The sequence below is a fragment of the Molothrus ater genome, chromosome 1, assembly GCF_012460135.2.
Source record: "Molothrus ater isolate BHLD 08-10-18 breed brown headed cowbird chromosome 1, BPBGC_Mater_1.1, whole genome shotgun sequence".
NCBI lineage: Eukaryota > Metazoa > Chordata > Aves > Passeriformes > Icteridae > Molothrus > Molothrus ater.
Window position 1 is genome coordinate 114,554,378 of NC_050478.2, and position 142,189 is coordinate 114,696,566.

At 40.1% G+C, this 142,189-nt stretch overlaps 4 protein-coding genes across 7 annotated transcripts; 1 reads left to right on the forward strand and 3 right to left on the reverse strand.

The window, feature by feature from the left end:
- Nucleotides 1-8,735: 8,735 nt before the first annotated feature.
- On the reverse strand, nucleotides 8,736-10,067 carry MOS (MOS proto-oncogene, serine/threonine kinase). Its single transcript, XM_036378646.1, has one exon. It carries the CDS (start codon nucleotides 9,978-9,980, stop codon nucleotides 8,931-8,933), a length of 1,050 nt encoding a protein of 349 aa, XP_036234539.1. The 5' UTR covers nucleotides 9,981-10,067; the 3' UTR covers nucleotides 8,736-8,930.
- Nucleotides 10,068-18,321: 8,254 nt separating this feature from the next.
- On the reverse strand, nucleotides 18,322-70,528 carry PLAG1 (PLAG1 zinc finger). 3 transcript variants are annotated; one of them, XM_036378825.1, is made up of 4 exons: nucleotides 70,409-70,528; nucleotides 29,339-29,438; nucleotides 25,131-25,489; nucleotides 18,322-24,534 (listed from the first exon to the last, which is right to left on the reverse strand). In XM_036378825.1, exons 3-4 carry the CDS (start codon nucleotides 25,370-25,372, stop codon nucleotides 23,271-23,273), a joined length of 1,506 nt encoding a protein of 501 aa, XP_036234718.1. In that variant the 5' UTR covers nucleotides 25,373-25,489; nucleotides 29,339-29,438; nucleotides 70,409-70,528; the 3' UTR covers nucleotides 18,322-23,270. The 3 variants fall into 3 exon arrangements, with proteins under 3 accessions (XP_036234718.1, XP_036234720.1, XP_036234719.1); XM_036378827.1 differs by lacking the exon at nucleotides 25,131-25,489; XM_036378826.1 differs by lacking the exon at nucleotides 70,409-70,528 and having other exon boundaries at nucleotides 29,339-29,470.
- Nucleotides 70,529-70,830: 302 nt separating this feature from the next.
- On the forward strand, nucleotides 70,831-85,306 carry CHCHD7 (coiled-coil-helix-coiled-coil-helix domain containing 7). Of its 2 annotated transcripts, XM_036399753.2 has the most exons (5): nucleotides 70,831-70,958; nucleotides 71,998-72,115; nucleotides 73,690-73,767; nucleotides 74,341-74,439; nucleotides 75,194-85,306. In XM_036399753.2, exons 3-5 carry the CDS (start codon nucleotides 73,714-73,716, stop codon nucleotides 75,293-75,295), a joined length of 255 nt encoding a protein of 84 aa, XP_036255646.1. In that variant the 5' UTR covers nucleotides 70,831-70,958; nucleotides 71,998-72,115; nucleotides 73,690-73,713; the 3' UTR covers nucleotides 75,296-85,306. The 2 variants fall into 2 exon arrangements, with proteins under 2 accessions (XP_036255646.1, XP_036255638.1); XM_036399745.2 differs by lacking the exon at nucleotides 71,998-72,115 and having other exon boundaries at nucleotides 70,874-70,958.
- Nucleotides 85,307-91,306: 6,000 nt separating this feature from the next.
- On the reverse strand, nucleotides 91,307-105,694 carry LOC118702010 (epidermal retinol dehydrogenase 2-like). Its single transcript, XM_036407009.1, has 7 exons — nucleotides 105,439-105,694; nucleotides 101,766-102,109; nucleotides 99,078-99,209; nucleotides 98,003-98,102; nucleotides 97,073-97,217; nucleotides 96,380-96,505; nucleotides 91,307-95,800 (listed from the first exon to the last, which is right to left on the reverse strand). The coding sequence occupies exons 2-7, from the start codon at nucleotides 102,084-102,086 to the stop codon at nucleotides 95,707-95,709; spliced, it is 918 nt and encodes a 305-aa protein (XP_036262902.1). The 5' UTR covers nucleotides 102,087-102,109; nucleotides 105,439-105,694; the 3' UTR covers nucleotides 91,307-95,706.
- Nucleotides 105,695-142,189: the final 36,495 nt, after the last annotated feature.

Sequence of the window (142,189 nt, forward strand, 5' to 3'; positions counted from 1 at the left end):
AAAGCAAATTTCTTTTCCAATGAAAAATTTACCAGTTCTTGTGTACTAGCATACATTGCTAAGTCATTGGTGCTACTTAAATATAACACTAACTAATCATAATCAGTAATAGTGTAATCATAAAGAAAAGGAAATTTTAAAGCCCTCTCAGGCAGTCTGGGCACTGGTAATGGCTTGCAGAGCCATTAAAATTAAACAAGTTTTAAGATCAATTGGGGCTTTTGGGGGCTGGGAGCAAGAGGAAGTCTATGCTTCATTCCACAAACCAAGAGACTACTCTGACCTGGTGAAAACAGGTGACCACTCTGAACTGAATCAGTGGCCTTCTCTGGTGTTAAGCACTAGTTCAAGACTCAGGACCCTGACAGTTCAGTGAGCAGCTATCTCCAGGATACAGCAGAGAAAGCCACACACCAGTATAAACTTACTTTTCAGTGAGAGCTTCACTGATTGAAAGGGTTGTAGCAGATAGGTTTGGATTTTGGAGTGTCTCCTGTCTCCCTGTCTCTGGCTTATCTCCTTGCCTCCTCCAGCTCCCTCCCTTGTCTCCCTGGGCAAATGGCTCTTTTGCTGTGATCAGTCAGGTAGTGCTGATTTTTCATGATCATGACACTTTTTCAAATGCTGTTTGCAATTCAATTTACAACTTTTTAAACAAACAATGCAACCATGAAAACTTTTTTAAAATTTACTACTAACTACATTTGTTTCCTCTGAAAGTCAGCTGTTGGCAGGAATGATTTATTAAACTTTAGGAATATCTAACTTTCCCCTTTCAATGAGACAACATCTAATAGAAATCATTTCACTCCCAAAAGCTGTACAAGGATTGACAACTTTATGGGAGGTCTGGAGTTCTGTAAGCTTCTTAACAAACAGAAATCAGTGTGACATTCATCTATTGGCACGTTAGTGCAGTGATACATTCCTTCAAAGGTTTTGCATGTAGCTTTTGTGTTATCTGCAAACCATTTTATTGGAACTGTTAATTAAGAGAAAAACAAGGATGTGGAAAAGGTGTATGGTATCTCTCTAAATTTACTGTACTATGTAATATATACTATTAACTGCTATTAAAAAAGAAATCCAGCCTCCCCAGCATATCAGTTCTCTTATTTACATTCAGCTTTTTTACAATCTCTGTTCAGGTGCAACTTTTTATACTTGTCTCTGGTACAGGCTTCATTTGTGCCATATCTGAATCAAAACCCTTTCACCATTTTTAAGTGGTTGAGAAAAATACATGGCTTGAAAATAAAACTGGTTTTCCTTCTGCCCTTGTGGAGGGAGTGACTTAAAAAGAACTGGACATTTACATTTCCAATTTGCAGCCTACTTTGCTCTTTGTAGCCTGGCACATGTGCAGTAGAATATTTATTAAGTTATGAATTGCTCTATTATCCCAGGTGCCCTGCAAAGGCAAATGCAATCACCTCCCTGCTCTGCTGAACACTTGGGCTATTGAACTTCAGGCTGGGTCAACAGCAGAACTCAGCCTCGTGCTCAGAGAAGTCCAGGGCTGGGTGGTGGTGCCTCCACTGTCAAATTGTCCCATGGCATCCCTAGCTACTGGCAGACTGGGATAGATGCCAGTAAACTTTTTTGTTCCATTTGCCTTCTTTAACTGTTTTTAAGGCTTTTCTTTGACAGGCAGACAAATATTTGGCAGCTGGTTTAACTGAAGCATAGAAAGAGCCTCTTTGAGCGCTGCATGAAGGTATTTGCAGCAGATAAATAACTAGAACAAAGTAAAACTAGAATATTCCACATAGAGTTAATTTTAAAAATAACCATTTCCTATCCTTATTTTCATCTTAGTTGTAGCTGATGAAATTATGTACACAGATACTAACACTGCAAAAAATTGATACATGAGTCAAATAATAAGCATCCACTTAAGTCCCATTGAATTTACAAATGTTTGTGGTATATCATGTGAAACAGTTTTTGTTTGTTTTCTTTGCTGTGGTATATCTTACCACAGAATACAGAAGCAACCCATACTTCTTCAGACTTATGTTTTCATGCTTCCCATCCTACCTTCTGAATTGACTATGTGCCCCCTTCCAAGTTATGTAGTATTTTTATTGTTTGAAAATAGTGATGTTATCACTTTCTTTCTGGACTGAGATAAAGCATAATAAAAAAAAAAGTAGAAGGAGTAGCAAACAATATAAAGAGCATAGCATCAAGCATTGTATCTTATGCTAACTTCTTTTAAAACCTATCATGAAATTTCTCTTGATATTTCTACTTGGGATCCAAAGACACTTAGCCTTCAATAATAGCTATAGTAATTGAAGATTAATATGGAATTATAGGCATCTATGCTTTTTCTTTTCCTTTTTTCTCATTTTCCTAGAAACTGTTTATTATAATTGCATTGTTCCCATGCTTCTAGCCATCTTTTCTTGTCTTTCTTGTAATCACTTGACTACTAAAATAATTGTTGCACTTTGCAGAACTCAGGATAATGTAGAAGTTGCTTTTCATTGTAAGGCATGAAAAAAATTAATTTTGACCTAAAACCATTCCAGCACTAACTAGTATTGGCTCTTATCTGGGGATTCAGTTTGAATTAGGTAAAATTGCATAAAATTTATAAGTGCATTAAAAATCATTATTAAGTGTATCCTGTCAAGCTTTATACATGAGCCCATTTGAGTAAGGAGATGTGTCAGGGGAGATTGGGATGGTGAATGACATTTTTTATAAATAAAAGAAAAAAAAGGCCAGAATCAGGACTTTTAACTCATGCTTTCCCTTAGTGGACAATACTGTCTGTATAACCAAGAAAGCACAAAATACAACACTCTAATATGGATAATATGTCCAGCATTACTGCTGTTGGTTAGTACCCATAAGAATACAATCACTTTCCAGTATCTTCTTTATATGTGCTTTCCAAATGCAACCAGGTCTGGTAGTTAAGTACTGGAATTAATGAGAAAGACCTGAGGTTTCCATGCAGGCTGTGGTTACCCCAGACTGTTATGAGGCAGGAGCTAACCCACCCAGTTTTTGAATAGTTAGCTCTCAGTGCTGCAGAGCTGGAAGTTTGAAAGGCAGCTTGTGCTGCTTAGGGACAGAAAACATAAAACAAAACAAAAGCTCACCTTGAGAAGCTGGCTACTGTGACATGGCATCCCAGGGTCCCAGAACCAGCACTTGGCACATTGAAAACAATACCCAAAACAAACAAATAAACTAACTAACTAAACTAAACACCAGAATAGTTGAGTTTCCAAGGAAAATAATTATAACAAGCTGTGAAATTGGTTAATAGTAAGACAGATCTGACCTGATCTTAAGATCTGATCTGATCTTAATAGAAAGACTTGACCTTTACATTTACCAGCTGGGAGAAATGAGGCTTTGTTCTTTCCCCAGAACACAGTCAAGATGAGTGGTGATTCTTATTTGAGGAGGTACACTCTTATTGATGTTCTTAGCATCAGTAGCTAATAGCTCATGCCTTGAATAGAGCATCCCTGGCTGTCAAAGACATTCCAATACCACCAATTCCCAGACTTACACTTGCATTATCTGAATCTCTGCAATACTTCAATAAATCTTCTGTTTAGGCTGATCAAGCTACTGGCAATCAGTTCCAGAAACAAAGAGAATAAATAAACTAGGTACAAGTAGCCCTTAAGGTTTATGAGTTAGAACCATGTCTGCTAACCATCTGGAGCTGTGTTGCATACACATGCAAGGGCAAGGAGAGAGAAAGGACAAAACCAGTTTATAGAAAGGGAAAAATCTTGATGAACAGAATCCCCTTAGAGTTGTGACACAATTGTCTGCAACTGCTCTGCTAGCATCATGTCCCTTCTACTGAAAGTTTTTTGGGGGTATGCAAGTGTGACAAAGTTAATAGCAAATGCAGCTACACTCATTAGCTCATTCCAGCTTTAGGAGCAGGAAAGAATCTTTTAAAAACCTGAAGCTGGGTCCAGATGAAGAAAACAAAAAGGAAAAAAGTCTGGTGGATTACACATAAAAATAGAGGGGAAAAAAAAAACCTTCAAGGAACTAACAGAAACTCCATAATTTTTTATTTTCAGAATATCAAGAACAAGAAATCTGTCAAGACTCACTGGCAGATCTATTGATGTCAGGTTTCAGGTTTTTAAAAGAAAAACAAAACAAAACAAAACAAAAAAATCCCAAAAACAAGATCAAGACTACCCCCACCTAAACATTTTCACCTGTTTCCCCCTCAAGACAACAAGCCATTGTAAAGAAGCAGAGTGATCCTTGCATGTACGTTGTCCTGAAGGAAACACAACATAGGCTCTTACTAGGATTTTTGTAGAACTCAGGAGATGTCTGAAATTCAAATATCTATGAATGTAATTATTGAGGAAGGAGATGCTGCAGGGGAGATTGGGATGGCGAATGCCATTTTTTATAAAACAAAAGAAAAAAGGCCAGAATCAGGCATTTTAACTCATGCTTTTTATGACTGGAGAACTTCTGTGGTTAGAAGTGACCTCTGGAGACTGTCTAGTCCAACCCTCTCGAAAACAGGGTCAACTAGAGCTGCTTGTTCTGTACCATGTCAAGCTGGGCTCTGAGTATCTCCAAGGATGAAGACTCCTTAACCCTTCTGAACAACCTGCTCCAGTGTTTGACCATTTTCACAGTAAAAATGTTTTCTCTTGCATTTAAATGGGGCTTCCTGTCCTTCTATTTTTGTCCATTACATCTCATCCTGCCACTGAGCAGCACTGAGAAGACACTGTCTCCATCTTTATTGGATGATAAATACTGCCTCCTATCCGTATTTCTACAAACTGGCAAGATCCCCCCGAGCCTTCTTTTTTGAGGCTGATCTCTCAGTTTCTCCTCACATGCAGAAGTTCCAATTCTGTGATCAACTTAATGGCTCTTTGCTGCACTCTTGGTCCAGTACCTCCGTGACTTTCTTGTTCCGGCAGAGCCCTGACACATTGTCCTGCGTGTACGATTATTATCTTCAATAATCTCCTGCAGCCGTGCTGAAGAGCTGGCAGCAGCCTCTGGAGCGCACGCCAGGTGCTGTTGGCCGCCTCTGCCGCAAGGGCGCATTGCTCGCTCATGTTCTGCTCGCTGGCTGCCAGCAGCTCCAGCTCCTTCCTGCAAAACTCCTTCCCAGCCCTTGGCCCCGGCTGCGTCCTGGTGCACGGGCCACAGCTCCCTGCACTGGTTGCCATCAGCAGATTTCTGCAGCTTGGTAATGTCTCTGAACACCGGCACAACCACCCAAGGTGGTTACCTGCTCCGTCCAATTCTGTATCACCTGCAAACTTGCAGAGAGTGCTCCATCCCATCATCCAAGCCCTCAGTGCAGATGTTAGCCAGCCCAGTGCTGATCTCTGGGATTCACCACTAATGACTGGTCTCCCACTGGACCTCATGTCACCGATCACAACCCTTTAAGCCGAGTAGCTCAGCTAATTTTCAGTTTTTACTATTTAGTCAGTACTTCATCAACTTCTGAGGATGTAATGGCAAACAGTGCTAAAAACCTCCCTAAGGTCAAGATGAGCAACCACCACTGCCCTCCTGCAGCCAGTAATCTCATGGCAAAAGGCTACTAAGTTGGTCAGGCATGATTTCCTCTTCATAAATCCCTGATGACCACTCCAAATCACTTTTTGTCCTTCATATGTTTGGCAATGATTTCCAGAGGTTTTTTTTCCCACCAGTTTTCCAGGGATTTAGATGAGGTTGACTGGCTGTACATTTTCCAGCTCCTCCTTCTTGGCCATCTTGCAGACAGGAGTTACATTTGTTTTCTTTGAGACCTCAGAATTCTCTCCTGAGCACCACGACCTTCCAAAGACAGCCTAGAGTTGCCTAGCAAGGACATTGGCAAGCTCCCTCAGCATTTGCGAGCACATCCCATCAGGGCCAAAGAACTTCTGTACACCTTGGTTGTTTCCGTGTTCCCTAACCTGATCTTTCTTTATCAATAGTAAATCTTCTTTGCTTCAGACCCCACACTGGTCTCTCAACTCTTGCATATTTATTATTTATGCTTTAGTTTAATCAGAAGCTCCTTGCTTATCCTTGGAGGCATCCTGTCACCTTTACCTGATTTGCTGCTCATGGGGATGGACCAGTCTTGAGGCTGGAGAAGGCAATCCGTGAAAATCAACCAGGTGTTGTTGGCCCTTCTTCTCTCCAGGATCATATCCTGGGGAAGTCTTTAAAAAATCAATTTCCTAAATTCCATGACTGATATCTGTACAAGATACATTAGCAGATTCTATATTAAAGGAAATAACAGATACATAGAGATGGTTTGTTTAGAAGGAGCCAATATTGCTTTCATTGGAAGAATTGCACTTCACAGTTGTGTTGGATTGTATTGGAATTCTTTAGGAGCAGTGACAGCATGTTGATAAGGCACTGATTGATATGTTCCCTTGGAGTTTCCAAAGGCATTTAAAAAATCCTTCACTACAAACTTTTGAAAGGTACTAAGCAGCCACATTTAGCGGAGAAATCCCTGCTGGGTAAGGGGCTGGGTAAGTCAAAGATAGGCACAGGGAGTAAAACTGTCAGTTCTCCCAGCAGGAAAAAGTGGCCACTGGTGTTTCAGGGGATGCTCTGCTGCCCAGCACATCCACAAATGATGTTCCAGATGGAGAGCCAGAATATGAACAAATTTGCTAATGGTGGAGTTATTTAATTGCAAGGGCCAACTACAAACTGGCAGAAAGAAATTCAAGGTATATTGGTATAAACTGAGGCAAACAGGCAAACTTACCATCTTACATAGAACCAAGGATTCTGAGCTGTTTGGCTAGAGATATTTCTTGATTAGCATTAACTCAGAGCTCATTAGCAATCAAAAAACAAAACAAACCTTTGAAGTTAATAAAACAGAGACCATCATTATGGCAGCAGAGTATGGTGTGCCTACATCTTGAGTGCTGTGCAGAGCTCTCTCTCACACTATCAAAAGAGAACCCCATAAAATTGACAGAAACATCTGCAGAGCTGATTATACTTCAAGAGTAGACCTTGGCCATTCAGTATCCTTCTGTCAAGTACAACAGAGAATTTGAAGGGTGCTTGATTTTTCACAGAGGCTCAAGTAGCACTTGTTGATGCTAAAGTATCATTAAGGAAAAAATCACAGGTTTCTAGCAGTATAAGCAGCAAGCTTCCTAGACTGGCAAAATAAATACAACACAAGCATTTAGGAGCTACTAGAAAAAATTAATTCAATTTTTTATTATTTTCAAAGCTGCAGAAACATTTTTACTGCTTGATATTGAGGTAAGGCACGTCAACGACTTTATCTAAAAATTTATCTTGCATGCCCTCAGCTAATCATTTCAAAGGTAACTGACTTATTATCATAACTTCTATAAAACAACTTCTTTATTAAATAAGTTACATAATAAACACACACACAAAAAGTTCTGGTTCTATAGCATAATTATTTTGACAGAGAAACACAGGAAACTTTTCCCAGAATTTACTTCAGGGTTTTTTATTCCAGCCAGCATTTTCTATTTCCACTTAACTGGGACAGAAGACCAAGAAATAGTTAAGCTTAGATATGCTTTATAAACCATTAATTTCAATTACCAACCCAAATACCATAAAGACCTACAGAATCATCTCAAATTCACACAGTTGCTCATTTCCAGGATTTCACGGGGCTAAGAACAGATGTGTGTCAGAAATCAGGAAACTGGCTCCATTCCTTTGGGATTTTTTTTTTCCAGAATGGAACTGGGGGAAGGGAGGGTAAAGAAGAAAAACAATTTGACTGAAACATCACTCTTTCTCCTGTCTTAAAAAGAAGCAGAGGCTTTGAGCAGAGTGGCAATATCAGCTACAGCAGGCAGCTCCAGATAAGGGTGCAGATGTACAATTATCAGTTCTGATAAGTCAGGGATCAGAGCTTTTTGTCTTCAGCGTTGCCTACAGCACTTCCTTTCCCAGACACACTACAACCAGATTAGGAAAGATAGCAGATAAGACATAAGCAGTGCACAGGATAGTTCAATAGTGTATGCTTTGAGCACCAGCAGAGGAACATTATTGCTGCTGTAAGCAAACTTCCTTTTCAGTACTTCCAGTATCTTGTCCAACACTGAGCCATGTGTTATAAAGCAAAATAATCCTCACTTTACCATTCTTCCCCCCCCTTTTTTAAACTCTATTCTGCACAAAATCTTCTTATAATGCTTCAAAATTTACAGTGTTCCAACTAGCAAGGTGCTACTGACACACCTGGTAGCAGGGAAGTCTTGTAAAAAGACAAGTTGTTAATGCAACTTCTTACTCTTAGTAGCCTTAGACTGACAAAAAGGTTCTTTATGTCAAGGAGTATGTGAGTAGTTCACATTTTCCATATCAGAAGCAGCATACTTACTGAAATTAGGTACATCTAAGAACAAGTTTAAATAGATCACTGACACTCTGTATTTATTTTTCTGCATTCATTGATTCATAATACATACTCATTCCTTGGTTAGTGAAGAGGAAAAGCTGAAGTGCACTACCCTAGCTGGTGTCAAGAACTACTCATATTTGACATTTTAAAAATACCAGAAGGTATTATGTATAAAGAACCTTCCAAAAGCAGACCCTTGTTTGTACTTCTACTTACAACCAACATTTTTTCTGCACATCACATTTCCCAATGAGCAAGGCAGCACGCAACACATCAACCAGAAAAAATCATGTTTGCCAACATCTTCATCTTTGCCACTATCCCCTTCCAGGGTAAAACCCCACAGTTTCATTAAATCTCTTTATTTTTAATTGTCCTATATCAAAACAGTTTGGGGTATTTTTTTCCAGTATAAAAAACAGCAACAAAACCTTTAGATCACACAGTGGCTGAATTAATCACGTTCAGAGGAAGGGTAGAGGGAAAGAAAAGCCCGCAAAAGGAATATAAAGAGTCCTGAGTTTTCCTAGAGGCTCTGCTTGAGGGCGCTGAGGCTGGGGAGCAGCTGGTCTGCACACAGACGCTCCTCTGCGTTGGCCTTCCAGCAGCAGCTGATGATGCTGTGCAGTGCCTGGCCCACGGGAGACTCGTGGAACTCCCCGGCAGCCAGCGACGGGCGCAGGTTGTAGGCGACCACGGCGTAGAGCACGTGCTGCCGCTCGCCCAGGTATGGCTGCTCCCGTGTCACCATCTGCCAGAGAGTGATGGCAAACGAGTAGATGTCTGCTTTGGCAGTGACCCTCTCCCCCTTGAGGAGCTCAGGGGCACGGTGTGTGTACGTGCCCCCTTGCTGGCAAACACGGGCGCTCTGGGACGAGCCCTTCTCCAGTTTCTGGGAGCACCCAAAGTCTCCAATCTTGCACACTCCCTGCTCAGTGATGAAAACATTTGCAGGTTTCAGGTCCAAGTGCACAATGTCCTGTGAGTGCAGAAAGGCTAAGCCTGTCACGATGTCACAAGAGTAGCACACAGTCTCTTCCATGCTCAGGGCCTTCCCTCCACATCCTTCTTCCTCGTCCTCCCCCTGTCTCCATGCATCCCCAGTGCCATAAATGACATGGTGCAGAGTGATGTTACCCACATACTCCATGATGATGGTGCCCAGGCTGTTCTCACTGGCTGGGGCGCAGGTGCTGGCAGCCACCACACGTACCACATTATCGTGTTGGAGCTGGGCCACGTTCAGCTCAGCCCAGAAGCTCTGCCGCGATGCCAGCCGGTTTTTGCTGCTCTTCTTCACCTGCTTCACAGCCACCGTTGCACCATGGTAGGTGGCTTTGTAGACAGAGCCAAAGCCCCCAGATCCCAAGGGCTGCAGGAGGCAGAGCTGCTCCCAGTCAATGGAGCACCAGGACAGACGTGAGGGCAAGCGGCGAGTCCTGGCTGAAGAAGCTCCCCCCAAAAAGCTTTTGCTGTCTTTGCCAGGGATAACTAAAGGGCTGCTGCAGGGGCGCAAATTCGCAGAGGGGGAATACTCAAAAGAAAGAAAACAATTAAGAGGAATAGGTGATGGCATAATATGAAGGAGAAAACAACAGGCAGCTACTAAGACAGAAGACTATAAAGCTTCCCTGATAGAAAGGACCCTAAACCACCTTCCAAAGCCTTTTATCCTCCCTTCACCATTTTCCCTCCCTCTCCCAAATGAACTGCATCTGTCCCAACTGTCAGAACCAAATCAGGTTCACCTGGAAACATTCTTCTCCAACCCTGAAGCAAATCTCTAGAAAATCAAGGCAAACAGATTTAAAGCTAAAAAATTATTAACTCATAAGTATTTCACATCATTTCTAATCTCAAAAGAAAAAGAAATATGTTCTGCCCATTGAATGCCTCTAGCAAAATGCCCCAGGAATAAATAAAGCAGTGACAGGTGATTGCATTTCACCATGGCTCCAGGCAGGAAGGATCAGCATCAGGTGCATTAAACAGCTCAAAGTCTTTCTCAGTGGAAGCAGCTGAAGTGGTGAGTGCTAATGTTTGATGATGCTATGGCAGGCATAAATATAAAATTGTGGTTGTAGGACCCTACCACTTAAACATAACTGGGACAAGGGGACTGGTTTGGGTGCTCAGCTTTGCCCATGCAGTACCACAACTTTAATAGCAGCATAAAGACAAATTATTGTTGTGCATCTTCAATTGGATGCAGTAACTAGAATTACACATAAGTATTTGGTCATTTTCTCATCACACCCCTTGCAGTACTACAGGTGTGTATTTTATTTCTGGATCCTTCTTAGAAAAATTATTGCTGAATTTACAGAGCTATTCTGGCAGAAGTCAAAGAAACATAATTGTGTTAGTGGTCCATGTGGTTTTTAAGGAGCTTTTTTAAATTTTGACCCTCTCACATATTTGCAGTGCTTGTGCTAACTGACATGGTGTTTGGTACCAGCTGTACTGCCCAGACAGCAGAGCACCCTTATGGAATAAAGGATTTTTGAAAATTCCAGTATCTTTCTCTACATGTTGACAAATATCTTGGAAAACTTGGAAGCCATTTCCTACCTCCTCACTCTTCAGAAACTTCCTCTGGATGACAGATTTTTCAGTACAGATTCTGCCATGGGACTTCAGACTGACAGTGCCTCTTTCTCCAGCGTTTCTCTCTGGGCAGCACTGACTACAGGCAGTCCTGGTGTTTTCATTTTGTTGGTTTTTTGTTGTTGTTGTTTTTTGTTTTTGGTGGGTTTTTTTTTTGTTTGTTTGGTTTTGGGTTTTTTTGGTGGTTTTTTTTTTTTTTTTTTTAATCTGGGTGTGTATAATGTGGACCACAGGCTGCTGAGAGGGGGTTTCAAGGGTAGCCAGACCGTGTGCAAGCAGAACTGGAGTGTTCTCCTCCTTGAGATGGGTTCAGTTTTTCACCCTAACACACAAACCTGATGTTCCAAAGTCATCTCCTGACCCTCCCTGAACTCTAGATCAGCTGGACCAGGGTGTCTCAAAGACATCACTCCTCAGTGAATCAGTGATGGAGATCTTTCCCAGCACTGAGATTTAGGACGATCAGCTCCTCTTTCCTGGCCCCTCCCAGAAGGGACTGTGGCAGTGCAAGAGGCCCCAGGACCCATCAGGTGCTGCCACAGCCTGTTGTACAGCATGAGCCAGCCAAGTAATATCCTACTGCTACTCCTGCTTCGGGGCATTTCTCTGGCTCATCATCAGTTACTCAGGGATGTTTTGGGAAGGACCAGAGATCTTTAGTGTGGTTTTAAATACGCAGTGAAATAAGCCATGGAGACAACAGGTATTAACTTTCCTTTCTTGAGCAGTACTCAGGTGTTAAGCCTGTATGTAAAGTCTTCATTTCCAATCTTTGCAGAGAATGTCTTCTAGGCAGCTGAGTTGTGGTGGAAATGAAAAGCTGCAGAAAGTGGATGAAGCTACAGAAGAGAGGAAATATTTTTATGCCTGTTTTCTGAGTGCTAGTGGGGCTCCAGTTCTTCAACAAGCTTCTGTGCCATACAGTATATAAAAGCACCAGAAAGACATTTCTGCTCTGAATTCTCCAAGCCTGTTTTCACCAGGTTATGGTGGCAGTGAAGTTCAAAGGGAAAGCTGAATGTGGAGAGGCACAGGTAGAAGGATGTGTGGATGAAAAGACTGAGCACAAACCTGTTAAGCTGACAGCTATAGCAGCCTTTCTGATGATTGTGAATGCTATAAAACAGCAATAAAATCTATGTTCATAAATAGACAGGATTAGGGCTGTTTCCAAATTTCTTTTATTGAAATCTCATTGGAAAGGCTGTATCAGACCTTCCATATCATTATTTCCAAATTCCATGTCCACATCTGTCAGCTGTCTGTTTGCTGCCATTTCAGGTCATTTTCTTGTTACCCTTTTCTGTCAGAAATCTTTCTGTTTTGCCCTGCCATTGTAGACATTGTTGTATTGTTCTTGGAGAATACACTGAATTTTTGAACAGGAAGAGGGGCATTCTCTGGGATGTAAAGTGCCCAATGTAACCTACTGTCCTGCCTCAATCTTACGGCTGAGGACCGTAGGAAGGGAACATCCAGAGTCTTTCAGTGTGAATACAATTAAATCTGATTTAAATGCAAGCAGGCTTTTATTCTTAGTGAACACCATTTTCCTGTAATCCATTGATGATTTGGCCCAGTGACTTCCCAGGAGCCACAATTGCTGTAGGACGTCCATGTTTAGCTTCATGTCCCCATTTAGCTCTGGCTTTACTGCAGGCTGGGGAAGCTCCCAGTGAGGCTGGGGAGCCACCTGCAGAGGGGAGCAGGGCTGCTGTGGACACACTGCCCCTTCCCTCCCGGCCACCCTTCCCCAGGGCAGCCCTCAGCAGCCTCCAACTGCACTGTTCCCATGGCACTGCCTTTTCCATGAGGGAAAAGGAAGCTGTAGGAGCCAGAAGTCATCAGTACAGAGTGCAATAGGAGCTTTTACAAGGGACAGGGGGAAGCACACAGTCAGTGTCCTGTGGGCTCCAATATGTCACAGCTACAATAAACTGCAGCATCAATGGGTTTGTTCCAAGCTTGTGCGTTGCATTTCTGCAAGTAAAAGATACCTGTGCACCCAGTGCTGCACCAGCTGCCCAATCTACTCTGTGCTTCTGGATGAGAAGGAGTACAGAATCTCACTCGGTTCCCCCATTCTTATTTCACTTGCATATCAGGAATATAGAAACTCTTTGTTTGCCATTGTTCTTAGTTACCACTGCTGTTTGTTTGGTCTCTGCACAGGAGGAATCAGACCTGATACCAAGGGCCTTAAAGGGCAGGCATGGATGTAACCCAGCACAGCACAGGTCACGTACCAAACACCAGTTTTGTTTTCATCAAGGTGCATCACTCTTGTGCTTAATAGCCAGTGTTGTCTAAAACAGGAGAGGGACAGAGCTGGGGATCAGAACTGACTTCAGAGAGTTTAGGAGTGTATAGTTATATATATGTATATAGTTCTCCTCAATGATTAATTTATTTGTACATTTGGTGGTTGTACTATGTAACAATCCCTTGAAGGCTTGGCTATCCAGAGGCTTCTAAGAACTGCCTTACAATACAGAGGTAGCATTGTGTTTCTAATAGGTTACTTTGTAACCTTGCTAAAGGAGCCAAGTGTAGCTCTTCAGTGCTTAAATTACAGTCCTACTCAAAGCAAGACAGCTCCGTAGCCTGTGGCTTAGTGACTTCTGAGAGGTTTTCTTCTCTGTTTGAAACCAAGTTTTCTTTTTTCTTCTTCTACTGTTAGTCCCTCTGATCTCAGTTTAGGATTTGATGATGAACCTACATTCTCCTCATGCACAGAGTTTCATAGTCCAAGTGTTGCTTCTGACCACACCTCATAGACCTCAAATGATATTCAGAGTTGCCTGAAAGGAATTCTGATATGATCAATTGCACAGGTGTAAGTGATAGCATTGTCTGGAGCCAGTCCCTACAGAGGCTTGCTCTGAAGATAGGCCACTGATTAACAACTTGTTTTTTTCTTTTTCTTTTTCTTTTTTTTCCCTACAAGAACAAGCCAGAAAAGAATCCAGTTCATGTTTCAGAGTTTCACTGTTTTGGTGAGACAAATGACACCTTGGAACTGCAAATACAAGCAAGTTTTCATTAAAGCAGTGAAAGGTAAACCCAAATGCAAAGAAAAAATACATCTGTAAGAACTGTGATGCTGTTCTACTGCAGAGACATAATAATAATAAACATTTTAAAAGGTTAAACCCTAGTTTATAAATAATAAGATCAAGTTTCAAACACACATTGCCAAACAGCTGTTTGATGCTTTTTTTCCTTCACACCAAGGTTACTCCATGTGTTCAAGAGCATGAAGCAAAGGCTCTTCTTACCTGAACACACTGAGGTTTTAACTGGAGGCACTGGAAAGGCAGGTGAGGTTTCACAGCTAATTTACAGGGGTTCAGTGATCAAGGTGGACCAGGGATAATAATCTGAGACCTGCTGCTGCAGATTAATACTACAATTTCAAACGAGCACCTTGTGACGAGATAAAAGAATCCAAACTTAGGGATAAAGACAATGAAATGTAAACTGCAGGCTCTCACCCACAGCAGAATTTTCTGGCCATGCAAAGACCAATACCTATCCTGGCAGGTTGACTGCTGTCACATGGCAGGCACCTTGTGCAGTATTTTCAGCCAAATTGTCCAAGACTGGTTTTGCAGTCTTGCCCCTGGAGCAAAGCTGGGTACAGGGAGATGCCAGATATAGTGGTGGAATTTAAGACTTGTAGCTTAAGGACTAGGAAACAGCTTCAATGCTTAATGAGCAAAATTAATCATGTACAGCAAAGGACCCGGGGGGTAATGTCAGAGCTAAGTCGAGCACTGGAGGCTGCTGCTTTGCCAGGTACATGGATTTAATGCTGATGCCTAGACTGATGCCTAAAGGGGTGAGTCTCTCCCAGCAGCTTGCACAATCCCATTAACACAGATCACACCCAGCTCTGGGATGTATATTAAATACACTGCCATAGCAAATGTGGTGGTTCCTGCAAACACCACCTCTTGGGAGGGTTGTAGAGGGGAAGAGGGAAGAGAATCCTCTAAATTTGATGGCTCTGACGTGGTGGCCTGGGTACTCTGGTGGGGCATAGCAAAATCTCAGAGGTGCCTTAAGTCAAAAGGTTTTAAGCCCAATATTAAAATGGGTCATACCATTCAAATACATTATTGCAAGCTTTCAGTGAGTAAGCAGAAGCTTCCTGTAAAAACACTGCTGAATTCAGCCTGAGCCGAACAGAGCATATAAAGTATGGGGCAACCCTCTAATACTTCACTGGTGTAAGGAGTCAAACACTGACAAAATAAAAGGAGACAATTTTCAGGTGAGACTTAAGAAAGTTTGGGACTTTAGTCTGTGTTTATTTGTCATGAATGTTTGATATTTGATAGTCTTATGTTACAGCTCAGATGTTGCCCACTTATGGTATGCCCCTAAACCATAACCAAAATCTGTATTTTATTTTTATTTTCAATATAAGTACTTGTGAAGGAACTTTAAGGATTTACCCATGACCATGTGTGTGTAACAATTTAACACAAAAGCCAGTAAGCCAGGGTTGAGCCTAATTTCAGAGGCACAGCCTATAGAGCTTTTCTGCTGAAATTCTATCTAGGACTACACAAGGAGAGCTGACAAACACCTTCCTCACTGGAGTCTGTGCACCCTTTAGATAAACTGCTGTCTCTCATAGATTAATCAAGTAGTTGGAAGAAGCTCTGCCAGCTTGCCTGGGAAGCCACACACTGTGCTAACTTGGGGATACCTTAATAAACAATACGATTCACTTTGGATTTGTAAAATACAAACACTTTAGACTTAAACATTTTGGAGGAAACCAAAATGAAAAAACCCTGAAATTAATTTAGCAACTGTTCCAGCTTGGATTACTTTCCCATGCCTACATGCATGCACACATACATGTGCACACAAAATATTCACCAGAGTTCAAGCAATGTACTGATTTTTAGGAACTGTGACTTTTCAGGTTTTCTGCACTACTTAGCACACATCAAGAGAGATCTGACACATAAAAGTGACACTAAACCATTCTTTGTATGTGGCAGTTCAGTGCAACAGTGAGAATCAACCCCACAGGTAAAATATCAAGGGATCAATTCAAATGATTTCCAGCTCAGCCACAGCAGGCATTACCGTGGCTTGTTCTCAGAAAGCTCAGCTGGTAGCTGATGTCTTCTCAGTCCCCTCTCAGGCAAACCAGCTCTGAAACTGGTGATCTTGTGATACAAATATCCACAAATGTGAAAAGGCTGAGTGATGATAATGACAACAAAGAATAGAATTGTTCGTTCTATTTTTTACAAATACTTATTTCTCTGAAAACATTCATTACTTGAGGACATGCAGATCAATAAATCAGTAAATAAATGTATAGAAAGATAAAAATACCAGGCAAAGTGTTACATCTTTATTAGGAGAAGAGAACGTTCATACTGAATTACCTGGGATATAGCACATGAGCAGGAACTTGAAACTTCACACTGCTGCTGGGGTCTGTCATTTTCAATACCATTGTCTCCGGTGTTGTTCAAAACAGAAATACAGTGTTGCTGTTTATTTGCTAAAGGCCCCAGCTTACACCGATAAGCACCATTAACATCTTCCAAAATGCTTCTTCAACTATTAAGTACAGACTAAATTTTGTAACAGAGTTTATCTTGCTGTCCTGCTTGCTGCCTGTGTGTGATCGCCAATCTTTGCTGTGCCAACTACAGCAGATGACACTTTGGAAAACTTAATTTCTATCCAGTTTTATAGAATATTTTGATTTGCAAAGCAGGGAAACCAATAGGATGTAGCTGCTCAGTTCTTGCTCATCCAGCAGTAGCTCTGTATCAGTTCTGGATTTCTCTGTCAAAAAACAGTTTTCATCCTAGGACATGCTTGTATGTGGAAAGAAAAAGAAGGTGTGAGGAAAAGTGAAGGGGAAGACTAAACCAACCTTCCTCTTCCACTCCTGGAGGACAGTGAGACCAGCTACAGAGGATACCGCAGAACCATTTTTCTTATGCAAGTTTTGGAAAGAAGTGGTTACAGGAGAGACAGAAGGGAAGATGTCTGTGGCTCTGAATTTAACAAGGAAATTCTGGAGGGACTGCATCAAGAGATCTCCATATAATACAAATGTCATCTGTGCAATGCCATTCCAATTATTGCAGAGGCTGATGGAATTTCTGGAGGCTATCTGCTTGGAAGGAGGGCATATTAAATCAGTTACAGTGGATGAGACCAGCTAGGACAGCAATACAGTGAATGGGGTGGTTTTCTCTCGAGGGTGTATGTGGGGGGTATGTGTCTGTGGGTGGTTATAAATTGCTTTGCAGAGTATTTCACATCATAGAGCATGTGTTGAGCTTTTGACTCTCAAAATAACAAGGCCAACCCTCTCAAACAAGTTAGAAACCTGTGGCACAGAAGTGATAAGTCAGCTCAGAGGAGTGGGGTAGGGATCACAAGAAAGGAAAGATGTCTGCATGTGGAGAAGCTGAAAACCACCAACTCTCTCTAACAATCATTTCTCTCCTGCTGGGTTACAGCAAGGAACCTAAAAAGTCAAGATTTGGAAAAGAAAGGAATTCAAAAGCAGGGAAATCCAGACAGTGCTACAGATGTTAACAAAATATGTTCCAAAAAGCAAAGAAATGTGAAATGCTGCTCTTTTACATTCCTGGCCAACAGTCTATGCTAGGGAACACACCTGTGGAATGAGCAGAGGTAACTTTCTGCAGTTGTGTGCAGGCTGCCTGTCTGGCTGCGAGGCACCTCTTCCCCAGGCATCAGCCTGGCTTCTTCAGAAGTCAGTGCCAGGCCAGACAGACATCTATGGGATCACCTATGGGTTCAAAGCAACTGAATTTCTCCTGGAAATACTGCAGAGAGACATCCAACATACTGTGTCTAGCACATGGCACACCCTTAAAGTTTGTCCTGCAAACTACAACAAACGATGTATGAGACTTGCACAGATCTGAAATTATGTGGAATCACCTATGTGTCCCAAAGGAATGGTCCCACTATGGACACCCCATACTTACCTTCCAGTGTCTCACAGTGTTTCAAAGCGCAATTTGATGGCAAACTCAATTGCTTCCTTCAGTTCAGATCTGTCTTTGTCACAGACACAGTAGCATCATCCCATTTGTTCCTTGGTGAAATCATGAAACACAGATATTTATGCCTTAAGATTTTCTGAAAAACTGATATTTTAGCAGCCATAAATTATAAAGACAGTTATGCCTTTGCAAACTACTCCCAGCAAAACTAGATGGACTCTGTAATTACTTCTTGCAATCCCAAACATGCAGATCAAGATTATCTATTGAAATGCCAGGCATAAGTTATTCATTAACTAAAACCATTCTGTAATTTTATTGATATATTTTGTGGAGTTCACATATTTTTGTACAGCAAACATAACACTGTAGGCCACAAGAAGCTGCAGCACTATTGTTTAATAGCAGCAAGGTATATTTTATAATCAGGGTATGTGGACAATAAATAGTCTGTTTCTTTGGATGTGAATGTTTAAAATGAAGTTCTGCTGCAGCTTCATAACGTGATTGCTATTTTACAGAGCTTATACACAAAAATATATATGCAATCTTTTTGTCTATATTTTATACAAATACAACAGTAGTTTGTGAATACATTTTAAAGTACATATACATGATAAGCAACTCAATTTCCCATATCACAGGATAGCAAATTTTAAATGCAAGAAACATATACAAATTCAGTCTGGAATGCAGGGTTTTCTGTGTTCTTTTTTTTTTTTTCTCTATTTTTTTTCCGACTCAAAACTTTTATCATTAAAAACATTTTAGCGTACAAGTCCAAACAATTTTTCCACTAGCTAAAAATATAATTTCAGCAATCCGAGTCAGGTTTGGGTGTGACATCATTCACCAATATACTCTTCCCAGTTTTTGTCTAAGGCTTTTAGTAACATATAGTATGTTCTTCACTCCACACCATACAAAAAGCCCGCATTTAACATTAACTAGCAGTCACCTATTTTTGTGAACAAGAGCTGGGCTTGTCAGCGTTTAAATTTGCATGTCCAAAATTTTACTTTTGCAAGTGCATATGAATACATTGTGGTGTTGCACAAAAGTTCATTAATGACAAATTAAGTCACAGTATAAAAATATATCATACAACTATAGGTCTAGTATAGTCCTTTTTTTTTTTTCTATGGGTAAAAATACATCTGAATGAGACAGGGAGGTTTGTAGCACCATGAGAGGAGTTGTATCCCAAGTTACATTAGCAGCATGATCCAATATAACAATATTGCAGGAGTGTTTCTGAGGAGATAAACATTCACTCTGGTTCAACTGTACCACTGAAGCTTATACTGAAAAGTGTTTACATATGATTAGCAATAGTTCTGTGTCACTTCCAGGGCTAGATAACTGTTATCAAAAGACACTGCCTTCCAACAAAAGTAAGACACCCTTATTGCATAAAAGCTTTGGGACTACCCAAACACATTTTGAACTACTGTGGCATTACTTGTAAGTTGAGCATGATGCTAAGTAAGCTGTGGTTTAAACTGTACACTGGGGGGAAGCAGGACAGGCAGCTAAGCCTATAATGGTTTACTACATACCAGATAAGTACATATATTTCAGAGGCTTATCTATAGACTGAGAAGAATACAGGAGAAGCTGCTAAACCAGTGTATGAGACAGACATAACAAAGGATGCAGGATCCCCATAGCATTTACAGATGCAGGATCAGGCCTAAAGTTAACTTCAGACAGCAGCATAGCGATGATAGGATGTGATAAAAAAAATCTGTATCAAATACTGCATGTTCAATATTTTTGACAAAGTTTACCATCAAGAACTCCAGAAGACAGTTTGCAAATGGTGAGGACAAACTCCTAATTGTTTTTGACTGGTATTTAAAATGGCAGTAGAAGACAGTGTAGTTTGAAACATGTAAACCTAGTAAAAACCATTGTAAAACCCTTAAGAAAGACACACTGGTTCTGTGCAATATAGCAAATTGATAAGAAAACACTGTAAAAATGTACCTGTTTAAAATTACAATGTCTACCATTTTGTACACAAAGCATTATACCAAAGGCCTACATATATGTAATCTAATGGCACTTGAAACAAATTATAATAAAAGGTTTTATAATAAAAAGCATAACCTGTAAGAAATTTTCTTAAAAGGTTTAGGTTTTCTTTTTGAAAGTGCTATATCTTGTAATATGTGTAACATAGAGGTTGACCAAGCTTTATTTTAAAAAATATTGGCCTATAATACAAGTTTAGCTCACTAGGCAAATGATCCTGAAAATATGTACTCTTAACATTCATTATTAGCTTAATAAAGCAATCAGCTCTGGCTCATGTTTCAGTCAGTATATGGTTTTTAAAAACCGCTACTGCCAAATTAACAATAAATCACTCTATTCCACAATTTACTACTAAATAAAGCACAAGCAACAAGTACACAAATATATATATTTAAAAAAAAAAAACCAACAACAAAACAACCTTACTAGAAGTTTAGAAGTTGCACAAAGAGTGGTGCATGATCAGCCAGCCCTCCCCCCTCCCACCAAGAATCCATGGGAAATCAAGAAAACGGGTTTTAAAAACTGATGGTTTAGTAGTGGCCAATAGTGACTCTGCCTAAGTGATGCTCAAAAGCACTCTGGTGGTGTTGGTATTGCTTTAAGGGTCAGTCTGCTTCCTTGTTACTCTACATCCTACTTCAGCTGCAAACACTCTGGGTGCAGCCACCCACTGAAACCCTGACTGAATGAGGTTCAATATCTTGTCTGAGGTCTCTATTTCTCAAGTGAAATGTATATCTAACTCCAAGTGAAATGTCAATCCCTTTTCAGGAAGCTAAGGCACAAACAAGGTAGTAAGGGTTCTGGCTACGCACTAAGAAACGGGTGTTGGCAAAGTGTCTGCGGGTTTTGGTTTTCACAAAGTCTTTCAGCAGCTGGGGCTGATAACAAGTGGCTCCAGACTGGAAATTCGTGTGCCAGCTGCCCAGGGAGGGCAGCACTGCCTGGCCACACTGCTGGGCCAGCTGCAGGATGCCAAGCACCTGCAGCTTTCCTCTGCGGCAGGGAGAGTTGCAGATGCTTGGCTCCACATGGGACATAACCCACTGCAGGAATTAAGTCCATTTATCTTCATCTCAGATTAAAAAGATTGAGAATAAATCCAAGTTTTTCTTAGATGCGTTATGGTCGTTCATGTAAACTAGAGCTACATTCGGTTGCATTCAGCTTGTGCTCTGTTCATCTGTGTTTTTCTTTCCTTTAGAAAGGTGAATGAAAAAAAAGCAATATTGAACAAATCATTCAACTAAAGATGTAAGCAAGCGAGCAATCTGTTTCACAGAAACCAGAGGAAGCAGTCGTGAAGCAGAGCTAAACGCCCACTTTGAGATAACGTGCTCCTAAAACCAAATCTAGGAGTAGTTTGCAGAATTTCAAAAGGTATTTTCCTTATTAATACATCCTTATTTTAATGCCTTTGGAACACAAACACATTTATAAAAATGTTATTTTTCAGTAATAAAATTTAAATACATATATGTATAAAATAGTAAAACTACACCTGCATATTGCTCCTAGCATTAAAAAAACCAGTAGGAGCTACTGATAAAACATCCGGAGCATGAGCTCCTTAAATGGGAGCAACTTTTGTTTCTGTGAAGTATATTTAGTTTAACCACTTAAAACCTTGTATGAATTCTCATTATCCATAGTTTGAGAGATACTAATGTACTCAAGTTCCATTTTTTAATTCCTTGTACAAAAATGACAAGGAAAATAATGTTATTGTTGAATTACAGCAAATCTAGTTTGCTTTTACGCATCACAGGGTTGGTTGTTTTTTTAGGTTTTTTTTTTTTTCCTCTTTTGGTTATTAGGGGTTGGGGAATAGAATATATATTGCATTAGGTAAAAGTGGTGTAAGCAATATGCTTTTACTTCACTCCTAAGAGTCCTGTCTTTAAATCTTGGCAATGGGCAAAAAGTCCCTAACCAAGTACCCAGGTGTAGAAAGTGTGATTAACATCTAACTTGTTGCTTAGGAGGACATAATACACCATGTAACACAACTGAAAAGATCACTCCAATAAAAACAAAACAAAACAAACTGGTAGTTGCAAATTTACATTCACTTTCTGACTGCACACTAGTTTTGAACTGAAAATAGGTACACACTTTCTGGCTGGACTTGATCCACCCTTTGGCGGTGGCAGCGGGGAGAAGACTGACGCCTACAAACGTGAACACACTACTGGAAGGTTCCTATGCAGTACTCTTTCTATGCTACTAAAGAGAAAAAAACAGCAAGTTAAGAATTCAAACAAAAACTGCGACAAAATATTCTGCATTACTACGTTACACTTTTATATTTCAAGATCAGCCATTAATTTTGCCTGTTTCCCTATACCAGAGTCACGAAAGCACAACAACAGTTTCAAATTCAACTTGAAACATCTGTCATTTAGGCAAGCAGAGATTCTCTGTGGAAATTCTGTTCAGCCCTAATTTTAGAGAATTACACTAATTTTCTTTTTCTTCTGTTATCCATAACAGGCCACCAAAATTTAAGCCAGAAAATGGCAAAATTCTTAACAACTTTTATAATGACTTCAATACAAGTCAAGATGCTATATATATGTACATGTGTATATATGGACTCTATATATACACACACAAGTTTTCAGAAAAATCTGAATTCTATATTTATTTTAAAAATTTAGATTTGTCATTATAGAACAGGTCAGATGTGTCACCATTTGGGAAGAGGATTTGTTTGGAAACAGACTGCAGAATTTTTTTCCCAAATCTCAGGAATCCTTGTGATACATATTTTAAATGGATTATTTGCAAATAGTAGAATATATTAAAAGGTAAAAGTGGCAGTTCTACCACTGACATCAATAAAACAGACTAGCTGGTATGGTTGAAAAAATTTTAAAAACGGGATGAGTGTTGTGAGTTTGCTTGGGATGACTTTCTACTGAACATTTTAAATGTGTAAATTGGCAGTGAAAATGAAAACAATACAATGAGACTGTTTAAAAAAAACCAACAAACCAAAGTAAACACAGCTGAGAATAAACACTTTCAAAACATTTTAAAAAAGTTAATTTAAATTTCTTACTGGCTTCATGAGATTGGTACTGTACAAAAGCAGAGAATTCATAATGTTTTATAGTAGGCACTAAGTTAAAAATGGTCACCTAAGGCATTTCTACAAATAGACAGTTAACAAGCCAGCTTTGTACATCCTATTGGAAAGCTTGATGAAATCGTGGTAGGGTGGTGGTTGTGCTTAGGCTGCTTGTGAAAGCTGCTGACAATGAGTGCAGAGACCCAAGACCTATACTATTGCTAGGATCTTGCGGATCCTGGGTTTGTGGTGGGAGTTGAGTCATAGAAGAATGTGCCTCCTCTTGCGTATAACTCATCCCGAGGTTTCCCACTGAAACAGAAGGATTATAGGGAGGGCCATTTACAGGTATGAAGTTGAACAGCTGAGAAAAGTCCAATGATGGGGCATTTAGAGGTTCACTAATAGGAACGGAGCCCTTGGAAAGGGAAACTTCCCCAGACCCATCATCTAGTGGCCCTACTTGTGGATCCAGCCCTAGTTTTGATGAAGATGCTTGAGAATCCTGGGATGAAGAAGGCATACCACTTTGCAACTCCATTAGGTAACTTTCAATTTCCCCTTTCAATGGCTGTTCTTTTTCAGGCATAGAAATTGAGTATGAGGTAGTACCGAGTGGGTATTTCAACGATAGCTGGTGAGAAGGGTGGACAGACTCCATATCTATTGGACAAGGCATTCCCAATGGTAACGATGTGGCAACCATTTGGTGTGCAGATGCAGAACTCTGCATGGACTGAATCTGAGTGTTGTAGAGATTTAATTGCAAAGTGTTTGTAAATGGCTTTGATGTCAGTTCACTGGAAGGTAAAGACATCACTGGAAGCAGCTCATCCTTAATAGGCACAGAAACATTGCAGGTAAAGGGATCTAGAAGGTCCATTGGCTCTGTTTTGACCTTCAGAAGTTCTTGGTTGTGACTTTTCTTCATGTGGCGCGTGAGGTGATCCTTGCGCCCGAATCTCTGTGCACAGTACTGACAGAGGAAGTCCTTTCTTCCAGTGTGCACTACCATGTGTCTGCGGACATCCTTTCGGGTGTAGAACCGACGGTCACAGTGTTCACACTGGTGCTTTTTCTCCTTCACTCCACCTGATGACTTGCCTGCGTGAGTTTTTAGGTGCTCCAGCAGCACTCCTGTGCTTTCAAAAGTCTGCAAACATACCTTACAGGTGAGGTCACCACTTGTTGCAGCATGCAAAGCCAGGTGACGTTTGAACCCAAGCTTGGTATTGTAGTTCTTTCCACATTCTTCACACTTAAAGGCCTCTTTGTTGGGATTGTGTGTATGTAGGTGATTCTTTAGGTGATCTTTTCGGTGAAACATTTTCTCACAATAATTACACTTGTGGGTTTTCTCAGGAGAATGAGTAGCCATATGCCTTTAAACACAGATATATTCTGTAAGTAATTATTTTGATCAAAAAACACATGAGCTCATTTTTTAATGGCAGCTATATACTATGCTAAGGGCTGCTTTGCAACAGAACCTTTTAACTGAAAGCATGACACTACAAAGACAGTTTGACAAATTTAAATATAGCAAAACGCGAGCCATTTCTCTTAAATTGACACTTTAGTTTTGGTGGGTCTTAGCTACGGTAACAGGGGTGTATGGGCAAGTATGAAAGTACTCATGTAAAAGTCCATAGCCAAAGAACTTTCAGTCCATACTCTTTTTCTTGTGACAATTCCTTATACAAATGAAAATTCTACGCTCATTAAAAACAAAACAAAACAAAAACAAAAACAAACAAACGGAAAACAAAAGCAGAAAACAAATTAAGAAACAAAATCAAAGACATTAGCTTGCAAACTTAGGTAATTTAGAATTCTAGAAACAATCCAATAGCTACTTTAATTAACACATCCTCTCTGCAATCAGCTGAAGGTGTACAGAAATATATACTTTTACACGGCTTAACACGGCCAACATAAAATAGATAATATAATCTGAAAGATAAATAGAGTTTAATACCTTAGTAATTTGTACTTAGAAACAAAGGCCTTGGTGCAGTCTTGTTGTGTGCACTTGTAGGGCCTCTCTCCTGTGTGAGAGTATGAGTGAACCTTTAATTTCTCAACACTGTTAAAGGCCTTGTCACACAGTTGGCAAGGAAAGTTTTTTCTTGGTTTGGTTTCACCACGCTTACGTTTCCCTGAAGGGACTTTCTGGGTATCTCTTACTTCTGACAAATCACCAGGAATGACAGTGGCCATCGCAGCCTAAACCAGGCCTTCTTGTTGGACACTTGGGAATTGCCCAACTCCACTAAATGATTTAGCTTTAGATGGCTTCTCAAGTTTCATGTGGTCGTAAAAGAAAGCAAAAGGGGACTGGAAAAAAAAAATAAGAAACAACTAGTTTGTAACTAAACTTAGATTTTGAAGTTTACTTGCTATGTGATGCTTCTGAATAAAACTTAAAAATAAAGTTAGGTTCAGCTGGTCTAACGTAATACCTACAGGTTTCTTTATACTATTTGCTGCAACTCTTAAAACGCATTGCTCAGGATGAACAGATCCACATATGCCCTGAAATCACACCTCACAACTTTCCCCTCAAGCACTGATGGAGAAGAGCAGAGTTTCTCTCAGATTAAGGGAGGCATCAGGCAAAGGCCTACCTACCCAGGCACCTTTTGGCAGCTTCTGATTTCAAAGGAATTACAGCCACGCCTCCGGTGTTTGCACAGACATCCCCCCTCTCCCAACACACACACAACTATCAAAGCCTGTAAGCCTCAAAATGTTTGAAAACCTGCACAAAACACAGCAGTACCCATGCAGACACTATGGAGGGCAAGGCTCATGTTCCCTATTGGATATACCTCCCTCCCCGTGATTACTGCACATCTACGCATCTATGCTGGGAAAATGCATGCACTGCCAATAATGCCTAACACCAGGTGAAATTCTCCTGTAAACTCACCCTCTACTAACAGAGGCTTGATGTATGAATGACAGAAGTCCCATGGAATTGGGGTTAGATTAGACAGATCAGGGTTTTATCAGCCCAGTGCTGGAGACCCCCAGCCTTCTCATGCTACCCTGTGAGACACGAAGGCTGTAAGCATTCAGACTCAGGCTAGCTCAGGATGGAAGCTCCAAATCCTGACCCTGTGGCATAGCAAAATGTCAACTAAACCGGAGGCTTTCACTGTCAGAAGTGTGTGACGTGATCCTTGTGCCTGACTGTGCGTGAGAAGTTTTAAATTTGTCATCTGGTATCATATAGTGGCAACTGGGCACCTGCCACCACAGGGTACTCAACAGCCCTCCTTTGTCAGGGGTTGCTGACAGCTTCACTTCATCCTTGGAGCACAACTGCTACTATAGATACCAAAATCCTGTGCTACCCAGAGTGGGAAGGGTGGAGCGTGAGGTCTGCAGCAGCAGGGACAAGGAGGACAGCAGGACAGCACTCATTGCAAGCATTTTTGAGGGCTGGAAAGCCCCAAAATTTAGCCTTTCTCCCTTGAAAGTGCCAGCACCCACCCCCAGCCCCCGTGTCATGGCTGGCAGCTGCTGTCCCCTCCGGTCCCTGCCAGGGCAGCTGCGCAGGAGGTGGCCAGGCTGGGCTGGGCCGGGCCGGGCCGGGCCGGGCCGGGCGGCACCGGGGCCGGGCAGCGGCCGGGCCAGGGCTCAGCGGCCGGGCCAGGGCTCAGCGGCCGGGCAGCGTCTCAGCCCTGGCAGCAGGGCCTGGGAGGCCGCAGCTGCTGGGACAGGTGGAGCTGGGCAGCTGGAGCCGGGCAGGCACCACCAGGCTGCAGCTGCTCCAGCCCAACGCCACCTCCCTGGAAAACAAACCGGGCTCTTCCCTGCTGGCAGTGAGGGAGGCCGGGTAGCTGGGAGGGAGCCCCGGCCTTAGCTGTCCTCTCAGCCCTGCTGGGGCTCAGCAGAGATGGAGGCAGCCAACTGCTCCAGACAGAAGTGGAGAACAGTGCCCAGGTGTGCCAGGGGGGAAAGTACACGGTCTTTGCAAGTGCCCCAGCATGGTCCTGGAAGAAAGTGAGAAGGAAGGAAAGCCTGTGTTTCCCTCAATGCATGGCAGGACAGGAGAAGCAGGGAGAGGAAGGGATGTGCCTCTTTAATGTCTGCATTATAAGAAATCCTCAGACTTGAGACCTCCATTTGAAATGTGTATACAGAGTATGTCTTTGTCTAAGCCTTTTCCTCCCTCCTCCCCATTTTCCCTTGTCTTTAGAGGAGGAGAGAAGTACTGGTACACCAAGATGGAAATCTGCTTCCTTTCAACCCTGAAGTCCTTGAATAACAGGTTAAACTATTCTACCTCCTTTAAACTAGCAGTTTTGCAAGACCACCTTATTCCCTTAAATTACATAAGGAAACACTAAGTTCTTTTAAAGACACCTCATGAGAGAAAAGGCATTTCTTTAAGCACTTTCTTGATTTCAGATTTGTCTCAAACTCATTCCCACTCATGGGATGAAGCCTGGAGACATCAGTTCCATGAGTGGGAAAATGCACAGGTCTTCAAAGTATCAGCTTAATTTTATTTTCTGTCTCATAATCAACAATCTAGTTCACTAATTCTAGTTCAAAGGAAGTGAAAAGTTTTTTGGAGATCTAAGAGCAATAATTTTCTTCGATAAAAGTAAATGAAGATCAGTTCCAAAGACTTCAATGAAGCCACCAATGTAATCAAAAGGAGAGTCTGATTCATATCAAAGTTGTGATATATCTGTGGATTGAAAGTTTTTGGTTTTTTTTAATATAGCTTTAATCAGAATCCATTAATAAAATTAATTTTGTTCTTCTGTTAATGAACACTCTGGTCTTCAGTGAATATTGGCCTGAATGTAGAACGAAATTTTCTTTTAGTTTAATCTCTCTTGACAAATGAAGTTCAGGGGGGAGAAGAAAAATCCAACCTGACCTACACTTGCACAGGGTACTTTTATACCACACAGGCACCTGCATGAGACGCACCACACAGAGCTGAGAGCAGAGCAGTCACAGCCCTCACTGCATGGCCAGGGCACACCTACAGCCTCAATGGGGTACAAGGGATCCAGCCTCTCCGGCCCCCCAGCCAAATCCATTCCTAGCCTGAGACAGGGAAAGCAGGATTAGCAGAAAGGCAAGGAAACAGCCTCCACAGTCTGCTGCGTAAGAGTTTTGCTGCTTCAGCTCAGCAGCAAGTGGAGTCTGTGCCCAGACAGTGACAAGAGAAGCAGGGACAGCAGGAAAGATACAGGGAAGGAGGATGCGCCAGCACAGGGAGGGAGAGTGCACAGAACCAGGATGAGGGTGTGGGGCTAGGGAGGCTCAGGGAGTGCTGCATAGGCGTTGGGAATATCTAAGGACATGAGGACAGGGGTGAGCTGGTAACACTGGGGTGGGTGGGAAGGAACTGAACGTGCATCAAGCTGGGGAGTTGCAGGATATGAGGCCATGCAGAAGGGTGAATCTGATGTGATGTCAATAGCAGCCTTCATTATGAAACAGCATATTAAGCTTAACAAATTAACATCTGACAACTTCTCACTCCTTTTCTCAATGCAAAGATCACACCTCAGGCTGGAGACCATCCTATATTCAGGCCAATATAAGACCACTGTTGTTTTCTCCAAAATTTCAGGTAACCTAGCTGCTAAACCAGTCAGAACATTCACAGAGATGAAAAATTTGGGTTTTGTTCCTCTACAATCAAAACTAATTAAGCTGACTTTGAACTGTGTTTAAGTGTCCTTAAAAATGCATCACTAGAACAAATATAGTGTGGATCCAATCTTTCATAATGATGGAGTTTTATTAAAGAACACGTATGCACTATTATCTCAGTATCACTTCTCCATAGGTGAGGCATTAAGAATGTCAGTATTGATCTCTGAGTAGCAAATAACCACTTTTTTTCCTTTTTATGGATGTGGATATATAGACTGAGCAATGGAGATAAAACTTTATAAAAACACTGATCCTCAAATATTAAATTTTCCAAAGACCAGCTGAAAGAATTTTATGAGTAATACTGCCTGTTTGTGTCTCAACATATTATCACTTAAAATCCACATTCTTACTGGTGCTTTCACAACTGCAGGATGAATGATTATATGCAGTATCAAATATAACAAACACATTACACAAAAGCTTATATATAATACTATTTTTAAAGAAGCATATACTTAAAGAGGATTAAAGCAGCCTTTGTTCAATGCACACCTGATGTTTGCCCACTAAAGTCCTCAGATTTTGGTCTTAACCAGTTCCGCTGACTCTTCTTGGAGGAAACCAGAATCCAGTACTTCCCATTTTTACTGCTCTGAAAAACAAAAGGAACAATGGACTAGACTCCAGCGAAACCAGCGCATTCATAAAGGCTCTGATGCGGCAAGACCAGGGATTGGAAAGAATCAGAAAGGAAAAGTTAAAAGGGACAGATCCAACCCATGCACAGAACATTATATACTGTTAATTATAAACTGTAGGAATCATTCCTGCATTATCAGTAGCAATTATGCACTTCAATTTGCAGTATACTTACATAATTTCAACTAATGCTATGCTGGACAGTGACACATAAAGAGATAAAATTAGACAAAAGCAAAGGAGTTTTCATGTAGTTAAAAAAAATAAAAATCCACAGACCACAAATAATTTAGATGTAACAGCAAAACATGTGAAATGCTGGGCCCAGACTTGAGTTTCTTACTCAGAAAGGACTGAGTAAGAGAAGATTCTGGATAAGGCCCAACTTTACTAGAACCTAATGCCTTCATTCTGCTTAATTATACAGGAAATAGCAGCTTAAAAGGTGACCTGCAAAGGAAAATAAAATTAATTTAAAAAAATAATAAAACCTCTTAATGATGAACATGCTACAGGTAAATCTCAAAGGAGGGCAAGTCTAGGTATGCCTGAGCAAACTGAGAGGGCCTTTTTGGAATTTCCCTTGTATCTCCCTTTCCCCTGCCATCATCCTTTTGTAAATTTGCAGCAGGTCTTCCTTGTCTTGCTAGAAGGCCTCCTGGATGACACAGCTTTACATAAAAAACATGTTCAGTGCCTCATTGTAATGGGGAGGTGTATCCTGTCCAATTCTTCCAGATGTGTAAGGGCAAAGCCCTACACATACCCCACAGCAGGCTGAAGCTGTTTGGCAGGAGCCCTGTGGTAATGTAACATTTCTCCCCCACAAAACATTTTCCCTTCTGGCTTCCCATTCATTCCAGAAATCATTCTTCCTTTTGATACCAAGTTCAGCTCTACACAGCCCCAGCATCCTCTGTTGGTGAGTGTGAATGTGAGCAAACAGGTGTCCCTAAACACCTATTGATGTCAGAAGTGCTTCAGAACAACCGACTGAAGCTCTCTTATGGCTGAGGAACATTTATGTGGGGCTTTGTACATACAGGCAGGTGGCAGAAACAGCTCTAGTACTCAAATAAAAAGCTCTCTTTTCAACTAATGAGCACAACTCTCACCTCCACTTTTTGGGGTTCCCAAATCATCTTGTTTAAGGGAGAAAATGATGATGACTCCTTACCTCCTCTCCCAGCAGACCCTTATAAATCCATTCCCCTTCAATGCCCATATCAACATCTTCCAACATCACAAAGGAAGAGTTCCATTCCCCAGATGTTTCTACTGAGGTACTACTATTGTTAAGAGTTTCTACTAATGTACTACTATTGTTAGGTAGACAATATTAAAGACAAACACATAGATGTAATGGACTACGTCCTCATGGACTTAGCTCCTTCACTATTCACATTTACAAACTATTTCCTGTTTGGAAAAAAGACCCCAACAAATCCTGTTAAAATATTATCAAGTCCTCTCAGTGGCATTTAACATTTTCTCTTAAATGTTTATAGTCCTCAATGCTCACCACACATCTAAAGTCACTCTAGCAAAAAGGAGATCACCTCAGGGACAGGCCACTAGAGACATGGAAGGACTATGGAATCAGAGGAAAATGAAGCAGCTGGAACAAGTAAATAACAAGATAAACACGTGATGTAGCTAAAATGCTGAGGAGAATGAAGGAGGACGGTCAGGTGCTCTCATTCATTCATTCATTACCTTACGAATTCAGCAAAATCACAATGCAGTGGATCCAGGTGAGGGCAATGCTACACCTACAATTAGTGGGATGTCAATTTCTACAGGGCCTTTATTATGGAAAGAGCTCAACAATGTACACACAAAAGGGGCTATGTTTGTATGAATAATGAAAACATTTACTCCATTTAACAGGATTAAGTGAAAAGATAAAATAATTCCTATTTTTGCAACAATAAGCATGCTATTGGATAAAAGACTTTTCTTTATGCACAGAAAACAGAAGTTGTCCATGACAATGCTGATTTCTAGACAAACTTTCTCAGAAGCTTTTGGTGTTAAAAAATATATGAGGCATAATACTGGACAAAGATGTACCATTCTCCTAGTAACTGCTTATAGTCATAGTGTTACTAAGCTTTTCACATAGATGAGGTAGGAAGAATTTTTAATGAATAACAAAGTTCAAAGTATTCTCCACATGAAGCAGAGAACCATCACACTGCAAAATGCACTGTCACATGCATGTGCCCAAAGCCCACTTGGGTATAACAAAACACAACTTCTCTAATTTGTCAGAATTCTTACAATTCTTACAATTTACCAGATCTTCCATAATTTATGAAGCACTAATTTTGCTAAGTCTCCAAACACCCTGATAATTCCAGGTTAGATAATATTTCAATTTCAACTAAAAAAAAAGTGCCTCAAAACCCTTAGGTGGAAGATAAATAATATAAAATATAAAATAATATACTCCTTTTTATTATTAAAAGAGTAACACTTCTTCCCCCAAATTCACAGTTCCTATTCAAAAATCTGATAGTTACACTTGAAAATATTTTACAACATTTGGTATCTCAACTGAAAGGATCATGCAGACAATACAGAAATATAACCAATAATCCTGCTCCCAACTTGCATTTCATACTTGAGAGGGTTCAAGCACAGTAAAGGAAAACAACAGTTTCATGGTTATTTTCTTTCAAAATAAAAGAGCAATAATGAGAACACAGTACTGAGAACACAGTATTTGTCATTTCACCTTTTATACAAAACAGCAAATCTAGCTTCAATTCCTGAAATCAATCAGTTTTAAACCAAAGGAAGGGTCCTAGAAATATTAGAACCATAGTAATGGTAGAACTCAGTAAGGAGTTAATAGCATTAGAGTCATCGTGGGTTTCAAATATTTCTTTAAGGAAACAAAATGGAAAGCGGTTACTTACCCTACGGAACTGTGATTCTTTAAGCAATGCTGTCCGCACAGATCCCAGGTGAGCACGTACTCACACGGACAGGACCAAGGCCTCTGAAGTCAGTAAGCCATCCAGGCTGTGCCTGTGAACCACCTCAGCTCTGCACAAGGCAAAGGACTCCCCAGCAGGGCCACCACTGCCCCACCTAGCACGGCCAGCAGCAGTGGCAGCTCCCAGCTCTGCCCTTCGCTCACCCCGTGGCACAAACCCAATCCCCCGCGCCACTGCTGGCAACGTGCTGCTCTGGCAACCTCCCTCTCCCCTGCTGCTCCCAAACCACTGCTCCCACCTGAGGGGTTTAGGTGCTGATGCGACTTGAGCTGGCAAGGTTTGCTGTAGTTGATGAAGGGGAGCACGGGCATGGGAGAGCAATAGATGGGCAAGAGTTGATGTCCTAGCTGGAATTGTGAAGTTTGGAAAGCTGAAACACTGACTGGCATCCTAGTTGAGGAAGGAAAGAGGATGAACAAATGCAACCCAAGGAAGCAAGGAGTTGCTGCTGCTCAGGGTGGTAATGGAGCAAACTAATGTCAGGATGCCCCAGTCCAACCTCTCTCAGGTTTGCCAACAGTAAAGACGCATTCAGAGTAAAGGACAATAGATGACTTCTGGTGCCTCTACTGCCCATGTACCAGAAGAGCCACCATTACCGTACCATAAGTAATGATTTTTCCTCTTTTCTGTACCAGGTGACTAATAGTCTAAAAAGCACTGACAGGCAGTCACCTGACTAAAAAGTACCTACAAATGAAATCTGCTCTGTTGGAGCAATCAGGGACAGCTGGGGGAGCTGAGCTGGTGAAATCATCAGCAAGAGAGAGCTGATCTCATCATTGTGGCTCAGAAGAGCCAAAATGACTATCAGACAGCACCTCCATTTGTAGAGAGGCAGTCACTGGAACAGGTTTCCCAGAGAAGCTGTGGATGCCTCATCCTTGGAAGTGTTCAAGGGGACAGGTTGGATGGAGCTTTGAGCAGCTTGGTCTAGTGGAAGATGTCCCTACCCATGGCATGAGGGCTGGTACTAGATGATCTTTAAAGTCTCTTCCAACCCAAACTGTTCTATGACTCCAACTACAAACCCCATCCCTGTTCAGCTGGAGCTCTTAAAATGGCACAAATGTTGCCAGAGCTCCTAAAGATGAAAGAATCTAGCCCTACAATAAGGTGACAAAAGAAGGAGGACCATGTAGGCGTCTCTGGCTTTCCCTGTGCTGTGAGCTTACACACAAGCCTCTCACCAGGCAGTTCCATTTTGTGGGGGAGCAGATTTAATCCTCCTGCTGATTTAGCTGCCAGAAGGGGCTGAGGGTAGAAGTGGCAAAGTGCCTGCACTGCTCCAGGACAGCATGCTGGGACCTGCTGCCCTGCAAGGCTCAGACACCCTTCCTGGATCAACAAGGACCAACGTGCCTACTGCACACTTGTACAGGCCTCACAGAGAGAGCAGGAGGTCTGACCAGCTCCGTAGAAAAACACTTGTAGAAAAATTTTTTGCAGCAGACACTTCAACTCAGAGTAGCTGCAGGCAGCAGAAGATCCAACTTCCCACCTATGACTTTCAGAGAGAGAATTAGAGAGAATTCTCCCTCTTAGAATTAACTTTCCACAAGGGAGGATCTCAGATGGAGAAGCTGATCCCACCAATGGAAACAGTCAAGCAGGTAAGAAAAATCCATGCAAAGATGTTGAAGTATTGATGCTTCAACCTATTTAGGGTGCCTTTCTCCACGTTGAATTAAAATCAAGTCTTCTGACTGATTCAGGGGTCTACCTCCCTGCTTGGGCTTGGCAGGCCATTTGACCCGCATTTATTTGAACAGCATGTCACTTCTTAAAAGAGACAGCTGAGGGAGCCTGCTCACCTTTGCTCATACTTAGAAAGAGAATCCTGGCTTTGGTAGGAAGATGCTGATCCTCTCCCATCTGGTCTTGGCTGAATAGGGGTGGAGAGGAAAGGGGCAACGAAGGTCTGTCTGTGCTTCTACATCTGGAAACTCAAGCTGAGGCATTGATGCTAGAGGGCAGAAAGGAAGAATGGGCATTGCTTGGGTGAGACAACAGAAAGTGAGTTTGGCCATGAAGTCTGACTAGGCCAGGAGAGGCTCACACCTGCACTTTCACAAAGTGAAATTTAATTTTCTGTCTGCTTTTTTGTGTAATTTGGAAGAGATTTGAGCAGCAAGCAACATGTGCAGACACCTGGCACAATTGTCCAAAAATAAGGCACTGCCAAATGGCAGGAGGGACAGATCTTGGCCCCAGAGCCCTGTCTCTGGCACTGTGGCCTTTTGGATGGCAAGCAGTGAGAGGGGAGAGCTGGCAGGTACCCTACCTGAGAGCAGCTGGAAATCAGCCACGCTTTTACAGCTCCTCTTCTCTCATAAGCTGAGAGACAATGTGAAAAGACAAAGGGGTCCAACACTGAGGCCCCGGTGGGACAAGATGCCATTGAGAGGTGGGTGATGCCACCTGGCCATCTGCATTTTCAGACAACTGCAAAGAACCATTCAAAGATGCAGGCACTGGCCCTGTGGTACAGCGGTGCTTCGTGTAAAGGCAGCACGCACACATATGCAAACTAATCACAAAAGAACAGATAGTTTTGCTGTGTGGGTTTTTAAAAATATATACAAGGCTGTATTTATTTTATCTTGAACTTCAGGACCTGCTTATAGCACACAGCTCAATTCAGGGAAATCCTGCTACAAGGATTCAAGCTCTAGCCTACAGTGCAGAGGGGTGGCTGAGGGAGCATGGCAGGACAGCAGTGAGAGCATGCACAGGCTGCAGGAAGACACAACCAAATCCCCAAATCCAGGCATGCAGCAGGAGAACTGCCTGAAAAAGCTGCTGCAGGAAAATGGGATGATGTGGGCAAAACAGTGAAAATATCTCTCCAGCGATCTTAGATATAAACATAAGAATGACTTAGAGATAATAACACACAAGAGTTCACCCCTGAGGGAAACAGCCTAACATCTAGAACACAATGAAATAACATAACCACTGAAACTAAAACCAGGCAACCATTGTAGTCTACTGTTAGTGACAGCACATTAATATCTACTGTGTGCAGAATGATGATTATGCTGCAAAGAATCTAATATAGAAGACAGAAAAATGCAAGATTCATTAATACTAGATTTTACTTAAGGCTTTGCTGTTTTGGATTTTTTTTAAACATCCACAAAACAGTGAAACCTACAGAAACTGCAGACAGTAGAGCAGGAAAAAAATCCCAATCCCTTCAAACCAGTCTGAAATCTGGTAGCAATGGAAACAAATGCACTAAAATTATTAAACATATTTCTTCTCTTGTGGGTAGTAAACACAAGGATTTCAGTAGTAAACATCTGTTAAATATACATATCTTTTATTAATTAATAAAGCAAGCACTTGGAGGAAAAAAGCCACTAGATTCCTGTGGGACAGTAACCATCATAGAAAAATAGGTATTTATATAGATATGACTATTAAGTTTAATGTTTCTTTTCATTGTCATAATTCTATGCAATTCTGAGAGCTGTACTACAGTAATGAAATTTGGACAACTAGCTTTTTAATTTTAGAAAGCAACTCATTCTTATAATATGCTACACTAGAAAGAGGATTACATAACTTTTTTTTCAGAATATAGAAGAAAAAATTCTATCATGCTTGCCCTTTTTTTTCCCCTTAAGTTTCTGGAAAAGTAGAGCATGAACTTACTAATGTTTATTTTAGCATGACCTAATAGTCTGTAATTTAAAGAAAAAAAATCACAATACCATCCAGCATCTCTTTGCGGGCTTTCCATGTTTCAGATTACTTAGGTCCACTTTAAATCTTGAGAGCTCGGTTTTGGTTACTAAATGTTCCAAAGGATTCCTGGTTATATACTAAATTAAAGGAAACAAGAGCTGCCTAGAGCTAACCCATCTGATGACTGTGGTTTTATGGACTTTTTAAGAATCTCCATGGCACTGCATAGATGTTTTTCTAAAAACTTCGGACAGACTGTGATACAAATAACTGTTAGTGTAATTACTGTTAGAATTTTTAAAACCTGTGGAAGTGTTTTTGTGTGTTTTGGAATCACACCATCACCACCACACCACCCCTCTTCCTCATGAATAATCTGGACCCATTTTTGAAGTAATGATGCTTTTGTGAAAACAAGCTTTGGTTACTGTTTAATCTTCATACTATTTTTATAATAAAATGCAAAGGAAATCCTGTAGATGCACATGCAAGCATGAACACACAACCTAAAGGTGCATGAGATTATACACTAATATGGTCAGGAACTAATTTGATATTTTTACTGAAAAGTATTTTCCTTTGCCACAAGACATCTCCAAATGAGCGTGGGTGTGAGGGCAAGATTAGTGCTACATCTAGGCCAGTATTCTATCTTCAGTAATAGTCAAAAGTACAGGACAGGTCACAGATGTGTGATATTTCTCTGGTTCTCTTCCGACCACCTACTCCTTTGATGTCAGGGACTTTCTGAACCATATGTGGTTTCTGTTTAGCAACTTTGAGCACATCACTCTTCCAAGCAATAGTCCACGATTCTCCTGGAAACCACATAATTTTTTATAATATCCACAACATACGTTTAACAAGTCATCCCATAGGTCTTTCCACCACTGATTTCATGGAGAACCATTTATTTTTGAAGGCACTGAATGTGCCTTCCCTCCTAACTGTGCATGCTTTTGTTTTGAAAGGCAGTGGTTAGTATTCATCTTCCTTGCTCTGCACATGTCCACAACATTGCCCTCAATTAATTACTTCCCCAGACCGAAGTTCCAACTTACAGAAATGTTCTTTAATGGAAGCCACCTATGTAGCTCATCATCCTTACTGATCTTCTCTAAGCTTCTTCTAGTTCTAATACACCTTTGAAGGCTCCAGAAATACACACAACACTTGGAAGCAACTCGAACATTCACTCTTGTAATGACATTCTCAAAATTTATTCTGTACTTTTTTACTCTAATACTTGGACTGTGTTTTGGTGACCAATGAGTTCATGATCTCACATGATCACCAATCACAATTCCCAAATCTTACTCCTCAATGGTAATACTCAGCTCAAACTCTTAATCCAATATACAAAAGGGATTTTTCTGCCCAGTTATCCTTAGTTATCGTCATAATTTATCTACACTGAATCTTATCACCCATTTTGTTGCATAGCCCTCAGCACTTTAATGTCCTTCCATTGTTCTCCACAGCTATCTCTGTTCTTCACAGCAAAGTTGCTCACCCAACTGCTCATCCCCTTACTGATCCCATTCATGAACATGCTCCAGAGGTCTCTGTGGAAGTTAACTGGGACCCTCCTTTAACTGAGAATTGGCCTTCTACCTTTTGACTGTATCTCTTAAACTGTAATTTACTTATGCAAAGACCTCCCCTCTTACATCATCTTAGTTTCCTTAAAAAGTCTTTTTGATAAACTTCACTTTGATTTTTGAACCAGAACATCTTTACTTCTTGCTGATCCTCCCAAAAACTCCAATTGCCCAAGACAGGACTTCCTCACAAATTCTTCTTTGACTCTTCTCAAATTATCATTCCTATGCAGCTGGCCACCAATGCTATGCTTTATTACAGCATCTACCAACCAAATGCAGACTTCAGATTTGCCTGGTACAGGCCTGCCTGGCCCAGACCACCCCTGAAACCATGATTTTCCATACTTGCATTTCAGAAGATTTTTCTGAACCTGAATACTCAAACATGTACCATCTAGACAATGTAATTAGGTAGCAGAGCACAAATAGATTGGATAGGTGTTAAGTTTTGCTTTTTGAGACAGTTACCTAACAAATCATAACTAAAGATGTTTTTAAGAGTTTCAGCTATCATTCAAGTAAGAGGGTTACTGTTGCTCTAGTCCTGCTAGTTAATACAAGCTCAAATAAGAGGGGCAAGTTGGTGGTTGAAAAAAATCTCAATACATCATAGAAGCTGCAAGGACTGTGCTAGGACAAGGCTTTCCACAGGAGCTGATTTCTCTCATGATGCTACATTAGATGGTTGAGAAGATCAATTCTGGAACAAAACCACAACTCATGCAGGACAGATATGAAGTGACTGAGAGACAGGGTAGTCTCCCCACTACATACTACGACATCCTGGGTATAGATGCGACCATGCAGTAGTGCAAAGCCTGTAGCAAAAGCCCAGTCCTGCCTAGAGTCACACTGTGAAAACAACATTGCCTGGGGGCAAAACCTGTGACAGGGTTTAGCACTGTTTTTTTGTAACCTTGGATTTCTTTTAACCATATTATTTGTTGGAGCTATTCCAACTGAAATGCTGATGATCGTGATTGCTCTCTTTCCCCTGCCTCATATCCCAGCCTCAAGAAAGGCAACAAGTAAGGAAGAATGACCTATTTCCAAGCAGTCACTTCTAATACAACCTACAGTCAAGGAATTGGGGTTCTATCTGAAAAGAAAATACTTCACAGATTATTGTTATTGTAGCTTTACAGTAAATAGGAAGTGCTACCTCCAGCCATGATTGCTTTTGCTACTACTGCTACAACTGTGATGCTGGATGATGGTATCAATGACCTTATGAGCTAAAACACAAAAGCCTTAGGGAAGGTTAGCTGAAAATGCAGAATACTTAAGGTAATACCAAAATCCCTCTTCAAAGCTGCAGCCAGTGAGCCTTTCTGAAACTGCACAGCACAGACACCAAATGTATTTCTGACTCTGCTCATGTACCAGCTTTGTGCAATGCTGTTAGTACACACCTAAATAGCTTACTCTTACTGAGTGACTACTCAGAGCACCCACAAGCCCTGTTGCTACCAGAGCATCCTTGTGAACAAGGTAAGTACATAGCTCTGCATTTGTTCCCATTTGGCATGTTGAGCATTCTGCTCCAGAGCACTGTAATGCCATGCAATGCAATTTGGGATGCACAACTCAATGCATAAGAATTCTGAGATTTGATGCTGGATTAGTGAACAACTAAAAGCAGTCATGCATAATTTAGAGCTACACAACTGAACACTGCAGTGGGAGATAAGGCAGGCAGTTAGTATCCAGAATAGCCACCTGGATTACAGTATTTGGATTCAGATGACCAGAAGCAACAACTGGACCAGTTTCAGCCAGCAAAGCCAGAATTTGCTAGAAGTCCACATAGATTTTGTCCTGGAGCTACACCAGTAGAAAACCATTTTGGGAACTCCTGTCAGCCTGATGAAATGTCCTAACGATGTGGTCACTAAACAACTTTACCATTAAATCACAAGATAATCATCATATTATTGGCAGGACAAGCAAGCCAGGAAGGCTGACAGTAGCACAAGATTTCTCCGTGTCATGTCAAGGGACAGGGATAGGGTTGCCTGCTGTCACAGAAACAGGTTGTGAAATGCATACCTGTTCCCCTCCTCTGTCCCAGCTCCACCTCAAAACACACTGGCTTGAGACTTTCTCAGTCTTGCTGGACACAGTTCGCTGCAGTAAGCATTCACCAACACTGGCTGATCTACAATGAAAGACCCGGATTTCCTGAAACGTAAATTTTATTCTCCACAGTCTAAGACACCAGGCCACTTACAAACTCTCTTTTTTTTTAAAGCAACTTAGTAGACTCTGCTTCCCCGATTTCAAGCCTACATTAAGTGATGTGAGAAAAACACATGCAAGACTTTGCCTCGAACAGCTGCAAACTGCTAGTAGGGCAGGCTTCCAGAAAGGTGGAAGGAAGATGGTGACAAAAAAAGATGGAATAAAAATAGTCTTATGACTGTATGGTAAGCATCAATGCTTCATGCACGTTATGGGAAAAAATCCTGGAGGGCAGATGGAAACATGAAATAGAGATGCTTTTGTGAATCCCGGAGAATGTCTTCCTCCAAAGTGCTCTCCAACAAGACGCTTGAGCTCTTTCATGCTGTGGGAAAGTAGCTCTAGGCTAGCAAAAAAATTTGCAATCAAAAAAGGTATGTTTAATTTAATTTTATTTTTAAAAAGTTGTGAAGAGATGAATTTTACATGAGTTGTGTGTTCAATTAATTTGTCAAACAGGTGTCTAGACAAATGGATTTATTTACTGATTTAGCTGATGGTGAATTTTTTTCAGTGAAAAATAATAACCTTAAAGCAAGTCTTGCACAGAGTGCTCCTCTAGATGGTATACATAAGAATCAGAGTAATCAGGAAACATTTCAGCTCAACTGACATAGAGGTCTCAATCTGAAATACCTTCTATGTTTTGCAGGGTGTTGAAGATAAAATGCTTTACCAGTGTTTTGTTAGAACTGTTTAGGTTTAGCACCTTTGCACTGCCTGTTTCTTGTCCCCTTCCAGAAATGCATAATCCATCACAATCTTCTGGGGGTTCTCCAGGAAACCCTCCTCTCACCATTCTGCCTTTGCTGAGCTGACAATTTCAAGGTTCAGATCCACCTTTTGTTTATGTTCTGAAATCTGATGGCTATCTTTTAGCTATTAATTCCCTCTTCATATGGGCTGCAGCTTTTTTATGTGCTAAGTGAATTCAGAATAAATAAAGATGTTACTAGTCACCCCACTCAATACAAAGTCTATTTTAGTACTGCTAACTAGCTTCTTCCTTCATGACCACATTTAGATTCTTTTCTTCCAGTTTCTCTTTTCACCGTGTGCTCTTCAAAACTGCAAGATGCTTTCCAAATTACTTCCACATACTACATATGCTGTTGTAGGTTTTTCTGAGACATACGTAATGGGGTAAGTTGGTTGCTATTGTTTCAAAACTTGAAATGGTCAGACATTGTTGGATAGGGAATTTGGTTATAAATGGTTCTGCTTTTGGTTGTTTGTTGGTTTTTTGTTTGGTTTTTAAAGAAAAAACTAGTGTGCATTACATATTTAACTGCATACATAGGCAACTCTCTGTCCTTATGCTGAAGGACAGCACTCCCTAACAAATTCCTGGGAGACCTAAGGACCTCATTTATAAAGACAACAGGCAAACTGTGATAATGCACTGCAAGGTTACCTATCAACAAGCTTCATCCAGGAGTGTTAGAGGACCATTTCCTTAGAGGGGAAAAAAAAACAGACCCAAAACAAACAACCCAACGCCTCCTTTACCGGCACTTTTTGTGTCAAACCCCCCTCTTACACACTATTTTCACTCCTTTTATGGCTCCTGAAGATTACTGTAAAATACACTGTGAAGGTAAGAAATTTCTGTTGCAAATTTTAGATCTACACAAGCTCATTTTACTACACAGAAAATACAGAATAGCCACAGAGTTCAAAACTCTTTGTGTACTTCACCTTGAGTGAAGATTGAGCACAGAAATGAAACTCTGCAACAGCACAGCTTTGTATTTGAGACTGCTCTAGGATGAATAAACACTCTGAGCATGACTAAGGTCTGGAGCAGGGGGGCAGCATAACCAAAGCTGGGGAAGGCTGTGATTAGCGAGGAGGAAATGACAGATCAAATCAGTAGAGAAAGGAGGCAGAAAAGTGTGAATCATGTCTGGGACTTGGCACAGCAAAGAAATACATCATTAAAGCTTTGAAGTAAGACTGATGAGAAGATGACATTTCACTGAGGGGAACAAGAGTGAAGAAAAAAGCATGCAAAAGTATCAAAAAGTGTGATTGAGAGCTCTTGCAATTGTGGAGTCAGGTACTGGACAAACTACAAAACATGAGTCAGCAGCACAGATGTGACAGTCTCTGACTGGGAGGAAGGCAAACCAACACTTGCTAAGCTGAAGGATGTCACACAGGCAGGGGTGCAGGCAGCAGCAGAAGGAAGCAGTCCCATACAACACTATCCATTCTCTATGCCAGTGCACACCCCCTGAACACATGACTCCCTCCAGCCTTCAAACTATCTCCCCTTGCACCCAACCTGAGGAGCAGAGCTCCAGGGAGCATGGAGGTGAGCCATGCCATGGCTTCAGCTCAGCTGGCACAGGCAGCTCCTTGCTGTGTCTAACTGGGCTGGGCTGCTTTCTGCCTTCCCCACAGCCTCAGGGCCCTCAAGGCAGGGAGCGGGCGGTGAGCTCCACGGTGACACCAACACCAAGAGCAGGGTCAGCACTCTCCTTCTGGAGATCTCCAGGCTTTCCAAATAGGGCAAGGTAGGTACCGGACAGAGTTGCCGGAAAGATTTGGACAGCGAGGAGAACTGATCTGGGCAGCTAAGATAATTTGATGCTATTCCCCACGAAATGGGTCTTTTACATGGAAGGTACAGAGCACAGAGAACAAGGGGAAGGTGAAGACATGGGAGGTATCAGGGAGCTGATACAGGAAAGTTTCTGAGAAGTCCTTCTGTACAGCTGGACTGGTAAGAAGGCAAGGCTAGCTGAGCAAAGACCAGGGAGAGGGGTAGGGGACAGTAAAGGTTGATCTCTGGATGACAGAGTAAGAGAAATGAAAGGATGGAGGGACAGTAGTTGGAATGCAGAAGTTTAGAGATGATCAGTAAATGACAGCACATCTGTGTGGATGAGGAGCTCATAGAAAATAAATAAAACAGGAGTCTGACATAAGTTTGAGAATGGCTCAGTTAAATTGCAAGGGAAAGGCTGCTACCTGAGTGATGGAGCAATGCTCCAGAAAAAGTAGTTTAAACCCTCCTGTGAAGTTATTTTGCAATTGGACATGCAATACTTACCGGATCAGTTTCCTCCTCCGGCCTCCACAGGATCCTGTAGCTGTTTCTTGGGTATTGTTCACAGCTGAGGAGACACAGTGCTTTGCAGCAGACCCAGGCCAGGAGGACACTATGGTATAGGTGAGGCTACTGACTTTTTTTTTTTTTGCTGGTTTGTTGTGGTTTTTTAAAAACTCATTTACCTCAGGCCTCTCTTGTGGCACTGTGTACCATCTGAGAGAAAAGAAATATTCACTCCTGGATTTGGTGGCAATGTCACTTGCAAAACCACAGCCCTGAGCACATATGAGGGCACTGATCAAGTATCCTGCTGAGTTTCTTTGTCTTCTGCTATATCCTTTGTGGTCTCTTGCGCTGGTTCATTCCCGAGGCCAGGTCCAGATGTGTTTTCTCTCCTTCATTTATGTGTGTACCTGTACCTGCCCATCCCATTACAATTCGTATCCAGGCTCAGTCACATATGAACTGGAGGCCACCAGAGCCTTAGCAGACCCTTCAAAACTAATAGATTATTATAACCAACTTTCTTACAACCTCCACCACAAAAAGCAGTACTCTTGCCTACCTGCCAACATGTATGGAGCATCTACCTCTACTCAGAATGATCCTGGAGTAAAGCACGACATGGGTAGTGAGCCAGGTGGGAAGAAATAAGAACTCCAGCGCATTATTAACAATCCAAAGAAACCCTGAGTGGAACCCAGCTCACCACAACAAGCATTTACTACAGTAAGTACTCCTTTGTGATGCAACATTGAGAATTCAGTTCAGCACAGACGCATGATGCTGTAAGAGGAACTGCACTGTATTCAAGGTAACATCCTACTGAGGACTAAGCCATAGTGAACTGGATTTGTTAATAATTTCTCAGTAATCATCAGCCTAGAAATTCTTTCACACTTCATCCATTTTAAAGTTCACAAAGGGACAATCCTACCTATTGTCTGCTTGAGTGAATCCTATGTTTCCGTACTTAACAAAAGGAAAATAGAAGTAAAGAACGGAAATGCAGTGAATTTTACATGCAGTTTCAGTTTGTTAGAGAAAAATCTTTTTCAACATATAAGAAGAATTTCATAATGTAAAAAAAAACAAACAAAAAAACAATAAAACCCTCACAATGTGTTATTCCTCATTCTTTACCTTTAAGAGATTACTCTAACAGATAATACAAACAGATTTGTAATTACTGTATTCAAGCATCTTCTATAAGCCACTAAGACACCAAAGGAATGGGTCAGATGGATATGCACATTTCAGATCTGCTAAGTCCTGGTCCCATCTCTCTTACATAAGCAGCTAAGGCATATCAGCTTATACATTTTGATCAACTTCCAGTCCTTGCTTAAAGAAAGAAACAAAACTACTTAACCAAATCCAGCCTACCTCTCTGTCAAGTCCTCCCTCCTCTCCCAACAAGACTCATCCATTCCTTGTTTCTAAAGTGCAGCCCCAACCACCGTGCTCTTTCAGAGCATCCACTGCCCATGAGCAGCTGCAGAGCCACACTCCTCCTTCCAAGGCTTCCTGCTCTGATGGCAAAACCCAAGGAATCACTTCAGCTCCTTGCTGCTGAAGCGGGTAGGTCACTGTGCATCACAAACTGAGTCTTGGAGATTTCTATCAGAGGCACAGGCTGTTCTTTATTTACAAAGGCTTCAATATTAAGAAGACTCCACTGCAAAAAGGAGGAGTATTTATTTACAGATATCACTAGCAATTTACAAGAAAATGAAACAAATGGATCACATAGGAGCAGCTGAAGCACTGAGCAGCTAACTGGATGTTTCAGCTATTGAAAATTCACTATTGCATCAAATGTTGTAAGAGAGCGACAGATCACAAATGCCAAGTTAGTCATTTTCAGTAACAGTTCTCATGGAATTTTTTCCTTCTAAATAATCAAAACAATTGGTCATTGGTCCTTATAAGGAAAAGTGCCATACCAAACAGAATTTCATAAAATACAGCTGTTTTAACTTCACAGTTCCCTCTAGCATATCTGCAGCACCTGAATTTTGAGGCTGCATTTTTATGCTTGTGTCTTTGTTGTTTTGGTTTTCTCTTTTTTTTTTTTTTTAACAAGATAACAAGATAAAACTATTAAAATTATTGGCAGTGGAGTAACTTGTTCAGATTCAGAGTAACAGGTTTCATCTGTTCTTATGACAGAGAGACTCTATAAAGCCACAGCATAGCAAATTTTAAACAAATAAACAGCCACAACTTGTTTACTAACAGCAACGTATTAGCCTGTGAGATTAATTGCCAGAAGGTAGCTTACAGTCAGACAGAAAAGATTTACATAGATAACTGCATCATCCAAAATTATAATATGATTTCAAGAGGGCTTCAGGAAAAAATAATAGCAACCTTCTTTTTCTAGGACAAAACACAAATCAGCACAACAGAGTTAAATAAGAGAGGATTTTCTCCTCTGTATCTTACAGTTATACCACCCCCTGAGGCATTTGATAGCACCTAATACCAAGACAAAATACAGGACTAAACAGAACAGTAGTCAGAATTCCTGTGTTGTACCAGATCTAGAGAGGGTAACACCTTTGTGGACTCCAAACAGCAGCCTCCCATCTCCCTAGAGCATCTTTTAAAACATGCAGTTGAGCTTGCCTCGAGTATACCAAAGTATATGTTTTAAAACCTCGGGCACTGGGATACCTGCCAAGTCACAACAAATATGTATACATAATCTAATCTACTTAAATTCTGAGTGGAAACTCAGTGCCCTTCAGGTATATCCCTCAAGGCTACGAATAGCATGCTTGTCAGACAGGATGAAGTTTCCCTGTGTAAGTAATAACCGAGTGCTTCTGGCATCTAACCACGCCTCCCAGCCTCGTCCAAACCCCAAGATCAGGGAGGGAGGAGTCATCAGCATGAAGGTGAAGAGGTTTGGAAACAGGGGCAAAATGAGATTAAGGAAGAGGAAACCGAGACAAATTACAGTGGATTAGGAACAACAAGGCTCTCTTAATAAAACAGTTATAAGAAAGCCCTCTTTTCTCTTCACCTGTAGCAGATGAAAAGTTGGTTAAAAAAAACCCCGAAACAGGGATCCTGCGAAGAGAATGGAGCCTAAAAAGTGAAACAAAGTCAAGCAGAGGCAAAGCAGCAGAGTTAATGAATTGCAAGGCAATGCTGCAGACAGGATTTTTCACATCACTGGTATGGTCACCTTATCTTAGGGAAAAGTGTCTAGAAATAAAGCTAATGAAATCCTTTGGAGCCTGTAAAGGCTTCTACTGCTAAAAATAAATATCACAAAACAAAAATCAAAACAGTTTAGGATACAGACAAACGTAAACACACAGGGGCATCTGTTGACAGCAAAAAGCAGTAACTGTTGTCTTCTGAAATGATGGAATACAACTATTTTTCTTTAAAAGCAGGTGACTATTGAGTATGAAATTTCATACTGCACTTGTTTCTGTGACCTATGAACCCTCTGTTAAGAAAAGCTAAACAAGTGGATAAATTTTAATAAGAGATCTTTGCATTTGGACTCTAGAATAAAGATTTCATTGGCAGCCTTACTTCCTACCACTAACCAATCTCTTAAAATATAGTATCTACTAATCCTTTAAAACACTTGGTTTAATAGCACATGATAATAACAGCTTTATCTGAAGCAGATCTAGTGTGTTCTACGCAACTTATTTTAGCAGGTTTTTTTTCCCTTTACTTCTGACAGATAATGTTACAATTACAAATTTCAAACTGCAAATGCCCTACTTACTGAAATCTGAGTACCAGAGGGAGGAAAGAGAGATGTGGAGAATCATGCTCATTCCATCAGTGTTTGTAACTGCCCACATGAGCAGTCTTCAAGAAAAAAAGCAACGTGAACATGAAGCAGGGATTCATGACCAGCTAAGGCTGGGTAATACAGTCTGACAGCAGGGCAGCCACCCAAGCCTTCTATCAGTAAGAACACCTGAAAAAGTGACAAACAGAAACTCGTCTGTAAAAATGACATTTCTTTCCTGCCCCCTATCACCTCACAGAAATGTGCCAGAGCAAAGGAAGGTGTGCATCCCCTTCTGCAGGAAGAGCTGGAAGCTCATCTTACTAAACCACACTTGCTACATACCGTCAACCACACACAATACACTTATTTATGACCTGCAGCTTCCAACCCTCTCCCCCCAACTCACCCAGTCCTGCCACCTTGCACAAGCTGCCACCATGACTAGTGCTGGGGGGAAACATCTGCTAAAGAAAAGGATACAAAACGGTCAAAAAGAGCTAGGGTTATGCAAATGAATGGCTGAGAAAAAAGACTCACTACCAAAACAGATACAATGAATGGCCTGATGATTTCAACATGTTTCTTTCTGAAACATTTGCTTCCTTACCAAAGCAGGGGGGTGCTTTTGGAGGAGCCTTTCCCAAATGAAAACACAAGAATGTATCAAACATTTACATTTTAATTTCTCACTGCTACCCTACTTGTCACCACAACTTTGAGGTTTGTACCCAAAAGGCTGTACTTGCCAAGATGAGGGCTGATATTTCCATTGAATTACACACAAACCAGCAGTCTAAGACATCAACTTTTTGAAACAAAACAAAACTCAACGCAAAACAAAACAAACCCTTGAAAAAAATCAGTCAGAATAGATATAGCTAGAGTAAGATAATTGCTGTTAGTTAACCTCAAGGCCTGATCCGTCATCAGATTTGATAGCTGCCTTGGCAAGCAACTTCAGCAGTTACCTTCTCATTTCTGGATCTAATCCCAAAAGCAAAGCAGCCAGAATTAGGTAGCTCCACCTCAGCAAGCACCTTGTTTACTGGGTCAAGCATAGGCAGAGGCAACCATGCCCAGCCAAGATGCCAAGCTGGCCAGACACAAGCCACCTCCTTGCTGGAAGCCAGACCGTGCAGCAGAAGCAGCTGAGCTTTTCAGCTTTTCATCCATGAGCAGCTCAGAGGCAGGGGTAACAGCTCTGGCACAGCATCTTGGCTAATGCTTTGGGATCAGAGATGGACACATCTGTCCAGCTGTCACGCTGAAGACAGCACACGTCAGCACTCTGTTAGTCTGCCCAGAACTTAGTTATTTTCAGCATGCCTCCACACTGACACAGTTCAGTGCTTCTTCCTCCTTCCCTTTTCCCTTCCTTTCCTTTTCCTTTCCTTTCCTTTCCTTTCCACACTCTGTGCCAGGTCAGACATTCAAGTTAACCATAGAGAGCTAAAGCCGTCAAATTAACTCTACAGAAAGAATTCCAACCATTTCCATGCAGTCTAAGTCTTTGGAGTGGTTTTGTGCCAGCACAAGAGGAGGCAGAGAAGAGCCACTTCATGAACAAGGATGAGCAGTTTGGATTCCCACACGTCTAGCCCCAAGAGCATGCACAGATTTCCTGTGGTCTCTTGGTATGAACTGTATTCAGTAGCCATTCAGAGTCAGGAACAGCAGCCATTTCAGCACCCTGCTGAACATGGGGATTTGGCACCAGCTCTGTCCTGCAGACCCAACATTCAAGAAGACCCCACCTGATGGAACAGACTGAGCACAGCAGACTACTGGAGTATGACAGCACTGTAAGATGCTCTCACCTTAGTAGGGGTGACGAAAGGTGCTGAATGACCAAGTTCATATTATTATTGGCAGTGCATAGATCTTGAACAAACTTGGTGCGATCTAAGTCTGCCAAACATCTACAATCACAACAGGAAGAGCACTGGGAAAATGTTTGAACTCACTACTCCTACTAGAGTGAAAATAATGTAGAAGTTTACAGTCCTCTGCACCATAGATGGCTGTCAACCACAGAGACCAACACGGGGCCTTCTGAAAGGTGAATTTAAGAAAAAAAAAGCATCTGCCACTCTTATATAATCTTACCTTTCATATTGAAATACTGTCTTCTGATTTAACAGGAAGCAAGGCTGTGATGAGATGGAACAGTCTCACCAGAGCATCAAATCCAAGTACAAACTTTTTGCCTCATTTCAATATTGAGAAAGGTGGAGAAAAGTTATCTGGACATATAACTAATGATGACAGCATGGCCTCTTGCTTGGAGCACATTTTCAATGAAAGAATGAAAACATGAAGGTAAAGAAAAAAAAATCAAACAAAATGTCACATGATTTTTAAAAGCATGAACCATGTCAAACACACAGCTTTTCTTCAACATTACAAAGAGTCTTTATACAAAAGAAGCATAACACTTCTAGTCTCACTCCTAAGGAATATTCTACACTACCACCTGAGCAGTAATTTGTTGAGCTGAGAAGAGAGGAGTTAGTTGAATAGCATGACAGAAAAAGCAGCCGATCAAGAGGAGATGACAACAGATTTCTTTCAGAAAAAGGTGGAAGGATGTTAGGTAGGGACTTCTGCCAAGATTGGTCTTTAGTCTTTTTTGATTCAACACTTCTATTTAGGATTTTTTTATGCCTTTAAGTGAGCACTACAAAAACATGCAGAAAATATGAAACTAGGAGGTAGCAGAAGTACAGTGCAGACTGAAACAACACACAAGAAAAATTGTAACAAATCTTAAGGACAGAAACAGGATGAAAAGGAACAACAAACAACAGAGTAATGCTCTCAGAGACAGTGGTTTCTGCTGAGAAGTGATGAACTGTTAGTTGGAAGCAGCAGAGAAGGAAAAAATTTGAGTATAACCCTCCTATAAGCAGCTAGTAAAAGTCACTAAAGAAAGCTGTTTCAGAAGAAATAAAATATAATGATTCAAAAAAAGCAGCTGTATTTTCAGTGCAGGAAGGGATAGAAAGACACCACCATAGCGGACTACCAAGATCTCACTGGGAACACCATGTATAAATCTGGTAGTAGATATTCACAAACAACTTATCTGGGATAGTACAACAAAACATCTGACCAAAGGAAAAAAAAAGACTAAAGTTCTTAATAAGTAAACCAAAAAGACAGTTGGTAGTGCTGGAACAAAGAAGTGGAAGTGTAAGCTTATCAAAATAAGTTTAGGCTGGAAATTAAAAGGCTTTCTAGACAACACAACACTGGCTTTCAGTTTACATGGAAAAAACTTCACTAGTTTGCAAGTGGCTCTATATAGGTTCACAGAGACAGACGTGGTTTCTGTGACAGCAAGGCATCTGGCTCAGCCAGGGTGATTTGTTCCAGTTCTGGGTGATTTGTTCCGGTTCGGGGTCCCTGAATACTCATTGCAACACAACGATGGTCCTTGCAGGCCAGAGCAAAAGTCCATCAGCCCAGCAGCCTTGCTCCAGGAACAGCCAACAGCAGATCATGAGGAAGACAAATGCCCAGTATTTTGGGGAAGTATCACCACCTGTGATTTAGGGACTTAGAGATCTAGACAGATTTAATACCCCCCCTTTTCCACTATTTTGGCAGATCTCTCTCATGCCCATGTAATCTTTTGTACTGACAACATCCCATGGCAAGGAGTGCCACAGCTTAATTTCACATTTTATTAACAACAGGTCTCTATTAGCTTGTTCTGAGCCCATTTCCCACTATTTCTTTTTCCTCTTAGCTAATATTTTGCTCACCCTTTATCCCATCAATATCACTCACGGTTCCTTTATCATTTTGTCTGTGATACGAAATCTCAGTTTTCAGTACTCTCCCTTTTGTAGTCTCTTACAGAGCTGAAAAGTCTAAACCAACTTAGGCCTTCCTTGAATGGAAACTGTTTCACTACTTTTTTCATTTATCACCTTGTCCTGTATCTTTGCCATGCTACAATACAGTTATTGTAGCTCTTGCTACTGTATTGAGGAGGCACACCACAGACTGCTGCCTGCCTGATTTCTTTCCTAAAAAATAATACCCAATATGCAGTGAAGTACTATAGCAAGCCTGACATCTACACCAGGCAAGAAAGCATTAACTTTTCAATGAACAACTGAGGTGTGAGTAGGAGGACACAAGAATAAACATATCAGTGAAGAAGCAACATAGTTTAGAAAAGGATGTCAAGCTCCAAGAAGCAAGTGGAGTTTCTGGAGAAATCAATACAGATGCAGAAAAGGGAGATGCAAATGAATAACATGCAAGTACACCTCAAGTGAAGTGGCTGGAGAGACAGAAAGCTGAATGGACTGGCAGCTTTCCCAATGAAATATCTGGAGATGTGAAATTAAACAAAAGGACACAGGTATGAGAAGGCAATGCACCTGCTTTTTAAACATATCTGCAGTTTAACTCCTTGCAACAGCATGTTTAGACCCTTCACAAAAGCTCAAGACATAACACAAAAAACTTATGGAAAAAGTCCAGTAAAGGTTAGTAAATATAAACTCATTTTGCTTAGCTCAGGAAACCTTTGACAAGTGGATTACTGAAGATCAGGAGAATACTCTGGGAGTATCATCCCCTATTCCTCCTAAATTTTCCTGACAAAGTAACTTCGGTTTTGCCAGTGCCAGAAACAGAGCACCAGGTTTTAATATACATACAAGTACAATTATTCTTACTAAATAAAATGCAAGCATAGAATTTGATCAGCATTTATCAGGTTAAATAAAAGAACTGTCATCTCAGGCCTTGATCAGGCTGCAAAGCTCCCCTGTAACAGTTCTTTAGCCATCCTTGATTTCAAAGCAGGACAATTCTTCTGTTAATTTGCACAAGAACCAACGCTAGCTGTCAGTAAGTACAAATGTGAACTCAAATCCAGTATATTTGACTACTTGCAGAATGAGTGGGATCACATTTCACCATGCTGCCAAACACTTGCCATTTTATGATAAACTCCTCTATTTAAGCCAACCTACAGCTTTGCCAAACTGCCATTGTTTGGGCTGAAATTTTACAAATTAATATCTGCTTTCCTGTTTTGCTTCTTCAGTTTTTATTCATTCCAAACAGTGCATTTCTAAAACATAAAGGTTAATAGAAAAAAAAGTTTTGTTTGTGTCAAAAAATTCTGGCACACATTTCCTACTTTCTTACCCTTGCTTGAGATGGAGATTTAAAATTAGACAGGGATAGTGGTGTAGCTGTCATTCCTGTGAACTCTACCCAAATTCAACCAGTTTTCTAATTACTTATTCCACAATCCCATTAGTAGCTCAGAAATCAATGTTTCGAGTCAGATAATTGAACGCTGTCCTAGAGGTCTCAGATTCTACTAGAGATCTCTGTGTCATTTAAACTAAATGCTAGAGAGAAGGTCATTAATTTTCCCAGTCCTTGGCATGTGTCTACAAGGAGTGATTTGCAGAAATACTCACTGCCTGAAGCTGAAGTGAAAGGCAGTGAAAGCTGCATTCTAAACAGATTATGAAGACAATGGTTTTGAAAAACGCTGCCTAGTAATCTCAGAACAGGTTCTTCCAAAAATTCCACAGAAATTTGATTCTTAAATAAACAACTAAAAAAAAAACCAAAAAAAACCCCCACAGGAGTAATTTACTTTATTCTCACTGCATTTTATCCTGTGCATGCACCGGAGGCTCTCCTCCTTTGGAATCAAGGTGCTTTACAGTGTAAGCATCATAATGCAGGTGGGGCAAGAGGTGTCTCTCCATCACCAGAGTCAGCAACAGTGTACAAGCAGCTTAGCATTTCACCAGGGCAGGGACTGTGGCTGTAGGGCAGGTTTTCTCAAAGAATCCAAAGCCTGAAGCAAAACATCCAACGTGCTAGAGAGCATACCAGAACTCTGTATAAATATGTTCCATTGTCAAGATCCATGTATAAGTTTCCAGCCAGAAAACTGGCTTGTGAACTCCCATCTGTGGGATACATACTGCTCTGAGAACCAGCATCCCACTGGGTATTTTCCTTCAAAGATCCTCAGCCTGAAAAACAGGATAGCATAGGAGTGCCCATGGTGATGACTGAGAGGAACATAATTTGGCTTTGTGAGCCTCTGTTGTGCCATATTGTTAAATTAACACACAAAATTAAACAGTGTGCACACATGTAACTGCAAGTACTCTAACTGCTTTTTTCCCTTTCCTTTCCACATGTCTCAGTTCTCCTCTTTCAAGCAACACTGTTAGCTTGTCAGGGGAAGGACAGACGCCTGCTGCGTTTTCCTTTTCAGCCTCTAGTACACTGAATCCTAAAAATGGATGCTATTTTTTTTTTTTTTTTAAGACATTAACAAAGCAACACAACTCCTAAAGCCTCCTTTAGTTCTATTTATTCTTCTCCGGTCACCGGTGCTTGGAAACAAACATTCTTCCTGTCCACTGCTCTCCTGTGAAAGACCACAGTATCTATAGTTACTGGAGAAGAGTGTTTCAGTTATCTAGGCTCCAAACCTTCCCATGCTTTACTTTTCAGCTTGCCCCAGAGGGCTTGCCCTCTCCAACGTCAGAACCAAGATTTCTCGCTTTGGCTACTAAAATTCTCTCTCCTCACCAGGAAGCTTGTCAGCTCTTTAGAGAATCAAATACCACCATCACATCTGAAACTGAAGAGCTGAAGAGTCTCTTCTGATCAACTTACAGCTTCCAGACAACTTGCCAGTTGCCAGCCCCCCCCCACCCCCCCAACCCAGTGCAAGAAAGAGGTGAGACAGCAACTCTAGCCCTAAGAAATGCTGTCAGAGAGCACAGGTTGAGGCTTAAAAAAAAAAAAAAAAAAGAATTACCAACTTCCCCAAAACCATTTTTTCTTATTTGTAGGCCTTCCTGCCAAAGAAAAGCATATTGGGCAGGTGGCACACACTACCACAAGTTGACGCTGCGAAACTCTCACCGGAAGGATACAAATAGCATCAGAAACAGCATCTCAACTTCCTTCAAAATATCCATGATTTTTTAACAGCCCCAAGAAGCAAACACCAGGATAATTCCCGATCCTAAGAATGGAATGGCAAGATTGAGCAGGGGGAGGAGGACTATATCAAGAAAGAATCTTTCCTATTCCTTTCTTAAAGCACGACTGCTTACAAGAGGCAATCTCATACAAATGCAAGATATTTTTGTCTGATCTTGTTCAGCTGTTTCTCCTTGGACATTTGAATACCACATTTATTAAAAATAATACTGTATTTTTGGTTAGAGGTGGATTAAGAATTTTCCTCCTTAGAATCTATGAGAAGATTAGTTTGTGCTGCTCCTCTTTAGTTCAGTAGAGCAGCACAAACTTGTGGCTAAGAAATTTTGGGTGTAATTCTGCAAGGTACAAACAAACAAGCCGAAGTCCAAGTTCATGCAAAAATCCTCTCGGGGCAGCTGTTTATTTTATATAATTCTTCCAGCTGTGCAAAGGTGCTCTAACAAAACAAAGCACGTTGCAGAAGAAAGGATAAGAGCTCAACACAACCGCAGTATGGCAGAGTTCTTCCCTGGGGAGGGGTGGTGAGGGGGGGTGATTGGGGCGGGGGTAGGAAGTCCAAGCCTGAGAAGCTGCTGTGACACACAACACAGGGCAGCAAGACCCAGGAGCTGAAACCCTGCTGGCAGATGGATATTTCAGATGGTTCATCTCAAGGAATGTGTTAAGAACAGTATGCAAGAATCCAGTGAACCATTCAAGTAGTGAGAGGATCGATATATTTTGCAGGTATGTAGATCCTTAGTCACAGTCTGCTAGTGCTTTATCTATAAACTACTTGTCAATACACTAACATTCCTGTTTCCTAGTGATCCTATGTCACAGACCATCATCAGACTAAGAAGTGCAGAAACATTTTTCTTTTGCAACTGATGAGTAATTTGGGAGTGAAAACTGAAAGCAGAATACAAAAGAAATCTGGTACAGAAAAATGGTACATTAAAAAAAAGTAGTAATGAAACATTCAGAAAGAATGAATCAAAACAAAACCTAAAGTGAACTTTTCCTATAAATCAAAGATTTCAGAACGCTAAACAATAAGAGACTTGATTATGAAGAAATCTAAATGTGCAAAAATAAAAAGGTCAGATGAAGGTGTTTGGAAGAATTATTAAAATGATCATCCACCCAGAGAAGATAGTTTTCAGATGCACTGACTACTCTGAACAATCATGCTCTCTCCATCTTTTCTTAGAGATATAACTGAAAACCATTGTTGAGGAAAGCTGCAGAAACTTGGAATAAACAGGAAAGAACAAGATGAGAAACAAGTCATTGCTACACAGAAAAACAGAGAAAGCAGAAATCTGGAAAACCTGAAGCAAAATCACAAACAAACAGTTTAACCTCGTTAAGGAGACCGGGACACAGTGATGATAACTAGGAACACACATTCTTCTGGTCCTCTTTTACTATAAGGAATTTATCATGAGCTCAACTTCTTGTCTGATTTGGCTTTTTAAATATAAAAGCTCCTCTTCGGTAAATACATTCTCATCTTTAAAACATAATTATGGTCTGAAAGTTGACACTAAAAATAGCACTAAGGAGCTTCATATTTACATCTTCTTGATTTCTGTATCAATTTACTCGATTGCAACAGTCAAGTGTATGTCCTCTGGTCCTCAAGACTCAAAGGAGTTCTCCCGAGGGTTAATCCTGAAGATAAGTTTGACAGGGTGACAGTATTCAGTTTAAATCCATAAATTATAGTTGAAATTCAATGTGTAACTGTAAACACATTATGTCTAAAGAACAAAGCATTTACAAATGTTTAGCAACTCTCTTAAGAAAAGCAAGTATCTGAGCAAAAAAAAAAAAAAACCAACTAAAATTAGATTAGGGAAACATAAGAAAAAATAAAAAGAATACATATTCCACTAATCCATACTGGCATGCCAGGAAAACTTAAAGACAATTTGGAACAAACTTCACAAATTCTTACAATTAGGAAATACATGAGGAATAACATCATGAATAAGTCTTCAAATTAACAAGTGACCAAGAAGTACACACTTTGCCAATTTCAGTTCAAATCAAAATACTTCATGATACAAGCATATTTTTAGTACTTTTACAAATAAATGAGTTCTTTGGAATAAGATCCTTCACTCACTAACATTCTCATTTTTTTCCCTGCAGTCTCAGAAACAGCCATTTCAAGTTGACTTTTCCAAATATCAAAATTGAAAGGGACACTTCACATGTAATTTCATACGAACTTAGAGTCTGAAAAAAGGACAAACATCTTTTAAATATGAATCTTGGAAAAGCTGCATTGAGGGGTTTTTTTCCCTTCATTTAATGACTATCTGAAATAACTACTGTACTAACCTGATGACACACTTATTTATTATATTTTCTTATGCCTGTTATTCACTTTCTGGCAATAATACAACTTCATTTAGCAATAGTTTGGACCCCTCAGTAAGGGAATGTGTACATAGTAGCTCTCTAATCTTGCTGCCCAGCTGCTAAGACAGTCACATGAGTCACTTGCTGCCTTTAGAGCAACACACACCACTTGCTGAATTTAGAGACATTCTCTGTTTCTGCACTGGCCATACATATAAATTGAGTAATAGCCTATCCTAACTACATACAAAACTCTCTAGGTATTTGTTTTTAGGTTTTTTATATTTAAATCAGTGAGTCAAAGAACATATTTTCTTACTAATGCAGTTAACAACCCAGCTCCACAAAGTGATTTATGTACCAGTTTTCAGTGTTATCGCTCTCACGTCTGTTGGGATAACTTCAGCAGTCAGTTCAAATGTAGGTAACTGCATCTAATTGTTCAGTGAAAATCCAGCCCTGGAAGAATGAAGAACTCTGTCTGCCAGGACAATTCAGTATATAGCTTCAGAACAAAATACTTTACAACAATTCCTTCCTTATCAGTATTTTAAACTGTGACTCTTTGGAACACCACCATATTCAACAGTCTATTTAAAAACAATTTACATCAAGACTGGCATAGTTGCTTCCATGCAGCACCTGCTAATACATATAATTCCTTGTGGAAAATACTTTATTTACTAATATAATCCCTAAGGGTTATGTAGAAAGTACTATCTCATGCTATTTGGTGCAGTGCCTTACAGGAAAGCACAGTGAGGAGACAGTTCTTTGGACTATTGCTACGTTGCCAGTGTAGGCCTGATGATGTTTCATTTTCCCTGCATCACATAATACCTTCTGTCCCATATTCTCCTTGTGTCTCTTTACAACACTGCTCTTTGCAGATGGTTATACAGGGAGCAGATCAAAGCCATGATGTATTGTGCTCTGGCCATACATGTTTACTGACTACCAGAGTAACAAAACCCCCACAGAACCAAACCCAAGGAGTCTTACACTGTATGAAACACACTTCTACATTCTGCAGTCATTCTACACACACTGCACATTCTACAGTCCAAAACCACACTGGCACAAATTCCAAAAGACGTTTCAGCAGGCCTAAAGAAGAAAGCAGCGTATCAAACCTTAGCTAACTCTGTTAGTTTCAAGTATGGCCAAGCTTGCCTTGAAACAGACTTCTTGCCAGTAGGAAATCACAGTAGGCAATGTCCCAACTTGCCAGTCAGGCAGTAACACATTTTCAAGTTAAATATTCTAATCTGTCAGATAACATTAAATAGATTTCCATAACTAGTCAGAATAGAGTATCACATAATAGCAACTAACTAAACTTTTCACTGATGTTGTACCATTCTGAATTAGCATTTAAAAAATAAATGAAAATTGTTACTTCTATGCTGTTTCAGCAAATTTTGCACAGTAATTTAGCTAAATACAAACAAATTCCCTGTATTGGTATTTATTACCTATAGTCATTGGTGTACACAGAGCCAGTCAACATACAGGTAAATTTCAGATTACCACACATGTATGTACTGCTCTTAAAAGCAACACTTAAGATTTCTGAAGTCAAAAGATAAGACAGAACTCTATTTTTCTGTTGGATTTTTTCCACTTCACTGAGTTTTCTGCCAAGTCAGTACTGCTGTTTCCCACGTCTGTGTGACTCTTTACTCAGCAACAGTATACAATTACAAACACTGAAAAGACAACTTCAGAAAACAAAGTGGCAGGGGAACATGGGGCAAGATTAGCAATTGAAACAACTAATCCAGATGAATCTCAGAGTCTCCAATCCAGCTGGCATAAATTCTCATACTCCTTTGCCTTTTCCCTAATCACTACAGTATTCTATTCAGGTATTTGGTTATCACAATATAATATTCTCCATCAAAATTAGGAATTACTACCCTCTCCCACTGCAAAAAAAAAAAAAAAAAAATTGCATATGCCAGTTTTAATCATCAATTTGTCCCCAATAGCCAGAACTCCTTAGAGGAGGCCAAAACATGTTGTCAGCTCTTGGAAAAAATATCTTCAATGTGATAATGAAGGTATCATGCATTCTATTTAGGATGCTTCTCTCCTTAAGAACTCAAGTTCATGGGTATATTTCTGGGCTATCCTGAAATCTCTCAGATGGGCTCTTGTAAGAGGTAGCTGCTTAGAACAAAAAACATTGCCTACAGAGTGATGTATGATGGCTTAGTGGATTAGCATGTTAAAAACATAATCTCTTTTGACACAGCTGTTTTTAAGTGGTCTTAAAAATATTACAAAATGTTAATTCTGTTTTCCAGTAAACATAACTTTTGATCTGCTGAGTCAGAGATGTTATGCATAATAATCACAGCAGGAATACAATACTATTTGTATTTTTTTGGAGGAAAAAGACTGAGCACAATTTTGTGCAAATAATAAAAAGAAAAATCACAAAGCCGAATTCAATTAAAGGCAAATCCACCAGAGGGAAACTGTAGTTCTAACAAAACAAAATACTTGTTTTCCTAGGTAATTTCCATATTTCTAGAAAGTTAATTCCAGAGCCATGTAACACTCACATACAGATTTTATAATATGTACTTTCAACACTGGACTAAAATACTTTGTGCTACTAAGTCAGCACAGTATCACTTTCTAGGTATCATTTTTAATTCTGAATTCAAATCCCCCAAACCAACACTCACTAACTTTAGAAAGCACTTTATCATGCACTGTCTGAATGTAGCAGAAGAGCCTTGTGTTTGTACAGCTCCCAGAAATCATCATGGAAGCTTCTGAATACCTAGGCATATCTAGGTTATGGAGATATGTAGACACAATGTATTTTTTTTCTGTGATCGAGTTATGATGGTTTTGTTATCAAAAACTATATTCTTCTAAATTAGGTACATAATGTATTATATTAACAAATATACTAATATACCAACATTCTTTTATTGAGGGATCCAAGCTACTGCTAAATGAATCTCTCATGACACATAATTATTATTTACTTCACTGAAAAATATTACCAGATTAGTACAGTAGTTATTTTTCTTTGCTTTCAAGACAGTTTAATATTTTTTGAACATTTTAACTTCATTTGTGGTTACACTAATTGCCCTTTCAAGTTGACAGGCATGTAAAATCATCCTGAAGTGTCCATTTCTGATACTGCAGGAAAAAATTAAAATGCTAGTAAGTAAAGGAAGCATCTTATTCCAAATAATTTATTTATTTGTAAAAGCCAGAATGAAGCAGTTCCCTGTTCACACTTTAGAAAGCAATCAATCCTTCACTGCTGGTCTGCTCCTTCCACATTCAGGACACTGTAGTTCCATCATTAAGAGCATCCCCTGCCGAGAAGCACATGAATCTACTGTTCCATGATGTACCCTCAATGACCACCAGCTTCTGAATGAAGCTACAAAAATACTGGGTTTTACTTACTAGAAAAAACCCTGAACAGCTTGCTTCTTGCCAACCTGAAAGACCACCCCTTTCAATGAGTGCCATCTGAAACAATCTCAAATGCATGTTACAGTATTTAAAAAAAAAAAAAAAATCTTGGGGAAATACCACTTGCTCCCTGAGAAGCACTTCAGTTTTAGCACAGATCTCTCACTCTGAGATGGGCTCATTATGTTGGCATTACAGACCACACAGTTACTACTATGCATTTACTAGTGACCGACCTAGAATTTGACAGATGGAAATGGTGATTGGAAAGCATGAAATAGAGGCTTCATATCTCAAATGTCCACAGTGAAAGGAATTGTTAGCATCCAACTAGATTCTAATAAGCTTTGCAAGAGGAACCTGGGCCATGCATTTTTACTAACTGTTTGTTTAATTTAATTTGTTTTCATTTATAGCAAAGCACTGTTGAAAAGAACAGGAAACTTTCAAATAATCTGGTCAAGATCAGATGGGAAAACATGTCCCTCTTCCACTTAGAAATTCTACAGTTCAGATCATTCAGTAACTTTGCCAGCCACTGCAACATACTAAAAAATTATCAAGAAACAAACTTCCTAAACAAATGACAAATGCAGAAAGTAGAGGTTAAAAAAAGGATTAATTTTTTTACCCCCTTATAACAGTCTAAAAATACTCAAAGCAAGAAGACATAACACACACTCTTTGGGTCAGAACTCTGCCATGCACAGGGAGTGAGGTAATTTTGACTACATTCTCTCTCAGATGTACCCCCAAAGACAAAATCACATCACTAACTTACAAAGTTGCTAAGTAACAGTTCATTCATAAGTTAATTCACAAAGGCGATATAATCTTTGTCCAGAAGACCTCATAACCTTCCTACAAAGGCCTAAGTTACAAAAAGTCTAGATATATTATAGAATTGTAAAATGGTTTGAGTTGGAAGGTACCTTAAAGACCATCCAGTTCCATGGGCAGGGATACCTTTCACTAGACCAGGTTACTCAAAGCCCCATCAAACCTGGCCCAGAACACTTCCAGGGATGGGACACCCAGAGCTTTTCTGAGCAACCTGTTCTGGTGCCTTACCACCCTCACAGTAAAGAATTTCTTCCTAATGCCAAATCCAAACCTACCTTCTGTCAGTTTTACTCCTTGTCTTATCACTACACACTCTTATGAAAAGTCCCTCTCCAGAGGCAGTTGTCAGCCAAAATGGTGGGAAATTTTATATATAATTGGGAGGAACTAACAGTTAAGCTCTTTCCTAACTGTTCTTACCTGCTCTAAGTTAAGCTCTTTCTCCTTCAAACTATGAGTCTTACAATCCCAAAGTAAGAAATGGGATTTAGGCATACTTCACAGGACAGTTACAAAGCACTTGCAACCTGACAGCTAATTTCTGCCTGCCTTTTAGCTTTTTTTGTTAAGCTGCCTACATGAAACTTTCACGCCAAAACTACCTTCAAATACCAAACTACCTCCTTTATGATGAAATTCAGATGCTTAGCAGAAGGGATTATTTGACCTTCAACCACAGTTTAACACCTAAAACTATGACAAGAACAGTCTTTTAGAGCATCCATTAAATCTTGGAGGCTTTGCTCAGAGTTGAGAGACTTTCTATTTCTTTGGTTCCTGATGAGAAATGGAATAAGCAGCACAATACTCAAATTCTTATTCAGACAAAACCTTTAGGAAATTTAATCTGCTAATGAAGAATTATGGAGTTCATTTCAAGATAACTGAATATATCATCAGTTTCAAGGTTGCAACACAACTATGTGACTGATATCACAAATTCATATGATTTAAATATTTTGAGAGGTCTGAGGGGCAGTGATTTAAGTCACCAGAGCACCTTTTTGACCACATCTGTCTTCTAACTTGAGGATTGAAAAAAGATCCAGTCTCTTTTTATGTTCAGTTGTTTTATTAGTCAAACTACAGAAACTGAAAATAAAAACACAATCCAACCTCCCCAAACGAAAGTATCTTGCTACTCCAATCAAACTGACAAGTAATCAATGTAGTTAGAAACTGCTTAAATGCACTTTCCTTTCAGTACAAATCTGAAGATCTGATCTGAGATCTCATTTAAGTATAATAAAGAGCAAGAAATTTGTTTTACATGATGCATAGATATGTACTAGAAAATTGTTTTACATGATGCATAGCTATGTACTAGAAAACCTGTACTAGAAATTGAAATGTATTTTTCAATGTGGATTTAACTTACTTGTTCTCAAATATTCTGAAGTGGCCAAGTTTTCAAAGGTGAAATAATACAGGGGAGACCTCTAAAACCATTCCCCCCTCCCCCTCCAAGAAACTTATTTCACAGTTTAACATTTCTGAAAGTATAATCTAGATTTCTGTTTGCCTTCTACAGTAATTGACACTAGAAGTGTGTCTGAGTATTTCTTATGAGAAACAATGATAGAACATATTTGACAAGACCTGACATCCTTTCCTCACAGGTAAGTTTAATATTCATCCAGTTAGGGACTATTGCCATCACCCAAACACCATCATGATTAAGTTTTCTGTATTACTCTGCACTCAATTTTTCTATTTGTAGCATCACCAGCTCAAGTTAATTTCACAGTACTCATTGGCACAATTTTTGTAGTACAAAAATTATCAATAAACTTAAAGGGACACAAATAGATTCTGAGAGAATAAAAGAGTTTTAAACAAGTTAAAGAAGTGCTGAGTTCAGAAAAGAGTGTATCCAAAAGAAAAGGATACACTCAGGCAGCTAAGACAAAAAACCCTTTAAAATTATAACTGGGAAAACATTACATTTTACAAGTAATGAGAAATTAAACAAGTTTGATATAAATATTTCATGTATACTTTTTAAAGCAATTTCAACACATACTAAAACAAGCCTGAATAATTAGGATAATTAACATATTAGGATTCTTGGTTAACTTTTTAAGTAAAAAATAATGTAACTTTGTTGTTTAGGAATAGAGCTGATTTCATTGTACTGGTATGCTTATAACTGTACTTAAACACCATTTAAAATAGCATGTAGCAACACCATCTTTTGACAGATGCAATAATATTTTTATTACTTTTTCTGAAACTGATTAAAATATAGCCATAAGCAATATGTTTGTGCTGAGGCATAATTAGGAGTGGTTTAGTCTGAGCACAATCCTAGTATTCAAAATAATAAAAGAAAACTTCAAATCACAGATGAAAAAAAAGCCTAAAGATTTAAATAACCAGCATTTATGTCTAAGCTCCTCCTAAGCTAGGTGGTTCAATATTTCCTAGAGTCCTAGGTGAAACAAATATGTAAGTATTGATCACAGTAACTTCCAGTGAACAAAATAAGCTTGAACAATATAGTGTTTAACTTTTAAACAGAACACAAAACTCTGACACTATTTTATACTTGTTTTATTTTACTTTAATACTCTTCTTAAAGTACTAATGAGGAGAAGAGCACCAGTAACTGATAGCAGGTAGCTAACACCATAAATTTACACCTTTGTAATGTATCATCTTATGAAAACATAAGAACAGCTGCAGGCAATTTCTACTTTTATATATTTATATTTTATCTATACTTGCATGTGATAAATGCAGCATTACTAAGCCTTGCATGTAGGCAGCTGCAGTAAATGCAAAAAAGTATAAATGAAAATTCCACACGTGACAGTAGGAGTTTGAAGAAACTTAACATTTACAAACTTGTAAATGTTTTATTACTAACTATACTGGCTTGATTGAAATTTAATAGCAAGCTGCCAGAATCTCTCATTCTGCCTTTCCTTCAAAAAGATCTCTTTAAAATATTCCTATTCCACAACTGAGTCAAAAGACACGATATTGTCCCTAAACGTCTCCTAAAAATGTGTGCATGTCTGTATCTATGCCACATACAAATGGAACATTCATGATAAATACATACACCCCACAGTAAACAGTTTTATTACAAGTGACAAGCACTTGAGACAGTAAAATCTGATTTGCGTACACAGGGTCTTTCTATTGCTCAAACATGTAGTATAGTGAGATCTCATTAACTCACAATCAGATGATTTGCAGGGATTTTTAGAAAAGTCATGCACTACAAAAAGAAGTACATACTCAATACATGAAGAGGTAAGCTAAGTTTTCTGACAGCCTCGTTCCTTTTTGGTTATTTGGCAATTCACAGTAAATGTGCATAAGGCAAAATCAGCAATCTACATCTTATTTCCTAAGAAATACTTTACACTTGCAGACTGCCAAATCTGATGTGACTCACAACCATAAAGAAAAGCTTTTAGGGTTAGAGATACACAGTGTCAGGCTACTGGTAAATTACCTGCAGAATACATAAGTAAATCTACATGCAATCTGTATTGCTAAATTGTATCAAATACAGTATTATTGCAGCAATATGGAAGAGATTATTATTAGTTATCCTAACTTAAGTGAAAAAACAACTTTGACAAATAATTCCCTTTAAACACTTTCTAATCTGATTTCTAGGGATATTTTCCTTGAGAGAGGAATTTAGCACATTAAGTGCAAAAGAAGATTATAGCAATTCAGTTTACTGTAACAGACACTTTTTGCATTTTTCCAAGTTTCTTTACATAGTTATTTCTTAATTGGATCTGATGGCAATTCCTAGGTTTTACTTTCCTGATTCCCACTTGACTTTCTCAAATCTGATTTGAGGCATTTTACTTCAGAGTTCTGAGTTACTGTTGTATGCATTACAGCCACACTCGTCTGCATTCGTTTTTTTAATCTCACTTTTTAGTTTTATAATAGTTCAGACCTGTGGGGTTTTTTCCCTCTCTTTCCTTTCCTCTAAACAAATAGCTATTGGGCCACATTTTATTTCCTTTGTGCCCCCCTGTAAGTGTATAAAAACCACCAGATTTGGTCATGAGTAGAACAGGTCATCACTCTGGCCATGTATTTTAATGTATTTGACAAGGTATCTCTACACTCTGGACAGGCAATGAACCAGGAAGGAGAGAGAAGAAGGCTACAGAGAAGGATATAATAGAAATTATTTATTCCTTCAACATGAGAAGAATTACATATCCTTTCTCACTCTTCACAGTCAGGTATGTACTTACACAGTCACCTCAAAGCCCTGACATATATGGTGGCTAATTTCAATGCCATGATCCTACAGTAACCGTTTGCTAGACATGCAGGGTCCATTTAAATATTAAAAATTTTAATACATCATATGAGAAGGCCCCATCCTTTAAAACTGTGAGCACACAACTACTCTAAAAAGCATGCTGTATCTTTTCAAAAGTCAAAAAACTCCCTCTAGTTCTATGAATTTCTGCGATTTGTCCTAAGATGAGACAATAACAGGTGAACAGTGATACAGATATAGATAGAAAACACTTTGACAGCACAAACTAAATAAAAATAAAACTTAATCTGCAGTAATGGTGACCAGTTCTGTTTAATATTAGGTTTTCTGACCTTGCATACAATTAGGATCTTTTGCATTTGATATTTGGTGGACAACTGTTTATTTAAAATGAATTAGTAACTACTATCTATGCAATTTCAGATAAATGTTCACTATATCCCTTGACAACTAAAAAAAAAAGCATCTGTGTAAGTGATTATATTGAGAGTTAATCAGTGTTTTACATTCAAGTTACAAGATCACACAATTTAAAAATCAATATAAATTGAATTAAATTCTAGATGTGGGGGTTTTTTAGATTAGAAGAAAATACACAATTGTCTATTATCAAATGCCCAGATAACTGCAAAAAAAACCCCACTCCAATGTTTCAGAAATTTAAACATTTTATGTTTGATCAATACAAGTGTTACTTTCTTCTAATATTTGAATTTTTTTTAAATAGTTTTTTAAGGCTACCTAAACATTTGGTAATCAGTTAAAGATGCTTAGCAGTTCAGTGGATAAATGCTGCACATTTCTTTCAAAAGCTCTGCAAGCTAAATCCTTACTAGGAGCAGATATTTGGAGAATAACTCCTTGAAAGCAAGTTCTCTATCACTTCAGTGGTGGTCACTGCTAGCTCCTTTTAAGTCTATACTGATTTGAGAATGGTCTAAATACTTGAACAGATTTCATGTTTTCCAGAATATTTCTGCTTGGTAAACACATAAATTTGTTCAAGAACCCTACCAAAAAGTATTTGTTCACAAAAACTGGTTTTAACAACATAAGGGGTTATAGACAGAAAATTTAAAAACTTATGGTTTAGACTCTGAAGTAAAAAAATTTATTTTACAAAATAACCTTGAACAGTTACAAACAGTGGTTTATTTAGAACATGAGTAGTGCCTTCCTTAACCCATTAATTTTAAAACATATGCAATACCCTGAAAGGAGGAGACTTTAGGGCACCATTTTGACTAACCAGCTGCAGAGATGGACAACCATTAGAAGTGGCTGCACTTTGTATGCAGTGCCTTTTGGAACTACATAAACTTTTTAAAAGTTTCTTAATTTAAATCTCAGAAGTTCTACATTGAAAACTAATTTTTCAGGATAATTACTAAATTAAAAGTACACACCAAGAGACACATTTGAGCTAACCATTCAAGGAAAGCTGAATGCATTTCACTTTAGGTCCCTGTATTGGCTTGAACTGTTGTAGAATACTGTAGTTATTAATTTTTAAACATTACTGAATAGGATTGGTAACTCTCTAAAAAGATTTTAATACATTTGCACCTCTCCTGTTTACCTAGAAAAAGTAGGTTAACTTCACCAACAACAGACCATAGTATTTGTTTCCTCAGGTGTTTTAATTTTAGAAAATCTTGAAAAAAATCAAACTGTATCATCTATGGAATCAGACCAATACATAATAAAGAAGATTATCTTAACTCTTAGAACAAGGAAGCTTTGAAAGTTACTTTGTATTTTTATTTAAAAAAACACTTAATCACTGTAAGAATTCTGTTTTCTATGAAAGAGTAAGTTTGTAAAAAAATAATCCTAAACAACATTCTTTTCTGCTATTATCTCCATCTGGATTATACCTTAAAATTAAATCCAGTTTAGAAGAGTATCAAATTCTGAGAGAACACCCTTTCCTCTTTCTCCACCCTAAATCCTGAATTTTGTACTATGGTTGGATACACCAAATTTACTTTGTAATACACAGGTGTAAGTCAAGAAAGATACTTCACAACACTGCTTCTTTCACATTGTTATTATCAGTGTCTATACCTATTTTCAGCATTGAAATATTAATGATTAAAAAGCTCCAAATTAGGTAAAAATGTAGAGGCATGTTAAGCACTTCATACTGATGGTCACAGAAACAGCATTTGAAGAGTTCTCAGTACCATTAACCAGTTTATTTAAGTTAGTTCTGCACATCTAGTACCATCTGTCTCTCTACCCTGGTACATTAAAACTACCAACATATGGTGAACTGCTATTAATTTATCAAATTTCTATGCATTCCAGGGTAATGTTACTTCAGTCAATAAAATAATAGATCAGTTTAAGAAATATTCAGAAAGCAACTTTAAAGTCTGAATTCTTATTAACTATAAAAAAGGTCTCTAAACCATAAAAGGCAGTTTTGGAAAAACATTCAATATCATTCCTTTATACAAAATGATTGATCTTTCTTCCTTAATGACCCTGTTTTCTAACCTAAGAGCGGTTAATGTGATTTAATTTTCACAACTGTGAGTCACTGGAAAACTTTGAGATTTCTGCCCAAATCTTTAACCACAAGGCTATCCTAGGCAACAAGTTTCTTTGGTCACACTTGCAGAAAGTGTACAGATCATTTGCAAGCACATGCTATTCAACACAGAGGGCTATCACAACTCCTACTCAACTTCCACAGATTCACAGAAAACATGTGCTGCAATAGCCTCCATCCAAATTCAGTAGCCCATCTCCCCTCTCAAGAAGTGCATACCTGTACTCAGTTTTCAATCTAGAACTAAGTACAAAGGCTTCAAAACCAAAGCAAGTGTAAAGGCAACACTGCAACTCCTCATAAAGGTATCAAATTGCCATGTTAAGAGGCGATGCTAATTTTTTAAAATAGGACATTCAAAAATAAAATTAAAATACATAGGAGATAATAGAGACAAGCAGAGCATTTCACATCATCACAGTTAAACATTTACAAGTTAAAAATTAAGAAAAAAACCAGTATCAGCCAGAACCCATGCTAAAAGCATGCATGCATACACACATGCACACATATACATGACACCAGACCACAGTTAGGATGACTTTTCTTTCTTTAAATAAAGCCAGAGGTAATTCTTCCAAGTCATGTTTTAACTACACACCTAAGGTGTACTTGTAAAGAGCCCCTACTTTGGCCAATTAAAACCTACAGTTATTTTTCAGTATTTTCAAAACCTTTGGGGATGGCTTAGGAGATTTAGGCATAGAATAAACTTTTGAACAAACTCAAGTGTTCCCAACAAAACTGAATGTATTCAAAGTAAAAATAACACACTTCACAACTTGCACAAAATGTCTGTGAAATTGCCCTACACACAGGCAATTCATCCCCTCCCACAGAATTCGCAGCTAGCAGAACAGCACTAGATCTTAATATTATACAACCTGAGATTATTTCATTTCTGCAGCATACAATCCAAAAAACACTCTCCAAAACACAGCATTTGAATTAACATACCAAGAAAACTCCCCTGAAGACCTGCTACACACAAAAGAATTGCTTTGATCCCAACGATTCTGCACGTTTCCCACTGCTATCCTTCCCTAATTTATCAGACTAGGGCCGATTTGATACCTTTCCATTAAAAAAAAAAAACAACGAACCACCCCTCTGCTAGAGGCAGAGGTGCTGGAGAGGTGATGATAACCCTAGGAAAAGAGAAGCTGTCTCTTTAAAATGCCCTGCTATGTCCCTGATCCCACGTGGAACCAACATAAGCAGCACTTTCGCATTAACTTCAATGTGAGGCGAGATGAGGCATCATTATTTCATATAAATAAAACGAGGAGACTGCAGAATACATTCTTTGTAGGAGACAAGCAGGTGAACTGAACGTGCCAGGGAAATCAGCAACCACCCGCAGAAGAGGTGCCCTGCCCCCGAGCCCTCTCTGCTCTCCCTATGGAGCATTAGCTCAACCCCACACCACTCTCAAGAATCCAGTTCAAATAGAGGAGTGAGCCACCAAGAAAACTCGAAATTCAAAGGCAACGAAAATGCACTTTATAAACCGGAAAGGTTTACTTTTTGCCTCACACATCCTAATTAGATCAGGAAAGTGACACTACAAAAGCATAACATTCCGGTCCGAAAAAAAAAAAAAAAAAAAAAAAAAAGAAAGAAAAAGACAGAGGAAAAGAAAAGAGCCCCCATCTCCCCAGATCCCCCAAAAACACACACACAAAAAAAGCATTAAAAAGGAAGTTATAAAGCACCACATCCAGCATTTATCTTATCTAGGATCACTCCACATTTACCCCCAAGTTATACACTTTCTGCACCATCATCTCCCCCTACCTCTCTGTCCTGAAAGGGATTTTCACGTTTTCTCATTGTCGGTGGCGAGTTATAAGAGGCTTTTGCCTTTCCAAAGAATTCATCAACAAAAAAAAATAATAAATATTAACTCCTTGCTCCCTGAAACCTTAAAACGGTCTCGGGAAGACACGGTTTTTATACTGTTACCTTGAGGAAGAAAAGGGGGAGCAGCCCCGATTTTTAGGTATTTTTTGGCATTTTTTTCTGATTTTTATTTTGTTATATGCCTCAGTTCTCCCTCCATTTTGGTTGTTTATGATACTGACAACAAGCTGTCCCTGCTCTCTCTCTCTCTCTCTCCGGATCTCTCCTGCTTTCAGTTAGCAAACCCCCCTCCCCAATGCAACACGACTCAGCACTTACTTGGGTTCACACTTTTCTCTAAACACACACCGATGGGGAAGGGAAAAGCTCCTGGGCTACTCGGAGGGGGAGAGCAGGCAAATTCGTTTCTTTATTACGAAAAAAAAAACTTTTGTCCAAAAAACGACGGGAAAGGGGGGTCGAGTGCCCCAAAGTCACTCCGGATCCCCCCAAAGACGCAGCCGCCAGGTCCGGGGGACACCCCACGGATAGCCGGGTCCACGGGGGAAATTTCTGTGCGAAATTTGTCCGGTTTGAGGCGGCGGGCGAATTTATATTAATTTTTTCCCTCATTTTTCGGCACCGCGGTCTCTAATGTCTTCCGCTCCCTCTCTCGCCGCTCTCGCCGCTGTCACTGCATTCACAGCACAGGCTCCGGAGAGGCGAGGAGGGGAGGGGGCGGCCGCGCCGCTCCTGCCCCTGCCCCTGCCCCGCGGCCCCGGGCCCGGGCCGCCGCGGGGGTCGGCGGCGGGCACCCCGCGCCCTCCTGCCGTCCCCCGGGCAGCCCCGCCGCCTCGCCCGCTCCTCGCGAACCAGCAGAGCGCCGCGGGGAGGGAGGGGAGGAGTGGAGGAAACTCCTGAGAGAGGTTTTTCTGAAAATCATCTCTTTCTCCCTCCGAAGGGGGGTGGGGGGGCACCGCTCGCCTCGGCTCCCCTCCCCTGCTTTTCCCCCCGGGGGGGTCCGACGCGGGGCGGCGGGGGGCTGCGGGAGATGGGGGGAGAGGGATGGAAGGGAGGGATGGTTAACACAAACTTTTCCTCACTGCTCGCTCGCTGCTCCTCTCTCCTCTCCCCCCTCCTTCTCCTCCTCCCCCTTCATAATTTAAATAACCCTGATATTTCCCTGCTAAATCCCGGCGCCTGCCCCCCAAACCCGCAGCAGACTCACCGCGGGAGCCTCAGCATCCCCTCTGCGCCCCGTTTCCACCCTTTACAGTGTTCTCCGATTTTTCTGTAATTTTTTCCCCATATTTCGGGCTGGACGCGGCGGGCCTGGAAATTGTTTGCTTTCCCGTCTTTCCAGCAGCCATTGTAGTGTATGCGCTGCGGTGCAGCCCAGCCTGCCGCACACGCCGCGCCCACACCGCCCGCCGCCCACACGCACCGCGGGTTGGACGCCTCCCCCAGTCAGTCAGGGCCGCGGCCGCGCCCCGCCGCCGGCGCCTGCGGCCCGCGCCGCCCGCCCCGTTGGTGGAAGGAGGCGCCGCTCACGGCCGGGGCGGGCGCGGCGCCGCCGCCATTGGCGGCCCGGCCGTGCCACTCAGAGCCGCCGGGGCGTGGGCGGCGGCGGCGCGGGGCCGGGGGGAGCCGCGGGGCCGGGAGCGGGGTAGGCTGCGCCCGTACTTAAGCGCGCTGCCCGAGCCGCTGACGTCTTTCGAATTGGAGACGGGCTGCCCCGCTCCCGCCCCGGGCTCCAGCGGACACGGCCGGGGACGGAGGTGAGTGCCGCCGGCGGCGACCCGCGCTGTGCCCGCCCGCCGCTTCCCCTTCCCGGCCGGCGCAGAAAAGTCTCGCTCGACCTTCGCCGCCCGCGGGCCGGGGCAGCCCCGCTCGGGCCCGGCGGCGGCGCGGCCCGGGCACCGCTCCCTGGCGGCAGGTGGTGCCGAGGGGAGGCCGCGGGAGCGGCCGCGGGGAACGAGCCGGGGCGGGGGAAGGGGTCGCCGGCCGCCTCCGGCCGCTCCGCCGCCGGCGGGAGGCAGGGACCGGGCGGGGGGCGCCGGCCTCGCCTCCGCACCTGGACGGCTCCCGGCCTTCCCCGGGAAGCCGAGCTGGGCAAGGCGGCAGCTCCGCGGTGCTGAGCGTCAGGGACCGCCGGCTACCTCCTCCTGCCTCCACCGCTGTAACAGCCTAGAGTGCCGTAGGAGTTTTAGTACGGCCTTGGCTCCAGGGTTCAGAGTTTTAACGAGCTGGTCTATATTGCGGCATAATTAGCGAATTTGTATCTATATGTGTGTATTTAAAGCAGACCAAATGCTTTTCAATGGGTGGGAGCCTGTAGCGAAGTGCCCTGATGGTTTATGAACTGGAAAAGCCCTAGGGTTAAAGAGTGCCAGCAACAGCCCTGGTTCTCTGTGGTACAGTTTACAACTGTTAATGTGTTAAAGCATAATTAAGAACTGTGGCATAGACAAGCCTTCGGTTGTGGTTGGGCTCTGACCTGTAATCTGAAAGCAGGAAGGGAAGCCTGTACATGTGCAAAACCGGGGAGGAGGGGGAAGCACGCTTCCTGCCCAACTGCTCATTCAGTCACACAGCAGCATTTCGGCGTGACCCGCCTGCCCTTCCAGCTGATAATGTTTCAAGTCTGAAGTACTTCGGAGAGGGGGAGAGAGCAACACGCGCAGGAGCTATCAGACCTTTTGGGTTGTACTAAGAATGTTTAAGCATTTGCCTGCTCCGAGCTGTGAATCTTTATTAGAACCTGAACTGTTTATTCGTTAAGTAGGTGTTTAATGGGTTGTGTGCATTGTTCCTTAGAACGGGCGCGGTTGCAGACTCTGGTAGTGTAATCAAACCGAAAGCGTCAAGTGCAGTTTGTATAAGGAGCGCTGATTACGACGGCCCATCCTATGACTCCCAAGTATTCTTTCGGAGAGTAAGTCTGAAGTCAGAGTGACAATGTACACCTTGAGGCATGTCTGCTTAGGCGGCAATAGCAATGAAATGCAGAGTTGTAAAACAGACACATGCAAACAGCTAAAAATCTTGTATCAGTTGTGGTGAGTTAGGTGAGGCATTGTGGTATGCTGCTTTTGCTTCCTACTTCTCCCTTCTCTCCTCCTTTCTTGAAGTCTGTGATGATGCTAGTATACATGCTTGTGTTTCCATTTGAGTTGGAAGTGCCTGATCAAAAATGCACTTCCACCCATCAAAAAGGAGAACATTTGCCTGCATTGTTAGATTAACTTAAGCACTGGATAGTTCTCAAAGGAAAGTGAAAGCATTTCCCCAATGTTGTTAATTAAAAGGCCCATTTGCAGAAGATGATCATATGGAAAGCAAAGAGTACTCCAAGTACCAGGAAGTATACGTGCACAGCTTGTAAAACCTAAGGGTTGTTTACTGGGAATAGTTCACTCTTACCCAAAGAAGAAACCCCATCTAAAACATGGTTTTCTATGAGCCACAAAGGCAGTACTTGAATTTTTTGTAATCTGGTATCAAGCAAAACAGGCTTTTTACTGCAGGCTTTTTACTTTTTACTTTTGCACTTATCATTCCCTAATGTGCACAGAAACAGGTCTAAGTTAAGTTAAGAATTAGCACCAGTTTTTTTTTGAGAGTAAAAAACAAGATTAAGTTGTGTCCTTCATTAGCAGTACTTAAATTTGCTCCCTGTGTTTCTGATTGCATTGATTCAAGCAGTCATCTGGTCAACATTAATTATTTTTTGTTAGATTTAGTATTTGTTTGGAACACATACCTGTATTGCCATATGTGTGCTGGAGGCAATGTATAGGGAGCTGTAAAGGGAAAGAGGGTCTGCTGTTCATCTTGATGTCATCATCTTGGATCAGTGTAGAGTCTTGGCACTGAACTCTGTGTCTCTCAAGCTTACAGAGTCAGTGTCAAACTACTAAATGGTAAAAAATGTGATTCAAGCGTTCATACACAGTGTAAGTGGGTCTGGTCCCACCTTGCGGTGAAATCAGTTCTTTTTCTATTAAATATTTGCTGTAGCAACACAGGATATAGTTGGGCACTTGTTGTACCTGGAAAGCTCAGTGACGATGCAGATGTGATCCAGCTAAGGAGTAGGGACAAATCTGGAAAAGTTTACTTGTACATTCCTCCCACACACTATTAATTGAAGTGTCTACAGTGTGTTGGCTGTGAACAGCTTCTATGGAGCTGTTTCTCCTACACGTGGTCACTTCCTCCATGATACACAGGCTGGTGTGAGAGCTGCTGCAGTGGCTCCATTCTCTGCAGGAGTTTATCAGGGAGTGAGCAGTCTTGGTGATGGGCTAAACTTGCCAGTGTTGTCTTGCTATTACTGCTTTTGAAACAGCACTTTGCAAAAGAAGGTTGGGTTTTGTTAAGGTTTTTTTTTTTTAAGATAACAAAACTGTGTGTTGCTAGAAGGCCTTTATTACATCCTGAAATTCAGACTTAATCCTGAGTTACTGTTAAAAGTAGATACTTAACCTGTTTATTTTCCCTTTCTAGCCAAGGTACGAGTGTCTTTCTAGAATGTCCAGGCATGCAAAAAAGCTTAGAGATCACGATATAAATCCATGTCTAGCGGTAAGATGATCAAACTGAGATTGATTTCTGTCTGTACATTTCAATGTTAAATAATGCACTTTCTAGGGGACTGTTTTGTGGGTAGAACACTGGCATTCTAGCACTTTGCATTAAAAGTTTCTTAAGAGTCTGAAGGGGGGAAGGGCTGAAAATCTTCCATTATAATAAGCATGAAATAACAAGTTAGTTCCCTATAAATAGGAGTAATACAACTGCTGGCAGTCTCTTAAATTTTCTGTCCCTAAAACCAGAGCCTGAAATCCTGGTTAGACAAGCTTGGTTATTTTTTAAAAGTCTTTAGTGAGTTATACCAAGCATCATTGTAAACAAATATTCTGTGGCCTCTGCACTTAGTGTCTGAAGAGTACTATTCTCTATTATCTCCAAATTAAATTACTGCTTGGAAGTACTGATGATCCTTTGTAATAGGTGTTACTTTGCTCTCTTTGATAGTGTTCTTTCATCTGAAGAGCTCACTCCTATCTTCATAGATATTCTGGGACTTGTTAAAATATTTAAACACTGAGTACAGTAACTTCCCTCAGCTCTGAAGTATATTTTCCCCTATTAAAGGAAACAGATGCCACTACAAAATGTATGAATGACAACAACTATAACAAGGATATGTGTACTGATTACTTTTTGAAGTACAAAAACTGCAGAAAATTCTGGGTAAGCACAGTAAACTTTCTAAATTTTACTCCCTGCTTTGCTTTATGTATGTTACTTCTGACATGCTGCTCTCTGAAACCTTCAAACTCAGCTAAGGATGTTTTTATGGTAACTTACCAGCCCAGGTAGTACCAGTATGCGTTGCTGTAAGACTTAAGCACATGCACATCAAAGTACTTCACTTGATTGTTCTGGGTTTACTCTCTTGGATTGTGAGTCAGTGTTCTTGCAGTACCTGATGTTTTCCTTTGAACTTGAGTCACATATTTCTAGTAATAATTTCTCTTTTTAACTGATGCAGTGAAAAAATTCTGAGGCAAGGTAAGGTTATCTGGTTTCCCACTGGCTTGGATCATGTTTACTTTAACCTGATATAAAGCTTATTTGGTGGTGGAGAAATACTAGGAGGATCCATGTGCAGTTAAACTGTTTTCTGCTGTTTCCTTATACCATTGAAGTAGAGAGGTTTTAGCTTAGCCTTTAAGTACTTGTGCAAACTACAAAAAAAAACTGTTTACAGACAATTGTGCATTGGTCTGGCATAGAGTAATGGGAATACTGATTGCACTGTATTCTGAAGCAGCAAGGTAAACTATGAGGTATCTTGAACTAACTACTAGTACATTTAGTTATCAGCTAATCAGGCTTTTAGAGTACCTGGGTCTTGATATATAAAGCATTTTACTATTAAAGAATCTTGTTCATTCAGAGCTTGGGGAAATCTGTTCTCATGGTCACTTTGTTCTGTTTTCAGCATGGAATTATGATGCAAAGGAAGAGAAATGGTGTGAAACCAGAGATGCCCTCAGCAGAAGAAAGAAAGAAAATCTTGGAATCAACGGGGAAGCCCTACTGACTAGAAATCTGAATTGATTGACTGTTGTCACTGTACATATGAAGACTTGGCAGCAGCAAGTTACCATTTTATGAACTGGATTTTACAGTTGCCATATGTTGGATTAAAATAAGATCTTAAATTTTGAAATGTGGGAGCTTTCTAGGATAGAACTTTCTGGTTTGTTCCTACTTCCTGTCATAGGAACCTGGCCTCTTTTTATTGGAAGATACGGGTCTCAATGCAACTTGTGTAGAAACTTCTGGAAGTAGAAACTACCTTGCTGTGAAATGCTAAATATAAAATTAATGGGACTTGAAGAAAGCCTGTTTGAAAAGATGGGTTGGTGAGCATTTGCAGCGTGGTTCTAAGTTCTAAGACTGGAGCAGATTGAGAAGCTGGTACATGCAACATGTTTCTTGCACTCAGCTGTTCTGCTCAATAGCATGGATTTACCATGTGTGGTTTTATCACTATTTTCACGTGTTGAATTCTGTGTCCCCAGTTTAAATAAGACTGTTCACGAACTAAAATCCTAAACCCAATAAGCTTGTCATTGGGTCTGCCACTGCACTTGCCAGTGACAGCAGGAGCTTGCAGTAAGTCAGATCTGCAAGCTGTGCTAGTTAGAAGGTTAGAGAGATGGTGAAGATAAAACTGAACTCCTCAGGTCTGAGCTGCATAGTAATTTCTGTGGATAGTAAATAGATACTTTGGTGGCGGGCAGGCGGGGGGACTTGCAGACACGTAAACAGATCCTCTGAGTGACATGGCAGGTTTAACTATAGCACATCTATCTAAGACTCTGGACAGCTGAAACCTGGGGTTTGGAAATGCTTACTCATATGAGATTACAAAGCTCAGTTTAAACAGGTACTCTAATCTTAAATAAGGTTGATTCTTTAGCTAAATTGAACAACCAATAAATGTAAACATGTTGCTGTCTATTGGAAGCAGTGTTTTTTACCTTTTATCTTCTGGTGTCCTGGCTTAAAAGCTTGTATCCTGTGATAAAACAGAAACTGTCATGAGCTCAGGTTCCATGTGAAATCCTTTAGTTCGTACTGGGATCAACTTGGCAGAACTCTGGCTGACCTCATGAAGGATAGTGTAAAAGTGTTGTCTCTCTATTTAGACTTTTTGGAAAGACTTCATGGCTCTCTGTTTCTCCTGTCTGGCTTGTCTTGTTTCTTTCCACTGTAGGCCTATTTCTTTGCTTGCTATGATTTTAGGCTGTTTCCTTGTTGTTTGATCTGACTAGTAACTCCACAAAATCTGCTTTTGCTCTTCCTTTCTGCTCTCTGTTTAGATCTGAGTTTTGAAATTGATTGATCCTACCCTCTCTGTTGGAATGAGTGTGTAACTCTATGCCTTTTGAGTATGCAGTTCTCCGAGCAAAGCTGTACAGCCTTCAAACATGTCACAAGTTCTCTTGTCGGTTCCTGGCAAGGAAAATGTACTTTCTTGCATCAAGACCATAAGATTCTCTATTTCAAATTACTTTCTCTTTGCCTAAAGTGCGAACTTTGACATTTTCCTCTTTTTGTAGTTGGGTTTGTTGTTGTCTTTGGTTTGGTGGGAATTTTTTTGGATTTTTTGTTTGTTTGTTTGTTTTTGTTTTGGGCATTTTCATTGTTGTTTGGTTTGTTCCCCTGTGTGTGGAGCTGAATATACTTTCATTCTAGATTCAAGGGCTTGCTCTTTTCTGCCACATCCTTGCTATCTTTTAATACCCTCCTACATACCAATCTTTCCTCATTTTTTTTTCCCATTTGACACCAGTTCTTTTTTGACTGATTTTAACATTTTGGTCTCTTCTCATTGCAGTTTTTTCTACTACCTTTCTTTCATCTCTGATCTAATGGTATAGTCTTGCAGTGACTTTCTAATAAAGCTTCTTTTGAAGGTTGTGTGTTCTCTGTTCTCTTTAATAGTGAGAGAACTTCTTGCTTTCATTAAACTTAGCCATAATACTTCCTCATTAACCATGCCTCTCTTTGATCTTCTTGTTCATCTGCAGATTTTGGGGAGCTGTTGTTCTCTTCCTTAGGGCTGTGTCTCTTCAGACTCTTCTGCCTTTGCTGTCTTTCTGGCTTTTTGCCTCCCTTGGTGTGTGTATAAGGGCACCTTCTCTCCTACTTGGCACAGGTTTGTCATTTGCCACCTCTGCTGTATCTTGGGACATGTTCTTTGCTCCTATGGCTTTAACTACTGTTCTAGTGCTTGCTGTTTTTCTGTTGCTGTGCTCTTAAATTCTGGGCTTATGTTAAAATCTACAGTATATTTTATGTGCAAGAAAAACATCATCTTGTTCTTGAGGTGGGTATGCCCATTCTTCTTTGCATAAGCTCAAGTTCCTTAAAATTGTCTCATTTATCCTAGGATTGCCTTTCAGGTCTTCTTTGCATGTAGAAATGCTTGTAAGTATAGTATGTAGCAGTGCTTATAATGCATTTATAAGTTGTTGGTTGTTTTTTTTTTTCCTGACAATATTTGCTCGGGAAGCTTCCACCACTAATGTTATTTTCTTTTAAAGGATGGCTGGCCTATCTTTTGGCATTGATAGGTACCCTGTGCTGCTTTGTAAAGTGTTTGTAAAGAGCTAGTACTGGTCTTCAAAAAATCAACGAAGGAGATGCATTACTGCTTTCAGGCGTCAGTGCCAGAATGTGCGATCACAGGATGGGCGAAGGCACATGTAATGCAGGAACAGTTTTTTTTACATTAGACTTCTGATCATCAGTGGATGTACATGGTAAGCTCCCTGTCCCTGTAGATGCTACAACAAAAATGAGTTTAGTGTAGAACTGAGAGCAACTGAGAGCAACTGAGAGCAGTGACCATGTTAATTCAGGTAATCAGTAATCTGTTGTAGGGAATGTCATTTATTTCCATTGCATATTACTTACTGTTGAATAACTCTTCGCTCCCCCAAGATTTTTTATAAACTTGTGTTTTCTTCCTCATGTTGTAATGTCTCTCAAGAGTGATCTGTTACTTGAGTGTGAGTTTTTATTATTTTTATCCCTCACTTGAGGTTGCTGTTCTTGCTTCCACTGCTGAAGCTCGAGTGGTAAAGTGTGATAGCTTAAATATAGGCTCTTACGAGTTGAGATTTTTCCTTTTTGTAGTGTGATTAACTACCTTTGGTTGTGAGCCAAACATAATGGTCTTTTCCTCATACCTGAGAGCTTACATTCCACACTTCATGAAACAGAGGTAAGCTGCAATCTGCCACTCTTACTGGACAAAAAAACCCAAAAAGCTGGGCTGCATTATTAATTTCCCTAAAGCACACTCTTGTATGTTAACCCAGAAATTGTAACACAGTGGATCAATATAATTCATTAAGAAACAGAGAAAGGGATCTGTGGGTTGGGTTTTGTTTTGTTTTGGGTTTTTTTAAGGACATGTAATTACTCATTTTGCTTGTGATACAAGGACCAAATCTGGATAGTGGCATTAATGTTTGATAATTTTTTTGTTTGACAGCTGGATGGTGCTGTTGCACAACAGACTGAAAACAGAAGCTCTCCACCCACTACTAGCTCTTTCAAGCTTTTTTGGTCTCTTCCCACAGAGGTAGCAGAAATCATCCAATAGAAAGGAAAGATTGGTCCTGTCTCTACACTATAAACCGAAAAGGAGGACAGGAGTCTTAAATCATTGCTGGGAATCGGAGATTTCTGTGCAGCCTGAGAACCTTAGGATATGGTCCTTGATAGATCTTTTTCAGTGTGGTTATTTGATCACAACTAGGCACTGAACAGCAACTGTAGGCTCTCTCCCTGGTCTAGGTGTATATCCTGATTCCCATATGTACATTTTTGCCTTCTAATTTTTTCTGTTACCCTACAGTGCAAGGCCTTGTCTGACTCAGAGTTTTCTGCTACCACAATTGGGATGAGTCTGTGCTCTTGGAGATGTTCAAAGGAAGTTCACAAAATTGCAGAGTATGCTGATTTGGAAAGGACCCACAGGGATCATTGAATCCAAGTTGTCTAGCTCTGGAGTCCTGAAAATTTCTTTGGATTTAGCTGAAGCTTTTGAAAGGCAGGGAGTTGAATCTGCTGCTGCTCCAGGTCTCTTTCATGATCTTGTAATGAAACTTTTGCACTCAAGTGATGAAGAAAATGTGCAAAGATGAGCTTTTACCAAGACTTTTGCAGAACAGATAAGATGAATTTAGAGTACAAAATGTAATGCTGTTCTAATGCATTTGGAGACAGCTCTTAACTCATGTTAAAGGTATCTACATCTTTAAAGTTGGTCTTCCAAAATAGCCATGAAAGAAGTAATTATTGTGTGGAAAAACACCATTGCAGGCTTTTGTTTTCTTGGAAGAATCTCGGGCAACCGGAAGAAATAGTTCTTCAAGTATTAAAGTAGTAAAAGGTAAAACAAGCTGGCTGCTTCAGAATATTTTAACTTTTATTGCAACCTATTTGATATGAAGGAGAAAACAGAAGTACTGCATTTATATTAACTAAATGCAGTGGATCACTTAAACTTAATTGCTTTATGACATGTATGATACCATATGTAGTAACTCAAACCATCAGATTGTGAATAAGTAATTTTTCTATATTCTTTAGGTTTCTACCTTGATGACTCTTATCTCAAAATCCTTTTTTGGAAGAATGGTTCTGAAGATCCTCAATCATACTTGCTCTTAGAAGTCCCACTACCCTTGAGCTATGTCTTTACCTATTTTACTTAAATAAACTGCTATGCACTGCAATCACTTCCTGATATCAAGTGACTGGCAGAACACTACAGAATTCTGCATAGAACAAAATTGAGCTAGTGTCTGTCAAAATGGAAAACAATTGTAACAAGGTCATGTGTAATGATAAAAAAAGACTATGCTCAAGATAATATATTCAGTCAATACCTCATTTCTAGAAGCAATAAACAGCTCTAAGAGAAATTTACACTAAGAGAAATAGTGTAGGGACAATCGGGGTCATCAGCTCATGCCTGACTTTGAAGAATGTAAAAATATTTAATTGATGATAAAAGATTGCAACTGTTTTGGCAAAAAAAGATTTTGCAGTGATTTTATGGAAAGAGCCTGCTGGTAATACTTTGTTACTGTGTCACATGGATCTCAAATTTTTGTTTCCCTGAAATGTGGCTCCCTGAGCGGTCCTTGAGTGCAGTTTGCCTGCAGCTGTTGAAGTTGTCAGCAAATGTGGTTGCATATTACAAGTAGGGTGGTATTTTCTCCTATTTTTATTAAATAATGGAATTGAATGAAGTTGCTGCATTGGAATATGTCAGTCATACAGTGCTTGCTTCAATCTATAAGTTACAAAAGGATGGGATGAAGCTAACAAGATAAATCCTTAGGTAGGGGGTGCACTGTGAATTTACCATATCCTGCAATATCAGTTTTGAGTACTTTCTGGCTATATTTTTTGTGATGCTGAATGAATTTGAATGGATGTTACTGATAATCCAAGAAATGCTGTGTTTCAGTATTTATCTATGTGACAGGTAAACTAAAGTGGTTCTTAAGTTAAAGGTGACAGTTCAAGATGTTGGAAAAACTCTTGACTTTCAGATTGAAAGTGAACAGGTCTTGAGGGTTCTGTACCTGTTGACTGTTGTATATGGACATCAAAAGCCTATGGATGACAGAAACTTTGATCCCAGAAGTCTCTGGTGCTTCATGTTCTACCTTGCACTTTGGTGCTGACAGCGCTGATGGACTGCTTGTTCCTACCTCACCACTGCTGGCATTTATGGAAAAAATTTCATCAGCCTTGAGGATTGACTGTGAAGTCTGCTAGGGTGTAGGTGAAGAGAAGGAAATTTTTCTGCAAGACATTGTTTGAATGGCCATCTTTACAGCCATTCCCTTCAGCAACTGCTGTTCTGTGTCCCTTCTTCCTCCCTCCAGCAGGTGCCTCTGTGTGATTTCCCAGCATCAGTGCTAACACAGACCTCTACCCTGGGGCATGTATCCAGCTGCCCAATAGCAAAGGGAAAAGGGGATTAAGCATTGTTCTTCAGCCCAGCTGGACCTCTGAGCACCTCTCTGTGGAGCTGTAGCCACCCTGGTATCCCTGGGCTGGAAGGGACAATGTAGGGTGTCTGAGTAAGCAAAATACAGGAAGCAAATGCTGAAGTCACAACTGCTCTCACAAGTCAGAAGAGGCTTTCTGTGCCTGAAAAAAGGCTTAGCTATTCAAAGCTGTAAGCACCCAGGGGCTGTGATTCTTAAACTCAGAGCTGTAAGACTGGGTCCATCTGTTACCCTGGCATTACCCAGTCACCATCAAACCCTGTCCCTGAGCACCACATCTACACATCTTTCCAATAGCTCCAGGAATGGTGACTCCACCACTCCTCCGGGCAGCCTCTTCCAATGGTTCACAACCCTTTTGGTGAAGAAAATTTTCCAAGTCTCCAATCTAAAGCTTCCCCTGGCAAAACATGAGGCCTTTTCCTCTTGTTTGTTACTTGGGAGAAGAAACTGACTCTCACCTCATTACAAGCTACTTTCAGGTTGTTGCAGAGAGCAATGAGGTCCCCACTGAGCATCCTTTTCTCCTGGCTAAACAACCCATTAGCTACTTCTCATTGTAGACCCTTCTTGAAGAACACCTAGCCTTTCTGGACTTGTTTGCCCTTCAGGACTACTTCCAAAGCAGTGGTATCAACCAGGCTCCTAAACAGCCCAAAATCTGTTCAGTGGGTGTCCAGTGTGGCAGTTCTCCTGGACACATCTCCTTCCTACCCCTCCACCTGCTCCCTTCCTGAGAATCAAAAACTTATTTCATGATTGCATGCCCCAGATGGTTTCCAACAGTCCTTTTCTGTTCACAACGAGGGTGTCCTCCCTAATTGGCTCCTTTATCAGCTCTGTTAGGAAGTTTTCTTCCACACTCCAGGATGTCCTGGGATGTTTTCTCTCTGCTGTGCTTTATGAGGTGGCAAGTAGATACAACCCAGAAGGAACCATGGTCTCCTAGCACCTTCAGCCAGGCAGTCTAAATAGTCTTTACAGTGTGCTCATCTATTTTGTCATAGATAAAATCAATCAAAATCAATCATGCTCACACTGCAATTGGGTGCTGCAAGCATATGTGTATGAGGAGCAGAAAACCACTGGAAAGGCTCACTGGTAGGTCTTACATCTGCATCAAAAGCAGCTTTCAGGTTTCTGTCCCTTAAATTTTAATGTTCAAAACCCTGAGAATCAATTACAATAATAAAGAACACTTCAGTTCTTTTAGTGTCACTGTGAGACAAGAAGAGTTCATGAAATGCCTTGGTTTTCTGTGGTGTAGGAAAATTTCCAGCCAGGAGTTGGTAGAAAGCATCAGTATCTCTTTCTCCTCCAGTTTGGCAGCTGCAGGAAATCAGCCTGCCAGAAAAGCTGCTAAAAAGCTGGATGTTAGCAAACAGGCAGCTGCTCCTTGAGGCGGGGAAATCTCATTCTCTGACCCAAGTGGGTACAGATCAGCCCAGTTTTGTACAGGTCTGGAAATGCAGGCTGCTCATTTTTGATTGTGCTGGTGAGGTAACTTGTTGCTGATTATTGCTACCAATTGGCCTCTGTAAAGCCCCAAGAAGCTGACACTGTTTCTAAAATCAGAGCAATTTGCAAACTTAAAATATTGATTAATTTCATTAATTTGGTTTTGTTCATATCCTTTTTCGGGTCTAGAATTGCTGTTTACTTGTAGAAAATAATTCTTTGGGCAAGCTTTTCCTCATGATTTATTTCCAGTTCAGCTTTCACATTGCTAGACTGCACCAACCCAAAAGAAAACACATTTGCTGTTCAGTAAGGGATGAATACCACTGATGAGATGTGCCTGACAGAGGAGGTTCACACCTGTTCTTGCAGGTCTGTCTTTAGAAGGACATTCAACATGTGGCATTGCAGGAACGTACTCAGCAAATCTCTAGGTAAGGAAACTGACTTAAAAAACCTCTTTTCATCAAACTACATGGAACCAAATCAGGTACTTTGCTGAGAAATTTTTGTTTATTAGTGCAGTATAATTTGCTGCTTACCAAGCTCTGGTTCAGGCAGTGTTTGTGGGGGGAAGGCACAGTGGTGTTGGGAGGTTTCCTGCTGGAAGAGGGCAGCTCTGCTGGGAGCACAGGGGCGCTCGCTGCAGAGATGCTCCTCCTCTGCGTCCTTAAGGAAAGGACACAACACATTGCTACACAACCCATCCCAAAAAAATCACTTGACATGAAAACCAAAGAAAGCTCAGTTGTTTGGTAGCCTGTTTGATGCTTTCCATTTCATCAGTGATAAACACCAGAGAGAGGCTAAAGTAGGAAATTGTCAGAATAGCAGAAGGCATCCTAGGACTCTGCTTCCAGTCTCATAATTATTTCTGGGGTTTCTAACAAGGGCTACCATTCACTGTGCTACCTTCACATGCATAAAACCTTTTGTGGGTAGTGAATGTATTGGCATATGCAGAGTTCTTTCAAACGTCCATATTCAATACAGATTTCAACATCTGGACAACAAGTTATCTCTCTGTATCCCCAGGTAGCACAGAAGTTGGCCATGTTTTATAATTAAGTGTGATTTCTCCAAAGAGATTATTGCAGGAAAAAGAAATTCTTCTTCCATCAGAAGTTGCCTCCCTGTATCTTTTTCTCTGCTGGAAGATATGTGTGGTATTTGGGATATGCTTTTCTTCACAGTGGATCTTGAATTAAGGATCATGTGCTTTAGATTTTGCCTAACAGGTGGCCTGTCAGGTAGCTCACAGATAGTGTTGACTCCCACAGTATTTATCCAAATGACCTTAAAATGACTTATTCAAAGAAACAAAATGAAGGTCGTAGCCTTTCCCACCTCAACCCCGCATTCCAATAGCTGAAGTAGTGACATCTAATATTGGTTTGCCGATTATTTCACGTAATGTCACAAGAGACCCTACCTAACAAAACAGTAGTCAGCATTTGCTGGATAATGTAATAAGTGTAGAAGTAATAAAGTGGTATCATGGGTGGTGAAAAACAGGACTTTTGGATGCCTTACTCTGAGAAAAGCCATGATAAGGAGCTGCCTTCATAATAAGGTATGAAACTGTCATTCTGGCAGTCTAGTAAGCTCTGTTTGACAATGGGAGAAAGATACCTACTCAGGAACAGCAGGACATAATAAAGAGTTCCTGTACTACAAATAAGGGTAATATAAACAAAGTTTTTCTCCTATACATTTCTTACACTATTTATGGTATTTATGCAGATCATATTACTAGTACCTTTTTTTCCTTAGGTACTAAAAATCCCTAATTCTTGAGAGAAAAAATAAAGATGTTAGTCAGTAGCTAGGTGCTTCTTATGCATCTGCCTTGAATTTTTCCCTGCTATGGAGGACAGCTAAGATTTAATTAACTACAAGCAGAAAAAGAACTTCTAAATACCTCATAAAGACCATATTCTGCCAGCAGGGCCCAAAAAAAAAAAAAAACCCAAAGCAAAAAATATGCAAGCAATGGCAGCTAATGGCATTTCTAAATAGGCCTTCTCTAATCCTATTATCAAGATGGGTAGTTTGTACCTGTACCAATAGTTTAATCCCACTCCTCGTGTTCTTACATCTTCATCCAAGTTCCTCAAGGAGTTGCAACACATGGTAAATTCAAGTCCCTCCTCCCATCTGGAGAAGTTGGTGCAAAAAAAGAAGATCTAGGAGTATTTTATCTCTACTCATGTTCCCTTAGAATCAGCTTTTCTTGGGAAGCTGGAGCCTAGTTCTAGTCCAGTTTTCTTGTCCTGAGGTAAACCCAAAGTTTGCCTTTGAGAAGACATGTGTGTTCACTTTTTTCACCTCTACCCTTGATGGCAGAAATTGTTTTCAACCCAGGCTGCATGGTCAGAGTGGAAGTGCAGTAAAGGCTCCTCTTCTGTGGAAACAACTGATCAAAGTGATTATTGGGACTTATTTTGACTGTAGCCAAGTGTTCTGAAGCATTACACAGTCTGTGAATTTGTTTTTTCTTCGCTGTTAATGAATAAATCCACTGTGTACCTTTATGTTGCAAAGATTGGTGTTTCAATTGATCATTGCAGAACATGGAAAGCAACTAATAATTACTAGTTTGTTTGTTTTTTTTAAGTGGTGCCCATGATTAGTAGACAAAACATTGTGAGATAAATTGAAGGGCTGAGCTGTTTAACAGCTCACTATTGCTCCCTTTACCCTGTCCCATTGCCTAGGAACAGCTCATCTTCAACCTTCACCAGTTTTTACACTTGCTGGGTTCTACACTGGACTACTCTCATTTGCTAACAAAGCAACTTAAAGGGAAGAGCTTCTTTGTGGGCAGTGACTGGTCTTACATAATTTCAGACTTAAACAAAGTGATCATGCAAGCACTGGGACCCGTGAGCCTCAGGCACAAAGCAGCATCTGCTTACAGATAACCATTTGTGATTGCTGCCCTTCTGTTCAGTCGTGGACATTTAAGCCAAGTGACCTCCCATGTAAGCCTGGGTTACCACCAACCAAAGTGATGAGTCAAGACTGCAACAGCTCACATCCTCTGTGGCTCACCAGAGAGACCTCTAACACCAAAATACTCTAGCTGCATGTCAGTGACTTCAATTCCAATTTTCCCATCTAATTGTTTAACAACAAAAGCCTGCAAAAAAAAGAAGTCTGACTAACTAATCATGAGTATTGCTTCCTGTTTTCTGAAGCTAAACCCAGAACAACAGTTTGTGTAATGATGATGAACTGTTAAATAAAATTAAGTCTCCCTCCCTATGGACTTCATAATAAAAATGGTAAACAATGTTTGGCAAACAAAGCTGCAGGCCTATGGGCTGTCATTCCCAGATGGCATGAATTAGTGGAGAAAGGTTCGTTGTGCTTCCCTTCCCCAGCTGCCCACCCCTCCCTGGGTTTTGCATGTGCTAGCTTTGGACAGGGATGACTCAGCTGCTGGTGAATCACCTGCTGAAGTGCTGAAAGTGCTGGCTTGGCTGCAGTTCCTCAAGCAACAGTGAACTGTCAAGGCAGACTGGCAAGAGAATGATCCTCTGCAGCTGGAAGAATTTTTGTGCTTGCACATCTTGATTTGCTGCTATTAGAGGTTGCACAGACACTACTGTGATTTCAAAAGTGCCTATTGAAATATTGCTTGCTAAAAAAACTTCCTTGTGCAACTGTTGATTCATGATAGGGATTTTCATAGGCATTGCTCAAAAGCTGTCTTAATGAGACAACCGGCTGGTGAATGGCTCATGTACAATATAACTGGAGAAATGCTCCTAAGGGATGTTTCACTGTTTTCCTATTGGTGACCTGAAAAGTGAGGGAATATTCCAACCAGGGAGATTGTTCCAGAAAAATATATGAGGTCTAGTAAATCCTTCTGAAATCTTGCTACTTCAAATTACTGTTTTCTGGATTGGTGGTGGTGGAGAAAGACATAAGGAAAATTAAAAAACACATGGAAAGCTGCCAGGCTCTATGTCCCTACATGTCCAACCAGCTGCTCGGGAGAAAAACATGGAAAACTTATTGTCACTATGTGGCAAGTCTAAATGTCTTTTACAAACGGGACTGTTTGAGAGATGATACAAACCAATCTTAGTTTATTACAATAATTTTTAACTTATGCGAACAATGCGCCTTTTTGACTCTTTTATTCAGTGTTGGTATCCTCTTCACCTTAATAGTCAAAGAATCACAGAATCTTTTAGCTTGGAAAAGACCTCTGAGGTCACTGAATCCAACCTATGACCAAACACCACTATGTCAACTAGACCATGGTACTGTCACATCCAGTCTTTCTTTAAACAGTGCCCGGGATGGTGACTCTATCCCCTCCCATTCAATGCTTAACAACCCTTTCTATGAAAAAGTTCCTCCTGATGTTCAGCCTTAACCTCCCCTGGCACAGCTTAAGGCTGTGTGCTCTCATCCTGACATTTGTTATCTGGGAGAACAGGCCAACTCCCCACCTTGCTCCTTTCAGGTAATTGCAGAGTGCTAAGGCACCCCCAGAGCCTCCTTTGCTCCAGGCTAAACAGCCCCAGTTCCCTCAGCCACTCCTCACCAGAACCTGTGCTCCAGACCCTTCACCAGCTTTGTTGCCTTTCTCTGGAAATGCTCCAGAACCAAAATGTCCCTCCTGATCTGAGGGGCTGAGAACTGAACACAGGCCTCAAGGCGTGGCCTCACCAGTGCTGGGTACATGGGAACAATCACTGCCCTGCTCCTGCTGGCCACACTATTGCTGATACAGGATGCCACTGGCCTCCTTGGCCACCTGGGCACACGCTGGCTCATGGTCAGATGCAGTTGCCCAGCACCTCCAGGTCATTTTCCACCAGGCTGCTTTCTGGACACTGCCCAGCCTGTACAGGCAGTAGTAGTGTACAGTGTACAGTAGTAGTGTATATGCCAGCAGCCTGTTCTCAGCAACAGCAGCACCAACTGCCCCTGCTGATGAGCAGACATTGTGAGGACATCATCTCCAAGCCTCTCTTGTGGCCCTAAGGAAGAACCAGCATGTGGAGAACAGCGGTGTCATGGCTCCTGTTTAGCTGGTTATCCCAGTCACTCTTTCCCAAGAGGTATTTCATATCATCATCTTTGTCAGCATCTTCTGAGCCAAAACCCTCTTTCAAACCAATGACTGCACAATGATGGTTAAATTCCCTGTCATGTAGGGTGGAGAAAACAGAGCCAAAAAAGGACTATTTGAAGTTACATATCTGTGTAACTTCTCACTGTGGCAAAGCCAGAGGGTTCATCACCTGCAGGACCAAGGTAAACAAACAAGTCAATCTCTATAAATTCTTATTTTTGAACAAGTCTGATGTTATTAATATTTATGTGGGGGAAGATCCAAGGATATGGCAGAATCCCAATATAAACCAGGTTTGCTCATATAATCTCTCAATAAGCCTTCAAACTAGTCCTATGACAAGCATATTGTTTGAAAAACAGATAGGGGATTTACTGAAAGGCATTCCTTCACATATTTTCCTATGAGGATTCCACATTAGTAATGTTAAAAAATAGTCTATTGTCTGGAATAGCAGACATTAGACTTGGTGCTATTTGAGGTTCTTATACACAGAACTAGTGATCCAAAACATCACCTCATGCAGAATGCAAATATCCATATACATGCAGAAAAGCAAATGCAAGGGTGCACACTCCCCAAGTGCTGCCTACTCTAATGCCATTCCAGCCTCAGTGGAAAGCCACTGCTAAATTGTGTGTGCTTAGTTGCACCAGAGCATACACAATTCTTAAATACAAACAATTATTATCAGCATTGTACTGACTGTGATTTGCCTTTGTTTTGTCTTTCTACCTCAATTTCTTTTCAAACCATCAGCCACTTTAATGTTGGAAGTCTCCATACCACTGAAGCTAACTATTTACCATTATGTTAACGGTAATCTGAAGTTAACACGTATGTGTGTGCAAGTTTATAGGTATTTATCTTTTTCTTCTAAGCCAATTACTTTTGTTAAGAGACAATTACTTTAAGAGACTATAGTCCAGTTACAATCAATCAACTTTGCTAATCTCTAAAAAAATCCAAGGTAACAGTAGTCAATTTATAGGCAGTCCTTTCTCCATGAGGGCAAAATAAAAAGGTTCTTAAAATTTTCCATCCAAGTCTCATTACAGTCCAGCTAGGGAGTGGCAATAGGATGAAAGCCAAGGAATTTCCAGAAATCTTGAAGTGCTACTAAGTCACTACTGACGCAGAGCCCTGACTATTTGCTTGAGGAAAGATGCAGGGCCATTCTGCCCCTAATTAGCAGATATTATCAATGCATCCCAAAAAAAAGTAAAAAATTCTTGCCTGCTTATAGTGGGGAAAGAAAAAGGATACTTACTTCCCCATTTAGGAAAAAACACAAGCTTTTAGCACTCTTTGACCCCAGTCTCTGGAAAAGACTATTTTAGTTACCACCTTTTCTAAATCCCTTCCTCAATTCATTCTTTATTCAGATTATATTTAGTTTACAGTTTAAAAGATTAATGCATCTATTGATGTGAAAATATCCTAAAAAATATTAGTAGGTGTATAAAATCCAGAGACCAGTCCTCTGGCAGAATGTCTCCCAAAACAGGTTTAATGGAATATATGGGGTTGAAGCCCTAATGAATCCTGAACTTCATTAACCACCACAGAAGATCTAATGATTTACATGCAGGAAGGTAAGCATGGACATTGCAGATTTCCTTGGGGTGATTTCCTGGATTTCAGAATGGCAAGCTCACATGCTTCAACATAGTTATGAGAATTTGCATTTGGTTGCAAAGGCATAAGTTATTGCACTACTCTGTCTCCTTCAAAACCCTCAGAAAAAGAATTGGTATGAATCCTGAAATTATCACTTAGCTTGTTCTCTTGATCTCCTTGGACTTCTACTGCTACTTTCTGGATTTTAAGACAACACTATTAAAAAGAAAAAAAACCCAAACAAATCAATCTATAACTCAGGTGAAGAACACAGGTAGATATTCCGGGTATGTCTTTGTGGCTTTTTCTGCTGTAATACAACAAAACAAAAAAGCATATATATAGTAAATAATAATACAGGACAGGCCTTCACACTGGAAATAATGCAACAGCTCTTCCTGTGGATGTGAAAAATCCATTGTTTACATGCCATGTTCTGAAAAATAATGTTAAAATGGCTAGGCTTGTGGCTAGCTGAATAAAAATAAATGCTGTGAACATGCCATTGTCTCCTTAGTCTAGGTTCCGAGCAGTCAGGGGTGCTACTCCATAAAATTCTTGTGGTAAGAGATTATTTAATCTGACAAACAAGTCACTACCTGGCTTCAGATGTAAATCTCAAACTGCCTACAGTACACTGAATTGCAAAAACTAATTGAAAAGACTTTTAAAAGGGGATAGGCTTGGAAACCTTCCTGTCTGCCTCTTTATACCTCTGTGCATGCAGAATCAAAACAAAATCTAAACATTATACTTTATATATGTATAATTGAAGTGTGCATATATATGTTTATATATATCCTATATTCCACTCTTCTGAAGTGCTTATCCTTTTTACAAAATACCTTGCTTGTGAGACACAATGCAAACCTACCCCTATTGAGACCATATACCAATGAATTACTCATCAACAATATCACCAATATCACTTTCCCTCTTTTCTTGCATTTTCCATATATTTAGTGGATTCTCATTTGAACTGGTGAATTAAAGTTCCTCACTTTTTTTATCCCTCCTCCAGTCTTCTTTTCTAAGGGGGTTTTCCACTTTGGATACTGTAGTTCTTTTCCAACAAATCTAGCTGCCTCATTCCAAATCTAGGAAAAAGCAGATGTCAGGACATTATTTCTTGAATGTGAAGGATTGTTTAAGTGCTCTCTCCCCTTTGAATGGGAGTTGAAAACCTGACCCATTTAGACAGGCAGAGTTACAATCACACACAAATTAAAAGCAAAGATACTTTGTTTTTTCAATTATTTGAATGCTAAGGACCAATTCATAATCCCTAAAATATTGTAATAAATGTCATTGCAGATAAAATTATCTGGATCTAAAAGCATGAAAGAGGGCAGTCAGACATTTCATTGTCAACGTGGAAAATAATAAAGTTGAATAAACTAGTTTCATAGCTGTCTTCCAAGCCCTTGGCTCAGAAGCAAGGTTGGAAACAGATTTCTGCCTCTTGCTGCCGGTAGAGATAATTGCTACAGCAGGCTCTCCTTGCTTCAAGTATTTTTATTTTCTTTTTGGTGGAATTAACCTGGTATTCCTTTTTTGAGGAAATTTCAACACAGAAATTTCAACTAGGCACATTGACAATTACTCCCATCCTCTGTTAGAGACCGACTAAATACCAGAGGGTAGAAATTACATACTTGCTGAAGGAAATACTGCAAACAAGCACTTCACCTGGCTATTCTAGTGATATTTGCTCCTTCTTGATACAACACCCTTGCTGTGATTACTTGGAATTGACAGCTTTCTCTTAATTTGTTAGAAGCTCCCCAGAACACAGGTAGGACATTCCACAATAACTGTAGCATGGTTCAAATCAGTTTTGTAGCTTTATTAGCTATGTATGGTGCATTGTGTGAGTGTGCTTCAGGGTTAATCATCATTATCATGACAGAAATACACAGACAATAAATAATGCAAAGTATGTTTTCTAGAATTAATATAGAGAAGACCTTCCATGTTAACCTTCCAACAAGAATTCCTATTTCTGGGGAACAATCATTAAAGATCATGTGCTCAACCAGATTCCTCAGCCATCATATATCACCTTGCATTAACCTCTAAGCAAGCTGCCTTTACAGCAATACAGTTAACAGAGGTGACGTAGATACCTGCCCAGGGGGACTGCACCATCACCCAGGTAGCCTTCACCATGGTACCTTCTAGGCATGAAGTTCCTGGTACCAACAGGCCAAACTTGTTCAGCAAGAACCTCTGTAATTGTTGTTGGCTGCATGTGCTGACAGGGTTGCTGCTGCTGCTCCATCTCTGGCTCTGTTGATTCTTCTTTCTGTGCCAAAGCCAGGGTTGCTCCCTCTGGATCCCAAGAGGTGGAGAGGCCAAAGTGTAACAATATGTCTTAGGGTTCTTCCTTCCTGGGCAGGGATTGTGGAAGACTACACCACTACAAGTCCTACAGAACAATGTTTCCTTAGATGTAGTTATGCCTGACCTTGGATAAGGTGTAAAATTTCTCAACAGAGCTGTACCAAGAGCCAAAGTTTGTTTTAATCAAGCAGTAACTACCCAGCAGATGCAACAACACAGAGCACCTTGGCATAGAACTTCTGTCCTTGTCACATCTTTGTCTTGAACATCTCTGTTGCAATCCTGAGGCCACTCATCTCCCTAGTGTGATATTGCCAAGGGTAAAGGAAGAAGGTGGGATGTATTTCCACTTCTCTTCCCTAGGCAGAGCTATGTTTTCCTCAGCCATAGGCCACAGGCTATCTGTGAAGTTCTCACAGAACTTCAGGCTGTTAGCCTGGAGGCTTTGAAAGGCAGAGAAAATATCATCAAGCTGGAGACACCTAAGACTAGAGAGCAAGTGTGTATTGAATGCAGTGAGTGGACAGCTAGTAGCGCTGCCCTACCTATTGAGACATTGATAACACATTTTAAAGTGTCACCTGAAAGACAGCAATCCTGCATTTTCCTAGAATATCTGGTAACTGTGGATCCAAAATAATTTCTCTTGATTGTCACAGCAAAGAAAAAGTCAGTGAGAGAAGCCAAGTTATTTTGTTGAAATGCTTATTTTACACAGCCTATGGCTTTGAACAGCTGCTTAGCAAACTATGCAGTCCACATTGGTGTCTTTGGAAGACCAACTGTCCTGAGGAAAGTTACCAGAGAAGAGGTACCTGCTTGGCTCCTTCCTGAAATGAAACCAGACCACTATGAACACCAAAGTCCAAGCAGGTGCACATAGCTTCTGGGTATGAATTCCAAATTCATAAAATAATAATGGAGCTTCTATCTCAGCTGCTGGTTTTTTGTTTGCCTTCCTTCTCAATCTTGTTCAAAGGATTTAATCAAGTTAATTTTTCTTGGCACTATGTTCTCCATGTTTTGAAGCATTAGGGGATAGCATGATCTCTGCTACCACAGGAATATGATCCCACATGAAAAAGAAATACAGCAAGCAATAAAATACCATGGACTGCTTTTGATTCACCATAAAAACTATTATTAGGCTAATGCAGCCATCCTAGTCAAATTTGGGACAGTCATTTTTGGGGAGAGACTATTTAAAATTTTAGGCAATGGCCATGAAACCAACAATTCTTTTGTGGGAGCTGCCTGATATATTGTCCAGCAGTCAGACATTATGCTGTCACAAATGAAATGCTCTTCCTTTTCAAGTTTTATCTTCTTGTTTGGCTGTCACAAGGATCCTTCCATGAGTTTTCTTGCCGAGAGCAGAAGAAAAGACTTTTTTGGCATCAGGAAAGTAATCAGTCAAGATCATTGTTATGCTGGAAGTAAGCCACCTTTTATCTTAAGAAATTTATATCTCAGCTGAAGATCCAAACACTCACTCAAGCAACCTCCTGAACACAGGGGAGGGATGTGTGCTGTTTGACCTCCAGGATACAACTCCACATCTCTCATGCCATCATAGGAGATAAAAAACACCACAGGACAGGCTGTTATCCTCCAGGTACACGATGTAATTTACCAGTGACCACAATATTTAATGTGGTAGCAGCACATTTATATTTCTGGGACTGCTTAGTCTTGAGAAAAGGTTGAGCCCCCCAATGTGTATAAGTACCTAAAAGGAAAGTGTGAAACGCAAACTCAGATTCTTAGTGGTATCCTCTGAAAGGACATGAAATAAAGTACATTCAATTTACACATAATTTTCATTTATCTGTTTTTAAACAGCATGAACAAACACTAGAACAGGTTACCCAGAGAGGTTGTAGAGTTTCCAACCTTAGAGATATACAAAACTTAATCGAGCACAGGTCCTTTCCACTGATTCTGTAGGAAAATTCCTCAGAGATGTATTTATCTGGCACAGATTTTCAGGTAAAATTGTCCTAGGGCTTTGACAAACATGAACCTGCTGAGAATCCCTAAATCCTACTGCCAGACTTACTGCTTCTAATTTTCCTCAACAGAAGGTGTTCACAAAGACACTAAAAATGAAAAGCTACTTGCTCTCACTAGAGCTGGAGTTTGATACTCATAGTGTGCATATGCAGAGCTCACTTTTCCCCTTTGCTCCAGGAGGGAAAAGTATGTTCTGTTAGTATAAAAAGGTGAGGAGGCTGAAGACACAGATACACCACATAGTAATTAGTGGTAGAATTTGTGAACACTGCAATGTGTGTATGGATTGCACATTGAGACAACCTCTTTTTCACTTGGTTAACTTCTGTTTCCGGAGGCGTACTGTAAAATGAGTAAAAATTTTGAGGAAGAGAAGCTGAAGATCTGAAAGGAGATTGAAACAAATCTCTTCTTCATCACTCTGAATCTAGCTCTCATCAATCCATCATAAAGGTAAGGTGATTTTTAACATACTTGTTTTACTCAGTGTTTCTTGCTCATCAGTAGTAAAGTAGCTCTATGTGAACCTTTCTCTGCTAATAAACCTTACTATGCGTTTAGGCAAGGGAAATTAAGGTAGTTTCTAGGCCATCATTGAAACAAAAAAAGACTCCCCATTAAAAAGTCCCCCTTTTCTCCATACTGTTCCAATTGCTATACCAATTGCTAGCAGACAACTGTGAGATGAAGTGGATTTAGCATGTACAGAAGTGATGTACACATAAGCTTCCTTTTTCTTGTTTTAGATTACAAGAAGTCAAGGTAGCTTTCTAACATCCATTGTCAAAAAGGGCAATGCCTCCACAGCATATGCTCAAAATAAATGAACAGTCCTAAGAGTAAACAGAAAGTAAACCAAGTCTCTGTAGACACAAGGCAACCTATCACCCAACTCAGAGAAGCAAAACATTATGCTGTTACTCAAAGGATGGCTGTAATGATACCATTCAGCTCTGTCAACATCATTCCTTTCTGAAACAATCCCAAGAGAAACCCCTATTATACAACACAACACCCTTGCTTTTAGTAGTTCATTGTCTCTTTTGATGAGACATTGAATAGCCCACCTAGACTGGCAGTCTCATGCTTTATAAATGCAAATTTATTCTTCTTAGATGACAATTTAAAATAGTTCTTAAAATACTGTACTTAAAAGATGCAAAGACTTCTGTTACAAAGTTGCAGTCATAGTATTAGCTTTTAAAATAAATTAGGCACAAAGTAGATTAGCAGCACAAATGCTTAATTTACATATCCTTCCCTATCCCTGTCTCAACATCCATTGTCATCTGGAAGTTGAGAGATCACACCTCCAAAAATTAATAAATGTAGTTGTTTTTTTTCACCAACACTGTGTATATTTTTCTCCCAAAACTTTCATTTGTAAGAGTTAGAATCTGTTGTTTGAGGAAATTCTTGAATTCCTCAGCTTACCAGGAATGGTAATGGCACCAGCAGTACAGATCATCCTCGTGGATCACAGAATGGCAGCAAGAAGTCAGATCCACTACAGGCTTTTCAGGATACCTGCTAAATACATGTGGTTTCTTGGTCTTTTCTTGCCCCCAAAGTTGCCAATTATTGGTTTGTGATGCAGGATCCATTTTAAGGCATTATAAGCCAAAGCAACTAAGTTCAATTAATGTATTTTCATAATCAGGTGAAAAGAAAACAATTCAAAAACAATAGTTCAGATGAAAGCTGTTGATTAAGAGCCAGTTAAAAAGCAACTCTTAAAAATCTTGTTACTATTGCAAAATGAGGCACCCAAAGTTCACAGCTGCTAGTGAAGTGAACTTTACCCACCACCACCTTTAACTAACTTCAACACCGACTTTAGAGCTGCTTGTCTCTGAATTTTGTAATTTTTCACTCCTTCTTTGGTCGACCTTTGAAGGTATTCATTAAATCACTGAGTCCAAAGTAGTCTAAAAAGAGAATTGCTGCTTTCACTGGCAGGAAGCTGTAAGGTAGGGACATGGAAGAAGAAGACAAAAAGAAACAAAGTGATATCAGAAGAGTTGTGCAGTTTTATCACAGAATTAGTTTAACCTGGCTAATACTGGCAAAGGCAGTATACTCTTTAGAACATAGACCCACTGGTCCTCTCAAAATATCCTTTACACTCATTTGGCAGCCTGGGTTATAGACAGATCAGTATTCCAACCTGGCTTGCAACAGAGTCAAAAGTGCCCAAATGCTAGAGCAAGACACCAGATGGATTTACAGTTGAACTTAGTGATCTTAGAGGTCTTTTCCAACCAATAATTCTCTGACATGCAGTAATGGAGAAGCAGGTCATCTCTACAGCCCCCAGTAAAACTGCACCCCAGTGGAGTCAGCAAGGCACAGTTAGATAGTTCTGCCATTGTTCTATGGCCCAAGGGTAGACTGAACCCACAGAAACAAATAAACAAACAAACAAAACCCTTCCAAAAATGTGCATAACTTAATGAAAATTCAAACTAGCAAGTAGAAGCTTCTTTTATTCTTTAAGCATCCCCAAACAGAAAAGAGAGAGGGGAAAAGAAACATAACTTACCTTCTTAAAAAATAGAAAATATAAACAATGCGTGGTATAAACAGGACTTCTTGGTTCTGCCGAACAGCCCTGATTATCCTCTCGGCCACGTACTCTGGCTCCAGAACAGGAAGCAGACGTGGCCACCTAAAAAAGAGAGTATTTATTGCTATCATACAAATTGCTTTGGATTCACATTTTCTTCAAAAAAGTCTCAATTTTACAGTTATTCAACTAAAAAAAAAGAAATAAATACCACAAGTCCTATGAACAAGAGAATCTTCATTATGTTAAAGTGAGTGGACATGATTATTCCCCCCTGTATAACCTCTCATAAGACAAAACTAGAGACCTCATACTAAGACACACCAGACTTTTATTTGGCTCCCAAACTTTGTCAGTATACGTGCATACTGAGCAAAGCTATACCATCAATTTCAGGACGAGAATGAGGGTTTAGAAATCAGAGAGGACAAATAGAGCATTTGGCTTCTGCAAAGGAAAGGACACCAATTATGTTTCACTTTTCACCTTAAATGAATACTAAAGTACCTAGGCCTTTTGAGTTGCCCAGTCATGGGATAACACCCATCTGAACCCTTAAAAGTAATACAAGCAGAAAAAAGCCTGGCTCGTGATTTTCATAAAGGAAATAGAGATTTATAACATGCTAAAAATGCAACTTTCATAAAAACCTCACAAGAGTTTACTTACTTGGATTTAATACCATCAAACATTCCCGTGTTTATCACATAAGGACACACAATTGTGGTTTTAACACCAGTCTTTCTCAGACTTCTCATCTCTATATCAATTGACTCTGCAAAACCAATTGCTGCAAATTTACTTGCACAGTAATCTGTAAAATAAAACATTATTGCAGTTAAATATTTAAATTTAAAAATTAAACTTTACTGTCTAATACTAAACCACTTCACATCAGAATAAGAATGGTTTTCAGGATTAGGTTAAAATTTGCTTTTGATCTGATTCATTCCTCTTCTTTCCTCTCCTAAATCAACTGTTGTTCTAGACTGGCAGACAGAGAGTTTCTCATGACATGTCTGCTACCATTTTTTCACTCTCTAATGAACAATGGTAAATGAAATTGTTTTTCATACCATTTTTTCTTTAAATCCATGCACTCACTTATTATGCCTCAAACCCACCTTTTCAAGACTCTCTAATGTGGTTTTGACTTGAAACTCTCTGGGAGCTAGATTTCTTTTACTGATATGTCACCTTATTTCATATTCTGCCCTCTTTGTATACATATTCCAGAAATGCCTTCTGAGGTCCCTCTATATCTAAAGTGGCCTCTCCCCTATCAGAAACCTGCAAGTAAATTTTAATAACATTGAGATTCTCAGCTTCCAAAGCTCTATATGGCTTCTAGATCCTTCTGCCTTGGCAGAAAAACCTGTTTCACAGCACTGCTGAGCTTCTGGAAAACACTTTGTAAAGAAATTATCTGTTTAAAGTCAGCTGTTTTGAAAGTCTGACTACTGGCTTTAACTATATGGAAAGATCCAGAAATTCAAAATAAGTTAGTTTTTCCCCCCCCCCATAGATATTGACTGCACAGTTTAAAATCAAATTAATTACTTAAATTAATATTAGCTTTAATCCTCTTTAATACACTACCTGCAATCTGACTGGCTCCACACAGTCCTGCACAGCTTGCTATGCTAACCAAGTGTCCGTGGTTAGCAGCAATCATTGCTGGGAGGAAGGCTTTGTAAGTCTGCAAAGTAAATCAGAGCTGCAATGTAACATTTTACTAAGTAAGCTACACGCCGTAATATTTTGAAGGTGTTTGATGGTTTTGGAGAAATTCTCCCAACAGTTTAAATAAGCTTTCCCCTTCCATTATGGAAAGATGTGTGTGTGTATGTATGTGGAGCTTGAACTGCATGTTATTTGAACTCTAACCTTCAACTATTTAAATGGCGAGTTCCTACCCTACCTGTACTACCCAAGGCAGTTGGTAACTTGATGAAAGCTAAATATATGGCTTAATCTAGTCATGAAGTTTCTTTCAAACAAGAATTAAGTGCTACTGCAGATTTTGTGAAATGGCAAAGATTTCCTTCCATTAAATTAATTAAATCTTTATGATTAAATTTATTTCTAAATAAACTGACACATGATTGAATATTTTCTATACAATTCTTTATGATAGAAACACCATATAGGTGACCGGCCTTCACTGAAAGGAAGAAAAAGCACACCAGGTTACTCATTCTGGACAAAAGCTTCACTTATTATCAAGAGGATTATCAGAACATGTGGTGTTTCTTACTGGAATTATCACAGCCACAGAACATCTAGAACATTAACAGAACAGAAGAACTGAAGTAGAATTGAACATTTCTTGGGGCAGTAACTATTAACATGGGCCTGCTTCATGTCAGTTAATAATGAGACAGTAATTTATGACTAGCCTCAGAATTTAGCAGATGGTGGACTTCAGTTCTTAAGAGAATTTCTAAATGTGAAGTGCTTCCACCTGCCTACACTAGAGATTCCCAAAGAATCCATTCTTCCACGCTTTTAAAAAAAATTTTACCCACTCCAGAGCAAATAAATAATTTCTTGTATCATTTCTGACTGAACTTCCAAAGAGGTCTATATGTTTTCCTCAATTCTAAAAGGCAAAATACATTGAAAACATGTTAAAAGTATGTCTTAGTATGTATATGCAAAATACAGGTTTTACCCAGAAGTGTGCTATTGTGTTCACTTCCATGGTTTTTTCTACAAGTGAATCTGGAGAATCAAGAAATCTCTTCCCAACTACAATACCAGCATTGTTGATCAAGATGCTGACATCGCCAACTTCTTTTTTAACCTAAAACAAAAAGCATCAAGAGAGCGCGCAATAAATCCAAACATTCTTTCCAAGTATTATTTATGAAAACGTAACAGAAATATTACACATTTAAATAAGTTGAACTTGTTATGGATCCAAACACCTCAGGTTCTTGAAGTCTCACCTGATTCCTTTTTAAATGTGAGCTCTCAAATAGATTTTCTTCAGATTTGTGGAGCTCAACAGCTCCACACAAGCTTTGCTTTCAGCACCTCTGTTTCCGAGGATAAATGTTCCAGATAAGTCTTTAATGGAGAAAGCTTAACTAATATAACAAGTATTTTTCTACAGTAAACACATCTTCAAACTAAAGAGTAATTCTGGACTAGAATCTGGTATGCTCTACCCCAGAAATTAAGTTGGCTAAAAAATAGTACGTATACATTAAACTCAGTAAGAGGAGGTACAGTTTTCATTTTAGCTCCAGACTGAGAGCCTTCATGAACAGACCCATTTGAGAGAAAAATGTAGGCTAGCTGATTGCAAGATATTATGTCAGCTCTCCAAAGGAGAATGAAAATATTTAATATAGAATTTGAGATACAAGTCATTGACCTGAGCTACCTGCGAAAAATGAAATGGGTAACACAGTGAAGAATTAAAGAATAATTTATCACCTATCCTTTATTCTAGCTTAGCTTCCTCGTATTCCTTAAAATTGCTCTAATCTATTTTTTTTAACTAAGCTTTAGGAGTTGGGTACTTCTGGAACAGAGACATTAGAAATAAATTTTAAGCTATAGGTTTTAATAGCCAAAAGGCTATCCTTTATCTGTTGGTATAGGAAAGAAACAATGACCTGATAACCAAAAGGCTCTTCATGTTTCTTCCTACTGAAGTAACTTTTTCATGCTGTCTCTGTGTGGATGATGAAGCACATATTAAAGATCCACATACATTTCATTTTGGCTATAAAATTGTTTCATTGGGAGCAAAATTTTCAAACATATCCTGCCCTACCAGCATAAATTTAGTTTGCAAGACCATAGTCTTGCAAAACTCCAAGCCTGCATAAAGCTGAATCACCAGAAGAGTAAAAAGGACCTGGAACCATGCTGTCATATCTCCCAAAGTATGAACACTAAGAACCAAAGTTTACTATGCTGCATGAATTAAGCAGTGGCACCAAGCACCACCTATACTAGTGTTTTTGTAACTGATAAGATTGGATGATTCTACGTCATCAGCAGGACATGACATTTCTGAAATAATGGTAGTAAGGTGTTTTCTTCTATGCAGATTAGCATGAGGATTATTAGTGAATCTGGCAGTTGCTGAACTGCTGACAAAAGGTTTTAAGTGAGGGACCACACACTGGACCCTACTGCAACTTCTTTGTTCCTGCAAGCTGTTTGCATCATCCTGAACCCATGTCACACAGATCCACACCCAGTTCTCTTTTTCAAATTTCACCAGCGTGGCTCAGCCACTGCTTTTCTCCATGGGCCCAGAGTGCTAGCCTTCAATTCAAGTTCTCAAACCCAAAGGTTAATTTTCATCTGCTTCATTCCAGTATCCTTCACACTACTATATTCTTCCTCCAGCTCTCCCAGTTCAGCAGGAAGCACAGCTACAGGACTATGGAGAGACATGCAACTTCTTTGCAAGGACAGCAGATGTCCAGCTCAGCTGGTGTAATAGCTGCAAGGGGGACCAAAGCTGAACAGCATTACTGGCATACAAAACCAATAGCACCAGCCTCTAGCAAGCTGCAATTCATACACAAGCTTCATGTATCAGAAAGCCTATCACAGTCATTTTTGCACAGACAGAAAAAGACAGAAAATTGGAGCTTCTTAAAGACCACCAAAACATTACTTCAACCAAAAGATGTCCTGAAGACAGCTGAACTTTTTGTTAAAAAAAATCATCCCCAAGCAAGACTCACAGTGGAAATCTCTTAGTTCAACAGTTAAGTTTAGCAGATTTTAAGTGAATGAGAACAGGTTCTTAGACTTGAAACTGTTTAACAATTTTAGCTTTTGGCAATACTGCTAGTCTGCCCAAATTATTTAACCACATGCTATGTTTACAAAGCTCTTCAGAAATGAAAGAAAGAAATAAAATATATAAGACATCAAGATACATTTATTAATTCAGATAAAGTAAGTCTGCCAAAATCTCTTCACAGCAATGGAATTATTTGAAAATTGTTTAAGCAGTTAATCCTTTTTACAATGTATGGTCTTTTGGTAAAAGGCTGCCAGAACTTGAAATACTGCTTTAGCTTCAATAAATTGATTTTCCGCACTTCACGATTAAGTGCCTGCTCAGTCATTGAATGAATAAATAAGAAGCTACTCAGTTAAAATGAGCTACTGAAAAAAAGAGCCAGCTCTTTTTTATTTTTTAAGGAGTAGAGATACACAAGTCAACTCTAAAAACAAGAATTCTTGAAATAGATAGGAAGCAATACATTCAGAATTAATTAACTTTAATCTCTTGCTTTGAATCCACTAGAAAACTTACTCATGCATCTTACACCCATGCTTGCACTCATCTTGGAATAATGCCAAAGCCACAAATATACTTTACCTGGTCAGCTACTCTGTAGATATCCTGTCTTTTGCTACAGTCACAGACATAAGAGTGTACTCTTGCTGCTCCTTTTTCCTTGACCTGTCTTACTGTGCAGTTGAGCCCCTCTTGATTAATATCCCAGAGGACCAGCGTGGCTCCAAGGCTGGCAAACTTCACCGCTAAGAGTCTTCCAATGCCACTTCCTGCTCCTGTTATTAATATGATTTCACCACTAACATTCTTCTTCCGTCCAGGAACAACCAAGAGTACCAGTGACTCCAGTAAGTAGTAAACAAGAAGTACAATCACTTTTAATGTTTCCAGGAAGAAGTTCATCTTCAGGCTATTTCTTCAGATATCTGATTAAAAAAGCCCAAAAAATTTACCAGATAGAGTAAACCATAGAGAAAATGCAAACATCAATATTGCAAAAACATTTTCAGATCCATTCTAAATACTCTCTACCCTGCTTTTGAGTACTGTTTCAAAGAAATATATAGGCATACACCTGGATATCTAATCAATTTGTCCTGTTTCTGTCTCCAGGTTGCTTCCACTTTCCTCTAAGATGCAGTATACAATTCATTTACCATTCAGCAGCAATAGGAAACACCTGCCCTCATCTACTTTAGAAATTCCCCATCCCTCATACCATAGGTTTCATTCTCTGCTCTGACAGAATGTGGACAAAAACCTAAAATAAATAAATACATACTACTACTACTAATAAAAATCTGGCCATTAAGCATCTCAAACAGAAATGCATGACACAAATCAAAATTTATGGTTTGATCAAAGAACTTCAGTGCTCACACACTAGTACTACAGGTCAGGAAAAATTCTCCTTTTAGGACCATAATGTTTTTTGCTTCGTAGGCACTCCCTGTCACCATGAAATCATATGCAGAACAAGTCACAGTCCCAATTATGCTGAAAAAACATGAGTATAAGGAGCTTCAGAAGACAATATGCTTGTAAATCTCCAAAGCACACTAGGTGAATACTTGTGTGTTACTACTGACTTTTCAACTACCTGCAGTACCATTATTGAGGAGAGCCTGCTTCTGCAGTTGAACACAGCTCTTAGAGAATGCACTGCAAAGCTGTTGAGTTTCTTCTCTTCACCTCCCTGCATTAAGCAAATGTCATAGGCTTGAATCATACCATCTCAGGTACATGTTTAAGCTCATAATCTGTACACATCCCAGTAAAGCCAACACCAAGCAGGCCTTAAATCCTTGGAGGAACATTATTTCATTTTCCAGCATACAAAAGCTGTGCAAGAAATTAATCCTTGCTTAAAACAGGTTTTAATCTTTGACTAACAACATTATGAAACAATAACATTTTCTTTCTCAACTAAACGTAGAGCATGCTGGCACCTACACTTCAACCTTTAGCACTTTCAGACATTTAGCAACTTTTAGACATACCCAGCCTGATTACATCTCTTAGTTAACTTTGCTATCCACGTGTATAGGTAGGTAATCATGTTTGACAAGTGCCAGAAGATAAGTAACTTAGGTTTCTGATACTCTGAGCAAAATTCATGAAATTGAGGTTGTGAACATACACGTGTAACTATCAATCTCAGGTTTTCTACATGGGGAAACTAGGCCAGTCTTAAAAAGAAACAGGCCTCTGCTAGAGCAGAGCTAGTTATTTCAGAAAGTTTTCTGGCAGAAACATTGGAACATCTTAAAACTGTTCTGATAACAGAAAAAACATTTGCCACAGACATAGTGGGTAGGAAAACAAGTTCTTTCTGGCAAAGGCATGGGGTGAATGCTTTCTATTGAGTACTTTCTATTCTTCATTCTCATTAAAATGTGACAAAATGTGCGCAGAAGCAGTAACTCCAGTAAGAAGTGAAACGAATACCAAAACAGCACTGAAACATTTTTCTAGAGCCAATATGAGCATCTCCTGTAATAGGCTCTCTTATCTATACAGATATTACAGTTCTAAGCAAAAATATAGTTATAAAGGAAAAACATTATTAAATTTCATGCACATAAAAAAGTGCAAGTTTTTGGAAGCCCAAGTTCTTTGTTGAGTCTAAAACAGAAGAAACAAGTTAAAATAAATTCAGCTTCTGAATTTAACTTGATTGCACTAATTTAATGCACTTAACATAACACCCTGCATTTGCATGAAAGGAGACTGGTATCTCTGGCATAGATAAAGATGCTAAAGTTAATCCCTATGGAAAACCAAGTGAGGCAATTGCCTTCAGAGGCAATACACAATTTGAACTCAGTTGAAAATTTATGACAGTAATTCTTTAAGCAAGAATTAAGTTTATATAGGTCAGAGGCACATTAGATCTTTCAGAAAAGTATACCTTTCACTTAATGAAACAGAGTTGTGTATGCATGCGGACCACAGGAGACTTCCTATTAGAAGACCAACTCTACATCCTTCAACAAGATGCTTAATTTCCACGGACACATCTCTCCCCTAACTCAAATCTGACTGGGCCTCCAATCTCACTCAATGCATCAGTATTGCTAATTAAACCAGCTACTGTAACCAAGCATATCCATACAGACAATTAAATTTGCCGCTCACCTGGCCGATTTTGGTTTGTCAACTAAAGTGATCAGGGATGTATTTACAATTAACCCCCCTTAATTAACCAAGGGGGCCTTTGGCACATATAAAATCTCAAATCACTTCTGATGTCTTGTATTGTTTTTTTAGTATGCCTATGTCCACAGAGACATAAGTGTGGAGGGCTTTTATGCAGTAGAGAAATATCAGATGTTCTACAATGTTTTATTGGGGTTGCAGGTCCCCAGCCGGGTAATAATTAGCATTGATTCCATGATACTCAGAAGGCTAGTCAATCTCTTTATTATATATATAATTATTAAGAAACCCATTGCTTTTATAGACAGTTACGATACACCTGGACCTAATTGGTCGACCAATCCAAACACCATCACCACTGGCTAATTAAGAAACCACCCTTCGTTAAACAAATCTCCACAACACATTCCACGTGTTCACAACAACAGATACAGCAAGTGAAAGTAAGAATTGTTTCTCATTCTTTTCTCTGATCTTTTCACAGACCTTCCCCCAGGACAATGCCTGGGAAAGTTGTTTCTTTCTGTGGCCAGAGAGCTGTTGCCACATTTTATCAGACAGATTTCGAGTGTAGATAATTTGGCCAGCAAAGGCTTGTTGGTATATGCCAACACTCACCACCGACAGGCTCTTGCAGACCTGAGAGGGTCTTAAAGACCATCACTGCTCACGAATCACAGGGCCAGGGTTGAGGCTGGCAGCTGAACACACACCACCCTTGCTAGTCGAAGAACTAAAGGTTGATCACGCAATCACCTGAGCGGCGTTTGGCAAGGATACACTTTTCTCACTGTACCGGGAGAGTTGCGATCCCACAAAAGTACAACAGTCCTGTAGCTAAGGCTACCCAAGCGCAACAGTAAATTCTTCAGCCCCCGGGGGATGCTAGATAACCTTACCCTGGCTTGGCACAGCGCGCCTACCAACCCAACCAGCACCATAAGAAAGCCCACAAGCAGCAGCGCCCAGCTCACCGCCCTCCTCAGGCCGCCTCCCCAGGACGCACCGCTGCCCCGCAGCGCCCGGCTGCCCACGGCCCTCGGTCCTCCCACCGAGTGACCGCACACCACACCCTACCCTACCTACCTTACCTTACCTTGTCTTGTCCTGTGTTGTCTTGTCCTGTCCTGTCCCGTCCCGTCCGGCCCACAACCCCCAGCACCGGGGGTACCTTCACCTGCCGGCGTGAAGGACAGGCAAGAAATCTCCGTCTCCCACAGTGGCCCAGAGGCTCTGCGGGCAGGCGCGGCGGCGCGAAGGGAGTAAGGAGCACAGCGGGGCGGAGCCAGGCAGCCCTGCTTTCACAGGCAGCCCTGCCTTTATCAGGTAGCCCGCCCCGGCGCGGGGCTGAGCGGATGCCCGGGGTTGAGCCCGTGCCCGCTACGCAGAACGCTGGGCTGGGGGTGTGGTGCTGTCCGCGCTCCGCCCAGGGCTGCCGGCCTCCGGGGTGGGATTCAGCCGGGCAGGGGAGCGGGCCCGGCTCGGAGCTGTGGGGTCGTCCCCAGGAAGGAGAGCTGCGGCCCCGGGCGGCCGTGAGGACGCTTATTCCCCGTGGGCTCTTCGCTGAGACCAGAGGTCAAAAGCTCAAAGGACGGAGTAGTTTGTTGGGTGGAGGCCCTCGGCACAACGCCCTAACTCCCACGCTCTTTCCGTGGGTTTGTTGTTGTTGTTTGTTGGGGTTGTGTTTTTGTTTTTTGTTTGTTTTAAAAAAGTATTTATACACATGAGGTGGTCTGTGCTGAGCCCTGCACCTAGAGGCGTGGTTGATGTAGAGAGGTCACCTAGCCTGTGTGAAGCTATGCTGCACGGAAGTGGCTTCACCGGGTGAGTAGGACCCTTTCAGGGTGGTGTCCTTTTGAGGGAATGAATGACACTGCAGTTTAAAAAATGAGTTCTGGCTCTACCCAGACTAGAGTATTTGGTTTGCTAATTCAGTGAAATGCTCTTCGTTTATTGCTATATATTCACATAAGTCCCTTAGGGCAGCATTGTTTTGGAGGGTTTTTTTAACCATATGCTTATCCTTAGGCAGCAGAACTCTGAACTGTAAGTTGCTGACCATTCACAACTTCAAGGAAAGTTTGTATGATGAGAGAATGCTTAGTTCCACCAGAAAAAATATGACTGAAGGCATTTGCTTGGCAAATCATTATCATGATCATTCATATGCCTACTTTCCAGTATTATTGTATTAAAGCAGTATATTTAGGAGGGTAATGATAGTCAAACAGTGACACTGGCTGCTGCTTTGTTTTTAGAAAAAGTTCTTTTTAAAGTGGCTCACTTAAAACAACAAAGTGTAAAAAAAACACCCCAGTTATTTAATTTTGAAGAGGTTTAAATATGAGCTTTGCATTAATACTTGGAAGTTAATAGTATTTAACATTGAGAATAACCTTATGATCGGAGTTGGAGGCTAGAAGATGGAAGACACATCCCCTTTCCCCACCTGGTATGAAGATTTTGGGCATGTAAGAAACTTGCTGAATAAAACTTGCTGAAACAAAATTCACCGGACAGCTTCACTTTACTAGCCTACCTTATGAAAGACTAAAACTAGTTTGTAGAGAAACTATTTTTAAGACTGTCAGATTTCATCTTTCAGAGTCTCATGTCTGAGAATACACAAATGGAATCATTACTCTTGATTCTAGTCTAGAAATGGAACTATGCTAATTTGTATCAGATGAGGATGTCTCCCTCTTGCCACATGTTACTTTTGGACTGATTTTTGAGTGCTGTCAGAATTCCAGGAGTGTAGAATTGGGACTGGTGTTGTTTGTTTGTTTTGTGTAACGTCCCACTGGATGTCTTCAAAGGAACCCAAGGTCATTCAAGTCATAAGAACATGTTTGAGGAGCTTTGTAAGTGCTGTCATTTCTGCTTCTCTGTAGTACTTACGCTGTGTAAGTGTACTGCTAGTCTGTAGCATTTTTTACTGAGGGCTGTATTGTATTTTGGCCTACCTTTACTTCAAGAAAGCACTTGGCATCTGTTGTTGGGTAGATATTGGCACCTCTGCTGGAACAGTGTACCCAGTACCACTCTAGAGTGCTGTTTATGCTTCATGTGAATCTGTGGTAGATGTTTTATTACATTCACCTGACTTCACCACCACTTCATCTTGATTATAGATGTGTCAGAAGAAGCATGGATAAAGCAAATAGAGAGTTAAGGTTGGTCTAAGCTGGATAAATGCACTTGCACGGTGCTTTGAACAGTCATCCTCACTTTAGAGTACAAAACAAGAATATCCTGTAATGCTGTTGGAGCCATATTCTCTTAAAAGCTCTCATATTATTTCTTTTTTTTCCCATCAGAACACTCAAAATGCAATAAATATTTTGATATTAAAGCATCAGTTATCCCCCATGTACCCCAGCTGTTGAAGTGGAGTAGTGTAATATGCTTGTAAACAGTTTGATCTTTCTGCTTTCTTTCAATGCTTACTGTAGAATTCCAAAATGACCTCATTGCACTGTTCAACATCTTCACAAGGGGAAGTGGAGGGGCAGAGGGGCAGGTACTGATCTCTTCACTCTCATCAGGATTCAAGGAAACGGCATGAATCTGAGTCAGGAGAGTTTTAGGTTGGATCTCAGGAAAAGATTTTTCACCCAGGTGGTGGCTGAACACTGGAACAGGCTCCCCGGGGAAGTGGTCACAGCACAAAGCTCAAGAAGCTTGGTGCAATCAAGTTTGGACAATGTTCTCAGGCACATGGTGGGATTCTTGGGGTGTCCTGTGCAGGGCTAAGAGTTGGACTTTGGACTAATGGGTCCCTCCCAACTCAGTGTGTTCTATAATTCTATGGTTAAGTTTTTATTGGCAGTATGAGCTGCTTTAGCAACTGTAGGTATGTCACTGCAATTGCAGCCTACACAAACTTGTCCTCAGTCACACATTCCAACTTCTAGGAGGGGAGTGGTTTTCATAAAAACCCTAGTGCCTTGCTCATAGTAGTCATATGCGTCCTGTGTTGCCCCTGAAGGAAACAGGGCAAACACCACTTAGCCAGAGTTCCTCAAAATTGACTTTTCCTTTTTTATTCCTGCAGAAGACAAACAGCTGGGGCAAAGGAGATTCCAGTCAAGAGGAAGGATTATCATCCTGAACACAGAAGACTAAGTGACATTCTGAATTTTCATTTACTATGTGCATTTCCTTTGAGTAATTTTTACTGTCTAATGGAGATTTATGGAATTCTAGTTCCATGTATTAGCAGATTTAAAAATAGAGGAATTGTAAAAGTGACAAACTGTTACCCACTGGTGCCCTATTCATTTCATCTGGGAAAAGTGCCAAGTCCTGTTTTGTGAGGGTGAGGGGCTGAGATGTGCTGCATTAACATCTGTTCAAAGTATTTACAAACTACACAGCAAATACACCAGCAGCTTTGGTGTTCCTAAAACATTAGGAGAGGGACAAATTCTCACTGGAATAGTAATATGCCAGCACTAAGTATAACGATGAGTTAGCCACTGAATGCTCAGGTCCCATAGTTCAGTGCCTGTTAAGATGTGTTTCCAAAGTCAGGACCTGATAGATTGTTTTTAATTCCCTAAGCATTTTTGGCAGTGAACCTCATCAGAACAAGAAAATGTGTTTATATGGGCCAGCTCTGTGGTGAAATTTATTGTATGCTCACACAGTGCAGAGGATTGTGTGGCAAGAGGAGTGAAAGCTTGCCAAACATGACTACCTAACTGGGGTTCTCATGCTGTAAGAAAGTGTGGTATGGGTGCTCTTGCCTCTAACCATGGCAACAGGTAGTATTATACACAGGGGTGTGTGTGAAATTATGTTCTTTACCACACATGAATGCCTGGTAAATGAGTCTGGTAATGAGGCAGCGTTGGCTAACCTCCCATCTCCAGAGTTAACCCACTTTATTCAGAACAGTGCGATGAATGAAAAAAAAAAAGTGCATTCTAGTGTGATGCAGAAATGTTACTGCATATGCTTAAATATTAAATATCAAATATTATTGTGTCCAAGAGCTGGACAGCTCTAAATATAAAAAAATAAATATAAAATATAAACCAGCTTTGTTTAGCAGCGTATGTTTTCTGATCCCACACCAGGATTTTATTTGCCAATGTATAAGCTGTAACTTTATGCACAATGAACACAGGTAATCTGTTGGCTGCTACAAGCAGCTGGAAAGGACTACTGCTATGTAGCTGTTTGCTCAGACCTTTTTCATGCTCTCCTGTGTGCCCATGGTATGCTCTTATTAGCATCCTTACTTACTAGAGTACCTGCCTGTACTGCAGGAGAGACTGTCAGACAAGAGATTTTTCTCCTTTCTTCATGAAAAAAAATTGTGAATAATTACTGGAGGAGTCTGGGGTAAAACATCATTTATGATGTACAGGCTGTCAGGATGGATTTAAAGGGAGAAGTTGAAAAAAAAAAGGTAATTAATAATTCCCGCTGAATAGTAAAGAGAGTGAGGCAGTTTCCTATCATTTGGGACTTGGAAAAAATGCTTCCTAATAAAGAATAATGTAAGGTTTCTGATGTGGAAAAATTAGAGACACAGCAGGGAAGCAAAACCACCAAAGAAGGTTTGCTGTCTGGGAAATGAAGCAGCAAGGCTGATATCCAGTTAAGAGAAAGAAAAGTTAGCAAAGTTTTAATTTATTAATTGAATATATAGGAAAGCAGTGGGTCGGAGAGTGTGTTCTAGTACAGGAATAAGTAGGGATTGGAGGAGAACACAGAATGGAAACAGCAAGGTATAACCAAAAACCTAATTTAAACCTCCATGTGCTGGAGGGAGGACTCCAAGTGTGGCAGTCATGAATATCTTATCTAGGCTTGCAGATCTGTGCCCTTATGGAAAGCCAGGGCAGCCTTACATGCAGGTAGGGGCTAGAAGTGAACATAAGTGATAGGGGAGAAGGAAATGAATAATGGTTCTGTGCCAGACCTAATCTTCATTTCTCTGCTTTTCCTTCTTTTCAAATACTGTTGCTTTTTGTTTTAGATGTTAAAACAGCCTGGGGAAAGTGAGGTGCAGAGTTTCTAGTGTATTCTAATGCACTCTGTAACATGTGGCCACTAATTCTGAGCGGTCAGCTTCATTACATACCTGTATCACTCTAAGCTACCATGAAATTAAAAAAGCTCCTTTGCTCCTCTGTCACTTTGTTTTTTGTAGGCTTGAACAAGATGGGGGTTTCCAGCTCTGCACCATACTTTCTAGGGTATCAGCTGATGTAATTATTAAGTATCAGGATTTTTGTCTATTCTCATCTAAGTGCCTCTCAATAAGACAGAAAGTACCCTCGGTCACTCAGTAAAACTTTGTGAGTGCCAGAATATACGTGCCATGTCTTGTGATGGTTGATTTTGGCTTGCAGTGTATTTCTCAAAAGCTGAGATAATGTTCCTAATGTCTGTGAAGAAAATAAAGGGTGATACATTCCTCTGCATTGTTGGCCTGTAAATTGGAAAAAAATGCTATGAAAGGAAAAATTGATTTTTATGCTAACTTTTATGTCTATGATATCATACTTAGCTGCAATGATATTAACCCTTGTGTCTCTGCTACATGCAAAATCACAGCACTGTTTGGCTTTTGCAGTTTAACTTGCCCTTTTCTTACAATTTCTAAGTTATTCAGCTACAGAGCAAATCCACACATAAACATGTTGGTGAAATTATTTTCTCAGAGAACATATAAATTCATGAACATTGAGCATGAAGTATGTACATTTACAGGAGTACTTGGACAATGTTTCCCTGTGTTCCCTTGGTTACTTCAAAAGAGTTATTTCAAACCTGCTACTTTCGGAGTGATCCAGCTGATTTCTGAGGGACCAGAGATTAAATCACCTCTGCTTTGCCAGGTTTGATTCAAACTTAAATGTCATTCTCTCTCATCTGCAAATCTAGATTTATGTGATCCACTTAATAGTCCACTTAACATTTAAGTTGAACAACTCCCCAGAAGAAGCTAAGAGTGTACAGGCCTGATTTCCACAGTTTTAGATGTGCCTCAGTGCTACACACTTGTGCTGCATGGTACACATGACACAACATGCAAAGCAAACAGCAGTAAAATTCTGATCTAAACTAGGGAGATGATTTGTATTCGGTGCTTTGAGGTCTTGAGTACTAATGAGTCTACTGATCTATGCAGTACTCTGTAGGTTAGAAAGTTAGAGAGTATAAGGAAAAAGACATTTCAAATCCTAAAGCAGATGGAAAAATCCTATTCAGCTCTTTTAGTCACACTTCACAACCCTAAGTTGTAGTACATTTTGTTGTATTTTATTACTATATTTGCACTTTGAGGATTTTGTTACATCCATTTGCCTACACTTGTTTGAAATGCATCAAATGCATTTGTTTATACATTTTCCTACAATAAACTGTTGTATCTTTGAGCATTATATGTAAGATTCTTATTTTAAAATTCACTGTTGTCCCATTTCAGCTCTGATTGTAATGCCTGTAGTAGCTGGCTATTGATGGATTAAACATTAATCATGTTGGTTGGTGGCAAAAGGCTGATGCATGTGATGCCACAGCAGCACAAAGCAGTATGATGAAAAAGTCTCAAGGAAGTTTGTGAAGAAAGGAAACCTGTCCAAGAGATCTTTACTCTCAGCTAACCTAAGAAAAAAACCTTATCACTGCATTTGTAGTCCTTCATCTGTCACTGTATTTTATACTAGAAATGGAGTAATTAAAACTTTTTTCCACAGCTGACTTTCAATAGCTATGGGAGATTTTGAGATTTCTTTTTTTTCCCCAAGGCATCACTTGCTAAGTGTGGAACCTCACCCACAGAAATCCTATGAAATCATCTCAATATTACAGAGACAGAACTTTTTTCCCCATTTTTGCTCCATTTGAATGCAGGATATTATCTGAGCACTCACAGTGTCACTTCTCTTATCTCTAAATATAAAGTAAGTCCCTTATGTTTTCTGAAAGGTCTGTATTCCTCACTATTGCTCACCTAATTTCTGAAATTGAAATTTATAAAGTTTCTGAAATTGAATTTCTGAAATTTTCTGTACTAGACTTGAAATCTGTAACATGTTAATTCCATAGCTGAAAGCCAAAGAAAGCCATTTTCAAAATGCTTTACTGTTGCCTATTTAGTTTCCTGTGGTTGAAGGAGAGTTCCACCAACGTTACCTTTCTCAACCTTCTTCCTGTTCCCTGAAAATTACACTTGGAGAAAACAAGACCACAAGACCACCTAATTTTTGACTGGATTTTGTTTCAAAATATGTCAGGCTGAAAATTGCTTCTTTTTAAACCCAAATCAATGGTCTCTAAAGAAGGGAAAGAATTTGGAAAGCGTCGGGAAGTGTATCAGAATAACATGCAAAGTGACATAATAGTTTTTCAGGGAAGAAAGGATAAGGAAATACAAAGCAATAATCACACCATGATGAATCCATCATGAACCCACATCTTCCATGCTAAGTGAGAACTAATTCCCCTGCTTTCTACTCCCATCTCAGAAAAGATCTAGAACAACTTGGAAGGTGTACCAAAGAATGAACAGGCTCTCAGAGTGTGCAATAGCTTTTGCCTAAGAGACATTTCAACATCTTGGAAGAATTGAGAGGGGAGAGTTGTGATAAAGGAATATAACATCCCAAATGCTGTGGATGAACTGAATGCTTATTCAGTTTCTCACAATAACAAGCAGGTGATAAAAAGTGACTGGCAACCTCAAGGTGTAAATGAAAGGAAAGAAACTGCCCTTTCCCTCTACACCCTTAGTCCTGGAAAGCAGACTGATTTTCATGGCAAAACTTGTAATTATTTTATACAGGTTGATTATAAAATGAATACATACACAAGAAAAAGTGTATTAAAACCCAGTGTTTTTAATGATTGCCTACTAGAAGTCCCATTTCAGAGATTCAACAGTCTTTTATGTATGTATGTAATAAGTATTGGACACTTTGCAAAGTGATTGTGGAGAACAGTCTTATTGCTCAGAGCAGCAGTTTCAAGAAAGAAGTGTTTAATTTCAGAAAGCTAAATTACACACCAGATCTGATATGACTGATACCTATACAGCACTGGCAGCAACACTGTTCATTGCAGAAAAGCCATACTGTGTTAGTCAAAACATCTATTTAACCTTGTATTTTACTCCTCATGCAGCCAGCAGCACGTACTTAGGCAAACAGTGTAAGAACAGGGAAAGCAAACAAAGGCTCCCTCAGTGCATTTGGACACATTCAGTCAGGGGCTTCCTAAGCCACAGAAAACAGTTTTGCATTTAATGCTTCTGATGGATAAATGGAGAAAATATAATTGACATGCTTGTGCATTACAGCCGCTTCTGAATAATTATGGAAATGTTGCTTTTATGCCTTTTGATCTCTAGATAATGCCTGTGAACTTTCCCTTGGGAAAAAGACCTTTTATATGTAAGGTACATGTTTTTGGTCTGTCCACGTTAGTATGTCATGAACTAGAATTAAAGTCTTGGAGTTTTATCTCACTTACCTGCCCTTGTAGGTATTAGAGAATAGGCATATAATATTTATATTGTGCAAATAGAAGAACTATAAATTATTGAAGGTACCACTGAATTGGTAAACAATATACATCTGCCTACCTGTTGCATTTTAAGCTGTGATGCATGGATTGTTTTATCTGTGGATCATACCCAACATAGGACAACAGTAACTATAAAAGTAAACTTCTTCCCACTGGGCTTAAATTTGCCATATGGGGACATGTAGCTCCATTGGAAAATTTCTAGACATCTGAAAACTGAGATTGAAAAATATATTAGGAGGGGAAGGTTAGTAAGGAAGGTGGGAAAATACTTTCCATCATGTTCAATAAAGACTTTTTTTTTTTTTTTCCAATTGACAGGTCACTTATAGTTCTTGAAGAAAAACAGAGATCTGTCAACCTTCTAAGCAAAGAAAATGCACAGGCCAGCTTGGGCACCAGTTTTCACTTAGAAGCAACCAAAACCAAACCTGAGCTTTAACGATTCTCTTCTTATTTTCACATTGTCTGCATTTGTTTGTGTGCACTCCCAAATACTGGTGGCTAGAGTTTTGTTTTGCATGTTTATGTAACTTCATCTGGCGTAACACTGGGAAACAAAACATTGGTCAGGAAGGTACGGCCAAAGGGATGGCCCAGATGGCAACCTCACATTCCTGGTTTTTCCTAGTAAGGTGTACAGTGGTGTACAGCCACAGCCTCACAGGGCCTGACTCTGCATTTGGAACGAACACCCACAAACAGTCCCAGCCCGGAGCCACCACGATCCCCCAAGAGCTGTTAGTCTCCAGGATGCCTGCGAAGTGATTACAGAAACCATAAATTAAGTAAATGATTTCCAAACCCGACCTCTCAAGTGCCACAGCCCTCCGGAGGAAGGAACCGCTTCCCCCGTAGAACCACCTGGGAAGCGGCTGGAGCCCGCTCCCGGCCGCCCCACTGACTGGCGCTGCCGTTACCGGTCCCGCTGCGAACTGAGGAAGCGGCGATGCTTTTTTTTAGGCTGCGGAGCTTTCGGCTTGCACCTACACTAAAAAACCCCCAAACAACCCTTCCCTTCCTGACGCTCCGGAAAGCCAGCAGGCGAGGCACCGGCCCTCCCAGCAGCCCCAGCCGGGCCCGGCCGGTCTCCGCCCCGCGCTGCCGGGAAATGTAGTGCGGGCGGGGGCAGCCCGGCCTGCGGGGCCCGGGGGCGGCCGTTGCGGGGCCGGAGTGCGGATTCCCGCCGTGCCCCTGCTCGCAGCCTCCTGGGCTGGGGGACGTCGGCGGAGGAGCCCCGCGGGGGCCGCGGGAGCGGATCGGGCCTGAGGTGGCACAAAATGGCACCTGCCGGATCGAACGGGCGGGTGCCGCGGCCGGCTCGGCCTCGTGCCCCAGGGCGATGAACCCAGTTGCCGCAATGATGGCACTTAAGCAACGAGGGCTGATAGAGCAATAGGCACCTGATACAACAACGCGGCTCTCGAAACGTTTTCTCTGAGCCTCGAGCTTAGGTGTGCCCTTATAACGACATTTCCATGGGTGGGGAGTTGAAATAAATGGAGCAGGAGATCTTTCTCCTTTTAAATACCTTCATTAGTAATCAGCTCGAGTGGGAAGAACAGACAGGTCGCGGTCACGCCGTCACTGCCACCGCCGCCGCCGCTCCCAGAAATGGCCTGGAGGAGGATGAAGAGCGCAGCTTGGTCGATTGTTCTGTGGGCAAAGCTGGGGGCTCCATCTTCACCAGGTCATTTAATGCCAGCCGATCCTTAACATTGACATTCTGCTCTGTCCAGCCGACTTCTGGGGTTAGGGTGAGGAGTAAAAAGGGTCGTAGCAGCTACTGAATTCTGTTCCTCGCGCCTAGACATCACTTTGATCTGTCAATTCCATGTTGGCTCGTTGTTTTTAGGGATTTTTTGCTAGGTTTGGTGAGGGGGTTCTTCATTTGAATGCTAGCCGTGATTTCGTTTGCATGCCAACTCCAATGTTCCCTCCTCTTCACCGTCCGGGTGCCATCCTCTCGGAAGCAGCAGGGTGCCACTTGTCAAAATGGGGATTTCCCAACCATCAACAACAGGTAGTTAACGAAAACAACAGGTGATTACAACAACAAACAGAACTCCACCCTTGCAGCAACTAGCCCAACCTGTGAACTCTGCAACCTTTAAAAAATGGGCAACTTTTCTACTCATAACAGGAAACACACCTTGGCCCTTACATGCGAGCGGTTTTGTACCCTGTGCTCATGTTTTAGTTGTGGCAGGTTTCAGTGTTACAGGCTGTGTTTCAACCAGACCTGCTTCTCCATGTCACTAGGTCTGAAATCTCTTTTTTGCATGTCCATGATGCTAAAAGCTCAAGTCATCCACAATTACTGGCTTGCCTTGTCTTCCCCACAGCCTTTCTTTTGGTGGTGGTGGTGTGCTCTCCTCAACTCTTTTGGGATCAGAAGCTGATCACGTGCTCTCCTTTACCAGAATCCCATCTAGTTCTCCTGAGGAGGACCTTAGCCAACCCATATTTACTACACATTGTAATCTTACCAGTCTCCCAAGTATCACCTCTTCGACATTTGGATGGGTGTCATACACACACCTTTTTATGGCCAGATTCTTAGCTCTTCTCACCACTCCCTTTTTGTGCATTTTTAACTTAAACATTCCTAAAATTATACAGTACTTCCTACTCTGCCAGCTGCCCACTATTTTGTTCTTTCTACCCTTAACTGTTCTCTTCAATTTTGTTTTTATCTCTTTAAATCTTAAAAATCAATCCTTACTTGCAAATTGCAACATTAAAATAATATCCATGTTTCATTCATTCATTAACTTCAGAAGTCTAAGAAAAGACTTCCACAGAGGAGGTTGCCCAGACACTTGACTATCAAGACACAGAAAAGTGCAGAAGATTATGAAAGGCTGCTAGCACATCAGTTCCCAATAAAGCAAAGCCAGAGACCCTCTTAAGCATAAGGGATGTAAGAATGGAGAATGCATTTGTTAATGACCCACGAGGTCTGTTCCATTCTTCGTTCTGTGTTAGCTCTGGAAAGCAGGGACAGGAGAAGCTCTGATGCACACAGCAGCTGCACCCTCAGAGAAGCCTTATCTCTGAGGTGAAACAACAGTAGTCAAAGCCAGGATAGAGAAGCACATGGGAATGTGCTTTGCCAGCCAGGCTTACACAGGTTAGAACTGCAGTATAAGAGAGGTTCTGCTGCATGGGCTGGGACTGGAGCTAGTGGGGAGCAGCACTGTTATACTGGCACCTGTGCTGCTTGACTTCTTTTCCTTGGCACTGGGAAGGTGCTGGCCTGAATAATGCCAAGCATGAGCTAAGCTATCCATTGTAACTTACTAAAAGATTACTGTAAAATGCAAAGTTTCTCTCACAAGAAATTATAGGAGTACCTTGGCCACAGGCAGAACTCTTTCCAAACCCATACAAATAATGTCTGACTTAAATACTTTCTAGATCTTGCTAAATGTTCAAATATTTAGGTGCACCTCCACAATTTGCTGATGTTTGTTTTCTTTATCAATTCAGTTTTTGCTGTATCTAACTCTTATAGAACTGTTTCTGCATGTAGTTAATTGTGAATGAAATTTGGTTGGGAGGCAAATTTGGTTGGGAGGCAAGAACAATTCACTCTGTGGCTTGCTCGTTTTCTTTGGGTGTTTGGTTGGTTGGTTTTGTTTCTTTTACAGGAAGAGATCTGTGTTTCTTTGTCTGCCAGATATTTATTCTGCCATTATGGTGTTAAGGTGTGATAGAAAATGAAACCTGTTGGGATTTATTTCATATAGTTTCCTGTAAACCTCCTTCATGTTTGGCAAATTTGCTTTGCATGTGGAAAATTGAACTGTAATCACTTTAAAACTAGATGATCTTTCTAATTTTTCCTCTGAATTATTTAACATGCTCCATAGAAATTTTTATTATTTCGTGATAGCCCTATAATTAAAAAAAAAAAGTAATTATTTCCTGAATGTAATAATTCAGACCTAGTAGATGTTTGAAGAGGTGATAGCCATTAGATGTTTCTGGATATTACTGGACTATTGCATGTACAAAGTTTGGTGCAGTACAGAGGTTTCAGGTTTAATAGGTTAATATGATTCTCAAAACAATCTCATTTTAAAGTAGATCTATTTATGCTCGTCTAGAGAAATTTCCTCTGTGTGTAATTTTAATATTACTGCTACATCTCTATGACCATGGAATCTTAAGTGAAAAATGTGTGCAATGGAGGGCATGTGACTCCTTGAACAGTTGAACCAAGAGTTGACTGTCCTGAACAGCTGAGTTCAAACCAGTGGTGCCTGGTTTTCAGAGCTAATGCCCTCACTAGTCAGTCCTTCCAGTGGAGCCAGTATTTTTCTCAATGTTCTAATCTTCTTTTCGCTGGTGTCCCTTTGTAGAAAGTCCTTGAAGCAAATTTCCACCTTCATTTTGTGTCTCCTATTCCTTCTTTATCACTGTATCCTATGAACTTATTAATTTCTTCTTGTGTGTCCTGCCAGCTCCTGTGAAGATGTAATGATGCATTCCTTCATTTGTTTAGGACCTGTAGCAACCACAGTAAAAGGTATACACCAAGATATTTCATACGTAATAAAATGACACCTTAATTTGATTTATTACCAAGAAAAATAGGACAATTGTAATAAGGAAGTCCTGGGCTTTAATACTTGAGCAATTACACACATGTGGAACAGAGCAGGAATGATTGCCATCCTGCTGTGTGAGGTTAGGTAAGACCTCACTCCAGTTTCAGTTGTTGATGACCATCTCTCAAGGCCTGAAAGATCTGGAGTTGAATGAATATCAGAAATGAGAAGGCTCAAAAATAGAATATGAACTGAAGCTCACTGGGAAGAAGTCAAAAGGCCACTTTATATTTTAAACAGTCAGTATGTTGCCTTGTACAGACGAGATAATTTTGTATCATCAGTAGATAGATTTATTTACCTCATGAACTTTTCAAGTTTGTCTATGTCCAGGTTTTGCTTTGTATATTTTGCAACACTTAAAAACACACTTGCAGGTCAAAACTAAAATGAACACAATCTTTGCAGGATGTTATTTTCCACTATTCCACATCAGTTTCACATATTTTTAAATCATAAATAATCATAATAATATTTCTTTTTGTGGAAAGAAAATATACATTGTTTGTACTCTACAGAATAGTTTGCATAGATAAAATGCAAGCTTGTTAGGCTTATGACTGAGTTTACAGCTCATTATAACACCATTCAGAAGCTCTTAAACCAGAAGAACGGGACCGACACTGCATCAAAGACTCATGAGAGATAAGATGTCTTTAATTTTTCTGAACCTGATTACCACATGACAGAAGAGAGGATTGCATACAGAGGGGCGAGAAAGAAGTGGTTGACCTTCTGATTTAAAAAGCTTGGCCATTAGCTCAATAGTCCTGCAGGTTTCACTGCAGAAAAATGTGTTACCACATTGTCAAAATTATTTTGTAATGTCTCATGCTCTTTTAGGATGTGCAGTTCAATAACATTCTGATTCCTGAAAACCAGAATGTGGAATCAAGGTAGATGCTAATGTAGCCTTAGCTCTTCCTCACTGAACAGATGATAATCACTTGGAGTTGCCTGATGCTGTCCCCATCTTTAGAAGATGCTGATTTGAGGGATTAGGAGATTAGCTGGAACAGTTTGAGAAAGCTGTGATTGGACATGAGATGATTCATCCTTCAGTACAGGATGTAGGATGAAGACTCTTTTCAGGACCCTGTCCAATTGATGATCACAAAGTTGATTAGAAGGAGGGAACACCTCTCCTATGAGGAAAGGTTGAGAGAGTTGGGGTTGTTCAACCTGGAGAAGAGAAGGTTCCAGGGAGACCCTACTGCAGACTTTGAATACTTAAGTAGCACTTATAAAATAAATGGGGACAAACTTCTTAGCAGGGCCTGTTATGATAGAAGGAGGTGCAGACATTTTAAACGGAAGGAGGGTACATTAAAAATAGATATAAGGAAGAATTTTTTTACGATGAGGATGGTGAAACACTGATACAGGTTGCCCAGAGGAGGTGGTGGATGCCCAGTCCCTGGAAACATTCTGGTAGAATGGGGCTCTGAGAACCTGATCTAGTTGAAGATGTCCCTGCTCATTGCAAGGGAGCTGGACTAGGTGACTTTTAAAAGCCCCTTCCAACCTGAACTATTTTATGATTCTATGATCCACCCCATTTATATGATCAAAAGAAGACAAGAGAGATTCCCAGGATTCCCTAAGCAATCCAGAATGGCCAGAACCAAGTTTTATAGCATGTATCAGTGGTGAATTCCTGTTTTCCTGTCAGGGCTTCTGATATACAGGGGTCCATATGTATTGTAGGGGTCCATGGTAGGCCTGAAAGGATAACATTGTGTAAGGGTTGGTGTGGCTGAGAACAAAATACCAGTTTATAAAATTTAACAGGGTTAATTCTGGACACATGACTAAAAGTTTGAGTGCACAGCTGTGTGGGATGCTTGGTTTAATATGTCTCATGTAGACATGTGCTTAGATTTAGCAATGGGATGGAATCAGTATCAGAGCCTCAATTCTAGAATGGTACCTTCACAGGCTAAATATATTAATGTTAATTAAACTACAGATGATCAAAGAGAGCAGAATTTAGGTGATTTCGGCATACATCTTAACTCATTATTGCTTATCTTCAAAAGTCTGAGTGACAATGAGCATGGTGCATGGTTGGTGTATGACCTTATTCTTAGCCTTCCTCTTCCTGTACACCACTCTATGGAGAAGAGGGCTAATGCTCATACTTCAAAATAGCTAAAATATCTTAGGGCTATTGAGAGAAACAAAAAAAATATATTTAACTGCCAAATCCCTGCAGCATATTGGGGACATCCTTCTCCTTTCCACTTACCTGCTCACTTTTCCTACAAAGACACCAGATTTATGACAGAGAGCATTCCCAGCTCACCCTCTTTAATTCCTGTTGAAGTCTTGTAGGTGGCAATGCAAGCATGTGAAAAGTTGGTGCTTTCCATCTCACATTTTATATTGCTGGACACACCATAAATGTCAGTTGAGGTTCAGGAGTTCTGGGTTACCTGAGGTATCCTATGTGCCTGCAGGTGCCTCTTTATTATGGTGTGATTAGCTTCACTATTTTTCTTTGAAAAGAAAAGGCTGAGACTCTTCTTATATTCAGCCTAGTGAATTTATACCAAGATCTGATTGAAATAGTGAATGCATTGCAGCAGTTAGATCACTCTGTTGATCTGGATAGATCAGTGCCTTGGGTGAAAGATGAGCCCAGGTCATTGACTCCTCAGTAGTTTATGCACAGTGCTGGTATGTTAACAAAGAGCTTGTGATTGCTATAGTCACCCAAATCATGTATAACCACATGGTTAAAAGTAATAAGAGGTCAAGATTTTCTGGCAGTGGCTTCTGGAAGGAGCAGAGCTGAGATCTGTGATTTGCTTGTAAGAGCTTTATTTGTCTGTAGTGAAGAGACTTAAATAAGTCTCATGAAAGTGGAATGTGCTGCAGTTTTGCCCTTCCCAGTCTGAGGGTTAAGTTTGCATTTCCTTCGATGTCTCTCCAGCTAACATGAAAATAACTTCCATGTGTCACTTCTCTCCTTAAAAATAGTTGGAGTTCCTGCAAAATTATGTTTGGTATTCAGAATATACCCCCAAACTACAATTATCCCCAAGCACTTGAATGTAGTTTTAATTTCTTTATTTCAGTGTTTTCTTGAGAACTGCAATACCTAGTCTGTTCTTTCTTCAGTGATAAAAAACATCAGTATGCCAATATACAACCATTGTCTTAAACTCCCAACACCTTTCTGAATTTTAGTTTTAATAGCCTCTTTCATGTTTCTGTTAATAGACTAATTAACGAGGAGTGAGGTTCCTTTGTAGGGAGCACAGTGAAACTCGGTTTTTAGTATGTGTTGAGACCCCAGGACCCTCATCTCATGAGCATGGTTTTTGACCACAATGCCACACTACTAACCAAGATGTCTCTGCCAGTGATATCATCAGGAACATTTGGCAGAATGGCATAGAAGTTGCATTTCCATACTTCTTGTGAAGAATTGTAGGAGAGAAGAGATTTGAACGGAGAGAAATGTAGGAAGAATTGAGTCATTGCCTGCTCAGAGGCAGCCAACGCTTGGCCAGTCCTCCAGTGCTGTCTGAACAGGGTGCTCTCAGTCCCCAGCCAAACTGGAAAGAGCTATGGAGAGGAGACATCAAGGGCGTGAACCAGATAGCCTCAATTAGGCATGCATGGCTTGACTGAAGGTGTGGCAGGGTCTTGCCTTGATGGGGAAGAATTGGAAGGGTTAGGAAGGGTTATGAGAGATTGGACAGGGGTGCTGTGTTGGTATTGCTGGGGTCATGTAAGGTGTTGTGCGAGGCCAATTAGTAGTGCCCATGGAACAATTTGGGAGCTCTGATTACAATTGAGAGAAAGAGATGAGAGGAAAACAAGAGTGGCAGAGAATAGTTCTGTTTTCTTTTGTGATGAAGTGGGATTTCAGTGAAGGGTGCAAGATCGCATTTAGGACCAATAATATAGCTTCACAGGCTCTTTCACCAAGAATGTTTTTGTTTCTTTGAAGATGAGATTACTAGATGTGACAGAGCTGTCTGTCTCCATGGTAGCAGAGTAGGCTATGGAGGGAACAAATGCAAACCCAAGCTTTCATTTTGGCTAATGTTGTTTTCTCAGGGCTTGCCTACACTTGGACACTTTGGAATGTTAAAATGAAATAAATTACTGCACATATGCTAAGTTGCTCTAAACTTCTGTGTGGATGTTCTCAGTCATTGTAACATACGTCGCCATATTTAGCTTACTAAAAAAATTAAACTGCCCTTCTTCTAAATGAAAATGAATAAAGCCTTACTTACATACATTGTCTGGTTATTTGTCTTGAGCGGACATTTTTCTTAGTGCCCCATATGAATGAAGCCTTAAGTGAGGACAGTACTGGAGTCACATTATTGGGCAACAAAGGTCACAAGCTTAGCTGAAAGTGGTGTTAGGGTATGATAGGACCATCAACTTCTCCATAGGAAGCTCTTGTTAACACAAATCTAAAAATATCTCCTTCTTAATGCAGACAGGCACATCTATTATAGCACATTTCAATCTGCCTTTTTGAAAAAGTTTATAGTGAGGCAATTCCGGAAATATTTGGAGGCTTCATATTTCCTTGATCTCCGCCAAATTGGTTTCAGGCCTCATTATGGTAAGGAAACTATAAGACTGTCTGTCTTACTAGCTTACTGGCAATCGCTAAAGACTGAGTTTACACATCAATTAACTACAAAAATCAGGTCAAAAAATTTGGGGACTCCATCATTGACAAATATACTTAATTGATAAATATTTTTCACAAAGGCATGGGCACTTTTTTCGGTGTAGGAAGTCACAGTGAAAATGTCAACTGGTTTTGTCTATAGGATGTTTAGCAAGGCAGACTGAATACAGAAACTTGTCGTAAAATATTATAGAAGTGACCCCACTAACTCAGAGCTCAGTATTTCCTATTTTGTGATAATGGGTAGATAAATTAATTTCAATATGTCTTAAATACTTAAATGCAATAAATAAGATAATTAATGTGTTCAATCCAGTTAAGAATTAATTTCACATTTTTTGTATGAGAACTTCCCTTTCTTACCTGAAAGGGCATTCCCATAGGATGGCATATGTAGGTGATACCCTTGTTCATAGTCGGGGGCTGACTGATTCCCAGACGTCAATTATGTTCTGAAGGTGGAGATGCAGGAGAACCACAAGACTCAGCAATCACTCTTTGAAAGATCCAGAGCTTGAGACTCTAAGGACTGCTGTGTTTTTCAGGCCATATGTCTGTCTGGACCTGGATAATATTCATATTCTCTAAAGTAAATGTTTCTCTAAGCCCCAAGGAAAATAAGGGATAAACACAGGAGATTCTGAGATAAAATTGTTGCAATGAAAAAAGCAGGCAAAATCACTGGAAGAAGAGAAAAGAAATAGATTATACACTGAGGCCACCTACTGGGTATTGTTGAATTAGCAGAACAAATGCTAGAAAAGCTGCAGATTCTGTTGGCAGGAGTCCAAAGCAAAGCAGGAAAACTATCTTGATCTTAAAACCAAAAATAAACAAACAAAAAATGCATAAAAATAAACAAACAAAAAAAAGAGTGCATTTTTATCTCTTGAAGTGTGATGTTGGAAATTATGAGCAATAAATACCCATGTTATTCCTTTTAACTTATTCGTTACAATGAACTTAGTAGCTGGATTTGTTAATGGCAATGCGAAGCAAAGTTGCTTTGGGAAGAAGGTGGTGGTAAAATTGGCGTCTAGTGCTTCTTGGGCTTTGTAAAAAGGTGTTGCTCTTATCTAATTCTGTTAAATTATTTTCTTTTCTCAAATTTAGTATTTACTCTTTGGCTTTAAGGTAACACTGTTTGTGAGCAAGTTCATCAGTCCAGGAAAGTCTTTGCACCCTAGAAATATCCTTGCAGTCAAGGCAGTATGAATAACTGACACACTTTCAGCAATGCCTTCAGCAGAACTTGGTATAAGTGTAGCCTGATGGTAAGACTGAAAGATTTATACAAACTGAAGATTCTTGATGTTTGATCTTTTCTGCACTTGCAAAAATCTGTCTAAAAAGTGAACTGTTTTTGGAAGATGGAATGCCATCACCAGAAGATCCCTATCTTTTAGGCACATCTTAATTTCTTTTACTTTCCACAGCCCTGTCTTCTGTTGGTATGGAAAAGCCTGAATGACTGAAGAATGTATAGAAATTTGGCCACTGATTTCAGTGCAAAATTCACAGTGCTACCACCTGTATCAATACAATCTATAGCAACTAATTATTATAAATGTCTTACGGTAACACCAGGTTTTAAAGGAATCAGGAGTGTGAGAGATGAGCTTTGGTATGTCAGAGGGTGAAGCAGAAGCAGGCAGTGCTTTGTGGGTTCTGAGAAAAATGGTTTTGAGTGGGATGAAAAGGAAGTTAACTTCCAGGCTGCTCCATTGCTGAACACATCAAGACAAATAAGGTGATGGAATTTAGAAAAGAAATAGAACTGAACTTTGTGGAAAATGAGAAATTCCAGCCTTCCTGACAGGGTTGGCCAAGGCCTACCTGGTGAGATTGCTGCACGTAATGGCACTGGAGGGAGCACAGTGCATCCCCTCCTTTCAGCTGGGATGCACAGGTCAGTCAGATGTGAAAAACTCCATTAAGCAAGATGACTTTCCATCCAGTAGGACAGGGAAAGAGATCAACCTGGTTTTCCAGTAAGAACCTGGACAGTTTTGGCCCCAGTTGTTATGATTTCTGTTTCTGGTTGTTTTGTAACTAAATAGAAGTGAAGAATACAGAGCTCAAGAGCTTATTTCACAACTTGAATACAACAACACAGGCATGTTGTTGTATTCAAGTTGTGAAATATGACATGACTATATCGATGAGAAGTCTGAGTAAACCACATACTCTCAGGACAAATGATAAGGGAGAGACTCCATTTGCCACCCAGAGTATCAGAGCAGTGTCCTGTGCTGAAACATCAGAATCAGGGACAAGCACTGTCAAGGCTGAAAGTCTGCTATGTGGTTTTCCAGGCATTTCACTGCAGATTTATGGTTGGTAAGCTTGGCTTCTGAATTGCAGGGATATATTCAATTTTTTTCCTGGCTTCAGTACGTTGCTGATCTTTTGTGCACTGTTTTTTCTTCAGAAAAGTTTCCAGTTCCTAGTGAATGGATTACGTATTCAAGTTCTTCTGTTTTCTTCCCTGCTAAAAGCAATATGCTGATCTTTGACTGGTCTGCAAAGACCAAGTCTAGCTTTCACCATATGTGTTACTTGGTATTTTCTGGAACAAAATTTTCAGTGTGATAATGTAGTCACAGCCTCATACAGTATAATCAAATATACTCACAATATCAACGGTGTGGCTTTTGTCTGTCTGAGTTAGATGAAGCACACATTGTCATGTCAGGGAACAACTGTCTGATATCTTATAAGGAGACCAGCAATTGGTAAAGTTTGAGAATATCCCACATCCCACAGCTTATGTGGTAAATTCATTCTTTGTTTGAAAAGACAGTAGTAGTGCTGGATTAATATACTCCATAGAAAATCTTCTGAAACTTGGGAACTGCACCTTGAAACTGCAAGTAGCATTGAATAAAAGTAATGCAGACACTTGTGGAGGAAGGTTTACTATCTAAAATATCTTAAATTATTGTTGCAGGTAAGAACTCCAGTCATGGCAGTTTTCTTCTACTTTTAGTGTTTGCATTTGATTAATTGTATCTCAAAATTATTCATGTTTTAGTTGTGACATAATTTTCAGCACTGAAATATAGCATTTGCATGTTGAATATGAAGCCTTTTCATGAAATAAGATTTTTTATTTTTGTTGAGTAGTGTTTGATCTCACCTGTAATGTGTTGGCTCTGATATGCAGTCAGTTTTACAAAAAAAATAGTGTTGATGGAATCAAAAGCTTTTCCCCAATATGAACTTCCCAAAATGTACTTAGTAAAAATAAGCTTTTATTTAATTAGGATTACTCTTTTTCCTCATGCCATTGGCATAATTATTTTTTCATAAAACTAGTATTTATTTGGCCAACTTTCATGCATAAACCACAGAAACTCATTCCAAAACAGGTTATGCATTTAAAAGATGAATGTTGAGGTTGAAGTATTGTTTTCTTAATTTAAGAAAGAATGCCATGCATAAGTAAATTCTAATTGATTTATGACACACATTATAATAATGTGTATTTTTTGATTACCCATCTTAAAATCCTTACAGGAATACTAGAATAGAAATAAAACTGTTAAATATGTCTGATGTTATTCTATCTTGCCATGCACTCTGGTGTGCATGGCACACACATACATATATATGTGGCCTAAAATAGCATATGACTGGTCTTATCTTCCCAAGAAAATTAAATTCAGAGGTTCTGGTTCTAGTGATGCTGTTGAAGACCACTGCTGGATCGCATTCATTGTTTGAATATGTGGTGGAAAAAGCAAACTGTCCTTTTTTATGACAGAAAGACATGCTCCTCTCTCAGCAAAGGGATGCTTAAAGGTTGAGTTGCAGTCCTGTTGCAAATTACATGGGTGTTACAGTGGACAAATAGAAGTCAAATTTGGACCAACACTGTGTTCTGGTGCACGATAAAGCCAGTTGCATAGTAGGCTACACTGGGAGGATTATTGCCAGCAAATTGTGGGAAGTTATTTTGGTTATCTAATAATAAAGTACAATAACCACAAGACTTTGGCCTGGGATGTTCGGGATGGACACTAGAGAAAACTTTACTATAATGGTAGTGTAGCACTAGAGAGTGAGTCCAGGGAGATGGAGAACTCTCTTTCCAGTTTTCAAATAGAAACTACCCTGTAGTGTTGAGTGGAAAGTTGGGTTAGAAACCCCCAGAGAAACCTTCCCGTTGATGTGCTTATGATTCTGTGATAAGTCTTATGAAAAAGAAATTTCTGCCTGCCTTAAATCAAATCTGGCAAAGTTCAATTGTGCTTAGTACAGTCCATGAGTATTTTTCATGTGATTTAGGAATTATTCCAAACACAGTGACATCATTCACACAGCTCTGGATTGTACAATGGTTACACAGAATCTCTGTTATCATTCTTTGGCTGTTGATATATGTCTATATGACACAAATCTATAACAGAAATATCTATGATGCGCCTACAGTCCTCATTCCAGGTTATTTGCAGATGTGTGCTCCATAAGAATAGAGAGCACCTCTGTACTGTGAGTTTTTAAAAAGGTTCTGCAGCAAGTGGCCTGTGAGTCACAAGAAAGAAGTGATCAGTCACCACAGACTTCCCTGGCTCCCTTGAGATCGTGAGGAGATGCATCATATCCTTGGTTCTTGTCTTCATCCATTATTAGTGGCTTTTGTCCTCATCAGTCAGCCCTCCCTAAGACTGTGCATAGTCATGGTTTTGAGGACAGTTCAGGCCAGGGATCATTCACTGAGGCCAAGCCACTTTTGAGAAAATAATTTAGGTTTGTAGACTTCAGGTGAGTGGACATCCTACTTATTATTTTTTGCAACATAAAAATGTCAAAGATTTTATGTATCTGCAAGGAGTCAAAGAAGAGATTGAGGTTTCTCAGGTGTCTCACTAGACATAAAGAAGATTCAGTCAGATGTTCAATCATGGAAGTGTTGCTAGTAAATTCAAGTACCATAAGAACTGCTCATCTAGTGTCTAAGATTATTTAAGAGCTTGCAGCTGTTCTTCTGATGAAAAGAAACGGTAACAGTTACACATTTGTATCTACAGTGGATTTTGTTGCTAGTATGATTTGATGTTTCCCAGATGTTTCTGTATAGATTCTCTAGTCACTGTTTTCATGCCATCCTTGATTTCTTGACCTCTTATATTCTCAGCTGTCTACTCACCAGGTTTATTAATCCTACTCTATTTTATCTCTTCCTCATACAAAGGCCACTTTGCAGGTCAAAATTACCCTTGCTAGGTTTTTCTCTACCTTTTCATTTCTGATATGCCCTTTCAGTCATGATCTTGGCATTCATAATACATATAATTGACTTTATCCAGTGGCATAATGACATTTTTGTCTTTTTCAGTATTAATTTCCTAATAATTATTGTCATTTTCCTGAGTTTTTAATAAAAAATCTTTATTAAAAAACAGTGGCATCTTATGTTTGTATTTGTGATATTTTTACATGAACGTGTATTATATCTATAAAACCTCTCTAGTAGTAATAGTCAAGTTGGGACCATAATTAGATTTGTTTGCAAAGTTAGGATTGTGTTTTCATGTGTCATTTAACATTTGTTTACATAAAAGTGATTTCCTCTGGTATTTTTGTACTTAGTCACTCAATCTCCTGAGGCTTTTCTGTGGTTCATTTTCAGGCCTCATGATGTTGAATAACCACATCAGCAGCACACCATGTCTCCTTCTGAGTCACACCTTTTTGTGGTCATTTCGGATATGATGAACACTTTGGATCAGAACACCATGCAGTTTGTGGCACTTGGCATTTACTGCCTAATTTTTTTTGATCAACTGTAATAGCACAAGGGGTTTTCCTGCTAGCCCTTGTCAGTGTAATTTTTAAAAATCTTGTCAAATGTCTTTTTGAATCTGCATACACTCTTATATTTTTTTCCCTTGTCTGTAGGCTTCTTGGTTACTTCAGAGATAGATCTGTGAAGTAAATGCAGTGGCTTTCCTAAAGTATATTAAATTCTACTTTTATTCTCTATTTCTGGTGCCAGTCATTTGCAGAAAACAGATCTACTAAGTATAGATAGAGATACATTGAATGATATGAGTGGAAATGGACACCTGAAACCATTCAGAAAAAAGATATTTCTGGAATATATAATTGACTTGGGTTGTTTGCACTGCTTTAATGATCTTCTGATAAAGTTGCAGCAATGTATACATTGCACATCTACCATTCAAAATTTCCTCCATCAAGAAATATTGCTGATGGAACTTATATTTTACCATCAACAATTTCCCGAGTCCTTATGCAGAAGCAACTACCCAAAGAGATTTATTACTTTTTTCCTACTCCATTGCAATGAAGATTTGAAACATATAAAGCAATACTACAGAAAGTCTCTTTTGACTAAGCACTAGTTTGTTCTGTGGTGTGAATAAGAAAGTAAAGGACTGTCACGACTGGAAAAGAATTAGGAAAAGGAAATACTGACAGACTCGTGTTTAAATACTAAACCTTCAGTCTTCATTGTGGTCAATTAGCTAAAGAAAATGAAATGTCAGGCATTACAGAGCTAAGGTGTGGATGACATCTCAGCCCCCAGTGAGTTCCCACAACTCACTGGGTTATTCTGAAATATTCTGAAATTGGGTTATTCTGCAGAAGAAATAAGGTTACTTGATCTCAGGTCTGTACACTGACGTGCAGAGCCATTGACATTGAGTGGCTAAATGTCATGAACATGAAGAGAAAGGACTACTTAGAGAGAGCTAGCACGTTCACACGCTCTCATATCCTTTCCATATCCACAGCACTCAAGATGGTCAGCCATGAAAATGAGTTGTTTCCTCTGAAAGTGAAGGATGCTGGAGAATGTAATAAATTGCTTTGACTCCTTTCTGCAGGCTTGCACTGATGAATAATTGTTAGATACTGTCAGGCTGCTCACATGTGGTGTTCAAGAAGGATGTCTCTTGGGTCTTTTTTATCATCAAGTGAAGCTCATCAGGTGACATAAACTTAAGTACTAGAAAAAGGTAGATGAGATACTGCTCTGTTACTTACTCCATACAACCGTGCTGCTGTTTCTGCCTTGTCGGCTCTGTAGTTGGACAAAGTTAGCCCAAGGATGAAAAACATCTGTGTGAAACCAAACCCCTGCAAGAATCATGATGTGAGGAAAGCCGTTCTGAAGAGTGCAGTCTACTTTGGAGTTAGTCGTTGCACATCTGTGATTGATCAGCTGAATCTATAATTTAGAAGTCCTTTTGCATTCCTTGATTGCGCTAAGTTTGGACATAGCATTGCCCATGAGTAATGCTTTCTATAAGCTTTGATTGGCTAGAAGATCCCATCCCATGCTGGCAGACGATGACACGTTACTCAGTTATTCATGCTTCACTTGCTTCCTGGCTGGACTACGGGAGTCTGATGTGTTTGGTCACCAGGCTTTCAGCACTTAGAACAATTCACCTACAATAAAAAGCCCTCAGCCATTCTGTTTACTTTGAGTGTATCATCAGACCTGTCCTCAGCTGTCTACAATCTCTCCCCACAAGAAGATGGTTCTTCTCATCGCCGTGGGGTTTCTCCACAATGGCCAAAAAATTGTCTAGAGCTTGGTGTTGACAACTGCATTCATCTGTCCATGCAGACTGTTCCCTTTGCTCCCTATCTCCACCTCAGTAGGGGTAAATGCTGTCATAAAAGTTGTCTGTCTAGGAGACAGAATGTTCTTGGAGACCACTCTGAGACAGTGAAATGAATATCCTGGGATATAAGGACAGTCACAAACCTGACCTTACAATTAAAGTTCAAGGCATATTTATTTGACTTCTAGCAAAAACACTGAGGCAACATAATTGTTTATAATCAAACCAACTCTACCAAATAGACGAGACTTCACTGCCCAAGCATCTTCCCTTGGGAAGAAGAGGAGAGAACAAACAGCATGCAGCAAGCAGGAAGTCATGCTGCTTAATGTATTTTGGAATGACTTTCCAATGCCATGCTAGTGAGGTATAAAGAACTCTTGCAAAACTGAGCAGAAAGTTGCTCACAGCCTAGTTCCCATGCTCTAGGGTTTTTTTTTTTTGGTGCAACCTTGATACCTGCTTTTTTTGGGCAACATGTAAATGGCATTGAGGAAGTAAGCACACCATTTTCTTCAAATGCATTTGGTTCTGCTACTTGAACATTTGCAATACTGTCATGGGACATGACACGCAAAACTGGTATTTTTCTCTTATTTAAGTTTTAGTGATTGAGGCCCAGACTGCAAACACCCTGAGTTCTCTGTGCTCAGCCCCAGACTCCTAACCCCTGAACTCCACCTTTTACTCCCTCTGCCAGCTGCCAAATTTTTTGTTAAGCTTACAGATTTCCTATCCATGACGAGAGCTCTTAGGCTGACTTAACAAACACATAAACACACAAGCTAGGAACCTGATTATCATACTGATAGGAAAGTGCAAAACCAAATACTGATAGAGCAATAAAACTAGATGAAGGTAGTGCCCATCGATTTTTGTTCTGCCTTTATGAGAATTCATCTTCCTTCATCAATACCTCTTGAGAATTCAGCAGAAACCTAAAAATACTTAACACTTCAATTGTAAGACATTTTAGTGACATGCACTAAAATGCATTAATACTTGCAGTGGAACCAGCATCTTGGAAACCTGTGAAAGAGGTTAGTGCCAAAGTTTCATGGAAGACATGGAGTAAATTAATTTCCATGTCTCATTTTCCATAACATATTAATAAATATGAACTTTACCTCTACAGGGACACTTTTTAGAGGTCACGGGTAATTTTGACCACTGCAGACAGTACCAAGCAAACACCAATAATAAATGACACCACATTTTCTCTAAAACATTATATATTTAGGCCTACCCAATATTAATTGAAGCTTACTTTCATTTAGACTCCTCGTAACTTCCAGAGCCACTACTGAATCTTTTTTATGCTTTGTATGTTCTTGTTCTTCCTCACTAGGTCTCATTATCTCAGTTGCCTGATGTGCTTGGAGCTGCCATCCTATGCTGACCCAATCCACTGCATGTTTGCATGTTTGTCTTGGCTTCCCAGCCTCTTCAGGTGTGAAGACTAAGTTTGGGATGGAGCAGCTGAGAGGCATGTTAGCAAAAGGTAGGTGCAGGTGAAAACATGTCTGCTGCCCTTCACAGAGGCGAGATTTTGATTTTACAAGGACCATTTTCTCCAGACATCCACTGCTACTCTTTTCAGAGATTAACAAAATACCAAGAAACTGCCAATATATTTCAGAAGTTATCTGGGAAACAGTTTCTTTATTCTGGGGTGAACGGTGCATTGCATTGGGATTGTGTTCAGTTGCTTTTAAGCATCCAGAATACTCTATGAGAGGAATTATCATTCTATGGATTTAAATGTGAATTCAGTGTGTGTGTTATTTGACTGTGTGCTTAAACTTGTACATATCTCCACACAATGATATAGAATTTGCAATTGAATACCATAATGCAAGGAATTATTTTTGTGATTTATTTGTACCCCACTGTAATTCAAGAAATTACAAGTAATTAAGGAAAAAAGACATTTTTAGAATACTCATTCAAAATAAAAAAGTATGGCTAAAGCCAGGAAATTTCAAGGCAATATTTTATTTCTGATGACTTTTTTTTAAAAATTCATTTTACACTTGAGTCTATTGAGAAAACAAGATTTTAGAGAGGAAAGAAATTAGACCTGCTCCATAATAGCATATCCCTTAAAAAAAATTAATTTCTCATTTAATTATAATCATGTTTGTATTCAAATATTTTCATGGCCTATTGTTTGAAGGCAGTTATCTAACACTCTTCACAGCCCCGTATGTAATCAAATTGAAGGTTAGAAATTGCAAACAATAAATTGCCAAAGATTTACTGATGAATAAAACACAGTTTATAGAGTTTACAACAGATATTAATGAAAAATAATCTTGTGTGAAAGTACTTATTTTCCTGCTTTGCCTACAATGTATAAATATAGACTAAAATATCTTCTTCTTTTTTACTGCTTTATAAGAAAGAGATGATTGTCCAGCTAGATTTATTGTGAAACTCAATGCGTTATGTGCTTTTTAAAAAATAATGAACAGAACTGTATGTGTGAAAGAACAAAGAGAAATTTTCACATCTTTTTGTTTAAACAGACATTAAGAATAGCAACTGAAGAAAAATCTTCAATGTCATACAGAAAATATGACCTAAAGAAAGATTAAACGTTAGTAATTTATTAATTCTGCAAGTGACTAAAGAAGAAGTTTGTTCACCAGTAACAATAGTTAAAATATGTCTAGTTTCAGTCTTTCCTTTTTTGAACAATGATCCTATTTAGGCAGTTGAAAATCCAAAAGTAATTAAAAAGAAATATTATAATTTTCTTTGTGCAAAAGTGAGGTGGCAAATACAGAGTTCCTCTTAGCCCAAGATACTGTGAAAGTCACCTTCTTCTTTCTCATCCTCAATAAACCAATTTAAAATGAATGTGGTTAAGTCGTGCTCCATGGTATTTTTTTAAGTCTCTGGAGTTTTTTTATTAATGTTGTATTTGCAAGGTTGCTCAAGAGTCAACAAAAGTAGAACAACCCATATGGCTAAGAACACAGGGTAAATGCAGTAATAGAAATTGCTAAATTGCTGGCATTTAAGATCTTCAGAGCCATTTTCTTTCACAATTTCTTTTTCATCACATGAATCTTCAACAAACTGAGTAATTTCACTCAGTGAAAGTTTGTAAGGTAAATGAACAATGTGAGCATCAGTATTGGCGGTGCCAAACCAAGGAGACATTTCTAGTTAGGCCTGAAAATATTGTATTTTGCCTCTACTAATGATATCTGAAAACCCCTCATTATATCTACAACCCTGCCCCCCATAAAATTCACAACACTTATGTTTATATATAGTAATTGCAAACTTTGTTTAACTATTATGGAAATACCATCTTGCATTTACATTTCCAACACTGTTTTTCATGACCTAGCTGGCCTTCTCAGGCTGCAGATGAAGAAGGACCTTTACTTAAATTATCCTCTGTAGCTGATAGAACTGTCAATAACAGAGGCTTCAGAAACTGGGATTGTTGATTCCTCCTGCAGAGGGCATTTTGCCAGAGCATTCTGCTTTAAACTAATGGAAATTCTTGGACTAAATATATACATGCATAGGACTGGTAAAATATATCTGAAGCATGTGTCTCTATAGGAATCTGATTAATCTAAAGCATAAAATTTGAAAACACATTTTCTTTATGACACAGATTGAAAACGACCATGAGCACGACAGTCTATTTTATTGCAGGGTTTTACCATGTTTGTAGTAATGGATATTTGCTAATCAATATTTGGCAAAGAGAAGAAAGATATCATAAGGAGGAAATACACATCCTTAAGTGCTTAAGTAGGAATGTGCTTGAGTTTTTGCACTTGGACTTCAAGCTGATCTTTCTGACAGCATACCCTATGTCCAAGTAGAAAATGAAAATGTGCACCTGATAAAATAAGAAATAGGGATTTAAAAAAGTGTAAAGTTTCACTTTCAGCTTTTCTTGTTTTAAAGCAAATTATTTCAGTATCCATTCTCCAGTCTCACAGAGTTACCTCAATAAAATCTGTAAGAACAGCTGCAGACATTGTGAGATTTTAACAATGAATAAATAACACTTCTTCCAGAGCCTGGTGAAATTTATAGGACTTTTTCCCACAGTAACAGACTTGTTCAAATGTTTACTAACTCATGCTATGTGTAAATATTCAGGGTTCTGTGCCTGTAAATGCATGCCTAACTGGGGCCAGCTGAAGGCAACTGCAGTTTCCTGCAGCAATGTGGACACTTCTGGGAAGGCATACCTAATTTGCACACTCACATGCACAAAGTGGGCTCAAAATCTCCATGGTATCTCAGACTACTTACCTGCCTTCAGTCTCCTTTTCTTGGTCTTTTTACTGCCTGCAAAGGGAATTCATGCCCACAATTCTGGTTACAGTTCTCAGCAAATTCATTAAATAGGATGTATTAAAAGCTGAAGCTCATGGCTGATGAGCTGTACTGCTGGGACAAACCTTATCAACATTTCTTGGGATATTGTCTGTCTAGGCAACTAAAAAGGATGCCAGCGTTTCTGGGAAAGTATTTTTTTCTTTCTTGTGCCCTGTTACACTTCAGAAAAATACCTGTGCTTTTCAATAGAAACTGAAGGAAAAAGCATGAAAAATTGCAATGTTATTTGATGGGGTGTTCAAACTGAATCTAAACTTGATGAGGAGAAAGCACTTATTTTTCAGGACTGAAGCATATCGGGAGCATACAAAGATTTTATCACAAATGTGTGTGGTAGCCATGCAGAGGGTGTCTGTGCCTCAGACAGCTCCAGATTATCTCCATGGTCCCTCTGGTTTGGATGTGCCAGTAAAACATATCCACTTGATGTGCAGGCTTTGCAGAGCCAGCAAGAGAGAGAGCTTGTACGTTTTACAAAGTTTTACACAGTTTGTCTGCACTAGGACAAAATTTTTTTTGTTTGTTTCTGAGGGTACTTGCTGAGTACCTGATCTCCACAGGGAACTTCATCTGCTTCATGAGAAGGAGGACTAAGGTCTTCCTGAGTGCCAGACCTGTACAACAGGGATATCACTCTTTTTTGACATTGCTCATCCTCGATGTCTTCATGTTTACAGCAAGTGAAAAACCTGTTAAGGACATCTCAGCTGAGAAGTGCCAGAGGAAATCTTCATTGGAGTGTGAATGAGGGCAACTGTCTCCTGCAGTAACCTGCAAACACATGACTTTTCATTGTAAATTAGACCAGTGATTTATTTGCCTCTTTATTAGGGCCAGGACGACACTATTGCTATTCCATGCTCATAACGGTACCCTCACTACTCTTAGAGTACCCCCTGTGAAGGGAGCTATGGCTCTGTACCCCAACTCTTTGACGGTCATTTTTCAGTGTTCATCCTCTTTCCTCATAAACTTTGGGCAACATCATTGTCTTCTGCTATTTCATATTACCAAGGGCTTCCAAATTTGGCTCTGTCTCATGTCTAGTTTTTGGAAACCAGATCCTTTTGGATCTGCACCTCTCTTTTTAAATAGCTTGCTTACTTCCATAAGAATTTGCTGCATGAATTTCACTCTTGTGCCCTGTCTTTTCTAGTTGCCAGGCTTTCAATTATTAAGGTGTTATAAATGCTTTTGTCAAAAATCATAAAGAAGTGCCCAGGCATTTGAATGACTACAAGAAGTTTTAAAAAGAGTATATGGATCTTCTCCTACACGAGACAGTTTTCTAAAGAAAAGGCAAAAAATTACTTGCAGTTCAAAACCACGACAATTTCTCTTAACTCCGAAATGTTCACGGCAAAACATTGCTTTCAATATACAGATACTGTTATTCACTAGAGGGCACTCCTGTGTGCGCAAAGCTTGTACGGCACAGTGCAGCCAGGCAAGATCGGCTGGATTAAGGATTTTGCGCTTTTATAACACTGTAATGTGAGAACGTCCTTCACGTTTCTTCTTGATGTACAATTCTATCGTGTCACCGAAAGGCGATCTTCTCATTCTGGGGGCTTGTGAAGGCCGGGGGTGGGAGAAGGGAGTGAAAAGAGGGACTGACCCCTCTGTCTTCTCTAGTGGTGAATGCTCTCGCCATAAATCACCCTCCCCAGTGTGAGCGGGAAATATAAATCGCCACCATCTGGAAAAAGGTAAAGAATTAAGCACAAGTACCCTTCTGCCTTTCAAGTTTTGCCGACGGGATTGGAGGAGCGAGTGAAGAGTCTGTGAAATTGCCTCTTAGAGATGCAGGACGGAGCCGCCGGTGCTCCTCCTGCAGCCCTCTGCTCTCACGGGACGAGCCCTCTTCTTCCTCCAGGGAATCTGCGCTGCCGCCGAGGGCTGTGCACTTGTGGTCTGGCGACCCTCGAAGGTTTTTCTCCTCCTTTCCAAATAGTTGATGAGTATTAAAAATTATATGCTCGGGAAAAAAAAAAAAAAAAAAAAGAAAGCAAAAAAAAGAAAAAGAGAGATGAAGTACTTATAAGGTGTTTCATCAATAGGTGAGGTTCCTGGTGTGGAATATGCCAGTTTAACAGGATTAAGTAGCCATGAGTATAGCCGTGAGTGGTGGGTCGGTAATACGAAGCGACCCCCGGTGCTGGAAGCAGGGAGGGCTGGCACGGCGGCCCGGCCCGGAGGCGCACAGGGCACATCGCCCCAGCAGCAGGCGCGGAGCGGGGGATGCCGGCGGTACCGGGAGCCCCGCAGTGCCGGGAGCCCCGCGCTGCCCGGGGCCGTCCGCCTGCCGCTGCCGGCAGCGGGAGCGCCGCAAGCCCGGCGGGCACCCGCTCTGGGGCGTCCCGTCCCCGCTAGGAACCGGGGGACGGAGCAGGCTTAGGTCAGGTTTATTTTCGTGCAGAACTGTGGTCTCTCCTGTCCTCCGTAATTTCGGGAGCAGCTGATGAGCTGCAGGAAAATTCAGTGAGAACTGTTCTGTGTGGGAGGGAAACCGGGGAGAAGAGGAAATTGGAAGAGGGACACAAATTGTCCCAGCAGAGGTTTAGACTGGAGATTAAGAAAAAAATCTTTGGATAAGTAGGCAAGCATTGGATCAGGCATCCCAGAGAAGTGGTGGAATCCCCATCCCTGGAGGTATTTAAAGACATGTACATGTGGCTCTTGGGGACTGTGGTTTAGTGGTGGACTTGGCAGTGCTGGGTTAACAGTTGGACTCAATGATCTGATAGGTCTTTTCCAACATAAAGGAATCTATGTTAAATGTGTGATGGAATGCCATTGTGCCAGAGTGTTTTCTGAAATTTAGTGTACCTGTTGGTATGTAAAGCTGTGTTACATCTGTGTCTAAGTGCCAGGCTCACAGGGACCATGATACCTTTCCCCCTTGTTCATATACCTCAAACTTATAATGGGTCATTTGGTTCCTCTTTTCTCCTGTATTCTGGCCATAGTGCAGTTCACCATTTCCACAGAGTCATGCCTTCCATCAATTAACCTGAAAATGTTGACCAGTGTTCATTTGGGGAAAAAATGAAACTGAGGTTTGCCTTAGTTTAGCTGGTAGCTAGCTATTACATCTGCTCTAGGGATGCCTGGGACACAAAGGTGCCAAATGAAGAAGAGAGTGAAATAAATAGTTAAGATGTCCTTGATATCTTCAGATGATTTTGCTGTTTCATCCTCTATTCCAGATCAGTAAAAAAACATGAAATGAGCACAGCACTAAGGTTTCCCAAACAGCCCACCTCCACTCTGGAAATCAACTCTTCACTCTTCCTAGTTGTTCTTCCATATTAAGCCCACCCTGTTTACCTATACAAGGGCCTTAATTTTCTGGTTTATAGCAGCTTAGTTTTCATAAGTGAAAACCAGCATTTCTAATTAATATAAAATCTTAAAAGGCACACTGGAAATTTGCATGATAATAAGGAGATTAAAAAAATCAGAACTTGAACTCAAACTTTATGTCTACATCAGTGCATTTCAGGACCTGGTTTCCTTTCTGAAGCTGTGAATGAGAAAGGGCAGGCAAACTTTTTAGCCAAGACCACATTCACCAAAACTGCTTTAGAAGTGGGAAGTAACCTCATTCCTAACCTTAGCAGCATTTTTGAGGATAATATCCTCTAAAGTGTAAAAACCTTTCACTCCACATTGATCTCCATGAGTGAAGTGAGCCAGATTTTTCCAGAAAAAGGTTTTTACCTAAAATACCAATTTGAACACCTATTGATAATTCAACAGCCATAGGGAAGACATCTGGTGTTTCAATTGCCTGCTGCACTCAACTCAGAATCCATTGTTTCCAGCTTGCCCAATCAGTACAAATTTATTAGTTATAAGTAATTGCTAATCTTTGAAGTGAAGAAAAGAAGGAATAATCCAACATATCAACAGCACGGTGATGTTTTGGCATTGCATGTAGTTATAATATACATGTTATTTTTAATATGTTTAAACTTGGATATAAATTAGCTATATCCTTCTGTCTGTTTTGTGATGCATATTAAATGTCCAAATATTTGAGCTGATGTCAATAAGAGTATAGGTTGAAACTCCTTCATCCTATTTTTACACAATAAAGTGGACATCTCAGGACAGGAAATCCATCCAAACTTCTTCATCTGCTGGTGGAAATAAATTGATACTCTGAGAAAGCAATCAGGCAGTGAAATGAGTAGTTTGGGTCTGCCACCTCACCTCCAGATAACTAAAATTAAACGAGGCAGATCGCTTGCTTACTTCTGCAGGATCATTCAGGTGAGCGAATACATTTTAGCTTAAATAAGCAAATGCTGCACAGTTCAGTCTTCAGTGTAAAGCAGTACTGCAATTCTATGCAATGCACTTTGAATTCAAACTAGCACCATCAGAAATATTCATTCTGCTGTTTAGGCTCTGCAAGGATAGTTGGTGATTAAAAGGAAGATGTTCATGTGTAAGCAAAGCAAATGCTATCATGTTATTATAAAGTGAAAATTAGGAAAGATTCAAATAGATTTTATTAGCATTATTTATTCTGTGGTTTTTAAGTGAGAAAAAATAGGACATCTAGAAAAAAATGCTGTAAATACATTTGAAATTTATTAATCAAATCTGTTTCACAATGATTGTTTAAAAAAAACAGATGAACTCCCTCTGTATTTTTAGTTCAGTCAGAGAATTTTACTGGCAGGGAAGACAGGTTTTCTGCCTTTCTTAGGATTGTGAAGCAGTATTTTTCAGAGAAATTGTCCTTGCTTACAAGAACAAGCCTCACTTGTTTGTGCTGAGAATGGTGGCAGCCAACTTTAAACACACTTTTCCTTTTTCTCACTCACCTACTCTTTCCTTGGTTCCTTTTTTCAGGATGAGAAAATTTAAGCTGTGGACCAGCAGTCAGCTAGGCATTTATCAGACTTGTAGGATCAGTTTCTGCTTGAATGGAAATGTATATTACTAGTGAAATAGCCATTATTTTACAGAATATTTCTGGCATTACATTGTTTGGAGACACATTGTTATCCAGTACTGTTCTGATACGTTTCTCAAAATGACTGCAAACTTCTGTGTTTTTTTCCCCCCCACATTTGTGTGGAAGCAGGATGTCACTGGTATCACAGATGTAATTTGTTCTGCCAATATCTACTCAGGATAAATCCCCTTTCTGCCAAATTGTTGACTCTTTCTACCAAATCTGTGACTCATGTCAGTAATTCCTTGCTGTCCTTTGCTTAAAAGCATAATTTAGGGAGGCAAACCAAAATGCTCTTCCATACCTGAGAGTTTGCACACTGATTTGGCAAAGGTGCTAAAAATATTTTTCCATTTAGCTTTCTATTTTGTTGTTTTTCATTGGTCTTGTTGTGACTTACAGTTGTAGGCAAGGTGGTTAGTTCTTTCTGGCTATGACAGGCTGAAATAAATATGGCTGGAGATAAGTATTTCTTATAAGAAAGAGTCTTTGAAGTTTTTGCCTCTTGCAAATGGGCATCATTTACAGGCCATGAGATTTCCAAAATGGACTTTTTTCATATTTGTAATCAGTGGAATATTGTTTGGCTGTTAGATTTTAGCGACATTTGGGTGCCAGAGAGCAAAGCTGATGAGAGGTGTGGTAGAAGAGCCAAGTGAAGGCAGAGCATGGTGGGTCTTTGTGCTGTAGCTCTGGTGAACACCACAAGCAGAGCTTTCCTCTTGTTGTGCCACCCAGGCAGAAGGCAGCAGCAAGGCTGAGGCTCTGTGAGAAGTTAACACTGTCCTGGATCCTGGACACACCCTGAAACCACAGTGTACCAGGCACTGCTGCTTGTACACACTTGGCTAAACATAAAGGGCAAAACCAGAAGTTTCCTGCTCCTTTTTCTTTCTTGGTACCCTTTGGAAACTCTGAGTCTCATCCAGAAAAAGGGAAAACCTCCAATTTTTACAGCTAATTCTGCTCTTTGACCAAAGCAGCTAATATGTTAGGGGAATGTGTGCTAATATGTGTTATGGGGAAGCTTAAAGTGAAGTATGTTCCAAAGCTATTTATTACAGACACAGTTTAAATGTTTTTTTACAACTTCCTTGTTGAATTAGAAAAAGATCACAGACCTGTTTATTTACTCCCCTTTCCTAAATGTCACAATTTAATAAACAAGATTTTGGAAGATTTACTCCTTTAATGAATAATAACACGTAAGCAAGAAATCCTGTCCTTCCTCTGTGGCCTTCCTCCTTACTCCTGCAGCCCTGTTAGCAGGCAAGCATTCCTTACACATCATTTTGTCCAGATAACCTAATGTTCTTTTTTGCACTCTCTATTAGTGACCTAGAGCACTAGGGTAGGTCTAACTGTGTCTCAGTTTAAGGCAAACTGCCTTTCATACAACCTGAAGTTCTGATTTTATTGCTTTGGGGGAAACAAGAATGATACAAAAGCTTCAGAGAAGATTGCCAGTGACTGAACTGTCTCTGAGAAAATGTTAAAGTTGCACATGAAAAATACTAGGGATAATTTTCTAATAAGAAAGCAAAGAAACCAGAATCAAAAAGCTGGAAACATAAAAATACTAGGACAAAAAGAAGGCCTGTACACTTAAGAATGAAACATGTACAACCTCTCTCTTGCATGAAGTACCACCTAATGTTATATTCTTCTTTTTCATATTTCCCCAGAAAGATGACATTTCTCATTAATATTACAAAAACAACACAATGCTGCAAGTATAGTATTATCAAATTCTTCTAATTTGATAATATTGCCTTCTGCACTTCCCTTTTAGATGTTTTATCAGGTTAAGAAGTATCTGAATGCATCTCTGTTGCAATAGTATTGAAGGAGCTATTTTAAAGGTATTTTGTGAGTGGTGGAAAACAAACCACTAGAACTAATTGTTATCATCAACGTCACTAGACATGATGCCATCTCCAAGATGGAAACACCTTTCATTTACAAAGAATGTGTGATGAGAATTTGTGCCAACAATGCATCAAGTTGCCATTATGAGTGGTTGAAGTGATTTAAGTTTTCCATTGTGACATCTCTAACAGCATTCT

Coding starts and splice junctions, on each gene's coding strand:
- MOS (XM_036378646.1), bottom strand. CDS start 9,980: ATGCCATCACCTATTCCTCTTAATTGTTTTCTTTCTTTTGAGTATTCC.
- PLAG1 (XM_036378825.1), bottom strand. CDS start 25,372: ATGGCCACTGTCATTCCTGGTGATTTGTCAGAAGTAAGAGATACCCAG. Junction 24,535..25,130: donor TCTAAGTACAAATTACTAAG/GTATTAAACTCT, acceptor CTGTGTTTAAAG/GCATATGGCTACTCATTCTC.
- CHCHD7 (XM_036399753.2), top strand. CDS start 73,714: ATGTCCAGGCATGCAAAAAAGCTTAGAGATCACGATATAAATCCATGT. Junction 73,768..74,340: donor ATATAAATCCATGTCTAGCG/GTAAGATGATCA, acceptor CCCCTATTAAAG/GAAACAGATGCCACTACAAA. Junction 74,440..75,193: donor AAAACTGCAGAAAATTCTGG/GTAAGCACAGTA, acceptor TTCTGTTTTCAG/CATGGAATTATGATGCAAAG.
- LOC118702010 (XM_036407009.1), bottom strand. CDS start 102,086: ATGAACTTCTTCCTGGAAACATTAAAAGTGATTGTACTTCTTGTTTAC. Junction 99,210..101,765: donor TCTACAGAGTAGCTGACCAG/GTAAAGTATATT, acceptor TTTTTGTTTTAG/GTTAAAAAAGAAGTTGGCGA. Junction 96,506..97,072: donor TTTGATGGTATTAAATCCAA/GTAAGTAAACTC, acceptor TCTCTTTTTTAG/GTGGCCACGTCTGCTTCCTG.